This window comes from Thermobia domestica, chromosome 16 (assembly GCF_964235325.1).
Source record: "Thermobia domestica chromosome 16, izTheDome1.hap1.1, whole genome shotgun sequence".
In the NCBI taxonomy this organism is placed as follows: Eukaryota; Metazoa; Arthropoda; class Insecta; order Zygentoma; family Lepismatidae; genus Thermobia; species Thermobia domestica.
In genome coordinates, this window is record NC_137469.1 from 113,054,430 (window position 1) to 113,198,608 (window position 144,179).

Genomic DNA, 144,179 nt, shown 5'->3' on the forward strand with positions numbered 1-144,179 from the left:
TGTTAATTGGTTTTGTGTGAGAATTATTTTAGGTTTAGGTTTCTGCAGCTTCTCGTACATCTTTTTGGCAAAATCAGTTCTTTCTTCTTACATTCTGGATGGACTACCTAAAAAAATTTGGATCATTGAACAATTTGTTAATACTTTCCAGCAAGTCGTGCACTGAGATTTTATTATCACTAGTCTAGGCGAATCCAACATTCAAGTAAGAATCGTAGCACCTACTTTTTACATAACAGTTCACGTACAAGAATAAGCACATCAATTCATAACTGACTGCTTCACTCGTCACCAGATCTCCAAGACCATTTAGCGTAGGAACAGAAGTATTGTGCTAAAGTTTCCTCTGAAGTAAAATGAAATGATATCTTTAAGGTTTAACGTCTCATTGTTATGCAGGCTAGACTAAAGAAGACGGCCATGATAGAAATGAAAAAGGTAAAACCACGCGCAGCCTGTCCCTTCGCATGACGTCACTTTTGACACCAAATCACTCTTCTGAACAAGAAATCATCCTCATGACCTCTCACTTGACAGGTTATTAGTAGTATTTGTGTTGAAGATCTTCTACATCATTTTCCCAACCATAAAGTTAATTTGTCATACGCTATTGTCTATTTTTCTGTGTGTAAATATTATTGTAAATTTTGTAAGGTAAAAGGAGAAACAATGGCAGATCTATAGTTGACTGTCATATCGTTTGATGAAATGGAAATAAAGGGATTTACTTCCTTTGACAGAAAAATGAGCACGTAATGGGTGCACGTTAATTAATGCGTGTATAATAATAGCTCGAGGATTGCATGGGAAGGGATGCAATCAATTTATTTTGATATCGACAAACCAGTGACTACATCCACCTTGTAGTCAGTGATAAGAGCACACTGACTATAGAGTACACTGGCTATAGAAAACACTGGCTATAGAGTAGTTACCAAGTATGTGGTTTAGGATACTCAAATAATTCTGTATGTAAAGAACTGGACATAAGACACAAAATACAAAAACCCATATGATGAACCGTAACAAATTTTTATTTTCGCAGATTATTTCAGAATCCTTCCGTGTAAGGTAAGCGAAGGGTGTAATATAACCATTTAAATAATACTTATTATTGAAACAGTACTGACTACCAACATCACTAAATTTGATTAAAATTAAACACATGATTCTAATAATATTGAGTGGTAGCAATGAGAACGTTAAAGGAATGGATGGTAGAGCTAGGATTTGCAACTTAAATTTAGAACAGTCTCGCCCTAATATGAAGTTGAAGGCGTAGACTTGTAGATCGAGGTGTCTTGAAGATCTCCATGATGACTTGTCCGACAATCGACCAATGCATCGAATGCCGGACCGAAGGTACGGTGACGAAAGACCAAGTAACGAAGGTCCCAATGAGCAATCACAAAATGCCCCAGATCGAGCTTTCTCAAGTGTATTTGTCTCGACTGTCTCTCTGACGTCATGAAGGAAGCAATGGTACTGACACTCTCTCGATGACATGCACATTCGATTCCCCAAATTGACACAGCCAAAGTACATATCGATGACACAACATAAAGCAGCTATACTTCCTACTAGGCTGCTAACGTCGTCAGAATCACATAGACTAAAACTAGGAAGAGAGAAACTTCCGAGAGTCGAAGTACTTACTATTCATCAACAATATTTCCTTATTGTGTCAATGTTTACCAGGTCGATGGTCGAAGCGAGCATTGATTCGTCGTAGGTGCATGACAATGAGAGTCCAGTAGAAACAAACACATTGAGAAAGCATCTGATCTAAACAAAACTGAATTCCAGTTAACGCGTGTGAGACTGTTTGGTAGGCAAAAAGGTAATAGGAAGTTACTACCAGTGTTTATTACATATCATTTACAAATACAAGGACTTCCTTGTAGTAGAGCAGACGAAAGATAATTAATTATTTCCTTGTTGAAAATCTGTCGTCAGCTGATGTCGATATCGGGTGTGAATAACATCTAACAGGCGATGAACTTCCTCTAAACAACACATGTTCGTTTATAATGGATGGATGACAGGTTCCGAACTCCAATAAAGAATATGGTCCTTGGTTCGAACCATGCAACATTATTGTAGTACATTGTGTAATGAGTTGTGTATCATTATACGTTGACAACTGCTATTGATTGTGTTCATTACATCATTTTATTAATTTATAGTTTGCAACTATGAATCATCTGGTGAGTAGAAACGGAAACTCATTTTCCCTTTGACGAGACACGGAACTGCTTGACTTCGCTGATCTCACAAGAAGCGGCATTCCAGTGGGTATTTATCTTATTAAACTTTCATATTTAAAACGCGCATATGCTCTTTCCATCACTTCCAACTTATATATTATTTTATTAGTAGTATTTCTTTTCTTTTTGATTTTGTTGACAAGAAATAGATGTTAGTCTCAATTGGGTCTCGAGAGCTTTAATAAAGACATTTTAATTTTGAATTATTTCGACTCAGTCTTTATGTCTTACTATACCTTGTTCCGAATGGCTGTCCTTTACATTTACCTTGAGATTAACAGAAGACTACATGTCGTAGCGAAACTAATACACCTTCAGCTGTTAGTCTATGAAGTGGTCCCTTACTGGCCTTATTTCTGACTATCCGGACCTGATTTGCAAACTTAAATAATTCCAGAAATTGTACTACGATGTTGGTCAACTAAATACTTTTTTTTGCCTATAGTAGGAATCGAAACCAAGACCAAATGAATCAAAATAGTTATGCATGATTTCCAGTCTCCTTACTTGAGATGTAAGACACTTATAATACACACACACACATTTAAAAATTCTACTATATTCTTTTGTTTAATTGAAGTTTTAATATACTCTTGTACCTATGAGCTATCAGACTATACCATCTCTTTATGTGTTTAGTAGGAAAGGATTGATTGCAGACATGATATGTAATCCATCACATGCGTTGATTCTATCTCACCTTCCCTCCCAATGATGCGTTAAATCTCGTATGAATGAACAGTTTGAGGGTTGTTATCACTGATAACACATCAACAACCCGGAGGTCTTCATTTGTTACCAGAGGAGATGCCGTCAACGGGTGTGGGGAGATCACCATATAATGCTTACATTATCTGTTTGACCAGATGTTCACACAATGTTGAAAATTCACGGCTTCCCAGGTGTCTCCAATTAGACATACACGCTTTCTGCACGTGAATTCTTTTCACTGTTTCACCCTACAATTACTACCATATACACACCTGATTGTGCGTGTAATGGTACGTGTCGACTGTCTAAACTAGAAATTATAATTGTAAATGTGATGGTAGAAAAGAACCCATTTTAACATTTTTAAAGTCTTGATTACAAAACAAAATGTTCCAAGTTCTTTTCTTGCAGAGAACCTGTCCCATTGCATAAATTTCCATGTTTCATATACGTTCTTAAGTTATCAGACTATACGTCTACAAATATGCGAGTATAGCATATGAAAGACCAAAACTAACAAGTATAACCTTAAATTTTCATTCATTCATTTTAGTTCACACTTCGTTATGTATTTGCCCTAAGTTCGTTTTCGATGTAGTAAAGAATTACTTAAACGTAATTCACTAACTAACTGTTCAAAATGATATAACACAGAATAACATACATTTGAATATATGTATTTTTTGAAGATGTTTTAACATTTACCTGTTCAATTTTTACAAAATATCTTCTTGATAAACGAATATACACATATTCACAATGTTCTAAATTAACTGTAAAAAAGCCTAGATATTCATGTCTGGTCCAAACTAAATAACATAAATAGGCATATCTGGCCATAGAAGAAAATGAGATCATACGCTACGGACCATTGTCCATAGTAATATATATATATATATATATATATATATATATATATAAAATTTTAGCAACATGCACGGCAGTGCATGGCAGCCAAGTTCCGCGAAGAAAATGAAAACTCACCTGCACTGCCGTAAGCATATTATACACGAACAAGAGTTTTGGGTAAAATCGCCGATTTCGAGGCTTTGTAAAAAACGATTCTATTAAGGGTAGAAACATGAAATTTAGAATGTAAGGAGATATCCTACAGATGTACTAATATGCCAAATCTCACATTCCTACCATCAACTATATTCGAGTACTGGACCCCCAAAATATGCAGTTTTCAGGCTCACTACCTCACTCATCAAATTGATTAAGTACTTTCCAATGAGATAGAAACGTGAAACTTTGCATAAAGATACCCTATAACGACTTGAGTATGGAAAAAGTCCGAAATCTGAGGAATGTGCTATGGGAAATTTTTTATGGGGAAAAAACTGTCCTTAGCCAGGAAAAAGTCGTTTCACTCACTCACTCATCAAATTGATTAGGTACTTTCCAATGAGATAGAAACGTGAAACTTTGCTTAAAGGTATCCTATAATGAGTTAAGTATGAAAAATGTTCGAAATTTGAGGAATATGCTAGGGAAAGTTTTTATGGGCAAAAAATGTCCTTAGCCAGGAAAAAAATCGTTTCACTCACTCATTCATCAAATTGATTAGGTACTTCCCAATGAGATAGAAACGTGAAACTTTGCATAAAGATACCCTATAATAACTTGAGTATGGAAAAATCCGAAATCTGAGGAATGTGCTATGGCAAATTTTTTATGGGCAAAAAACTGTCCTTAACCAGAAAAAAATGGTTTCACTCACTCACTCATCAAATTGATTAGGTACTTTCCAATGAGATAGAATCGTGAAATTTTGCTTAAAGGTACCCTATATAATGACTTGAGTATGGAAAAAGTCCGAAATGTGAGGAATGTTCTATGGGAAATTTTTCATGCGGGAAAACTGTCCTTAGCAAAGTAGAAAATGGTTCATTTATTCACTCGTCACATTGCTTTGCTAGTTTCCAATGACATAATGACGTGAAGCTGTGCATAAAGGTACCTTATAATGACTTGAGTGTGACAAAGGACAGTAATGTGAGGAATCTGTTATGGGAAATTTTTCATAGATCGTTTTTCACAGGAAATTTGAGGAACGTGCAATGGAATTTCCTATGGGCGAAAAACTGTCCTTACTCAAACAGAGATCGGTTCATTTACTCACTCATCATTGATTAGGTGCTTCCAAATGAGATAGAGAATTGAAACTCTGCATAATGGTACTACCTTACGTAATGACTTGCGTAAGTAAAAGGTTCCAAATTTAAGGAATGTACTATGGGAATTTTTATGGGCGAAGAACTATTCATAGCCATTAGGTACTTCTTAATGAGATAAAGATGCGAAACTCTCCATGAAGGTACCCTATAACGGCTTGAGAATGAAATTTGAGGAATTTGCTATGGAAAATTTTTGATTGCCAAAAAAAAATGTCCTTACAATCAGAAATCGTTATTGAACACATCATGTGTATAGGATAATGTTGTTAATCGTTCGAGTGGTCAAGTTGGTGCCCTCCACGCTGGTCTATTTGCTACCACGTGCGCCTTTGGTGTATGGGTAAATGGGTGTGGGGTATTTTTCGATTCCCGGTGGAAGATCCTTTGGAATCTTAACTCTCCTCGATGTTTCTCTGTTCGTGTCCCTGTCGTTCTAGGTTAATATAAAAACGAGCTAAGCTCACTGAGAAAAATCCGTTATCCGGACAGCTGTAAGATCTTAAATTCGTTGATGGATAAGACATGTTGTTCTTCTCCAGGAAACAGACGTGATAAGGTATCTACGGGTCCATTATCTACCCCTTTAATGTGTCGTACTTCGAAATCATAAGCTTGAAGATCTAACGACCAGCGAAGTAGTCTGTTATTATATCCCTGTACGCTGTTAAGGTATCGCAATGAATTATGATCGGTAAGTACTATGAAATGACATCCGCTAAGATATGGAGCAAATTTTTGTATCGCAAAACGTACAGCCAAAAGTTCGATTTCTGTCGTGGTGTATCCTTTTTCAGCTTTCTTTAAAGTACGGCTAGCGCAATGAATAACAGCCGGTTCCTGAATAGTTGGATTAGGTTGCCAGAGTACTGCAGAAATTCCAAGTTGCGAACCGTCACACTGAACATAGAAAGGAACGTCATATCTGGGGTGGTTCAAATGGATGTTTCGTTTTACACACTCCTTCAACTTATTAAAACTGTGTTCTTGAATCGGACCCCATTGCCATGGTACTCCTTTCTTTATAATCATAAATAAAGGCTGGGCTATCTCGGCAAATCGCGGGATGGCTTTGCGAAACCAATTGAAGAGCCCTAATATTTGCCGTGTCTGTTTCACATTTAATGGGGCAGGCAGATCTTCTATGGCTTGTACTTTAGATTGACTGAATTGTAAACCAGAGGCATCAATTTGGTATCCAAGAAATTCTATGGAATTCTGCAGAAATTTTGATTTCTGTAGATTGATAGTAAGGCCCGAACTTTCCAATCTGTCTAAAACTATATCTAAGTACTTCAAATATTCATGTGGATTTTTTCCCATTATTAAGATGTCATCAGCGTAAGTTATCACGTTGCTACGTAAGTCTTGACCCAAGACTTTGTTCAAGCAGGATGCTAACGCCGCACTACCATTGATAAGCCCAAAAACTACACGGTTGTATTCGTATAAGTGACCTTCAAAACTAAATGCTGTGTACGGTTTCGAATCTTCATGTAGTTCGACCTGATTATATGCCATTACTAGGTCTAAATTTCCGAAGACAGCATTCCCTTGTAAAGAAGCTAGTATTTCTTCCACTGGAAGATACCTCACTTGTTCCAGATCAATGTGACAATTCGTGCGTCTCAAATCTAATACCACACGTAAAGAACCATTTTTCTTTGGAACAACATGTAATGGATTAAGATGCACGCTTCGTGAAGGCCTAATGATCCCATCTCTTAGCATATCTGCAATTTGCTGACGTACATTTTCCCTGTATCTATATGGAATTATATAAGGCTTGGTTACTATGGGTTTGTCTGTTTTAACTTTAAAAGAATAAACAAAATCCTTGCAACGCCCAGGACGTTCTGAAAATACATTTTTATGTTTATATAGGATATTCTTAAAGTCAGCTTTTACTGTATTATCTGTAAAATCAAGACTGCTTTCGAGTGATTTAACACGTTCAGAAAACAATACATCGTCTTTTAAATCCACCAAATTTTGTGTGTCTTCTATTCGTTGATCATTTAATTTACCACTTTCTGCACTAACAGAAACATTATTCACTACATGAGAAATATTATTATATTGACAAGCAATATTATCTAATTTTGGAAGCAGTTTCTGAACGATTTCCTGAGGTATACCAGGTATAGTCAACGTTTGGTTTCTAAAATCAAGCATGACACGTAATTGAGATAATAAATCTAAACCCATAATTAATTTCTCGTTAAGTTCCTTTATTACCAGAATAGGGATTGATATTTCGAAATCTTGAATAGTTATTGTCACACGAGTAATTCCAGCTACTCTCTTTTTATGTTTACCGGTAAAATCAACTATAATAAGGTTCTCAGCCTTTTGTAGCTTAGGATTCGAATAATTACTAGTAATTGCTTTCCACAATGAATACGATAATAGAGAGGCATTTGCTCCTGTATCAAGTAAAGCTTCAGTACTTAACCCATTGACTTTAATAGGTATTTTAGCTGTACTATATGATTTTAAAAATACAAAATGTTCTTCAATATTAAAACCATCATTGACGGTATCATCTTCGAACCAACAACGATTTACAACAGGTATAAATTGGTACTGACATCTATTAATTGCTATTTCCGAATAATTATTTACAGAGACGTCATGTGAAAGATCATTTTCATCATTAACATGAACATGTAAATTGGAAGATAAATGTTCATAAGAATTATCGCTTAAATTTGTAGATAAATGTTCATGAGAATCTACAGCTGATATGGGTTTAACCCCTACCACATCAGCCGCAATTAGTTTAAATTCATACTCGTGTATGGTTCCAATAAAGTACATTGTACAGCACAATCATGATTATGTCCCGTATTACTGTTCTGTATAGGAATTACTTCGATACCTGGATCTTGATGCGAAGTGCCATCTCTTGTTCTCCAATTACGTCTATCCACGTAGTTTGTTGTATTCCTGGAATTTCGCCATACATTCCGTCTATTTTTAAACCTATTTTGATTATATGGTCTAACATAAGGATTGCTACGATTAATTAGGTTAGGCGGATTCCCTACATAACTTTGCCTATTTCGTTCGTTTTGATTGCTAGAATTTACTCGGCTTAGGTTGTGTTCCGTATCGTTCACACTTCTGATATTTAGATTCCGAACAGGTACAAAATGATCTGAATTATTCTTATTTTTACCTACTCCTGCTTGTTGGTTCATAGCATGGTATTGAGTTTCATAGCATTGGACAAGCATTAATAAATGATTGAAACTCATACACTGTGTAGAGAACAAGATCTGTTGTAACTTAAATGGGAGCAAATTTCGAATCGATGCTATTATTCTAGATTCCGATTGCAATGGATTAACGACTTTTAATTCGTTGTATGTATTTACAACAAACTCAACAACAGATTTGTGCAAACGAGGATTGAAATGTTGATTTCTAATGGTGGCATCTCGATTTGCAAGCAAAAAGTCATTTTCATAATTTGCGATCAGTGCCGCTTTGAATTCCTCATATGTATTGATGTGATCACGTACTGCTTTAAACCATAAAGAACATGGTGGGAGTAATACATGAGGGATTAATTTCATATATTGTGATCTATCTATACACATTATATTGCATTCGTCCTGAAATTTTTCCAGGAAAGAAGTAGCGTTTTCATTACATTTACCACTGAATTTACTCATAGCCCGTATTTCACTCATCTTAACACTTAACTTTACCTTCCTTTTATCATTCCGTGTACTTATTGGGTGACAATTCCTATCCATGACGTGATGTGTCGTTGCACCATCCCTTTTCCGCCCATCTGTACTCTTCGGATGAATTTCTTCCAAAATAATATCCTCATCAGACACAGGTGAAGGCGAAGTCATCTCTGGTGAGTGGGGAAACTCCAAGCGATCACTACCCATATTATTGTGGTATGTGTTGTCCTTAACCTGTAGCGTTCTAATTTCTTCCTGTAGAGTAGCTATCAATTGCGTATTTGCACGTATGTTGTTAGAATTATTGATGACCTGAATCTTTTGCTGTTGAACAGAAGATTCTATTACTTCTAAATCCTTTTTTACACCACTGATTTCTTGGATTTGGTGGTTGTGCTTATCCTGACAATTCTCGGATATTCTTTTTAACTTTTCCTCGAAGTGCGAGGTGATGTCATTCATCGCCTGGACAATTGACTGTTTCGTTTCATCTGACTTCTGTTCCATTCGTCTACTTAATTCCTCGTATTGCTTGTTGGATTCTTCAGACTTCTGTTCTATCTTCTGTTCTATCGTCTGCTTCAATTCCTCGTATTGCTTATTGGATTCTTCAGACTTCTGTTCTATCTTCTGTTCTATCGTCTGCTTCAATTCCTCGTATTGCTTATTGGATTCTTCAGACTTCTGTTCTATCTTCTGTTCTATCGTCTGCTTCAATTCGACCAAATTTTGTTTCATGGCTTCAAAATCGTCCTTTCGACATTGTTCTTGCCGCTGTAAGGTTAGCAAGATTCGTTCTTCGAATGTCATTCCTGGTGCTACACTATGTTCACCGTTATCACCATCATTGGATTCATTTTCTATTGCCTCACCGTTCATTTTTCTTATAATTATTCTACCACTTCTCAGTCTTGTGAAATTTGTATTCATTAACTTTATTACAAAAGTAAATTCACCCTTACTTTGCTTCGGGATATGAATTTACAGCAAATCCCGGGTGAGGTAAACCAAAATTTTTATAACGACTCACCAAGGGTAGTCGTCAACCTGGTTCGATCGATGATATATGAATCTCGAGTGGTAGTAATAGTTTGCATGTAAAAATATCTTTAATAATTATACATATTATTATTCTCACCTTTTCTATCAAAATTATAAAGTCGATGAACGGTATCAAATGGTTTATTAGTTGATACACTTTTATGTATTTTCATTCAAATTGTCATGCACACATACAAGATGATTAGGTATCTATAAACCATTACATAGCAACTAATTACATAACACTCTCAATATATCTTACCGATATTAAAAACATTCTTTATATTTAAGTTTCGTTATAAAGTTGGCCCACAAAAGTTTGGGCTACACGAGATATTTATTGGGTCAGAAAGTACTTCATTTGGGCTGTTTGGGCAAGCAACTTTTAGCGTTTGGGCTACTCTGGAAACAAAGTTACACAGCCTCACAAAGTTTGAGGGGCCAACTTCACGTTAGCCTCCCAAGTGTTTGGGCCAGACGAGATATTTATTGGGCTGGGTAGTACTTCGTTTGAGCTGATTGGGTCAGCAACTTTTAGCGTTTGGGCTAATATAGTTTCCGAAATATGGGCTATTAAACTTTTTGAAAAGTGATTTTCCTGCTTCTTTTGTCGGGACCAACTTCACTAATATAATATTTCTGAGAAACATGTTTATGGGAATTTACAGTACTTTCTGTCGACTAGCAATTTAGGAAGTTACAAGACTGTTTTCGAAACAGAATTAGAGCTTCACAAAGTTTGGGGGGCCAACTTCACATTAGCCCCAAGTGATTGGGCCAGACAAGATTCTAATTCGGCTGGATAGTAGTTCGTTTGGGCTGATTGGGTCAGCAACTTTTAGCGTTTGGGCTATTATAGTTTCCGAAATATGGGCTACTAAACTTTCTGAAAAGTGATTTTCCTACTTCTTTTGTCGGGGCCAACTTCACTAATATGATATTTTTGAAAAACATGTTTATTGGAATTTACGGTACTTTCTGTCGACTAGCAATTTAGGAAGTTTCAAGATTTGGGCTGTTTTCGAAACAGAATTAGAGCTTCACAAAGTTTGGGGGGCCAACTTCACATTAGCCCCAAGTGATTTGGCCAGACAAGATTCTAATTCGGCTGGATAGTAGTTCGTTTGGGCTGATTGGGTCAGCAACTTTTAGCGTTTGGGCTATTATAGTTTCCGAAATATGGGCTATTAAACTTTTTGAAAAGTGATTTTCTTGCTTCTTTTGTAGGGGCCAACTTCACTAATATGATATTTTTGAAAAACATGTTTATTGGAATTTACGGTACTTTGTGTCGACTAGCAATTTGGGAAGTTACAAGATTTGGACTGTTTTCGAAACAGAATTAGAGCTTTACAAAGTTTGGGGGGCCAACTTCACATTAGCCCCAAGTGATTTGGCCAGACAAGATTCTAATTCGGCTGGATAGTAGTTCGTTTGGGCTGATTGGGTCAGGAACTTTTAGCGTTTGGGCTATTATAGTTTCCGAAATATGGGCTATTAAACTTTTTGAAAAGTGATTTTCTTGCTTCTTTTGTAGGGGCCAACTTCACTAATATGATATTTTTGAAAAACATGTTTATTGGAATTTACGGTACTTTCTGTCGACTAGCAATTTAGGAAGTTACAAGACTGTTTTCGAAACAGAATTAGAGCTTCACAAAGTTTGGGGGGCCAACTTCACATTAGCCCCAAGTGATTTGGCCAGACAAGATTCTAATTCGGCTGGATAGTAGTTCGTTTGGGCTGATTGGGTCAGCAACTTTTAGCGTTTGGGCTATTATAGTTTCCGAAATATGGGCTATTAAACTTTTTGAAAAGTGAGTTTCCTGCTTCTTTTGTAGGGGCCAACTTCACTAATATGATATTTTTGAAAAACATGTTTATTGGAATTCACGGTACTTTCTGTCGACTAGCAATTTAGGAAGTTTCAAGATTTGGGCTGTTTTCGAAACAGAATTAGAGCTTCACAAAGTTTGGGGAGCCAACTTTTTCACATTAGCCCCAAGTGATTGGGCCAGACAAGATTCTAATTCGGCTGGATAGTAGTACGTTTGGGCTGATTGGGTCAGCAACTTTTAGCGTTTGGGCTACTATAGTTTCCGAAATATGGGCTATTAAACTTTTTGAAAAGTGATTTTCCTGCTTCTTTTGTAGGGGCCAACTTCACTAATATGATATTTCTGACAAACATGTTTATTGGAATTTACAGTACTTTGTGTCCACTAGCAGTTTTGGAAGTTTCAAGATTTGGGCTGTATTTGAAAAAGAATTAGAGCTTCACAAAATTTGTGGGGCCAACTTCACATTAGCCCCCAAGTGATTGGATCAGACGAGATTTTTATTGGGCTGGATAATACTTCGTTTGGGCTGATTGGGTCAGCAACTTTAGGGTTTGGGCTATTATAGTGTCTGAAATATGGGCTATTAAACTTTTTGAAAAGCGATTTTCCTGCTTCTTTTGTCGGGGCCAGCTTCACTAATATGATATTTTTGACAAACATGTTTATGGGAATTTACAGTACTTTGTGTCGACTAGAAATTTAGGAAGTTTCAAGATTTCTGCAGTTTTCGAAACAGAATTATAGCTTCACAAAGTTTGGGGGGCCAACTTCACATTAGCACCCAAGTGATTGGGCCAGACGAGATTTTTATTGGGCTGGATAGTACTTCGTTTGGGCTGATTGGGTCAGCAACTTTTAGTGTTTGGGCTATTATAGTTTCCGAAATATGGGCTATTAAACTTTTTGAAAATTGATTTTCCTGCTTCTTTTGTTAGGGTTATCTTCACTAATGTGATATTTGTGACAAATACTTTTACTAATTAGTGCAATTTCTCCCTCTCTCTTTTTTTTTTTAGTTCTTTAAATGTTATTTATAATGGAGATTATACTTGTGGCAACTAATTTGAGATAGATTAAGATACCAGTTTCTATATACTCAAATATACGATGTTTTCTTCGTCTTTATATAATACAATTTGGAATTGTTTTTCATAAGATTTTGTCTAATGCTGCCCAACATGCATATATCCAGATTTTAGTATTTCATTATACGAAATCCGGATTTCGGCTTTCGTCATCTCATTATCCGAAGTCCGTTTTCGGTTCTTGACATTTCATTATCCGAAATTCTAATTTCGGTTTCTGACATTTTATTATGGGACATTCGGACTTCGGTTTCAGTTGAAATTCTAAAACCGGATTTTGTGAATCTGAATTTTTGACAGCGCTAATTTTGTGTAGGTAGTTATCGGCTTTAGTCTCCTAAATTTAGACTGGAAAACAATTACTGTCTTAATAAAGTGTAAAAGCAATAACTTTACAATTGTTTGGTTATATACGGTAATCTAACCTATGAATAAGACACTGGTGGAAATTATATATACTACATACATAATTGAATTACGTCAAACCTTGAAGAATTATGTCCAAATAATTTTTATATCCTATCATTCGTAAGCCTTTCGCGAATACGTGAATAATATATACCTGTGTTTGATGCAAAAGCTCCAGGTTTGATTCCCAATGGAGTCTCAAGGAGCATACAGTATTGTAACTAGTCTCCTTTATATTATTATTATTATTATTATTATTATTATTATTATTATTATTATTATTAACAATTCTTTGTAATTTTTAAGTCGAATATTCATATACATTATATTGTATATAGGGTAAGCAATAAGAAAGCAATCTTTTTTTCTCACTTCGTTTATTTTAAAAGATTACGATGAGCACTTCATGTTTCTAGGGAAGTATTTGAATCCTTCTGCTCCACCTTGCTGAAAACGAAATACAAAGCTCGAGCCAAAAATCATTAAAAGTTATAGGGCATCGGGCAAACATGTTCAAAAATGCTCGGCCCGGATTTAGGGCTGTCAAGGGCTCGAGCTGCTCAGGTCACAGCTCATTCACTATCGAGCTGAACCGAGAAGTTGGCCGAGCTTACAACTCATCCAAGCGAGCCGGCTCGAGCCATGGGCTCAGTTGAGCCTAGTCAAAGCGAGTCGATGCACTCATTTCAACACAGCCTGCTCAAGCCATCGGCTCAATTGAGGTAGTATTAATTCAATTGTTCATATTTACTTTAAATTGTGTTTACTCAGTTTCTGTTCTTATTTAGTTAACATTTTTCTGTCCTCCCTGCCCCTATAGTGAAAGCAGTTTCAGGATGAATCACATGATTGACAGGTGGACCGTGTGAGAATGCACCACACCTGCAGAATGATTAATCCGATAAAGAAGACGGTGCGAAATTACTCGATAATGAGCACTATGTGAAACTGTACAGTGCGTAATCGCACGGAATCATTTTAATGGTTTTGGGTGACCACTTCCAACCTCTGCCAAATGTAAATTTAGTACTATCGTAGATATTAATAATGACGAAATTCTGTGTCAAAACCTCTTGCATAATGTGTGGAACATTTCATCTTTCTTCACCATTTGGTGTTCCACCGATGTATAGTCCAAACAGTTTATATATATATATATAAAAATCCCTACCTATTACATTAAAAACTATAATTTCCGGCAGCAAAATATCTGAAGGTCTAACCTCTTTGAAATACAGACCAAATATTAATAGCCCAAAACACTAAAACTTGATGACCCAATCACCCCAAACGAAATACTAACCAGCCCAATAAACTTTTCGTCAGGTCCAGTCACTTGGAAGGCCTTGAACGTAGCCCCAACCAAACTTCGTGAAGGTCCAACTATTTCAACTACAGCCCAAATCTTGAAATTTACTCCACTACTAGTCGACACAAAGTATTGCCAATTCTAGTAAACGTATTTGTCAAAAATGTCATATTAGTGAACTTGGCCCCGAAAAAAAATCAGGAAAATAACTTCTCAAAGAGTTTAATAGCCCATATTTCGGAAACTATAATAGCCCAAACGCTAAAAGTTGCTGACCCAATCAGCCCAAACGAATTACTATGCAGCCCAATAAAAATCTCGTCTGGTCCAATCACTTGGGGGCTAATGTGAAGTTGACCCCACAAACTTTGTGAAGCTCTAATTCTGTTTCGAAAACAGCCCAAATCTTGAAACTTCCTAAATTGCTAGTCGACAGAAAGTACTGTAAATTCCCATAAACATGTTTGTCAGAAATATCATATTAGTGAAGTTGGCCCCGACAAAAGAAGCAGGAAAATCGCTTTTCAAAAAGTTTAATAGCCCATATTTCGGAAACTATAATAGCCCAAACGCTAAAAGTTGCTGACCCAATCAGCCCAAACGAAGTACTACCCAGCCCAATAAATATCTCGTCTGGCCCAAACACTTGGGGGGCTAACGTGAAGTTGGCCTCTCAAACTTTGCGAGGCTGTAACTTTGTTTCCAGAGTAGCCCAAACGCTAAAAGTTGCTAGCCCAAATAGCCCAAATGAAGTACTTTCTGGCCCAATAAATATCTCGTGTAGCCCAAACTTTTGGGGGGCCAACTTCACACAGGCTATAACGTTAATCTGGAATCAGTCTATCAATCAAATGGTACTGTATTTATTGTTAGCCTAAAGCCTAATTCTATGAAACATATTTTCCGGATTTTCAAATTACTTCACCAATGATATTGTAAAATTTATGACCTTATAACAGTTTTCTTCAGGTTAAGTTTCTCTGAATCACTAATGTATATTTTATTTATTTATTTGCGGTTTGAAAATATGTATTTCTCTCCTTTTTTTTCAGATTTTGCATCATATGCTACAGACTAAAATTCACATCGACACTATTCAAATTTATATAATCTAATGCGGTACTGTTATAGAATAGCAGAGCATTTCAGTAAGTTTTGAAACTGTGTCAATTCAGGACGAGAAAAATCTCGGTTGTAGGATATTATTAGTAATGACATCATGCTTTGCTTGTGCTGCGTTGCACCTTTTTTTCAATTTATGCTGGCCCTAAATAAAGATATGATTATAATATATATCATACCGTATGAATGAATGTTCTATAAAGAAATCACGTGGAATTCATCTTCGATCTCTCGATGATATATATATTTTCTTTTTACTTTCTTACTTTCAAATACGGTATTACCTCTGAAATTCAAACAATCCAGAACTATAACAATTTTAAATATTAACAAAAATTCCAGCAAATTTTGCCCTGGACTATGAACACTGCTTTGAAATCCGATCACCCAGCATGTTATCGTGTGTGTTTACGCCTACATTCCCCTGCACTTTCTCGTTCAGATCGTCGTCGCAAGCTGTAATGAAAGCACCTCGTTACTAATTTTATGATTTTATACTTGTTAAATGTTATTATATTTATTTAATAACAACTTAAAATGTTTGCTAAGTTCGCACTAAAAAGTAACTTTCTTGTCCAAGTATCTTGTTAACGATTTACCTTTAAATCAAGTGAATTAAAAGTTGAAATCATTTTGAAAATTCGAGTTTGTGAGATCTAAGGACGAACTAATTCCTTTTATATGATTTTTAAATTAAAAGAATATTGTCTTGGAAGTTAATTAGTGTTTTGAAACAGATTAATTTTACAATCGAATTTATCACTGTTTAATAATAGTACACAGTAAATTTCGCCTTGAATGTATGCAATATTTTAAACTTCCTGGGATTCGAAACTTTTTTTTTATTTTGAAAAATTGAAAACTGGTGAAATACTCCCCTAACAGCACAAGATGTGCTAGGCATGTGCCGTTTAGGTGCACCAGTTCTTTTTATGTACCCGACACTTGGCACATATGATATTCGTGTGCTAAGTATATACTTCAGCTACCTACAGTTTTAGGTACTTGTTACACTTAATTGATATTTGCAACTATGTACCACAAATATAGCATTTATATACCTGGCTCTGTTTCGCACTCTAACTGTCCTTTGTATTTATGTCGCTACTTGGAACATATATCTGTCATGTTCTAGGTACGTCCTTTAGGTACATATTGTTTATTTCAGATACCCTAACAGCACAAAATGTGCTATGCATTCGCCATTTAGGTGTTATAAATTCATCTTCCATGATTGATGCATTTGCTGCTTCTTTTTCTAAGCGATTCTCTCTTTTTAAGTTTTACGTCCCATGGTTATGCCGGTTAGGCTAAAGGAGACGGTGATGATGAGAAATGAATGAAATGGTGGAATGAAGAAAGTGGGAGGAAACGGGAAAACCCCGGAAAACCCATGAGCACGGTGTCTGTCCATCACAAAGTCCACACGGCGCGGGCTGGGATCAAACGAAGGACCTCAAGCACCGGAGGTGAACGCTCTACCACTGAGCCACCGCGCCCCCTTCTAAGCGATTGGGTACTAGAGGCAATAAACGCATCAACTTTATTAGATGGGAACTGTCGCCGATCATTTGAAAGTGAACACGGAAGAACCATGAAATAAAGTAAATAGTAAATAGACACTCGTCAATTTGTTATAAAATTACATGGCGTGCAGATTTTATCTGATCCCAGACGGTTATAGTCGAATATATGCGGTTAAAGGAGCACTCTAATTAGCCGAATGCAAAAGACCTTAATAATTTATCCCTCTACAAGTGACGTTATCTTCATCGCTTCTGTGGCTAAGTCGGAAGAGCATGCGGGTAATAGGCATTGGGAACATACCTAGAACACACTAGGCACGTTCCCAGGTACATGTCAGGCATGTGCCTAAGGGCGGACATAGACTGTAACTATCACTTGTCATCCATGTCATTTCTTTCTCAGAAGTATATAAGGCACATACTGTACACATTCCCATGTGACTGAGGGAACATGGTAGGCATATACCTGCTATGTAATTGTGCTTAGAGTCAAAGAAGATAGTACATAAATGTTCTTTTGTCATCCCTTTCAAAAATTTTAGCGATATTCTTGATCGCAATAAAATACAAACACACAAATTTTATTTTGGAACAAGAAACGAGAATCGCAAAGATAATAATGATTTCAAAAGCCTCTTTTCTAACTTCTACATTTTACTACTACTCCAGCTTTATGATAAAGAAGCCGGCGAAAAAGAAGAAATATAGAATAGGAAGAAGAAGACTAGACAATGAGACAAAAATAAGGAAGTTTACAAGGAAAATTCTATGGACATAGAAGTAACGAATCGTGGAAGCAATTTGTTTCTGTGGAAACAGATTAAACGAGAAAAGATTACAATATCTCAAAGATAACAATTTACGAAAAAAAAATCTCAAGAAATGTAACAACAATAAAGAGCTTAATGGAAGACTTATTTGGAATTCTTAATAAGGAAAATTTTGAGAAGAATTAAGAAATACACCCACGCACACAAACCCCACCCCCAATATATATATAACATATAACAGAAACCCCCAACATATAACAGAAAACTTCTGTTTTATAATCCTGTCCATATAAATGTTCGATCTATATGTATTTTTCGTATGACTGTATAAATAGACGATAAGGATCTCATATGAAGGGTAAGAGGAAAAAACAAGGAAAGTCCATATGTGTCCTTTATCGGGTTCTTTGTCCTATCTGTTGGTGACTCTTGGTACTATTTGACAGTATATGCCATGCATGCGTAGATGTCGAAATGTCCATGTAAAAGGTGCAAAAGATTTGACTACCGTATTCTTTCTTATGCGGTTTAAAATATAAAAACTCCGTTTTCTCGAAAATGCAGTTTTGTGACATTCCTCCTTTTTTCCCTTACCCTTCATATACAGATGGATGTATATAACATACAGCTGCCGTAGGTAACTTACGTATACGTATATAATATATGGAAGACTTAAGTGTCAGACATCTTGCAGCTGCATGATGTAATATCTAAGGGAAAGAAAGACAGTACGTATGTAGCATATGGATAATGTATGCTCCGTACAGATTTCCGTAGTAAACATATTGATTCCATATATTTGTATAATATACTACTGTCTGGATAACGGATATTTCTCGGGTCAGTGTATCTAATAATTTATCAAATATTAAAACATCAGATAATATACCATAGGAGTAGAAATTGTATGAGCTATAATATTTGTTAAAAATTTCTTTTTACAGTGTGAAATGCTATAAGATTTCCTACTTAGTATCAAAAGTTCAACAATAACTCTTGCATCTGTATTATCTAATTATGCCTATTTAATTTTGATTGTATCTTTACAATATACAACATCTTTATGATTATGCCTGCTACAAATTAGTGTTGCCATCTTTCCAAACGAAACTCTAGGGACACTTTATATAGTTCATGGTGGGAGAATTGTAAGTACCAGCGGTTTGAAAAATACAATCTTATTTATACCTAACATTTCAACTAGGAGACGACAGCCGGTAAACTTATGGAGCACTGAAAAGAGCTTTTGCTTTGAAGTTAGATAATGCACGAAGAAAATTCTCCATTTTAAGATTTATTCCTATCGTTTGGAGTATGTTGTTCAACAAGTGCTATATATCAGTGACATTATAATTCGTTATACGTGTAATGTATTCTTTAACTACAATACTGCATGTGAGAAATAAAAATCACTGACCATACATTAATTAGAAAATGACTTAAATTAACTCCAAATATGAATTTTGGAACAATGGAAGAAAATAAATATAAATTTGGCGCTCCATTTGTGGACTTACTGGAATTATTATATATATTACACTTTATTTCACGTTGGGAAAATATTTCATATTAACATAAGGAAAACTGATTTGCAAATTGCTTAATACCTTGTAAGATGTTTTCCTTTCGGGTGGGTTTCAAACAAGTTATTATATATTTCTTCAAGCATATATTGGCTACTGAAACTAAGATTTCGTGCAAAAACGTAGAAAGAAATCAAATCCTTCTCATAAGGCTCAAAGCAACCAGACATCACAATCTCTGTTGCCCAGCCGAACGTGTTCTTGGCCGAGCACGGCCACCAAACGCAGCAAAATTCATTCCATGTGCGATCTGCTACTTGCCCATTAAGTTTGGTTGAGATCCGCTTAGTAGTTACTAAGAAATAAAGTTCCACACCATATATATGAACCATGCTTAATATATATATGTATATATGTATGTAAGTATGTATGTATGTATGTATTAAGCATGGTTCAGAAGTGGAATGTATTCCATGTAAGCAAGATCCACTTTCAACATCATCAAGGGAGAGGGCTTGAGACAAGTCGATCTCTTTCTGCTTACGCCACTATCCTTCAGTATCAAACTTGTCACACTTTATGAAAAAATTAAATAACATTACCTTCTGTACTAGATAGTTTCAGTTCCTATCAGTTTTAAAATGTTACACGTTTTCTACTATTTATGAAAAATAAATGGTAAGGAAAGGAATGGGACGCCATCCGAGGTAAAAACCTTACTTGGAGTTCTGCTTGAAACCCTATCAGCTACACAACACTCCTACTTTTTATCATACGTTCACAATTTCTAGCCCCTGAATTTTAGAAACATAGCTTTTAAAGATCTCTTTACATGATCTTTAAAACAAAACTATAAACAAAACAATTACAGTTTTATAACACACAACTCAGCACAGAATGAGTAGCGTGTCAATCATCGTGGCGTGAATGCTTACTACGTTGGTCTAATAACTTGATTGTTCACAGTTCGTTTCTGTTGTAAGCTTGTTGTTCTTATTTTTAATTTAATCAAAGCCTTGTTTCTATTTGTTTCTTCATTCTACTAACATATGTGGCCAAGAAATGAAATGATATGAAATTTTTGAGTTTCGCGTCCATAGTTATGCCGGCTAGGCTAAAGGAGACCATGATGATGAGAAATCAATGAAATGGTGGAATAAAGAAAGTGAAAGGAAACGGGAGAACTCCGCGGATACCCACACACAAGGTGTTTGACCACCACAAGGTTCACTTAGCCCGAGCTGGGATCGAACGTGGGACTCCATGCACGAGAGTTGAACACTCTACCACTGAGCTACCGCGGCCCAAGATGTGGCCAAGAATATCTCAAAACAACCCTTACAGTATCTTCAGATAGTAAGTATCTCCTCAGTTAAACTTTAGACCTGTGTTGGCACATTCACAAGGACAGATGGATCAAGCTGATTTCTTCGCTTTGAATTAAAATTCTAACTGTTTTCATCTTTGTTTCAAGATAATAAATCCTATAAAGAGAGGAACCAGACTAGAACTTGAGTGATTCGTCATGTGGATGTGTTGCAACTTCTCAAGTATCCATATATGTATTTAACGCCTTATATATGTGCACTACGCAAGCAGTTGTAAGAAAAAAACAAGTCCCAAAGTTTAGTAACTTGAAATACACAACCAGATTTCTATTGCATCAACCAAACATACTACAAGAGCGGTAACGTTTTAGATGCGTGAGGTTCAAACCTAAAGCTTTTCTTAACGTGTCGGTAAAAATATCTAGAAAAATTAGACATCTCTAGCCGAGCGAATAAGCAGAAATGGATAATACTCTACTACTATTTGTTTTCTTCGTGTCTGGAGGTAATTCGAATTGAACTTTTAACTAATTGTATGTTTCTATGTGAAGTGTGAAGTGTGCCCATCCAATGTTTATGAAAATGATGAAATGTCTGGAAAGTTATCCAAACTTTTTATGAATATTCGAGTCATATTAAACACTTCTCGATCTGTCAAGTAGTTTATAGAAAGTGATCCCTTCAATTTTTGAAAGACACCCATATTGTTGTTTGTATGCCGCAATAAGTGCGCCTGGTTTAGGGTTCAATTCCTGGTGGGGCCGACTTGTACGTTTGTTTAATGGAACCTACGTTAAATTGTAGGTTCCATTTTCCTATAATCTCAATGTGCAAGCATTTTTTAAATTCAATTGCGTCATAAGTTTGGAGCAATCAATCCAAAATGTATTAAAAGTTCACCACGAGAACAGACTAAATTTAACATTACCGTCTTCGTGGTTATACAAACTTTGTTTTCATCATCACGATCCTATCGTCAATGGTAGTAGCATGCTTATTTATTTTAGTTTAGGGTGAAACATTAAAATGTTTGGCATCGACTCTTAGGGACTGTAAAAATTAAAAAATAGTAAAGTTCTTTCTATGAATTCAAACTGCTACTCTTTGGATGGTAGCCTAATCATTAGACTATGACCACTTCATCTTGAAGGTGTTTTCATTGACGTCTTTTCAGGTAATTCCAATATATGCTACTACTTCTAATATTCCACAATTTTTCTTTGCTTCATATATTTTTCGTATCTCTTATATTGTTATCACTAATCTCTATTGTACATTATTTGTATTTACAACTTCTGTCCTTGTTGTGAGAATTCATAACGTCTGTAAATTTATTGAGCTATCTTGTTCAGTGCAAAATAAATTTTCCGCTTTGACTCCGTTAAAGAAACAGTTTTTTCGTATCACTAATCCGTTGTTAAACAAACTCTTTCCTTTATATGGAAGTTCTTAGAAACGTAAATAAATATAGCTACATTGTGAATTTTAATTTTCGTCTGCAGATTTTATATTGCATTTGTGATTAGTGTAGTGTGTATCAACTAAACTGCTTTATCACTGTTTCGAAAGGTCAAATGATTTTGTACTATGTTTGTAAATGGTTAATCCGTTAGTTTTGTATTTGTTTGGTGTAATCCTAGGAAATTAGACGAACGAACTAAAGCTACTACAATTATCTTATATATAAAAGAGAACGCACAAATCCTTTGTTCCCTCATCACGCTAATACGGCTGAACCAATTTCTTTCATTTTTGGGGGGTTATTAGGATTTGGACCCTAGATGGTTTTTATCATATCACTTTAATTTTTAATTACCAGTGTCTTGAGATAATTGACTATTCAAGTGTCCATAACGTACAAATCCTTTGTTAGTTCATCATAGGTAAAAATAAACGTATTTATATGCAACCCGCATGACCGTGTCACTCGGCGGGTTAACATAAATGACAGGCGATATAATGTTAACATTTACTGCAATCTTCTATGGTTTTTATCATATCACTTGAAAGCGAAAAAGTAAAAATTATCTAAGTAACAAAGTTTATTGCGTTCCGGGGTGACCGCAGCGAAGCGGGGTGAACGCTGCTAGTATAAAATAAGAATTATTATTTTGTTCTCTCTGTATTGTGTTTGTGAAATTATTTTCATTTGTGATACACGTAGAAGTATAGTGTAATTAAAAACCTTTCGAGATTGAAATAAAATTTGAATGGTGAGAATACATCCCAGTACATGTATACTTAAGCAGCTTACACGTCATTTTCTGTACAAAATTATTCATTACAGTTTTTGTTCAGCTCTGTAGTAATAAAGCAAATGTACTATGAATATTCATGTTCGTAGAGTTAACTTTGCTACATTCAAAAATTAATATATTCTTAAGATGCTATTCCAAATTCCATGTTATTCTTAATGTTGAATCAGTTAATACGAATACAAGTCCAACAATCAGACCGAGGTATGATGTTTTTATTGTAATATTCATTGACATCTTTTCAGGGCCGTATCCAGGGGGTTTAGGGGGCCGATGCCCCCCTAAATTTTTGCTGGTTCCCTAAAATTTTCTCGGGAGGCTTGGAAATCAACTATAATATGAGGATCAACTGTAATATAGTTGGATCTGCCCCCCCTAAATTCTACCTCCCCCTTCAACATTTTTGGTCTGGCTACCGGCCTGCATCTTTTTCCATCATGTAGAAAAATTAACGGTTATACGGTTATACGGTTTACCCAACATTGTTAGAGTCGTCAAGTCTAGGAGGCTTAGGTGGGCAGGTCATGTAGCTAGAATGGAAGAAAGTAGAAACGCTTTCAAATTCTTGACTGGTAGACCCATAGGAAAACGACCATTAGGAAGACCTAGGCGCAGATGGGAGGATAATATTAAGATGGATCTCGCAGAGATAGGAATACAAGCAGAAACTGGATCCAATTAGCTAAGGATAGAAGTCAGTGGAGGGCTTTTGTGAACGCGGCACTGAACCTCCGGGTTCCATAGGCCATAGAGTTAGTTAGTTAGTTAGTTAGTTAGAAAAATTGAGTATACAGTAAGTTTCGAAAATGTCATATCGTCATCGAATGGGGGGGTTAGGTTCAAACCCAGAATTTTTTGTTATGAGGGGTCCAAAGCTTTGAAATTGGGGTCCAATACTAATAGCCACTACGTCTATGCAGTATTGAACGGCACTCGAAAACACGGTAACTAATTGTGAAATACTTTCATCTATATTGTTAGAAAAAAATGATAGAACTAGATTATGTTTGAGTTGATTTTCAGTTTTTAACGTCCCGTTTAGCAGCAAGGCAATATGAGACGTGGGCCTACTGATTAAAGTGGAATCCGAACCACATGGGCTTTCGCGGGAATCGAACCCGGATCTCCACGCCAAAGGCGCGTACACAACCGCTTATCTAAAAAGAAACTCTAGGTTATTTTTGAGTGCAGATGAAGTGTAAGATCAAATTTTCATGTTTCATCAATCATTTTCCTGTTAAACAAGTATAATTTTATTCAGGTAGTGTACAAATGTATGTTGAGTTAGGAAGTTTTGGAGGAGTCCAGAAACATGGACTCCCCCGTGGGTGTGCCACTGGATGCGGTCTTATATTATAATATGAAATTAAAACTTCGAATAATAAATATGTTCGTCCTCAAAACGATGAAACTCCTAGAGTCGTTGTGAAACGTTACTTTATTCATAATTATGCCTCTTACAGTTGATACTTTCTTCATGTATGCAAACAACCATAGTACATAATGAGTCCATCATGCTTAGCGTACGAGTGTTTGGCGCCAGAGACCCCGGGTTCGATACCAGGTGGGACCTCATGTGATTGGAATCCCACGTTAATCTGTAGGTCCACATCTCATATAGCCTTGCTGCTGGAAAGGACGTTAAACTCTAATCAATCAGTCAAGTACAATGTCTTGTAGTTACATGCATTTCAGTCGTTACCTTGTTTATATTATAATTATATAAAGCTATGTCTCATGGCTACCAAATTCCAATCATTGTCTCTTTCATGTTATGTAGATAACTTTAATGTCTTTGATATTGCAACTACTCAGTCATCTGTTCTGATTTCTCTTCTCTCATTAGTAGCGTTAGGAGCTAATGAAAAGTTTACAGTGCTACAGAAAGTTGAAGACAACACAAGGAAAAGAAGATATTGAGATTTTAGGATGGAAATAGAATTATTATTATTAACGTTGTTAGGTTGGCTGCAACTTGAGCTTGGTCTTTCGGCACAAGAACCAAAAGCTTCCACCACAAGTTGTGTGCCAACTGCTAGCTCTACTAAAGCTTTTACTACTTCGATTGTTGCTACTACTCTTCTGGTCCTACCGTTGGTGCTGACCCTGAATCTACCTGAATTTGACAGACTGACTGCAGCTAGTTCTGTTGCAACTTGGGCTTGATCTTTTCTGTTAAAATGTGAAGAACTTCCAACTTGCTTCAAGTTTTCTGCGATACAGCAGCTCCTTCTACTACAATTTCTATTATTTCGACTCTTGTTCCTTCTACTAGAGCTTCAATTAATTCGACTACTGGTAGAGTTTCTACTGCCTGAGTTGGTGCTTCTACTGCTACTACGGTTTCTACTCTAACAGCTGTATCTGCCAGGCTGTGAAATCGGTTGGAAATTAAACTTGATCTTCTAGGCAGAGCGCCAAGAACTTCCTTCAGGTGATCGATGTCATTGCTTCAGCTTCTGCTACTCGCCATGTTACTAGAACTTCAAGGTCAATAGAAGCAGAAACAGGAACAAAAGTAGCAACGTACAAATCTTCTGAACAGAGCAAAGAGTTTCCTCCAGTTCAAATTTCAACCGATTCAATTCATTCCGACCGATCCAGCAGGACTATCAGGAGTAGCAACCCCAACAGTAGAAACTATTGCAACAGTCAAAGTATTAGAAGAAGTAATTGTAATGCAGAATTTCTAAAATATGTTTGTGATACGCTTGCAGAAAGATGAAGCTCAAGTTGCAACGGATCTAGCAGCTATCAATCTGGGAGATACAACTGATCTAGGAGCACCAACCCTAGCAGTGGTCTATGGTGGACAAAGACCGTGTGCGTGTGTTTCCTCTGGATTCTCCCGTTTCCTCCCATTTTCTTCATTCCACCATTTCATTCATTACTGATCATCACCGTATCCTTTAGCCTAACCGGCATAATCGTGGGACGTATAACTCGAAGATTTCATTTCATTTCCTAGCAGCGGTCTAAGTAGTAGTAGCTATAGTAGAAGGAGTAGACGTGACGCAAACCACTTGAAGAAAGTAACAGAAGATCAATTTTATATTCCAGCCAATCTAAAAGCTTCAATAAAAATTCCACTTTCTTCTTTAATACAGCTCAATGTCTTTTTCTGCATGTGACCAATTACTCCAATTTTTCATGGAACTAGTCTTTTCCTTAGTTTTCTTAAACAAATTTACAAATATCTGCACAAGTGTACACGATCACCATTGTATTATAATGGTCTTTTTTACATTTCTGTAGTTTTTGCATTTATATTCTAAACTTTTTTTTGTTAGGATCACGTAGTAAAATTTATAAGATTGTGCTGCTAGTATTCCATCCATCTGTTATAAGATAGTGTTATTAGTACGTCCATTCATCCGTTATAAGAATATATTGTTAGTACGTCCATCCGTGCGTTATAAGATTATGTTGTTAGTACTCCACCTGATCGTTATGAGATTGTGTTCTTGGTATTCCATCCGCCCGTTATGAGATTGTGTTTTAGTATGTGCATCCATCTGTTATAAGAATATATTGTTTGTACGTCCATCCGTGCGTTATAAGATTATGTTGTTAGTACTCCACCCGATCGTTATGAGATTGTTCTTGGTATTCCATCCGTCCGTTATAAGATTGTGTTTTAGTATGTCCATCCATCCGTTATAATAATATATTGTTAGTACGTCCATCCGTGCGTTATAAGATTATGTTGTTAGTACTCCACCCGATCGTTATGAGATTGTGTTCTTGGTATTCCACCCGCCCGTTATAAGATTGTGTTTTAGTATGTGCACCCATCCTTTATAAGAATATATTGTTAGTACGTTCATCCGTCCGTTATAAGATTGTGTTATTAGGACTTCCAGCCGTCCATTATAAGATTATGGGGATAATACTCCATCCGTTCTTTATTAGAATATATTGTTAGTACGTCTATCCGTCCATTATAAGATTGTGCTGTTAGTATCCGTCCATTCGTTATAAGATTGTGTTGTAAGTACTCCATCCATCCGCTATAAGTGTGTTGTTGTTACTACATCCTTCCATTTGTTACAAGATTATTTTGTTGTTAGTACTCCATCCGTCCGTTATAAGATTGTGTTGTTAGTACGTGTATCCATTCGTTATAAGATTGTGTTGTTAGTACGTGTATGCATTCGTTATAAGATTGTGTTGTTCGTACTCCATTCACCCGCTATGAAAGTGTGTTGTTGTGAGTACATCCACCCGTTTGTTACGTTATTGTTTTGTTGTTAGTACTCCATCTATGCGTTGTAAGATTATGTTGTTAGTACTCCATCTGTTCGTTATAAGATTATGTTTTTAGTACTCCACTCCTTCCTTATAAGATTGTGTTGTTAGTACTCCATTCATCCGTAATAAGATTGTGTTGTTAGTACCTCCATCCGTCCGTTACAAGATTGTGTTGTTAGTACGTGCATCCGTTCGTTATAAGATTATGTTGTTAGTACTTCATCCGTCCGTTATAAGACTGTGTTGTTAGTATATCAATTCGTTGTTATAATGTGTTATTATAATGTACGTCCGTCTGTTACTTCGCACGGTAGCTCTTAAACGTTAATGGAGGCAATACGTTATGTTAACAGATTAACAGATTAACAGGTAACGGTATCTTTAATGGTAACCGTAACTATAGATCATATTTCGTGTATGTATGAGAATTTCTGAAGGAATTATTTGCAATGCACAGCTAGGGTGATTATCTCAAACTAGTTCGTTAAGAATAAGAATCCGTTAACATATTAACGGAAAACGACTACTTTAACGGTATCTATCTAGATCCCATATCCAATCCATGTAAAAGACAGTAAAATTTTATTTTTAGCAATAGATAGGTACAGCGATTATCGGAAATATTTCGCGTGGCCCTCTCTACTGTCTTTATCAGAGTTTATTACTATTTCCAGTTCCGATTTTGTTACAAAAACTATAGTCCAATACTAACTGCAAATAAAGTTACAAATACAAATTTTAGTAAGAAATTCGTTAATTTCACTGGTTAACTAAAATAAGAAGAAAGCAAATACAAACTACTCTAAGCTTATTTTGATTGCAATTTACGGTTAATAATTTTTCTTCAAACAAAAGTAGGTAATAGCATAACATGACATATAGATTAATGGTAACAGCGGTGTCCTGACAGCTCTTATATTTCTCTTCTTGTTCACGAAGCATCAAACACGGAATATATAATCCTCTAGATTACAAAAAAAAAAAAAATCTCTTCGCGTGTGTGTGTGTGTGTGTGTGTGTGTGTGTGTGTGTGTGTGTGTGTGTGTGTGTGTGTCTGTGTAATTGATAAAAAAAATGTCACCTATGCAGTTGTTATGCACTGTCATAAATATTGACATGATGGGAATATGATATTTACGTTAATAAATAAAATTAGAGGTTAAATAGAACGTGCACTATGAAATTTGCAATTCAAACTGAAACCTGCTCTAAGTAAATACAGAATTTGTAGATCAAATATTTACTAGTTCTTAAAATAATTGCTATTTCCAAAATTATCAGATACATGTATTTATATTAATGCTTAAAGTATAGTATAGTAATAATCAGAGTGTACTTAAGAGTCTTCACTACAGCGAAATTAAACTACCGCTTATTTTAGAGTTTTTCTGTAATATCTTCAAAACAAATAAAAATATTCGAAAAGCAAAAACGTAGTGAACTAGACAATATAATTTTGCATGTGATACCATTATCATAAATCATCTATCTGCTTTCGATTTGCAACTGTAGATAGATTTAGGATTTTTTGCGGGTTCTGTAAATAGCGACACACCAAAAACAGATAGGTGAATTGTGATAAAGGTATCACATGCAAAATCGTATTGTCTAGTTTACTACGTTTCTGATTTTCGAATATTTTTATTTGTTTTGAAGAGATTGCAGAGAAACTCTAAAATTAGCGGTAGTTTAATTTCGCTGTAGTAAAGAAACTTAATATGAAGAAATAATCTTACGTTGGAAGCTGTTTAATTTGTTTGAACGCTGAAAATAGTCGACACCTATTCGCATCAATTATAATGAAAAAAGAATGATTTTGTTCTTTCTCTGCAATACGAGGTGCGTTCAAGTTATACTATCTCAATTTTCAACGGATAAGAACGTGCTCTTTGTTTTAAAATAAGCGAGCGCACGTTGTCTATGCGTGACAGAAATTACAACACCGCACAACACACAGAACTTAGCAGAAGCAGTGAAAATGATGACTGTTTTTTGATACGTACCAGAATATCTTGTAATCATTAGTTTTCCCCATTTGTGTGGTGTAACACCACACTAAATTCATCGCGAGTTGAATGAGGCATGTGACGATGGAGACATGGGTATGTCTAACGTGTGTTCGTTGGTGCGACAGTTGAAAGAAGGCAGAACGTTATATGACAACAAACCAAGACATTCCCGGTCACGCACAAGCCAATCTGAGGACATAACCGAACAAGTGGAGAAAGTTGTTTTTGACGATCTCCGAATAAATTAGGAACACATCGCCTCGAAAGTGGGCATTTCCGTGCGATCTGTGCATACAATCCTGCCATCAGAACATCATGTCGTCAGATCTGCTTGTGTGAGGCCGAGATTGTCTTGGTCTGTAGTCACAGGACGTTCTGCCCTCTTTGCGAACATCCACAAACGTATATCAGACGCAACCATGATACCGTCACCACATGTCTCACTGAACTGGCGATTAATTTCAAGCGGTGTCACAACATGCAAGTGGAGAAAACAGTCATCACCTTTGAATGATTACACGCTCTTCTTGTATCAAAAACAGTTATCACTCTCACCGCTTCCGCTAGAGTTTTGTGTGCCGTATGGTGTTGTCACGCATTGACAACGAGAGCTCGCGTATTTTATAATAAACAGTATGATTCTCTGTCCTGGAAAAAAAATTATAAGTTGAATGTACCTCGTACTGCGACTTACTTCACATGTATTTATTTTCTTATTCTAACGACAATGTTCCAAAGTATTTGCTTTCTGCTACTCCTTCATGTTCAAGTGACTAACATGCGTAGTTCCTAAGTGTATGAAATCGCGTTTGATATTTCAAATGCTGCCTCTTATGTCGGATGCTACTGATTCCACGAGGACGAGTCAAAAATTATCTGCACTTTTCGTTTTACAATTTATTTACTCTAAGCAAAGGATTCCACACGTGTATCATTTTTCTACATAGCCACGTACCTCATCAATGTACTTGGTCCAGCGGTCCACAAACTTGCGTATTCTCTCCAAGAAGAAGGCTAGTCGCGAAGCCACATTTGCACTGCTTCCTACACGTAGTTCTGCAGACAGAAAAGTGATTGATGTTCTAAGAAGGCGTTACTCCATCGATGGTAACTCGCCTCTTCATCAGAACCATCTCTCGATCTCAGTGTTGTCGACAGTAGACCAAGATAGATAGACCCTACAGGAAATTCGCTACACTGCAAAAGATACAGAAACTACTTTTAGACCTTGTAGGACACTGTACACATTACTGACACTCTTTGTACACCTCGAGATGACACATATTCACTGCTTGTAGATACTGTTTTGTCCAAGTATGACCCAGTACAGAATGTGCAAAATGTATGTCATTACTTTCTTTTCGAACTGTTTGCCGAGAAGAAGAAGTTTGCCGAGAAGTTATACTGGTTTTAGAGAAGTAACGCTTTTGGACACCCGAAGCACGCTTTATAAACACTATTTCATAAATTTTTCCCTCATCATGTACACTAAAAGTGTTTCAATGATATTTTATTTTTTTACAGTGTAGTTTGTCATCAAATGAAATTGTAAGCCATTAGATTTGACGCTAAACAAGTAAATAATAATTAGCAAACACAACGTAGATACAGGAAATATTAGCAAACACAAGATAGATGGCAGGGTCTATAAGTAATATCATGCTTATCTATTAAGAGTCCGAGAAAAACTCAAATTTTTTAGCATCTTTCTCTCTGTAGCACTTGAAGTAGAGGGTTGGTATGATATTAGCGTGATTGGACCAATCAATTTAATGGTTTCTTGTAGAAGTTTGTAGATGTTACAGTTATGTGCAAATGATTTTAAGGAATGACGTACTGTAAAAATGACACTTAACATATGCAACCCAACCCCATTGAATTTCAAAGATAGAACGTTGGAAGCTGAATTATTCAGATCAGCAAAGGAGTTTATGTGCTCAACATCGGGATATTTGCCTACTTGTATCTACAAAGGCACAATATCTTCTGCTCTCTCTAATTGTAAATTACCGATACTACGTTATCGGCAGATTTATCGCGAAACGCTAGTTTTGTTTTATTTCGTCCCTAAAGAGCATGAAAAGTTTTAGCGGCAAAGTCGCTAAATTGACAACACTATTCAAGCTTGCTGAATCTTGTCATCCTCGTGCAGGTGAACGACATTCTGTTCTCTATTTGTGCTTCACACTGCTGTTCGTAGTTTATGGGAAATTTTCTTAATCTCGGGAAATTTCGTAGGTAAATTTAGCAAAAAAAAAAAGGATTTTTTTGAAAAACATTGAAAATCCAGGAAAATTCTTGCACTGACTGATTGATCAAAATAAATACTTAAATTTCCAGAAATAATCCAATACAATAGCAATAGTTTGTGTATGTATTTAAAGTGGCGTAATTTGCACCACTGGCGCAATTCAAGGGGGATGAACTGGAGGGACTGTCCCGCCCAATAATCCGATTGGAAATGTGTTTTTTGCTAAAATAGAAACATACCGATTATAAATATGCATGTGTTCAAATATCAGAATGTGATCACGGGACTGATTTGTAATACGGATATGTACCACTACTTCATCAACATCGCCTGATATACAGCAGGTTCACCTCAGAAATCAGATTCATCTACCGTAATATGAATCTCATTCCCCCCACCCCGTCAGAATAAGCCTTAAATCTGCCCAATTTCCAATGTTGAAAACAACTCTGCTCCTCTGATTCTCCACAGCATTGGTTTTCAACTTCATAAATATTTTGAACATTGCTTAAAAACCTAAACCGTCTTACCTGTTCCCCCAATGTCGAAGACAGATTTGCACGGATGATTTGCACCCATTGTTGGCTTTTTTTTTTTTTTTTTGTAGAAGAAAATGAAGGTTAAAAAAAAAGAAGCAAAAAGAAAATGAATAAAGCAAATGTCGCTGGCAATTACTTTAATATACCTAAATTAATCTTCTTACATAACTTCTGTCGCAAGTATCGGACACTCAAGAAACTGGGGAAAATTTGGTAAGGAAAGGGAAAATTTTGTGTCAGCAAGGGAAATTTTCTTACGGAAACGTACGAATACAGATTCACACTCGTCCACCCGCTTTTAAACTTCTCGATCCACAAAAAAAAAAAAAAAAAAAAAAAAAAAACAAAAAAAAAAAACCTCTTACGTGATAAAGTGTGATAAAAATCTATAAAATGAATTTCAGCCCCTTTTACATCCTCTCACCACCAGGCCCGTATCCAGGGGGTCTAGGGAGGCCGGGACCCCCGGAATTTTTGCTGGCCCCTCTAAAATATTCAAGGTAGGCTTGCAAATGAACTATAATATGGCGATGAACTATAATAAGATTGGATCGGGCCCTCCCTAACTTCAGCCGCCCTCCCCTACATTTTTGAGCTGGCTATAGGCCTGCTCACCACATAAATTAGATCGTTGCTTCTCACCGGTGCAAACTGCTAGCAGAGCATACATGCTTAGACTGCTATAAACGGAAGGCAAATGACGTGGTCGGGATCAAATTTTGTATTAACACAAGCAGTGCCGGATTTAGGTTTCATGGGGCCCTAACCTATTGAAAAGGACACTTTACACGTCAAGCTTTAGGGACCCTTTATATGTCAAGCTTTCTTCCGTATTTTAGGTTTCAGTATATGCTATAATGAACCTACTGGATATTAAAGCAAGGGGCCCATTTGAAACAGGGCTGGGAAACAGGATCTCCATTATAGGCGGGGCTGGATAACAGAGGCTTCATTACAAGTGGGGCTGAGAAATTCTTGTTATTTGGAAATTACATTACAATCAGTTTTTCTTTAAACTTTTGGGTCCCCAAGAGAGTGGGGTCCTAAGCTATAGCTTGTTTAGCTTATACGTAAATCAGGCACTAAACACAAGCATGCGCAGTACGACATTCTTAAGAGTGTATTATGGTGAAAGTGTAGATAATGGTTTACTCACCTTCGTATTTCAATCATTAGTCTTATCTTACATAGGCTCAAACATTCAAAAGTGACATTAAACTGAAATCAAACACATAACCAATTTCATGTTTATCTCTTGTTTTCAATCATTTCCTTTCTCTGTATTTTTTTAAAAATGTGAATATAGCAATTTATAGCAATTTAACTTAACAGCACACTTCATAGTTGGTTACTACGAGGATCTCGAAGTCTTGCGCGAAGTCCTGCTCGTATGCTAATTTTAGTAAAGTGTCCACACTTTTTTCACGTCCCCTCTAGGTCAAAAATCAAAAAACGCTAAAAGCAAGCACCTGTCGTTAGCGATTCTTAATTCCATTTGATGTTCCTAGTATCTATCATTTGATGTTACATAGGAAGCCCGCATAGTAAATTTGTAATGTTAGATGCATTTGTAGACATCACCAGAAATATCCATAAATGTAGAACCTCCTGCCTTCTCTTCAAGTGGCATATCTTCGTCAGAGATGACTACATTCTGTCTCCTGTATTCTGTATGCTAGGACCTTTGAACAAAATTCCGGACTCTTTTACAAATAAACATGCTGTGGTGCAAATTTCATTGAAATTTGACAACGTATATGGGATATTGTAAAAAGCGTTTTCATTAGTGTACTTGACAGGGGAAATTTTAGTAATTTTACTTAATTATGTTTTTCAATTATTATTATTATTATTATTATTATTATTATTATTATTATTATTATTATTATTATTATTATTATTATTATCATTATTGTTATTAAATATTCTGCCTTTCTTCAGGTCCTGGGGCTAATGAGGATTCTTCTAAACTACTGGAGAGGTTTGAGAAAAGTCTTCGGGTCTCATCCTAAACGAAGGGAAAATCCCAACCTACACCTCCTCGCTCGAGAAAGTGGGCAACGTATATGACGGCTAACGTAGATGGGGATAAGGAGTCAGCTTCTAGACTAAGTGCCAACGGCCTTCTCGGAGGGCGGATGAGCGAGTGGAGGTCAAGACACCTTCTTGTCCTTAGGAGGGGAAACTGTCCTAAAGGGCGGATGAACCAATAGATGGTCAACGGCATGGAGATGTGGTAAGAAAATAGGAATAGTACAACATTATCTTCTTCCCAGAAGGGATGAAGGAGGAGAATAAATAAATATGATGGTTTTTCAGTTAAGGTACAGTATATGGAAATATAAGTTTCATTATATAAAAATTGGATTTAATCAGTGGTGTCATTGGTGAACAACTTGGGTTTCCTCGGGATTACTCCATTTCCTCCCACGTTCTTATTCCACTAACTTCTTTATTATCATTTACCTTTATTAATCATTCATCCCCTTTAGCTTTAAAACGACATAACATAAAACTAGACATTTAATTTTCATTTCAGTAGTGTTATTTGTGGCTTGAAGAAGGACAGTTGCGCCAACTCTCCTCGCGTACTGAATTTGTCATATGTATATAAGGGATAGCCAATTCCGGAATTTTAACTTTCCGGAATCCGGAAAGTGAAATCGGAAATATTCCGGGATTCGGGAAAAATCACAAGAACAAGAAAAATCCGAAATACGGAAAATTCTGATTCCGGAAAAGTTCTAGGGTTCAGAAAACTCCGGATTTCGGAAAATAATCCGGAATTCGGAAAACTCCGGACTTTATTATTTCTGGATTCCGGAATTATTTCTGAATTCTTGATTTTTCTGAAATCCGGAAAGTGAAATTTCCGATTCCTAAAAGTAAATTTTCCGGAATCTGGATTCTCGAAACTTTTGGCCACCCTTAGTGTATATTGTAATGTCCCACGTGGTATTGTGTACAAACAACTCTTTACGTTTATGTTTATAAACATCACATCGTGGTTTACGAGAGGATACTACACACCACATGGATCCACTACAACCTGCAGACGACGGACTTCTGGCTCCTCCCACGAAGCAGACGACGACAACGGAGCAGCAGCGCCACCGCCGTCTGCGGATCTATAAATTCGATGGTCGACAGCGGACCTGTACCAGTTCTCTAGTGTCCCTCCTACTGTTTGCAACGGAACATTAAGAGTAACCTAACCCTAGCCCTCTAGTCTGCTTCGGGACTCTTGGTTTTTCCTTCCTCCAGGCATAGCCTGCTTCGGGGCTGTGTTGGGAATCCTAACCTCAGTCGCTTAACCCTCGGATGCATGTCGCTTTTTTTCTACACTTTTACATATGTGGGGTCAATTTGACCCCACGCAATATTTGGTTGATAATAATATAACATAGTATGCATGTTAGGTTAATTAGATTACGTTAGGTTTGGTTAAGTTAGGTAATGCGGAGGTATGTTAAGTTTGTTTAGATTAGGTTACATTAGGCAAGGTATATAGTTCAGGTTATCGCGTTTTATTCATTAATATAAGGAATAAACCAATTACAAATATTGTTCAGATATTTTAACTGTTTTCCTCTTCCTCGCTTTCCGAATAGTTAAAAATAGTTCACTCTTCTTCATATTAATATGAGTAACAGTTCACTTACACTTATCCGAGCTGCAATTCAGCACCATAATCTTACTTGAAACAAAAGATTTCTTGAGCAAGGAAAACAACACTAAATATGAAGAAAGTACCCATGTTTTGGCTTTGTCACATCAATACACATCACTGACATTCAGAACACACTACTAACACACTACTGTGAAATTTGCACACATACTTCTCACATCTGCTGCAACGCTGTGATGTCTTCCTGTCCTCTTCCCTTGTACAGATCTGACATCTTACTCTCTTGTTCGAAGATGTAGGAGCCAATGCCTTTGTTTCCCTCTCTACACCGCAGAGTTTCATCGCATCAATCACTGGTTTCTTTAGGTTCAAACTGTGGCACCTCAGCCTGATGTGAGGAAGAATCAGTTCGTTCGCCAACTCAGTTAGAAAGACACGGCGCTTGTGACTGATCCCTGAATGATAATCCGGATGTTGTGATAAGTAGCATGTGTATGCATTGAGAGCGCCTACGTTGATTACATTATAAAAGAGGGCCATTGGCCAGCGACGCGTCTGTCTCCTACAGGTGTATGTTTGAACCAATTTGTCCATGGCGTCAACTCCACTCTTTGTTTGGTTGTAAAATTTTATGATTTCTGGCTTCTTCTTGGAATCTTCCTCATCCACGCCTGTGTCATGATGCATGGTGCTGAGTAGAATGACGTTCTTATTCTTTTTCGGTACGTAGCTTACTAGGGTAACATCTTTATTGAAGACGAATTGTGATGTGCTAGGCTGTCTTGACTTAACATTGACCAGCGCAGGTGGAATTTCACGTCTGTTTTTCTTTATTGTACCAACAATAGTTACATTTTGTACCAACAGTTCCTTAGCTAAATCATAACTTGTGAAAAACTGATCAGTTGTGATATTACTGCCGGAGTTCCGCAGCGTGTAGCACAATGTCTTCACGACGTTGCTGGCGAGGTTAGTTTGAACTGGTTCCCCTGGCTGTCGTCCCAAGTACACTAAACCGTCTTTTGCGTAAAAGTTCTCAGCATCACACAACCAGAAGATCTTAATGCCGTATTTACCTGGTTTACTTGGCATATACTGCACAAACTTGCATCTCCCACGGAAAGGCACTAACTGTTCATCAATCGTGAGGAAAACTCCGGGAACCATAACTTTTCGACAATTTTCTATGAAAAGTGTCCAGATATATCGAAATGCAGCCATGTGATCAGTTTCCAGACGCAAAGCGCGGGTTCGCTTGTCATCGAACCGGAGCAGTCTTCTGATATCTTCGAAACGATTCACGCCAAAAGTTGCTTTGTATTTCGGATTAGCGAATTTGTTGAGAAAAAGTTCGCGAATAGGAACATCCCAACTTCTCTCAGTACCTGCGATAAGAAGGATGCCAATAAAAGCCTGAAGCTCTTCTAATGTTAGGTCAGTCCACTTTTTCACTGATTTCACTGCCACTCTTCTTCCTTCTAAATTCGTGCACTGCATAATTTCCTCCAAAATGTTACGGGAAATGAACAAATCAAAGGCATCTTTGGGTGACGTCAAGACAAAGCCCCGCGGGAGACCTTGTACATTCCTTACGATGTTGTGCCTAGCAGTCTGGTGAACACCGGGTGGTTTGCTTTTCCACTCAATTCCATTCTTCGAAATCATACCGAAAGACGCTTGCTCATCCCTTGCATCTTCTTCTTCTTCTTCATCATCATCACCACCATTATCCATTTCAAAATCACTGTCTTCCCTCGGAATGTTTTCCTCCTCTGAAACTCCATCATCTTCGTCAAAACTGTCCAAGTTGCTGGCAACACCATTATCATCCTCCTCCGTAAGCAGTTCGTTTATTTCATTTAGAGACAACCCTCTTTTTGTCATTACTGTCTATGGCACTTTCAGTCTAATAAACAGGATTTTATAAAATCACGTAAAAGCAATAAGCATGCACTTGTTCAAACCTAAAATGCGGCGTTCTTTCACACACGGTGTGCAATTGTTTCTGCAACACAAACAAACATGAGAGCGGAGCACTGTAGAAATGTCGTCCGACTATACACGCGGTCTGTCAACAACAACTGATTGCAGTGTTGTCAGGTTACAGTGGAAAAAAATATTTTCAAATAAGATAAAACAACCTTTTATTCGCGACAAATTTTTACTATACTTGCAGCAATATGCGAATTTATGGAAATTTTACAAGAGCATAAGTTTATTCCCAGAGAAAATAAGATCTCGAAATCAAAACTTATAAAAAATATCCAGTTTTACAAAAAGATTCATCATCATCCCTCGATAATTCGAATGATGATGATTGTTGTTCTGCCCTAAGGCAGGTCTTTGACCCGAAGGTCCCTGGGCAAGATGAGCCCATGGTGGTTTTTCATTGCCTTCCATGGGATGATGATGACGTCCTAAGGACGGGACCTACAGTTTAACGTGGGATCCGAATCACATGTGTCCCCACCGGGAATCGAACCCGGGACCCCTTGATTACAAGGCGGTGAGAGTAACCACTTATCCACCGGGGAATACTGATTTTAAAAGATTTTCTCTACTTTGGGTATAGCTGAACATTATATCCAGGCCAAACTTTTTATTTTGAACGTTTCTAAACTATTTTGAAACTGGGGTCAAATTGACCCCACATATGTAATAGATGGGTAATGATAAAAAATGGTAAAAAAAATAAATAATAATAACTTGCAAAACAAATGTGTTTACATTCTTTTGTAGTTGAAGCATCCTGCTTAGATGTCACAGAACATCAGGATTTTTCAGTGAGATTTCCTTGTAATACTAGGAAATAAAAGCATGTTGGGGTCAAAATGACCCCACACATGCATCCGAGGGTTAACCTGCTTCGGGGTTCTGTGACCACCAGCGGTGCCAGATCTAGCATAATTCTCAGGTCTTTAGTATCTAGCATCTTGCATTTAGCATCCTGCCCAAATCTAGCATAATTTCAGCAAGTTTAACAAAAAGCCGCAAAATCTGGAGATGAGAAAGAAGTTGGTCGTGGGATGAAAAAGAACGGCAGAAATGTATCTTCTCCCATTGATTCATACAGTCGGTAAACCATACAGGCAGTCTTATTGTTCGAATCAAGTTCTAAATGGCGGGAGGTCGTCCCTTTACCGATGCCTTTAGAGAAGGAGCGTTTGAATAAAAATAATTTAGTGTTCTGAAAATGAGTTAGAAAACGAGTTTTATTGGAGATGGTAGCTTCTTGACGTTAAGATGACACATAGCACACAAATGCAGGTGACTCAAAAGCCTTTCGTTATGTGTTTGACCCAGTCCACCCCAGAGATGCATTTTTTTGTAGCTTCATCCAGGGTTTTTTAATCATTTTACTGCGAGGCCATTTTCTTTCAAAATATGTAAAGAAACACTTTGCGTTCATTTATACGACATATTTTTCTTCCTTTATTCTTTTTAGAAGCCAAGCTTTTCCTGCTCTTATAATGAAAGATTATCCAGAATAATTCCAAGGTGTGAGTCTGGCAACGACTGCACTCGTTTAGTTGAGTTAAAGATTTGGTGTGTGAAGTATTAACCCCTTACCGCACGCCGTCTCATATATGTCACATACCCTTTTTTTACTTTGGCTTTTTTGTGGTTTATCAAAGACATCAAATGACTGTTTTGTCTGCTGTGTGAGATATTGACATGTATGAATAAGAGATTTTGGTGTCATCTGGCATGTTCTTTGTGAGTTGTAAGTGTATCATATTATATGGCACTTACTTATTTCTCGTCGGAATTGTGAAAAATCTAAAATTCAAGTTTTAATTTATTTTTCAAGTTCCCATATGAGGATTTCCAATACTGATGATGATGATGATGATGATGATTATTATTATTATTATTATTATTATTATTATTATTATTATTATTATTATTATTATTATTATTATTATTATTATTATTGCTAAAAGAAAAAATCATTCAGAAAGTGGTTAAGTTCTATTCTCGCATTCTTGCGCTCTGCGTATTTTAAGTTACGTTATCTTTAAGTTACGTTAAGTTTCGGTTTTCTTTTCTTTAAAAACTTCTGAATTAGTAATTATGAGGATCTAGCATAATTTGACGGAATCTACCATAATTTCGATCAGGTTTTGGAATAATTCCGAGCTGTAAGTCTGGCAACGCTGGTGACCACCTAACCAACCCACTGCTTGCCACGGAGCATTGGGATCCCTACTGCCACTCTCCCTAGCCTGCTTCGGGGCTTTGTGGAGATCCTGTCTGCGACCTCACGGTCAAAGATTACCCGTATCTAACGTTACAAGCATAGAGAAATTATCTTTGTAGTATTTTTTGTAAAATAGTGTTTTAGTGAAATTTTATAATAAAAGCCGGTAGTGGGAGTCGATTCCGGATTTTATTAACGCTCTACCTACAACCTATATGGGACATGAGTTTTACAATATATTACATCTTAATCAATACTTTAATAATAAAGGACTGAAAAATGTGAAATTCTACTTACAGCGGATGGAACCGAAAATAACACTGAGGTCATAAATTCAGAATGAAGTAAGGCTATACGTATGTCCACTTATACATGCTACAAGGGGAAAAATGGAATTAACGTAGTGTAAATTCAATATTAAGTTCAACTGATTCACAGAATTAATTCTTTTGAAACATATATTGTCAGACTTCTATGAACACGTTGACATGTAAAGAAACGTATTTTTAAAGCCTGGATGCAAAACATAAATAAATAAATAAAAATATTTAACCCATAACTTTGGGGTGGGGTATTTAAATGCCCCACAACCTCTCTTCAGCAACGTACATTTTCTCGTTGTAGGCAGATACATTTGTTTTTCAATGTAATTCCAAGGAAAGTATTTACAGAGAACATCATTTGTACGTTTGTCCTGCTTATGTGTAACCATATTTATAACTATTGCGTGTAATATAACTATTACTACAAAATTTATCGTGTAATTTTAACGTGGGGTTTTCTGATATCCCACCAGTAGACTATTTTACTAGCACAGTTAAGGGTTAAAACAACAATCATCTCGTAATTTGTCGAACATACCAGTAATTTACTCTTTGTTTATATTTCATGGAAAAAAGATTAACTTCTTCTTTTATACGTAAACATTGTTTATTAGACTGATCGTGGACAAGCATAAACTGTTGTAGATATTCTAGATAAGTAATGTTAGAACAACCAATCCTCTATTCCTTCTAAAGCAAACTAAGTGTGAAATGAAGTATCATATTTAAAAAATCAATCAGGAAAAGATAAGAAATGCAAATAACATCGACTGATATTTTTCATAAGCGCTTGAAATTTCCGGTGTGGATATAGCCCACATTTCTTTAAATTTATTTAAATGATGGATGATGTCCTGAATTCCTTGTCTCCATTTACCGTGATGTCTTTTTATCAATTTGACTACGTCAAGGATGAACCAAACAGGATATTTCGGAATATTTTTTTTTACCGATACACACTAGTCAAAAATAGCATTCATTATTTTATAGAAAGTATCAATAGCTTCGTCAGCCGATAGAACTATTTGGCACCATTTCCTACAGTACGGCTCAAACCTCTTGACATCTGAGAAAGCGACTGGCGTGTAACTGCGACGTTGTCGGATTTCATTTTCTTTCATGTACAAACATAACGTGAAGCATTTCTTTCGTAAAACAAAGATGGGAGAATGAAACAAACGCTTCATACGAAGAGAATGGAGATATAAACATTGTTTTAGATTGATTTGTATATAGGCTAAAGTAACAAACTAATAATAAAATAACGAACCACTATATGTAGAATTGTGCTTTTTTCCTCATGTGTCTAAAAACGATTTTCTTTTCTTCTAAACACACGCTAACATTCTATTACTAAAGACATTTTTGAATGCAAATATCATTTCTCTCAAGCATTAAGTATTAGACAACGCTGCGTAACTTTCATTGGACACAGTGAAAAAAGGACACGCCTTAAACGTCACGAGATTTGAGCTGGACTTTAGTTGGTGGATATCATTTTCATTATGACATATTAGACAAAACTCCTTTTGCAGCGACTGTCTCTAATAACTATTCTGCGCATAATCTATTATCATTGCGCACGGTACCCTAACATCGAAACGTGTATGTGGGGCCCGGGTGCTTTATAATATAGCGCTCACATCTAATTCCAAGGGTCCCTGGTTCCATCTCAGTTCAAGTAATCGTTACTGGACAACATTGTGGCTGTGGGATTTCTCAAGGTTCTCTCATTTCTTATCAGATTCTCATTCTATCAATTACTTGGACGGCGGGGTGGCTCAGTGGTAGAGTGTTCACCTCTGGTGCTTGGGGTCCCTGGTTCGATCTCAGCTCGTGCCGTGCGGACTTCATGGTGGACAAACACCGTGCTCGTGAGTTTTTTCGCAGTTCTCCCGTTTCCTCTCACTTTCTTCATTCCACCATTTCATTTATTTCTCATTATCACAGTCTCCTGTAGCCTCATCGGCATAACCGTGTGACGTAAAACTGAAAGATTTCATTTCATTTCTATCAATTATTTCATTCGCTTTAGTTAATTGTCCATCTAATTTACTCAGAGGGTATAACCATGGGACGTAAACTAGAAACATACAATTCACAACGAATGAGTGAAAGATTTGATACCTAATTACAAACTGAAAGAACGAAATCTAAGAGAAATAATTTGTGTTAAAGAAGTCACAATCTCTACGATGTGTGTTGATATGAACAAAAAAGAAATAGAAGAAAGAAAAAGAAAAACTGAAAAGAAAGAAGGAAAGACAAAAGATCCATTGAAGTTCAAAGGGACTTGTAAATTCTACTAATTCAAACGATAATCCATTTATGTTTTATAATAAATTTATTGCTCAAACCAATCTCATGTAATAATTTTCATCTACGAAAGTACGTGGTTTACATTAATTTACCATCAACAGATGTAGTTCCCAAAGATTCCAGCCACGAATTGTAGTTTGAGTAGTTCATTTTTGAGTCAATGGTTATGTTTACATGAATAATATTCAGCTTTTCCTCCGCCGGTTATCGGTAGAACTAGAATATTCTATTTCGCACAACTTGTGTTGTGTTTTGAAAATGATGCTAGCGTAAGGTACAAGGGAAAAAAAGAGAAAAAAAGACCTGTGAAGGAGATGAGAGAATTCTGCGGATTCATTGCGGGGAAGTTTCTCGTGTTTCGATGCCGCCTGGCGTTTTCATCTTCTTCTTTTTTCTTTATTTCTGTTTTGCTCACCACCTGTGCTTGTGTGAATCTAAAATCGATTTCTAACAGACCTGGCCTTCTCTTTTTCCTTCCTTCCTCAGGCCTTAAACACAATACATCTTCTTTGGATTTTTTCTCTTTTTTTGCTTCTCTTTGAAGTCTCTCTCTTTCCGTACTGTCTGAAATTTCTTGCACATGAAAATGCGCTAACTTTCTCTCTCTCTCTCTCTCTCTCCGTCTCTCCATGCATATTGCATTGTCTCAAAGTTTTTTTTTTCTTACCACAATGTTTTCCGGAATATGTAGCACATTTGAAGCATCTCAACTATATTCACATATACAGGAATTTATTTTGGGAAGTCCAAATTTAATATGAGGAAAAATTATATTAAAATTTGTAAAATCGCTGCAAATCAAAATTAGAACGCTCCATTTTCCCACGGGGAGAATACCTTTCATTTTAGACATAAAGGACACCACACTTGTCACCAATCAACTTAAGGACCCCAAAAACTATGAATTTGACACTAATATTGGTCATTTTTAATTATTTTTACATTAACCATCCCTCCTTAAAAGAGCTTAATTTGGGTTTAAACGGCGCCTAAAATGTCAGTATTCGTCTCGGCGAATCCGAAAACTATGTACTCGACAATAATATCGGTCATTTTCGACATGTCTTTCCTTCCCTTAACTTGCACCGTTGAAGTTAAATAATAAAGGAACATTCCAGTTCCAAACCTCATCTATGTTGAAAATTTGATCGAGATTGGTCGAGTAGTTAAAAAGTTATTAAGCCACAAACATACTCACTTTCATTCTATATATATATATATAGATAGATACAGGATAGATGTTGGGATTTCGGACTTACAGGACCCATCCTTTGTTTACATTTCTATTGGCGAAACGTGGAGGGAAATAAATTCACGATTCTTAAATGATTGAAGAATTTAAGAAACAAGTTTACAATAGTTTCAAATTATGTAAACGTGATTAAATATAATAAATCTACATTTATTTCAACTTATATTTTGACTTAGCTTTTTGTCCAAAAGCAAATTCTAGCACTTTTTTCTTTCAAATAATGCTCTAAGTAGCATTAGTTCACAATATGCATAGTGTTGCAATAAAATTTACTGATTTCATATAGTAAAAACAACTACTTGCAGGAATTTACTATCCTTTCAGCTTTCTACAAAATGGAATTTCTCGATATACAACTTTGCTCATTGTTACACTGGCTGGAAGCTGTTCGACAGTTCAAAGGTCTTGGATACTTTAGTTTCCTGTCATGGCCATCTTGATAGTTTGTAAGTCCTCAAACATGTTGCCCTCGAGGTCGAGTTCCAACTTCGAGTGTAGGAAGTAGTCCATAGTAGGAGCCACATCTAGCCAGTACATTATATGATCGGCGACAATGATCTGTTTCAAGGTGAAAAACCACCAGAGCAGGGGTGGATTCCTTATGGGTAAGCAATCCAAAAAATTCATATGATCATATGTCAGGAAATGCACCGTTTACACAGTTACGGCCGTTCAGCCTCCTGACGGTGTGAAATAGTCACATTCTGGTCGCTTCTTAATGTCACTCAATTTAAACCTCAATAACTCAGCCTCTAATTAAGCTAGGAAAATAATTTTGACAGCAGTGTATTCCTGAAGAATGGATCTTTCTGCCGACATGTATTTTATGAGTGTGCTTCCAAGGGAGAAGGAATGCCATCCCCAAAATCATGATGCAAAAAACAAATAGAGACGTAATTACCCTCCCTCGTCCGCCGTGTTAAACCCGACATACATAAAATACACATCGGCAGAAAACGTCGTCCTTCAAGAATACATAGATACCAAAATTATCTTCCTAGATTAATTAGGGGCTGAGTTACTGAGGTTTAAATTGAGTCACATTAAGAAGCAACCAGGATGTGACTATTTCCACCATTAGACGGCTCAATATCCGTAACTCTGTAACGATGCATTTCCAGGCATATGATCATATGAAGTTTTATGCTTATCTACCCATGAGGAATCCACCACTGAAATTTTGGCGTACCTTTTTGTTACACCCTGTAGATATAGCTATATATTAGTCTTTGTGTTCAAAAAAAAAAAAAAAAAAAAAAAAAGAGTTTAGTTGATTTTCAGTTTCATATCCCTTTTTATCAGATGGTTTATATGAACACTATTCCTTTCAGCAGCGAATCCGAACCCCATGAGCTCCCGAGCTGATCAAAATACAAGAATTCAGCTACTCAAAAATAAACCGAACTTTTATAGGAACTTCTATTATAAGTGAAATTAACTCAAATTAACTCTTTCTAATAAGACCTTCATAGTAATAAGCTTCGCAAGTGACTCTTGCGTCACTGCTAATTATCTCTTGTGACCTTTGTAATGCAGGGTATTTGTGGTCAATTACTTCAGAGCATGTGTCGAATAGGCCTTGATTTGTCCGGCTAAACCACACCTTGCCCTTTGAATAAGTGTTTGATCTTTGAAAATCGGTACCAAAGGCGTGGAGAATAATCCGAAGAAAGTCTTCATGTTCACTTGTTCCTCGTTCTTGAAGTACCATCTTAGAACTTCGACAGACTGTGTTAAGAGCATCAGAGTTTCTCCATCTTATTATCTTTATCTTGATAACTCCATTAACCAACCGTGTACTACACTAATCATACTATAACAGATAGTCTCTCTCTACTCGGCCGCATGGTAATCGTTGCAAATACAGCATCATAACAGCAAAATGTTCGGTTAATTTTACTGTAATTGTACTCGTATTTCTGATCTTTACTGAATGGCGTGATGTTAATTTCAAATTTACTACTATATTTTACTGAATAACGTCGAAGTGCTTACAAAGTTAAATTTTGCATCATAATTTGCTCATGTAACCTTCCACCTACGATGTAACTGTATTTTAATTCTGGTAGTACTAATGAAAGATTAAAAAAACAATTTGAAACTTATACTCTTCTGTAAATATATTTTGATAAATGTCTAAACCAGCGACCTCAATAATGAATATTAAAAAGGTAACAGTGACACGTGTACAGCACATACTGAAGTCTGGTTTGTGTGGCGTGATATTTTTACAATTAATATTGAAACCGAAAATGATAATAGATTTATACCACTTTCGGTTTTAGTAGAGAGATTAGAATATATTCTTGGGACACTTAATTGATTCCAGTAAGTACATCATCTTTTATTATTTATTCCCGTTTTCACTATATAACAATGAACGTTAAAACTGGAACTAGTTGATTTTTGGCACTTCCGACTTGAATAAAGGATTAAAAGAGACGATGGTAAGTATTCTGACGACACAAAATCGAGACGAGGAAAAACTCTTCTCGTTATACACCAATATTGAAACCAAAAGCTAAAAGGGCTTTCTACTACTTCCGGTTTTAGTAGAGAGTTAAGAGTGGAGATGAAATCTATTCTTGGGACGTTCAATTGATGAGCTTCGTGCTGCTTATTACCGTTTACATTCTATAGTGATCAACATTAAAATTATGCATGAAGAAAATACCATATGCAGAATTTGATCAAGGCATAGCGCAAATTTAAGCTCCCACGAGATATTGTTTTAGAATTTTGTATAGGGACCTTTAATGATGTATTTTATATTGGACAGCATTTATTTAATTATCCATATTGTTATATTTTTGTAGTTGGTTCTTGGTTGAGAGAGTATTATTAGCCTCGCGCTTTGAGACTTGTGTAGAGATTAGCATGAGAAGTATTTGGGGATGAGTTAGTTCAGTGAGTGATTAGCAAGAAATAATGTTATTGCTTATGTATGCGTGCTTATTGTGTTGACATTTCAGTTTTCAGACTACAAACTCATTGTTTATGTATAAGTATTGTATTTCCTGCATGCAAAATAAATTATGTATAAAACGATAAACGTCGTTTGTAGTTGTACATGAACATAGAAATACTGGGAATGCTACTCAAATGAGAGCAGATAGAACTGGAATCGGACGACGCTCCGTTCAATATTATATAGAATGAAAATGAGAGTTTTTAGAAATATTGTTGAGAGAATATTGGGAAAGGAGGTGAGAAGGAAAGAATTCTGAAGTCACAGTACCTGTCGATTCTCCATAGTCTCTGCTTGGCTCTTCGTTGTCCTCTCGGGTCTTCTCCTACCACGATGGCGTGTCGGTTCCCAATGTGTCTGATTAAATTTTGTCCACAAGTTAGCTACTTCTCAGACTCGCAACGCAGCTCGTAAAACGCGAGCTACGCTGACAGACAGTTTGCACGAACGGAAGTCTGTCTTGCTGATTACAAACGAATTTTCTTTCTCTAGCCACTGGGCTAGAACCAAGAAAGACTGAAACTGTATTTCGATAATCTACCGGAGGACTGACTGTCCGCGACTAATCTTCTCTACTAAATCAGAGTTTCTCTGGATTTTAAAGTACAAAATCCTTTTTGGTGCTGTAGCTGAGTCGGGTTTAGTGATAGGTAAATTCCTGGGAAAATATTTTTTGGGAATATTCCCGGGAAAATTCCCAAAAAATGGGAATTTTCCGGGAATTTATGTACAAACACAAATAAAATTGCACTCTATTACTATATTATGATTTCAAAATAAAGTCGTTTTTATCGCAATATACTTATTACCGTTGTCACCAGAAGAATCTTTTAAATGTATATTCTGAACGGTGTTATGTTTTTATTACTATTTTATACTATTTAGAGACTACGCATAATCACACAATTTTGCTCGTATAGGTACAAAGAAACAAACGATTTGTAAGTTACGAGGGCTTCGACTCAAGTTCTGTTGATTATTTTAATAATCTGCAACATAAATCAATAAATAGTAGTTGCCAGAAAAAAAACAGACATTTGAAAAAAAACATGAAAAAGAACGATGTTTTTTATTGAAAAAAACTTCACAGAAAAAAAACAACGTTTTTTTACAACACTATTCCGAACAAATGACCCGGCTCAAACTATTCTACCAGGTAATTTTTTGTAGCTTTTACATTACAAAATATGTTGTAACTCACGACATTCCGCCCTGTGGCACGTATAACTGGGATTCATCAAATGCAAACACGATTGTCTCGTTCGGATCTCTGTGGAGCCACTTCGTGACCCTCCCTTGTTAGATCCTTGTCTGCAACCAAACACCCATTTGAATGCCCATCTCAAGTTACAGAGAAATTGGCGCCCTTGCGGATGGACAGAGTATTAGCTATAGATATACCACATTGACTTGATACCTAGTGTTCTGTTTCAAGCGCTGCTATCAGCTGAAGGAATTCCACTCCCTTTCGCTAAGACTCTCTCGCTTAGCAACAGCTGAATCCTTAGTCTCGGTTCAGACGAGAAGAAAAGTCGGCTGCGGACCCGCGCGAACCGCAAATACGTTGGTTCTTATCATTAATGCCAAATATTGTAAGTATGTTTACTTACAATATGTTTTATGCGCGTTAATATGTAGGGAAAATACTTGATATAGAAAGTCCACATACCTTTACACGGCTAAAACAGTTCAAATTTATATGTAAGTGGATTTTCTAAACTAGATCCAACCACTAATATTATAATCATATTAAATTTTTAAATGCTTTGAACAAATTAGGTTGGTAACTGCCAGGAAACATACGTAGTCCCCCGAAAAATTCGTAAGGTTTCCAGTGTATGAGATGGCATAGACACCGGTACAGAATGTTAATTTGAGTTGAGTTGAGTTGACTTTGAGTTTAGCGTCCCTTTCAGCTGCGAGGCTATATGAGACGTGGACCTACTGATTAACTTGGAATCCGAACCACATGAGCTCCCGCCGGGAAGAGAATGTTGATTTGAGGTACACTGTGCTTTTTTACTGTGTTCTTACTGTGTACTATTAAATCTCTAATTTAGGAAGACAGGCTATTCGAACAATATACACGGTGTTGCAAAAATTCGCCAACCACACTTGGTACATGGATACACTCGTAAAAAGAAGCATACAAATCCTAATTAACACAGGTCCGGAAACAACGATACTAATGAAACATCCTGAGAAGCAACAATAATTTTGATATGTAAACATTACATTTTAAAAGTATATGTATTACAACTACAGAGATTTCTTTATTCAATATTTGATTTTTTTTTCTCAGAGAGCGAAATTCGAATCAGACGGCAGACAGACCAACATCTATTACTGATGGTGATTCCGGGTGTATTGATAGTACTTCATTTCTATTCGTACAGAATTTATTTATTTTATTTATTTATTTCATTTTCCGCCGTAAGAACTTCGCGTTCATGGCTTCGTCAATAGATACATTCTTACAATTAATAATACAAATATTATAAAAATAATATATAAAAACGCAAAATTATAGATACATATATATAACAAGGGTGTCCACAAAGGGGGGCTATGACGCAAACTGCGTCATTGAAATATTTGAGGGGGTAAAAATATATGTAAATATGTTTGAGGGGGTGTAAAAATTAATCGAAAAGATTTTTTTTTTTGGAAGAACACCTGCGGATTGAGGTGCGCCATGGACATGAGGGAGGTGGGCACCACTATATATAATAATACAAAATATATACGTAACAACATAACTAAACTAAAAGTGTATTTTTTAAAAAAAACTATAAATTATACTTTGTTTTTCTTGATATATTTCAACATTCAAGTAAATCTTAATATTTACATTACAACGAAAGATCAGACTGAATATATTCATCTAAACTATATCTATCATCTGAATATATTCATCTATTCATTTATGTAAAAACAACTTGAGGCGTTTTTTAAATTGCAAGTTTGGCATTTGTTTGACACAGCCTGGCAATTTATTGTAAAGTTTTATTCCCATGTGGTGTAACGAATTTTGAGTTTTTGTTAGACGGAAATTTTCTATATATGAATATGATTGGTTGTTTTTGTGTTTTATTGGTGTAGGTCCGAATTTAGTTGGAAGTTTCTTTTATTCATATGTATGAACGACCTTGTTTCGAGAATGTATATACTCGGCAATGGTAATATTTTAAGTTTCTGAAACAGTGGTCTACTTGGTGAAGGAAGCGGAACTGATAACATTATTCATAACACTTTTTTCTGCATTGTAAGTACTTTTATTGCATGACAGGTACGTACCCCAGAATTTCTAGATTACTTTACAAACTGGTTCCTTTTCATCACTTATAAATTAGTACTTTGCTACTTTGTACTGCAAATGGAAATGGAAATTAAAAAATCATATGATTAATTAGTTATGATTAATTAGTACAGTCAACGAATGTCATTTTTTTACCTTCAAATTATTTAAAACCTAGAAGTAAATGATAATTAATGAAAATAAAGTAATTAGTCATATGGCTCTTATAATTTTTAAAATAAAGTAAAAAAATGGAAATAAATTCCTTCCCGGGAATTTATATGTCAGAGAAAAACCCGGGAATATTAGCATTTTTAAATTTCCTTCTCACCGGGAATATTTCCTCTGCCCATCACTAGTCGGACCACGTGTTGACAGGCACTTGATGTCAGAGATTGTTGGTTAATCGGGAAAGAAGCTCTCTGAGTTTCATTACATGAAACCATCCTTTGGCTAGCTAGGAGTTCAGCCCCAGAACCCCGCCTTTCCTTGGCCTACGGCTTCGCATCTCGTAAACCCACAATTTTACCGAATTTCAAGTTTTTTTTCCTATTTCAACTATTTAAAAGATAAGATTTTGTATATAAAGAAAACGCCCATTTAAGTAACGTGGGAATATCTTCATCTTCCTTTAGACCCCTTAAAAATTAAAAATATTCACTTTTGGCAATTTTTCGATCGGTTAGTCTCGAAAGGTTACAAACATGTCAAATTTCATAATTCTAACCGTGGCGAAAGTGACTAAACATTTTGGGGTGAAGATGACATCCCATATAAATAATATGTGAAAGATTTTTCAGTTCCCCATAAAACGGAACTAAAGTTGGAAATTTTTATTTTAGGTAATGATAACGAAAAAGTAAACATACTGAATTTCAAGTTTATATTCCAAGTCCTAAAATATGAAATTATAGGTCCAATAAAATGCCCAATTAAATAACATGGGGAATTTCTTCATTTCTCCTTTAGACCCACTAAAAATTTAAAATATTCACTTTTGGCAATTTTTCTGTCGGTTAGTCTTGAAAAGCTACAATCATGACAAATTTAGTCATTGTATCCCTACAGGAAGTGCCCAATAATTTGGGGGTGTAAAAGGTGTCCCATATAAATAAAATGGGAAGATTTTTCAGTTCCCCATAAAAGCATTCTAAAGTTGGAAATTTTATTTTTTACTGATTTAATTAAGTAATGCTAACGAAAATGTACAAACATACCGAATTTCTAGTTTTTATTCTAATTCCAAGTGCTTAAAACATGAGATTATAGGTGCTAAAAAAAGACCCGTTTAAATAACATGGAGAAAATCTTCATCCCCCCTTTAGACCCCCCAGGAATGAAAAATAGTTATTTTTAGCAATTTTCATGTCAGTTAGTCCCGGAAAACTACAGTGATGGAAAATTTGAACTTTCCACGTCAACCGGAAGTACCATTTTAATTTATGTCCGTATATGTAGTTTTATATATAGTTAAGATAAGATATGCATTAACACAGTTAACATTAAATAAGCGTAAACAAACACCTTTTCAATTCTGCAAGAAAATCATAAAAATATGGAAGAAAATATAACCTGAATTCTCAGACGAGAATGAATCCATTACTAAGAACTGTCTTTCCGTAACTGTTTGTTATTTTTAATGCAAACAAAACAGCTCTATGCAACTGAACAGAAAAAAATCTCACAAACATAATGTCAATTTCCTTGTGGTGAATAGTTTCTTGTTTTTCAATTAATCGGTAAATCGATGGGTGGAAAACTAATACAATCAATAATCGATTAACATGATAAACACAATATGTTGTTCAAGGGGGAGTTAAGGTTCTGGAACTCCCCTCTGCACCAAAGGCACATGAACATGCCTCTAGACTAGTGAAGAGGGCATACAAAATTATAATTTATGACCTACCTTAAATACCACTTATGTTAACTTAGGATTTCTAGGCTAAACACAGAATATGCACTAATAGTTTAATTATTTTTCATTAAAGAATTACCTTTATAATTTATTAAACATCCTGTATGCACTACAAGCTCTACTATTTGATAAGGAAATGCCCACGCCATATTCTCTCATAAATAAAACCCATAAGAAAAAAAGTAACCTGCAGGACATACAATTCAATTATAGTTCTCAGTTAAATCCGCGTCTGTTGGAGACATCCGAATAGTTATGTATTCCGTAAACAATTTACTAAAGCTTTAATCGCCTCAATGTTGAATATCTTAGCACATAACATATATGCTTTATAAACCTACCCTCCGTCAAAGAACCATTTTGGTGTAAGTTACCGCACACGAAGTCGAGAAGAGTTGCAGTCTAGCGCAAAGCTTGTGCACAATAAGCTCAGCTTGTAATTGGGAAGTAAATAATTAATATAAAACACTGGTCCAATTATGAGTTAAGGCATAAGAAGCTTTTCGGGGTCCTCTCTGAACTTTAATTTTTCACAAGTCTCCGGCTGGGCATGCGTCGTATGAAACTGTTTCAGTATTCAAAAGTAGAGTGTTTTTTTTTCTTCCTTTTTCCTCCTAGTTTCAGGACTCTGATATTCCCCACTTCTTCTTGCTCTGGTTTCTCACTCCAGTCTCTCACGCACATGACTTTCTTTCTTTTGCAGTGAGTGTGATATTTGATGCTTAAACCTGAAATAATAATAAGTTAATTTTCTTTGCAGTGGGAGAAACGTCGTGATGTTGGCAGTAAAACTTTTCTCCGCTACGTGAGAGAGTGTAATAAATCACTTTACTGTGCGTATAACGCTTCGTCTTTTGGTACAGCATGGTACTGTACTAGTACGTTACCTTCGCGTTAAATTGTACAATTTCACTACACTACACTAATTCATTCTTATTGCCCTTATATGCACATTCAAAAAAATGTATACAGGGTGTTAATGAACTGCATGTCATAAATTCGAGAGGTGATTCTACACACTAGAATAAGAAATAAATGTTCGCATAAACATACATGTCCTAAATCTCAAAGTTTCCGTGCAAGAGGCCACTGAAAGTAGGAGAAAAGCAATTTCAAAGCTGTGATTGTTACAGATGTTATATCTCCGCCTTATATATCCACTTATCGACAACGAATTTTCTGTATTTTTTAAACGATGTTCCCTTCCCTTCATAATTATTTCGAGTTATTTTCACTTCTGAGACTTTGGAAAATCCCTTGCCCAGTCATTATGTATGTTTGCTATTCTTCCGTCTTCAGTAGACTGTCACTCACGAATTATGGTTTAGGACAGCGTTTCCCAACTGCTATGTCACGACACATTGGTGTGTCGCGAGATCTTTAACGTCTTCTAAGATCTTTCGTAAAGAAATTATCTTTAAAAGAAACTAAATATTTATCGCCAATCAATTTGATTTTAGTTTTAAGTTTGATGTCTTCTTATATTTCTGATAGTAATATGTCTTTCTCATATTCCTGCTTCAGAGTCATAAGTTTCTTTTATGTTAATATGTTTCTATTCAAGAGTCTTACGTAATTAATTTGTGACATTTGTATGTCGTAATGGTTCCATAAATTAAAAAAAACTGTATTGCATGTATTTTTAAGTGTTTCCGTTTCTGCATTTAGGAAAAAGATCATATGGAGGGGTGTCGTGAAAGTTTGAAACATACTTTAGTGTGTCCGAAAGGAAAAAACGTTGAGAAACATTGGTTTACTATATATGCTAACATGAAATTTTCTTCGTATTTTGATGTGCAAAACCACCTCCCAAACGTATGACACAGAGTTCATTAACATCTAGTATATTGTATTAATTCTATACATAGACAGGTTCAAGTGAGGCAAGAGGTCAAGCTTAATCTGTACATTTTCACTATATAAAATGGCGCTTTAGGTCATACTTTAAAATGGACAAAATGACACATGGATATGTGTAGTTGTTCTATGAATTCGTATAGGTAGATAAGGATGACTATAGATGTATGTAGTCTTTCAATTTTATATGTAACAGTATATTCCTAATATGTAGAGACCGAATATTTACGCACGAAAGAAAATACACTTACAGTAAAATTCAAAAATTTAGCTGTAAAATAAGTCCTAAATGTTACGCTAAACTATAGGAAATAAATATCCAATGACTGAAAAGTAAGTCATGAATAGTGTTCAAATAATATATAGACGTGCCTAACAGTTGTTTGTAGAAAACACACTGTGTTTTAATAAATGAAGCGTAAAATTATTTTCCTGTAGGCCTTTATTAAATTTAAAATATTTCCAGCACTTTATCACAACATTGCAAAGTTTTTCAACAGTTCACAATCCACTGTCCGGAGAATGAACTTATCGAAAGAGTAGATAAGTTATTTAATATAATTAAATTACCATATTTTTGTAATTCGACGTAAGAAATCAATTGTGATTCACACGATAACAAGACTATTTTTAAAAGTTGCCAGTTGATATATTGTCTTTCATTGTAGAACATATTACTTAAAAAATTTTTAAAAAGTCTTTCTACTTCCATGGACCAATTGGGGCATATTCAAAGCACTCAAAACCTGGATCAAACTCACTTGTTTTATTTTCATCGTTGAGTACTTGTCAAATTATATTTTATTTGTTTTAAGTCCTTATTGGCCGCACCTACTCCCTCAAATTTCTCGTGGTGACACTTTCTTCCTTTATTGGAGTGGACTTCGTCTGGAGGCAACTTAGCTTTTCAGACCTCCAAACTACGATGTACAGCTAAAGACTAAAGTTCCTAGACGTTGGAATTATAAGAAATACTAGCTCTTACCCCAGTAGCATTGCTTCAGTGAACGCCTAATAGTTAGACAACCAACATGACAGTAAAGATATGCGCTAAAGCATGGCATGCCATTTGAATCAAGAAAAAATGACTAGTAGAGCATCACTTAGAGAAAGAACCATTAAATAGAAAGGCAGAAATTCCATTCATGTTAAAAGAAAAAAAATAATTATATGCATCATACAGAGACAGAGAAAACGTGGAAAGAGCGAAACAAGGGAAGAAAAGAAAGAAAGAGGAAGAAAAAGCGGGAGACATGAGAATAAATGAAATTTCAACGCCTAAGAATAAACAGGTTGCGTTTATCCCACTGCTCTCTCTCTCTCTCTCTCTCTTTCTCTCTCTCTCTCTGTCTTGGGCTTTTCTCCCTTTATGGAATAAATATCCTTCACTAGCAATCGTGAATATTATTTAAAATGCTTAATTCCTTGAATAAATAACAGTGATTGTAAGCTAGGAATCGAACAAAGAGCCTTTAGAATAGCAATCACACTCTGTCTACTTAGCTACATAGACCATAAAAGGGTATTGTTAAGTCAGCAATTAAACTCACAACTGTCAACGAGTTAGCCGAGGTACCATTTTAAGTGTGTATTTTATTTGCGGTCTTCATGAGAGTATGGTTCAGGCTCTCCTGGTTTTATGAAAAGCATTTGAATTGTAGATAAAGATTAAGCAGGAAAAATAATATGAAATCTTTAAAAGTTTTACGTCCCACGGTTATGCCAGTTAGGCAAAAGGAGACGGTGATTATGAGAAATGAGTGAAATGGTGGGATGAAGAAAGTGGGAGGAAACAGGAGAACCCCGAGAAAACCCACGAGCACTGTGTTTGCCCACCACAAAGTCCACACGGCGCGAGCTGGGATCGAACCACGGACCCCAAGCACCAGAGGTGAACGCTCTACCACTGAGTCACCGCGCCCCCCAAGATTAAGCAGGAGTTAATTCACAATATTGAGAACTTACCGCTGTACCAACATATATCTAGGATTAATCCAGGATTAAAAAAGTGATTTCAAAGAGCTACTTAACGACTCGTACTTCTTGATGGGGGTAGTCGCACTAGTAATCCACGCGCCATGACTTCTCATAGTGTTGTTACGTAATACACGTGCGTATAAATAAAGCTTCAGAAACGTAGATTTCAAGCTCTGACGTTATGTTGGTAACTTGTCGACGAGTTGAGTGAATCAACCCGGATTCGACTCTCGTCTGGTACAATTACGTTTTTCTTTCAAAATGCATTTCAATATGTTTGTATTTGGTCAGCGCCAAAACTTAGATTTTTCTGGGGCTGCTAGCATTAATACGCGTATTTGGCACCCCTAGAAAAGTTGTTTTCCTAATTCTTGAGTCCCCTCTTTCCATTTTCTCTTACTCTTTATGTACCCCCAGACCCTGTGGGCCCTCCCGTACGGCAAGGTCTGCGAGGCCGTTAGTTGCGACCCTGGGCCCCTTCCGTACATGAGAAATTAATTAGGGGGACAATATTGACAAATCTCAAAGCCACACGAATAAATATTATTTCTAGGAGCCCCTGATAGTAGACATGTTTTACTAAAATGGCCTCACGACTCATTTATGTTTTATTTACCTTTTGTGTGCTGTTTTGTTTATGTATTGTAGTGAACCTCTTTGATGCTCCATTTATGATTTCATGTTCGTTTCGTATATGGAGTAAGAAAATGTTGCCTTAAAATGGCCCTCCCTCTAACGACGGGGAGCTTCCCACAACTTACGGCCCTGTATTTGGTATTAATAATTGCTTTTTTACATTTTTCGTAGATTACCTTAAATTAATGAACATGAATTAATGGAAGTTAGCTGTGGTCATGTATTTTTAGACTTTTGTTTCTTTCTTTCGATAGTGTGGATTCATGCCTCGACTGGGACGTGTTCTTGAAGGAATTATGCTCTGTACAAGACGCAGTTTTTTTTTACGAAATAGCTGATCGGCTCCGACGCCATCTTGTTCCAATTTCTCCTGTTTGCATTGCAAATACAAGGGACAAACCAACATTTGCAAAGTTGAATCGATGGTCTGATGGTTAACGTTTCATCTGCTGGAATAAAAGGGCACGAGTTTGAGTAACGGCCGGGATAAGTGTTTTCTTTCTTCTCTCAGAATGTATTCTATGTTCATATTTATTATTAATAGAATAATTATTTTCGTGAGAAGGAGTTCAGCTACAGTGGCCATTTGGACATACAATAGACAGTCACAGTTAGGTAGTACACTGAACAATGTATGCCTAAAGTCATCGAATCCATCAAGAACTTACCACCAAATTCAAGAATAGTGTATCATTAAAATGCATCAGCTCACCACGCGAAAGCCTCCATCAAATATTTGACATCAGAACTGAAACTTCTTGAGGAATCTTCTTACTGTCCAGACCGTGCTCCCTTTGTACCGTTCCTATACGTGAAAATGAAGTTAAAAGGGATATGGTTTTCTAGTGATGAGGATCTTCTGAGGGCTTGGGACAACGACTGTGCGTTACCCAATAGTGAAGTTTGGCAGATCTGGTTTAACGATTAGTTTTGGAGGATGGAGATATATTGAACTTGGCGGAAATTATTTAAAAAAAAAAATAAAACTGTTGCAAAACTTTCTTAGAACCATTTTAATAATTTTGTTCAGCTCGATGAAATGGAATGAAGAAAATCATTTTTTCCCCAGAAGGCGAGGGAAAGGGTATGTAGCTAGAAGTGACAGGTCCAGGGGCGCTTCCAAGAGAGAGTACACCGGGTTCGTACCAACCAAAAAAATCCTAAATCAACATACATTTGTACTATTTCTCAATAAAATTATAGTTGTTTAACTGTTAAATGATTGACGTAGCTTGAAAATTTGATGTTACACTTCGTCTGCACTCTTTTTCTTACAAAAACTATCTAGTTCTGTCATTTTCATTTCTGAAAATATAGGTGGAAGTATTTTACAATTACTTAATTATCATCTTTTCAGGTGCAGAATAATACCCGTTTAATATTACACAGACTTCCACCTATAGTTTGGCTTGTAAATAACTAGGAGAACCAGTAGAGCAAAATTATTATTGTGGCTCTAGTAGTCTATTCAGGCGTTGCTCTAGTGGCTTGTAGTGTTGGCCATTTTCCCTTCCAAACTTTGGGTCCCTCCCAACAAAAATTTCTAGGACCACGCCTGGATAGACTACTAAAGCCACAATAATAATTTTGCAACATTGTGTACATCTCCAAGTCTGGAACCAGAAGGGAGGCTTTTTTTCTGCTTGGGATGTGATGTTGGTGATCCTGTCTTCTTGGAAAAAAGTTTTCTGAGATCTGATAGGCTGGTCGATGAAATCATTCGACTAATGTGTCTCACCTTTGGACCTTTTTTTTCGTCAAACGGTAATTAAATTTTTGAAAGTTTAAGTAGCCCATTACAAATTCCACGATTGTTTTCTTTTAATTACTTAGGTATACTGGAACCAACTTATTATAATTTACGAAAAGCAGAATAATATGTCTATAAGAAAATAAAGATTTTGAAACAGATTTATACTGTCATACTTAAGAAAAAATTGGTTTATTCCTCTTTAAATATCATAATCCTGATAGTAATAACAAAAATAAAATTGTTCATGAATAATGCACAACGAATCATGGGAAATCCCTTGACCAATCAATGAACTAAACTCATGACAGTAATTTACATTTTTAAAACTCACAGAACAGTCATGTTATGACTAACAATTAAATGAGACCTCTTGGTACAGAACAGCATAATTGACAAGGGTATATGGATGCTATTTTTGTTTGGTACGTAAGACTACGATAAAACAAAAAGAATGCAGAAATGATAAATGTGTACAGCTTTGATGTAATATTTTATATAACTATTTTTTCCTTCTTCAGTAAATTTACGGACAAAACAATATCTCGTTTTAAAATTCTACTCGCCGCCATGGAAGATACATGGTTGACTCGCGCTGCCTTCATGAATCCAGGGACAGTTAACAGACAAGCAGCGCCATCTGCATATAAAGCATCATAATCTCTTTCCATAAATCAACCCTCGGAACAGAATACAATACAAGGAAGATTGGTAAAAGAACTCTTAGGGGGAGAAGACGAAATAAAAACTTGCTTCCTGCCTCGCTACCAACTCTCTCTCCCCAAACTTAATACTCACTTAAAGGCGTGACCTTTGGCCTTCCGCCCCCTCCCTCTAAAAGAATATTTGTAAAGGGAATAGGAAGGAATAAAGTATGATGACTTAAATTTATACCTTCTTTCTCATAGCTACTACTAAATATTCCATAATAGCAAACAAATATGTGAATTGAAAATGAAATATTTTGACATCTGAGTGGTTGCGTCACAACTCATACGTATTTCCTAAGATGAATACAGATATATAAACGCTTTCTTAATAAAATGAACGTATCTATTAAAGGAAGACCGTTTTCAGTTTTACTGTTTCATTTTATAAAATTTATTGTTTTAGTAGTTCTTCAATCCCACAACTCTAACGTACTCCATTATGATTTCATGCATTTCAAACCTGTTAGGAATTGGAAATGTATTATGGTATTGAGCTGAGTTTAAGACTAGCTGCAAATGTTTTTCTTTGGGCGGCGGCGAACGGAGGATAACTTCAGTTCACCTCATTTTCTTAACTGCTTACTCTTCGAAGATATGTTTACCCAAATAAACAATTGAAAATTTTACGGTGGACATATTATTTTTGGCGAATCTTCCTTGCGAACCTGTCTATAATCCATTTATCTTGCAACAAGGTAGTGTGGTGTGTAACAGTGTATGATCTGAGCTGAACAGTGATAATTTGAGGGGGTGACCCAGAGAGAAATACCACCTGCTGTAGCTACGAAATTTCACCGCTTAGCATATCTCCGATCATGTGCAACTTGGATTAATATTTTTAAAGTACCACTTTCAGCTCCCGTGTATTGAATCCCCCAAGAAAAAAATATTTGGAAATCATCACTGTCTGTGAGGCTTAACATCTCATGATGGTCTAGCTTACCCGGGTTCGATTCCTGGAGGGAACACAAGGTCGAAAAAGAGTGAAAAGCTTCTTCCGGCCAGCCGTCTTGAATGAGGGTTTCCTCGGTTTTCCTCATTCTCACCAGGCAACTACCAGGGTGGTACCTAACATCCAGGTCCCAAGTTGCTTCCCTCCCTCCCTAATCCCGCCTACCTTCCCTTACCTCGGATAGTGTGATTGCTGAGGGATGGCCTTAGATGCTCAAAGCTCACAAATCTAATTCCTAATTCCTAATTCATGATGGTCTGCTTACTGGCTTCAGGTCTCTGTCCTGATATGATCCTGTCCTTTACAATCCGGTGTTGTATAAGGAAGCATACTTCAAAACAAAATGAAACCTAAACAGTGCAACATATAATGTTAAACAGAAAAAAATAATAAACCACGTTTCACTAAAATAAGAAGAAATATCAATATTTAACACTATTTAGTATTTCATTGTAATTGCAATGATGCAAGGTTGCAACCTGCTAGCAACATCTATTCGTTTCGAAATTAAGAAAAACTAGTGTTATACCAGTGATTACTTGCTTTGAATAACAATTCAAGAATCGTAAAAGAATAAATGCATTAACAAAATACTTTTAATGAAAGAGAGAAATATGTAATAACTTTGATATTTACTTTCTTAATTATACTACCCAGTTAAGAACACATACTTAATGTGTCATATATAATATTTTATGTACGTTAACAGAATAAACAGAACAGAATAAACAAGAGAACATAAAAAAGATTCACCAATTAGTTAACCGGTTAATAAACCAAACTCAAAGTATGATAAAATACATCATTCGTTTCACATCGCTACAGTCGTTTAACTCGTTCGTTGCCACTTGACGCCATATGGCGTCTTCATACCTATTGCTGTGTGCCATTTGAAGTCATATTGCGTCATTCATGCCTATTGCTGTGTGCCATTGACTCCATTTGGCGACAAGAGGTAGTGCTCATTCTATATATTCTCTGTAAAATGGCACGCAAGTATTAGTGGTCTGCACGGGCTGGGTCCGAGCCCTCGGGTGTACAAAGTATATTTCACCTCTAGCCCAGGCCGGGCTCGGGCAGTAAATTTTTAAATATACAGCCATTTTCTCGGGCCTAACTTTGTAAATATACTGTACAACGATATTTATGGACCGTTCTTTCTGGAGAACTTTTAAAGCACAACTCAGTGGCGAAGTTAAGGGAGGGCCAAATTTTTGGCCCCCCTAGTGGCCCCCCACACAGTGGTATTACTATAGGTCGACAAACGGTGAGTGGCCAGAGGCTACAAGTAAAACCACTACCAAAACATCTCCCTACAACTGAGTTATCAACTGCAGAATCGTATCGTATGCTGCAATAGTCTGCATTCCGAGTAAAACAGCTCCAGGCTCGTTTTTGTTTGTAGTACAGCAAGATCTAATTCACTCAAATGTGTGAGGTGCATGTATTGATCTCACCACCTAAAAATTCCTTTCAACCTCTTTCCCTTATCTAATTATCTCTTTTGTTTTCGACAAAGAACCAGAAAGAAAAGCAAAATCAGTCGGCATTCACTTCAATGTTGAAAGTTATACTAAAATATGATATGCTTATTTACAAATAACATACACTGTAGTAAAATATTACACTTGCGTTGGACGAAAGAAGTCTTCGTACTTTACTTATTATAATTCGTACACTAAGTAATTAATTCCCGTTAATTATGGCGACATAGAACAAATAAATAACATCCATTAAATAATTTGGTATTATTATTATTATTTTCATTTTCAAAGCATCTTAATATCGAGCCGTCTTGTTTAATGTACAATAAAAGAAGAGAGCAGAAGCTTGTATTATTTCTGAAATAATCATTCTCTCTGTTGTTCGTATCCGGATCGTTTGAGAAAAGTAAGATACTGAATGCTACCAACACCTACTATTTGCTACCGATACTGGTTCTCCCATTCGACTACCTTCTGGTCTTGTCTCTAGTATGACTAGTTTAATAACTCTCTTGCCTTTGGAACTCTGTAGAAACCTTCTGCTACGATGTTAACAAGCGGTACTAGCGACCTCCAGGAAAACGAAGTCAGCGCTTCTTGGACCTATACTACTTACTAAAGCATGGGGAAATGTAGTAAAAATCAGTGATTCTTTGAAATTAATCGTTCAGAAGTATTTTCTTTTAAACGGTTTGAACTGTAGCTTAATCCCTAAAATTGTAACTATATAGAGAAATTCTTAAGTTTATCACAGAACCACACTGAGAAAAAAAAATGTAGGTGACATACTTAAAAACGTAGGTTACATTCGTAATTCCTGTAGTTTCCGGACTTAACGTACAACCGTATATAACATCCTGCAGCAAACGTATAGCTGAAAAAGTATGTATTATACGTACTGTCTGCATAAGTGCAATGACGTCATTCGTGTGACGTCATCTGCAGTAACAAGTATATACGGAGGTAATATCTAGCTTTGTGACGTCAGGGTCGTATGTAGCATGTGGGTTAATAATGACGACATACACTGACTATCAGGACGGAGCATGATTTCAAGAAGTATGCAATATACGTTCTGTACGTATGTTTCTTGCGTTCAACCCCGAGACAGCATCTATATTGTACTTGTGCCCCATACGTACGACTAGATACAGTATACGTATTGTACGTATGTATTATACAGATTTTCCTTATGTCGCACACAGCTTGTCCAGATACAGCATACAGAATATCCGTATGCACCATACAGAGTGCATATATGTAGCTTACAGACTGTCTGCATGCAGCATATAGATTATACGTATGTCGCGTACAGGTTGGCCATATGTAATGTATAGATTGGATGTATATAGCTAATAGGTTGTCCATATGAAATATACAGATTTTACCTGTATCGAATACGTATTGCTTTCTTGTAATGTATGGATCGGACATATGCAGGATCTAGAGTGTACGTATAGTGCACCATTATTAAAGTGCTGCAACATACTGCAAAGTGCATGATACATTCTTACTGTAATGTTGTCAAATATTGTTTTACTCTGTATGAAAACAAAAATAGCTTAAAATATGGTTGATCTCCTTTGTGCCAATAATAATAAAATTAACAATACTACACTTTTCAAATCTTAGTTTGGAGCAGTGAAACTGTCCAAAGAAACGTATTTACCTGCAGGGTGTCCTATAAGTTTGGGCTTCCTGCTAATTCGTTGGAAAGCTACTGCAAAGTCAAGTGTTGAAAAGTGACACAAGCGTTAATTTTAAAATTATGGGCACAAAGCAGGGGCGGATCCAGGACGGACTTCTGGGGGGGCGGTCGGCGGTAATACTGCTACTTTTAAGAGCTCCAAACTTGTTATGGATGGGTTTATTTATATATAAAATAAGAAAGTTTCCTCTTGTGGGGGGGGCGATCGCCCCGATCGCCCCCCTCTGGATCCGCCCCTGGCACAAAGGAGGTTAACCATATATTAAACTATTTTCGTTTCCATACAGAGTAAATCAATATGTGATATATTACTGTAAGAATTTATCATATGGTTTGCAGTTAGTTAGTTGCAGCACCTCAATAATAATGCAAAATGCACAGCCTTATACAATCCTATATTCAAACTCAAACAAGATTTACGTACAATCATTTATTAAGCTGTTATCATCCATTGCTTGTACGATATAAAGATTATTTTACCTCATTCTTTTCCTTAATAGTATCTTCTACTAAAGTGCAGTTGTTACCACAAGAGGCCTGAATAGAATTTTCCAGAAATAACTTCTCTGTACATTTTAATTAACAGGTATGTCTTTTTTTTTTTTTAAATGTCGCAATAATTAAAAGTGTGGTGTCAGCCGGAAACGTATTCGCTTACAATATGATTCCTACTCAGTACTCGCTATTAAAAATGAAACACCAAGAAGGAGACTGGGTAGATGCGCCAAAGTTCCCAGGCCGATACCTAATAGTAAGTGCAGAATACTCTTAAACGTTCGCTGTATTCGCTGTGTGACAACGTGGTGACAGCGGAGGCGTTGTGCAGCCATCGATTAAACATATTTATTCTTCCCTGCTATAGACATTCTGCAAATTTGGACTTTCCTTAATGCATCCTTCTTAGTGCAACATTTTAAGGAAAGAGCAATTTAACAGTCTCATACATTGCTTAAAGAAAGAGCAATGATTCTCAGAATTACTCGGAAGATATATATACACAATAATTTAAAACGGTTATTTCAAACTTTGCAATTCAAAGCACGAAAAGAACTATAGATAAAGGAACACTGATTTTAGCCAAATAGTAATTAGTAAACTCAATCACACTCAGTACCATTAGTTGCTTGGTGTTATCCGTAAGTCAGAGATCACGGTATCTCATTTCGTGTAGATTTTTGCATTTGTTTAACGCTAAAAATGTATTTTATCGCTAATTGAACCCAGTACCATATATATACCAACAGGACGTACCTTAGTCACAAGGTGACATGAGTGAAACACTAAACTATTCGATTGACACCTGCGGCCTTGTCAACACTAGAGAAAGTTACAAAGTGATTAAGTAAATACGGAACATAGTTCATACAAAGTATAGCGATGTATGAAGTCTCCGTTTCATACGACTTGGATAAAGGATACATCTGAAATAGCAACAAAGAAATATATAGTGATTTCTCTGGATAATTTGGATTAGTCCAGAATTCGAACACACACACGCTGGTAAGTCCAATATTTTTTTTTTAAACTTCTTTCTTCGGATTCCCAATAAAGTTGACTACTGAAAAGCTGAGTTATAGATTCTGTATTAAAACAACACCTTCGCTAGACATGTTCAGTATACACATTGTCTTACATACAGAACAATACATTAGTTATTAATGCATGTCTGAAATAATAGTGCTTCGTATAGAATTTTACTTCATCCAATCGCAATAGCACAAAGATAAAAAATATTGCGAGGGATAATGTTCTTATTACAGAGAAAAAGAATTAAAATGACTTAACATTAACAATCATTTTCTTTAAACAGAGATAATATTTTATTATAATTTATGGAAGAAAGAAATAATTTGTAGTACAGTATCTTTATTAGGGTTATATATTCGTACAAAATAATGTAAGTACAACTGAGTCTGTCTTCAGAAAGGGCGTACTTTTAGCCACAACCTACACTGCTTCTTTTGACTGTCTTTCAAGCAGAATCCTGGTTTGATGCACGAAATACCTGCAACAAAAATCAGAAAATATTTAAAATGTTATATTCAGTGTGCTTAATTTGGTTGTACTTAACAATACAAAGTATCTTAACATTTTTGAGATTAAATGGACAAAATCTGTTCGGTCAGGTATGGACTTTTGGGTTGCACGTAGAAAAACTATGAAGTGTTTATTGATGCTGAACAACAACTCAAAATGTATTACCATTCAAAAGTAAGTGGGTACCTCAATGGTGTTCGGGCTACCATGGGGTACCTAATGTCTGTATTTTTTAGATATATGAAAATATATGTCTCTAAAATGTAAGGAACTGACATCTGTTTACCGAAAACCTCAACTCGGTAAGCCTTATGGATATCGAGATATGGGAAAATAAAGAGCGACACTACAGAACTGTGGAGTTTGCGTACTAGATGGTGCAGTTTCGGAAACGTAATTACGAGGGCTTACAACAACCTCAAAAGTAGTTTCAATTAAATACACTACACACACGCCCTGATGGGGGTTTTCGGGTACCATGATATTCCCAGAACTCTCATTTCTAAATATTCTAAAATATGTCTTAATAACGTTTTAAAGAACGTTAGAGGTGTGTGTTTACCGAAACCGCAAGTCGGTACGCCTAACAGTTACCGAAATATGGTGAAATAAAAAGCGACACAATAGGTACGTGGAGCTTGCATATTAGACAGTACAATTTAGAAAATTAATTAAAATATGACTATCAAGATATTGTCAAATAAAGGGAGGATCCATATAGTTATGGGGTTTTCGTGTTAGGTGGTAAAATTTCCGAAACCGGTCATGTAAAGTTAATAAGCATCAGTAGCAATTTCATCTTAAAATAATTAGGTATTTCCATGGAGTTTAAGAACATCATGGGGTCTACCAAGATTAAATTTTAAAAGTTTTGTAAAATATATTTTGACATTTGTAAAGAGTATTAGAAATATGTATTTACCTAAAAGTTCCAGCTAGTACATCTAGCAGCTAGAGAGACACCATACAATAAAAGCGTATTAGATCTTGAAATTTCAGAAAACAATTATTGATCCTAACAAAAGTTAAATAAGATGGTACTTATATGGATTAAGTGAGTACCTCAGACTCGTCAGTACAATTTCGATCGAAAGATTAATTCAGCTCTAAATTTTCTTTGGACAATTCCAAGCGTTCATCGGGCTCTGAAATAAAGTGAACATTTTTTGTCAATATCTAATATAGCAAGCGAGATATAAGGAATTATGCATTTTATGACGTCGTAAAAATAGAGACCCACATGGATTTGTACTTTTGAGTATTTGCTGTAAGAAGAAGAAATTTCAGAAAACAACCGTATATACCTTAATAGACAATTAAATGGGCGAGGGCACGATGGCTTAGGGGTAGAGTGCTTACCTCTAGTGTATTGGGTTCTTGGTTCGATCCACGGTCAAGTCAGTTTATAGTGCACATCGTATTCGTGGGTTTTCTCGGGGTACTCTCTTTCCTCCCACCTTTGCATTCCATCAATTCTGTCAACAACATTCACTTGCTTTAATCATAATCTCCCTGAGACTAAAATGCATAATCGTGGGTCGCGTACTGAAATATAAAGCGTACTGAAATATTTCCTTTTATTTAATTTTAAAATTAAATAGGGAGTTAAGTATGATCGTATCTCTACAGGTTAAGTGAATACTCCAATAGTTTCTGCAAAAAAAGATTAGTTAAATACCCTACCACTAAGCTACTGTGTCCCCGCCCACTGAATTGTCTATTAAGGTATATACAGTAGTTTTCTGAATTTTTTTTCTTATAGGAAAGAGCCAAAAGTACAAATCCGTAAAGATCTCTATTTTTACGTCATAAAATATATAATTACTTATATCTTGGTTACTATCTTAGATATTGACAGCGAATTTTCATTCTTTTGCACAGCTCGATGAACCCTTGGAATTGCCTGAAGAAAACCTAGGACTGAACTAATCTTTCGATCGAAATTGTACTGAGGTACTCATTTAACCCATAGAAGTACCATCTTATTTAATTTTGTTGCCACCAATAATTGTTTCCGAAATTTCAAGATCTCGTACGCTTTTATTTCACAGTGTTTCTCCAGATGTTAGATGTACTAGCTGGAAGTTTTGGGTAAACACATATTTCAAATACTGTTTACAAATGTCAGATTATATTTTCAAAAGCTTTTAAAATTTAATTTTGGTAGACTCCATGATGTTCTAACACTCCATGAAGATATCTAATTACTTTAAGATGAAATTGCTACTGGTGTTTATTAACTTTCCATGACCGATTTCGGAAATTTTAGCATCTAACACGAAAACCCCTTAACTGTGTTGGTCTTCCCTTTATTTGACAACATCTTGATAGCCGTTAGTCATATTTTAATTCAATTTCCGAATTGTAGCGTCAAGTATGCAAGCCCCACATACCTATAGTTTATTTTCCCATACCTCGGTATCCATAAGGCTTACCGAGTTGCAGTTTTCAGTATAAAAAAAAAATCAGTTCTTTACATTTTAGAGACATGTATTTCCATATAACTAAAACGCAGAAATTAAGTACCGCATTGGAACTCCATTGGAGTACTCACTTACTTTTGCATAGCAGGGTAAAAACGCCAGTGGTTCTCACTTTAAGGTTGAAAACATACTATTTTGTCTCTTCTCTGTGCATCGTGAATCTGTCGGAGCTGTACCATAGTTGGAAAGACTCACTGATCCTTCCTATAATGACCATGTAGTTAGAATTAAAAAAGGAGTAGCCGTTGGAGGAAAAACAATATTTTAAAATCCTTGCACCAGTAGTCGTCACCTTAAAATCAAAATGTTCCAGTAGTAGTCAGGATTTTCTACCAGTGTTCGTCACTCAAATAACTTGACATAATTTATTCAAAAACGCACTGTGTATCAGTTTAGGGTTAAGAATAAAATATAAAGTAGTAAGCTTAATAACTTTGCATCACTTTTAGCACTCAAGAAATAAAATAAAAACGTTTTTACATACTTTTTAAAGCAATTTCAGAGAGAAAAATGTTAACTGAATTCAAAAGTTAACTGTATATCACTTCCACGTTAAGAGTACAATATTAAATACTATGTTTAATAACTATACGTCACTTTAAACTCTCAAGAATGAAAATAAACGTTTGTACATACATTTTAAAAACAATCTGAGAAACAAAATAAGTTAACTGAATTCAAAATTTAATTATACATCACCTTAAGCTTGAGAATACACTATAAAATACAGAGATTAATAAAAAATGAAATCTTTAAGTTTAACGTCCCACGATTATGCCGGTTAGGCTACAGGAGACGGAGATAATGAGAAATGAGTGAAATGGTGGAATGAAGAAAGTGGGAGGAAACGGGAGAACCCCGAGAAAACCCACGAGCACGGTGTTTGTCCACTACAAAGTCCACACGGCGCGAGTTGGGATCGAACCAGGGACCCCAAACACCGGAGGTTAACACTCTACCACTGAGCCACCGCGCCCCCCTGAGATTAATAATAATGCATTACTGAAGAATGAAAACAAAAATGTTTTAGCTACCTATATTGTATTTACATGTTACCGGTATTTCTCATTAACTTTTTTTTTTTTTTTGATACCTCATGATCAAGTGTAGGGATGCGCAAGAGAAAAGATTTGAGATTGTCTCCTCTCGAAAAGGTGCCGCGAAAGTTATGTCTCGTCTCGAAAACTGGATCCGTTTCTATTGGAAGAGCTCTATCTCGTCTCGAATTTCGTAACAAAAATTCTGTCTCGTCTTGTCTCGTGCGCATCCCTAATCAGTTCCATAGCCAATAACTTCATTTCGGAGGGGGTTCGATAGGGCTTTGGGATATCCGAATTTAGATATAGATAATCGATATTGACAAACTATCGAAACTTGTTCGAAATATCGAAACATACAGCAATATCGAAATATAAACAATATCAAAAATCGAAAATATAGAAATATGAAAGAGATCAAAAATATGGATATATCGATCAAAAATGGATATATGATCTTGGAATACGATTTGGTGGAATAATGAGGGAGAAAAATAATCATTGATTAAATATTAAATTGAAAAGAAATAAGAGCCTGACGCTCAAATACTTATCTATCCGGCACCCATCTTGATCCCCATAAAATATCATGAAGTGCTTGATTGATTCTAAACCCAATAATAGTAATAGTAATTTAACAACAAACACAGAATATATAATTTACGCACCTTGAAATGTAGAAATTAATGATTGTAATCCCCAGCTTTCCAATAGACGTTTGATTTCTCCAAATGAAGATTCGGATATCTTGTTTCTTCTCAAGCAATAATGGGTTACAATAATCAGTTGCAGTCCAAAGCCAAGTCACTAAGTTAAGCATGAAAATAAAGAATTCATTAGTTAGATGCATACAAAATCCTACGCATATAAATCCGAATCTACTTGTATTAAATTGTAAATTTAAACAAACTAAATTATACTACTTTGGAAAGCGTCTCCAAATATAATGTTTTCATTCTAAAGTGAAGGAATTTTTAAAATCGGATGACCCGTTTGCGCTGTACACTCGCTATGCGTCCAATGTGAAATGAAAATGCAACATTGCCATTTACCTGGACCCACAACGTAAGTGAGTGAAGTTACTGTCTTTTACGCTAACATGTCGATGGCCAGCCCCCGTTTCAAACAGTAACTTCATTCACTTATGTTGTGGGTCCAGGTAAATGACAACGTTGCATTTTCATTTAAAATTGGGTGCATTAAGAGTATACAGCACAAACATCTCGTCCGATTTTTTTTAAAAAGTGTTCACTTTAGATTGAAAACGTCATATTTCGAGATGTTTTTCCTCTTACATTTTGTTGTAACTCTGATAATAACAGAGTTATCCTATGTCAGGGAACGTTTGAGACATCCTGTATACATCATAAGAAGTTCCTTTCTAAATTCTACACGGATGTGGTTTCATTGAATGTGAGGTGGGTGATACACATTAGGCCTTTTGGGAGTACGTCACACGGACGACCGTAATTTTGTGTTCAAAATTTTTATGAATTGATGGGATATGTGATACATATGGCCACGGACTAGAATTTTCTCAGTATGTCAAATATGCAATCAGATTTCATGCAGCTTAATTTGGTGAAAAGCTATTGCCAATTGAACGTTACATTTACCTCTTTCTTGCAGATGTTGAACCATGCCGTTAGCACGTGAGGAATGGATCGAAATAATCAAACTGTGGGGCGGGAGGAGTATATGTGCAGTGGTTGCCGATTGCAGTCATCCACAATGTGACTCTGTGTCACATGTTTCAGTGTCACAGTAATTAACTAAATTTGAGAAGACGGGGACATTCGTGAACATACATCGTAGCGGTTCAAACTCGCGGAACCTTTTTCCTTCCCCATTTTGAACCGGTACATGAAAATGCCATTTTCTCCATGTTTGCCTGCGCCGATTTTGAAAATTTCTTCACTAATCGATTTCTCTCGTCGAGTACTACAAGAAACAGTTAAAATCTCGCGGGCCCTTTTTTCTTCCCCATTTTGAACTGATACATGAAAATGCGATTTTCTTCATGCTTGCCTGCGCCGATTTTGACAATTCTTCACTAGTCGATTTCTCTCGTCGAGTACTACAAGAATCAGTTAAAATCTTGCGGTTCTTTTTCATTCTCCATTTTGAACCGGAACATAAAAACGAGATTTTCTCTATGTTTGCCTGCGCCGATTTTGAAAATTCCTTTACTAATCGATTTCTCTCGACGAGTACTACAAGAATCAGTTAAAATCTCGCGGAACCTTTTTCCTTCCCCATTTTGAACCGGTACATGAAAATGCCATTTTCTCCATGTTTGCCTGCGCCGATTTTGAAAATTCCTTCACTAATCGATTTCTCTCGACGAGTACTACAAGAATCAGTTAAAATCTCGCGGAACCTTTTTCCTTCTCCATTTTGAACCGGTACATGAAAATGCCATTTTCTCCATGTTTGCCTGCGCCGATTTTGAAAATTCCTTCACTAATCGATTTCTCTCGTCGAGTACTACAAGAAACAGTTAAAATCTCGCGGGCCCTTTTTTCTTCCCCATTTTGAACTGATACATGAAAATGCGATTTTCTTCATGCTTGCCTGCGCCGATTTTGACAATTCTTCACTAGTCGATTTCTCTCGTCGAGTACTACAAGAATCAGTTAAAATCTCGCGGTTCTTTTTCATTCCCCATTTTGAACCGGAACATAAAAACGAGATTTTCTCTATGTTTGCCTGCGCCGATTTTGAAAATTCCTTCACTAATCGATTTCTCTCGACGAGTACTACAAGAATCAGTTAAAATCTCGCGGAACCTTTTTCCTTCCCCATTTTGAACCGGTACATGAAAATGCCATTTTCTCCATGTTTGCCTGCGCCGATTTTGAAAATTCCTTCACTAATCGATTTCTCTCGTCGTGTACAAGAATCAATTAAAATCTCGCGGTCGTCTTTTCTTCCCCATTTTGAACCGGTACATGAAAATGCGATTTTCTGCATGTTTACCTGCGCCGATTTTGAAAATTCTTTCAGTAATTTATTTCTGTTGTCGAGTACTATAAGAATCAGTTAAAATCTCGCGGGCCCTTTTTTCTTCCCCAAGCCAATATTTTTGTATATTTTGAATGTATTCAAGTATGGAACAAAAGTATTATATAATTCCCTTAGTAGGTTTCTCAACTTCATATTTTTCAACTTAAATTTTATTTATTTTAATTATTTATTTTCTTGTGACTCAATATTTAATTGCAATCGTTCATTGGGGAGAAGGGTGGCCATTCTCAAATATATAAATATAGTATTCTTAAAATTTATGTGTTCTCGTACTATTAGTTTCTTCCACTAGACCTGGAAATTGAAAAATTAATACCTGGAAAACCTGGAAAATTCAGGGAAATTGAGTTCCATATTTATGTATGAACACTGCTATTTACAATGTTTTTTTCGAATAGGGAGAACTGTACAATAGGGTGTTTTGGGAATGGTATAACAATAGGTTTCTGGGAGTGTTGTTCGAAATGAAATCTTTAAGTTTTACGTCCCACTATTATGCTGGCTAGGCTAAAGATAACGGGGTGTTGTTCGCAGTGTTGAATTCAGACATTTACACCCGGGGGGGAATGTCAACTGCTCGCGGGAGGGTTATTTTTCTGTATTTTTTTCAAGAAAGCAGCATATTTAACAATTCCATTCACATACACATCTTACCTAATATTGAGACTAATTGCTGATAAATATTCAATGAGATTATAATTTTAAGAAAACAATCGTTTGATTTCATCTAAAACATTAAATAAAGACTGGCAAAAATAGTTTACACTAAACTTTAACTGCTATTTACAGTAACTATTTTTATTATTTCCTATATTCAGTAATTACTGTTTGTTACTAATGTAAAAATTTTTAAAAAGATTTAAATTAACTGAAATATTTTTTCTCCTAAAACAAACATACTTAGGAATATCTTCATAAAAAGTTATCATTCTTTCTCACACTTCTGATTCTAAATCAAACATATTAGCCTTGGTTTCTTCACTGCATATACATCAATAGTTTAGTTGACGAAATCTTCAGTAGGATTAGTGCCGTGTCGTGGAAAATCAGCGCTTGGCGCGAGAGTATACGACGGCATCCCCGTATATATGAGTGAGGTCGACAGACCAGCCGCCAAAGGTGGGAAAATTTTAAAAAGTAAACCCTGCTTTTCCTTGATTTTGAGCACTTTTCATTACTTTTTTCCTTTCATTTTATATATGTCCACATGTATTTCATTCCTCTGTTTTTCTTTCCTTCTTTTCTTTTCTTTTTCCCTCCCGAATTTTTCACCCCTTACTTCGGCGCCCGGGACCGTCGCCCCGCTTGCCCCTCCCCCATGGAACGGCACTGAGCAGGATCTTGGCCACCTTCAATAGCAATCTTTCACTTATATACTATTATCATATTGATAAATTCTATATAAGTCTCTAATCAAGGAGGGATAACTGTTCCTCCCTGATCCCTCTAAATGACGCCCACTGAATCTCACCCTTTAACTGAATTATTTTTAATTAAAGAAAGATGTGTTTACTTTAACAATCGTAAAACACATTTACGTCTGTTACTTCCGATGCGAGAAATGGGATTTAGGCGCCCTATTTAAATAATGTAGGAACTGTATATTTTCAAGAACTGAAGTCTGCTGACATGAGAGATTATATGGAATGATCGAAAGATCTTCCCTATCTTTCCTTTCGTATCTCAACCTGTGCTAGTGCTACCTACTAATATATAATATAGGGCGAGAGTATAGTACCTACTAAAATACAAACCTTTCTTCAACAGTTAACAATTTCATGTTCTGCCAAACTCAGTCATAGCGTTAAGAAATACAAGTTTTATTCACTATTTGGTATTCTATCTTACATGTTACATGTTAACATTTATATAGAATGGGTCTGCGTCATTTATATATATATTGAGAGATCGGATTTCGTCTGCACGTACACGGACAGAAAAGCAAATAATTGGGTGAAGTAATTTCTACATTTTGTGACTGAAATTTTGGGAGTTTCTCCGGGGGGGAATGAATTTTCTTCGGGGGGGAGATTCCCCCCCGGGCTACCCCCTGAATTCAACCCTGGTTGTTCGGTGGGGGTCAATGTTACCAATTTTGGGTAAAGTCGCTAAATAAGGGGAATTCGACCTCAACGATAGCGTAGGTTGACCATAAAATTTTCAGTTAAAAACGGGACAGGTTCTTGCAACCCTAGACTTTTAGATCTACCTTTGTTCTTATCAGTGCCTTGATATCAGATTTCCTCCTCTCTCTCTTTGTTACAGAGCGGGTACTTATGAAAAAGGAAAGACACGTTGAAATTTGTTCAACACACAACCAACTGCTAAAACCTCTGCTGCCTTTCGAGCAGTACTGCGAACTATAGAGTATGTTTAATATAGGGAATTTCAGTTCAATTTTTGCCTCTTTGTTATTATTAATTATTAATACTTTTAAAAGGAGTAAAGATACTGGGTTTGTTATTTACTTCTTTCATTTACATAGAACGGGACGAATATTACTTTTTCCATCTACTGACGGGACGGCCGGGACACGCCACTAAAACGGGACTGTCCCGGTCAAAACGGGACGTATGGTCGCCCTACGATAGCGACAAAAAATATTTTTTTCCGATTGGAGACTTTTTTGGGTGATTTTTAAATGACGATTTACCTACTTACACATTTAGCGACTTTTTGCTCCAAACAAAATGTTCATCTGTAGAGAAGCATTATTAGTTCAAAACAGTTTTTACGTTCTTTTTTTCTGTTTGTTTGTTTTAATCAGCGCAACTGATGAAGAGTTTGGAAATACAGCATACTCACTGCCCCACAATCCTGCATTGTTATGTTACCCTTGCCCTCTAACGAAGAACAACTACAAACTTGATGTCCTTTAGTTCGCAGAGTTTCCGTTGAGAAACACACGTAATACATCATTACCGATAGCAACAAGATTAGCTATAGATTGCGTGAATAAAGGCGAAGAAGATGTTTGTTATATTTGTCCTTTGGGGTCTTTTAATTATTCTGCACTTTTTCTTTTACAAAAAAATTGCTTAACGTAAGTACTGTAGTGTTAATTATTTCGGTACTATTTTGACCACAATATGAACAAAAGTACCCGAAACAACCTGAAATGATCCCTGAATTAAAGGATTGGTTGCGCCCTATTTACAAAGATGTGAGTAGAACCAGCGGCGCAAATCTGTCTTCAACATTGGGGGGGGGGGGGGTAAGACCGTTACCATACTTTTTTTGGCGATGTCCAAAATACTTATGAAGTTGAAAAACAATGTTGTGGAGGATCAGAGTTGTCTTCAGCGTTGGGAGGCTGCAGATTTGAGGCTTATTCTGGGGGACATCTATTTTATCTCACGTTCCTTTGTAGCAATCGGACAAAAATAATCAAATTTCTCCCAAAAAACACATTTCAAATCGGATTATTGGGGAGAAGTCCCCCTCAGTTCCAAGATTGGAGGGGACATGTATCCGTCATCCCCCCCCCCCACGGATTTGCGCCAGTGAGTAGAACATATTGTTTAGTTTACATCTACAACTTTAAAACAATGCTTATAGACAATGAATTTCTCTATTATTTTTTATAGCGACTTTTCACCCAAAATTGGAGTCGTCATATCCCGTTTCGCAAACTTATTGCCAACATTTTGGAAACTGGTTGCGAAGAGAGCTACAATGGATGAGTCGAGTTATTTCGTCGCTTCCGCTGTGAACCTAAGTACAAGATTCCAAAGAGATTAAGAAAAAATGAAATGAAACCTTTGAGTTTTACGTCCCACAGTTATGCCGGTTAGGCTAAAGGAGACGCTGATGATAAGCAATGAATGAAATGGTGGAATGAAGAAAGTGGAAGGAAACGGGAGAACCCCGAGGAAACCCACGCACAAGGTGTTTGTCCATCACAAAGTTCATTTGACGGGGGCTGGGATCGAACCCGGGACCCCAAGTACCGGAGGTGAACGCTCTACCACTGAGCCACCGCAGCTCTTAAGAGATTAAGAGTCACAAACATAGTCACTTTCAATTTTGTAATATATATAGGTCTATATATTGCATCACTGACTAATAACTAAAATCCTTGGATTGTATATATAAAAGTCGCCCCCTGCCCGTAAAAAGCTTCATTCGAACTCGGAATCGAACAATTGCATCTGTAAAACAGTGCTGATTTGATTTTAACGTTCCTTTCAGCAGCAAGGCTGTATGAGACGTGGACCTACAGATTAACGTGGAATCCGAACCACATAAGCTCCGGCCGGGAATCGAAAAAATGAAATGAAATCTTTGAGTTTTATGTCCTACGGTTATGCCGGTTAGGCTAATGGAGACGGTGATGAGTAATGAATTAAATAGTGGAATGAAGAAAGTGGGAGGAAACGGGAGAACCCCGAGAAAACCCACGCACACGGTGTTTGTCCACCACAAGGTTCACTTGGCGGGGCTGGGATCGAACCCGGGACCCCAAGCACCAGAGGTGAACCTTCTACCACTGAGCCACCGCGGCCCCCGGCCGGGAATCGAACCCGGGTGTCCCACGCCAAAGGCGTGTTCACTAACCACTTAGCCACGAGGGAGCTCATCTATAAGGCAGTGTAAGCAAACAAAAAGACGCACACTGGATGTTTGCGCAACTGAGGATCAAAACATTCTCAATGGAGTATGAGAAATAGTTAACGCCAATCAAAGTGTGCTTTTGCTTATTTATTACTTCGTTAATACTTAATTCCTTCTAGAAATAGTGAAACTATACTATGAAGAAACACTAATAAACTAATAACAATTACGTTGTATTTCTTACCACACCACGACCATTTTTACCACCCATAGAATTTGAACCTAGTACTATACTGCATTAGTCACGCCGTAACGAAAGATGAACACCTGGCACTCGTAGCTGTTGAAGCTGTTTTGTAGCTACCTGTATATCACCCGGCCTGCGTTGGTACTCCTCAACATAAATACCTCACAGCCCAAAGCCAGGAAACATCACAGACAGAAGACAGGGGCACAAGCAGTGCCTGACACTTCACGAACTCTAAACCCGCCAAGACTCAACTCAACATGACCTTCAATTATGTTCTAGAAACCAAACCAATGCTAAGGCACAAACTTACCAACTTCCTATATGAAAACACAAGAACAAAAATCTAACTTTTTTGGTTCCAAAGTGATGACATAACAATAATACTAAAAAGGTTTTAATTTTCAGTAACCCAAACATTAATTAACTAGGGAACATAACAAAGCAAAAATAAATAAAAATAAAAATAAATTAAATTAAAAAATAAATATCTGACAAGTAAACTCTCCCTGACTACTTTTTTTTTTTAATTTCAGTGAGGCTGTAAAATATGTCAGTATCTTCGTAAAATATATATATTTCAATGTAAACAAGTTCTTTAAACAAAAGAAAGCTTTGTAGTAGAGCGCTTACCTCTGACGCGTTAGGTCCCTGGTTCGATTCCTGCTCCCGACAAATAGCCTTTTGGTGAACACTGTAGGTGTGGTTATTCTTAAGACTTTCCAGTTTCCTTACATTTTCTTGATTCCACCATTATCATGTATCTCATTGTCACCTTCTCTCTTACATTGATGTACAATCATGGGGCGTTAAACTAAAAGCAAAAAAAAAAAAATTGCAAATATCCTAGTAAAAATGAGTTTTCTAGACTACACAAGTGGCCCCGCGTAGGGTAGTCGCTAGCGCTCTCGCCTTCGGTGCGAACGGTTCCGGGTTCGATCCCGGGGGAGAACTCGGTCGAAAAAGTATCAAAAGATTTTAAGTCCAGCCATCCTGAATGAGGTTTCCTTGGGTTTTCCTCATTCACAGCAGGCAAATGCCGGAGTGGTACCTAACATATAGGTCCCAGGCCGTTTTCTTCCTTCCCCAATCCTTTCTTCCCTTCCTTTCCCCGGATAGTGTACTCGCCGAGGAAAGTCATCCCTCATATGGGGTAACAAGGCCATTGATGCCGAAAGCCCAGAAATCTAAATCCTAAATCTTCACTACACAAGGAAATTTCCGCGCTGAAAACGGTTTATTAGCAATTATGTTAAGCAGTCCTGTAGTAAATCTGCACCAAGTAATAAATCGTCACATATAAACTGGAATGAATAAACACATAACATTCATTTTGCTACCTTGAAACATAATATGTTTCAAAACATTAATATTCAAAGTTTTTTCAAAATTCAGATTCACCCATTCCATTCTCCTCAATCATTTACGAGTTACAATAGTAAGAATTGTAGTCATAAACTACATTACTTACTTAGTACTATATTAAAGCAAGTTACACTAAAAGAATATATAATTAATGGAATATTTAACTAAAGTAATAGTTAACTATTGTACTTACCCAGGCTTTTGTTTCCTTCCGTTTGTAAACAACCTCGTTTATAAACCAACTCGCAAGCAAACGACTGTTCTTTCATGACGTCATCTATGGTGCAAGAAAGAGGTGTCTATAGGCGGTCAGGACCTCACACACAGATGGACGTATATAACATATAGCTGAAGTATTTAACATACGTATACGTATGTAAAATACAGAAGATTGTTAGATATCAGACATCCTGCAGCGACATGATGTAATATCTAAGCGGGTAAAAGGCAATACCTGTGTAGCATATGGATAAAGTACGCTCCGTACAGATTTCCTTAGTAAACATAACGAATCCTTGTATTTGTACAATATACCGCTGTCCGGATAATGGATTTTTCTCAGTGCAGTGTTACAATCTCCTGATTACTAATCATCAGATAAGACACCGAGATGATACAACTTGGTCGCAGCAGTAATGTTATTTTATGTAAAAGTGGTATCATCTCTATGCTCCCAGGTTGTGTCATCCCTTTATTTTATCTGATGTTTAGCAATCAGAGAGATATCAGGAGTTTGTGGGACTGGTCCACAGAGATTCCATTCAGTGAGTTTAGTCAGTGAATATACAATTTTTGTTCTTCGTCAAAATATGCTTAAGGATTTCTGAGAAAATTACATTGCAAAAATTATGCAGAACAGTAAATCAGTGGTGACATGAACTTTTAATAAGATATACTAATTAATGCCCTTCCTTCATATATTATGTCAAAACTAACAATATTAATTTAGCATCGACTACAGGATAGTAGCGTTAAAAATATTCAAATACGTTTGAATTTCTTTTAAGGCTTTGAAACATTCGATGCTAAAATGGGAAATGAAGGGAATAAATCAATTGGGCCATAAACATTTACCTAGTGAACTGAGGAAGAATCTTGGTAAACTCCAAAGTCGAAATATTTGCCCACGAGGGATCGATCTCACAGTCTTCCCAATCTGAAGTCATTGTTGTACCGCTGAGATGAAATGCACATGGTTGATCATACCTTTGTTTTTGTATTCATGTGCAGTTTTATTAACTACCTAAGTAAACTACATACTTTGTTGTAATGTAAACTGTTACAAACTGGTATTGATCAATGCTTCTATGTGTTACAGCTCTCAAGCACACAAGTGAAATTAGTTTATTTTAACAGGATAATATAGACGAAGCGCTGTTACTAAAATTTATAATCTTCCACCTTTTCTGAAATAATACTGTCCGTTTTGCTGTTTTCACAACACAAAATAGTTTCCCTAGTCGCATAGTGGTACTTGTATATTAAAAGTTTTAGAAAGATAATGAATGTATGTAGTTTATACAAGTGTTTGAAGTGTTATATTTGATGTTTTTCTTTGTTGTGAGAGTGAGGACAATCATTTAGGATAAAGTAATTTCTGAAGATGACCACTGATTTCATTTTCATTAAGACAGGTATTAAGTATTCTTTCTCTATATAATAAATAGAATAAGTTTAGTTTACTTTAATGTTTGTTTTCATTATTCTGTTTCTGAAAACGTAACATACAAGTATGCATATCCGCTTGAGTAGTAAGTATGAAGTTCTGCTATCTTTGCCTTCGTATGGAATAAGCAAATTCCTAAAAGTAACTAGCATCATGATATAAGCTGCAAATTTCAACGAGGCATTTTCTTCCCTTTTGATTTTGTGTGTGTGTATATTTCTCTGCTTCCATTTAAATCAACCAGCCACACATATTTTAAACGCCTGGAATGGAAATCAATTGTATTAATGTATGCTAGTTGCTTGAGGTAATACATTTTTCCATTTTCTCTGTTTTGAAAACAGTAAAATCATGAACAACAAAGATGAAAACATTCACCTTCACACACACACACACACACACACACACACACACACACACATATATATATATATATATACAGTGAAACCTCCCTTAACGGACACCTCTATAATACGGACAGATTTTTTGTCCCGGTAAAAATATTTTTTCTCTTACGGAACAAAACTCTCCCTTTTACGGAAACTTTCAGATACGGACGCGGACAGTCCTTTCTTTTCCCCAAACGTTTCAATAACCTCTTCATAATGGACAGGAATTATTCTCGGTTCAGCGATATATTAGAGTAGACAGAAAAGTCTTTACCCCCACAAGTGCATATATCATGAATATAGACCTGGTGAACCATCAAACAGAACATCTTCAAGCTGAACTTGAAATTCTTTTTTAATTCTGACCGTAATAAACTGTTTTTTGATGGAAATCCTAGGAAATAAGCAATAACACTCATGCAGGGTCAGTCGTATGGCCAAGAATTCTATGTGAAAGATCTTCCCTTCCTTAACAAATTTAGTCCTCTTTCCTCTGGGCCTTGCATCTTTCCCGACAATTTCATAGATAACAAAACAAACAATAACATTTTCAGCGAGCAGTTTCCTCTCTTACTTTTATTTTTTATTTTATTTTATTTATTTATTTATTTATTTTGGAAAAGCAACATTTTTCTTTTACTTATGAAACTGGAATAAGTCCGGGTTGGAGCTTTCCCTGCTTCCTTTCTCACTTTCTCTAAGAGGAAATTCTTTGTGATTTTGGCTCGGTCAATAAACATATGCACTCCCAATAACTTGCCTTTTCATCCATTCCGCCAACGAAGATACCGCGCCAGTACAAAACCACGCACACACACGCACACACACACACACACGCACACACACACACACGCACACACACACACATGGTTTTTCCGCAACCGTACTGAGAATTCTCAGAGGACACTTGATAATGAGTTTTATAACCCTTATAGAAGAAAAAGCATGCCTCTTTCGCTAAACAAAAGAGTTTAGCTGGTTAGTTGGTTCCCCGCTTTTCCCTCCCATGTAGGAAAATTTCCAAACATCTTATTCTTCATCAGTTGATGCAGTGCAAAACAGAGTGCAGTGATGTGCGTGTAATTTGAGAGTTCATTACATTTAGTTAAGAGCGATGGCAGCGAAGCGGAAGACTAACAATTCGTGGAAAAGCTTACATAATGTATTTACTGTGTATTACTGCATAGAATTACTATTGTTAGAAATTAAATTTCTGTAACCTCTCTGTAACGGACAAAAATTCATGTTCCATTGGTGTCCGTTATTCAGAGGTTTCACTATATATATTATTTGTGTGAATCAAGTTTTTCATTCGTTGGAGATGGCTCCCTCAAAATTTTCTTGGGTCCTTCGTTGCTTCCCCCCTGAAAAAACTTCTAGCTACGCTACTGGCACAACTGCAAAATTAAACTTTTAATTACTTTGAATAAAAATACAATTTTGCGTTAATGATTACGTTTCTGTAATTCGAGCTTATTCCGGGCTCATTTGATTATCACACGAGCTCATGGCGGGCCCGAGCCTAAATGATAAAACATATATCGGACTCGGGCCGGGCCTCACACTATAATTTCACGGGTCGGGCTAAAAATTCCGTGCAGACCTCTAGCAGGTATAGAGCTTTTATACTCTGGAGGCACACAGAGTTGGCCTGGTGATTTTCTGTAGTGTGCTTGGTTTTCGGTAGATGTAGCTAGTTTGTTTGCAAAAGGCTCAATGTTGTAAAAGTGTAGGTGGCACATTGGGTTGGGATACTGAAATCAAGGTGGCAGCGAAAGAGTTAAACTTTTTCCTACAGAAATGTTGCAAGTTGAACTCTTCACCCCGGAGACCCGATTTTACTCCATTATGTCTACTTCTCACTGTTAAAGATAAAAAGAACAGCGACGGTTGCAAGTTTTCTCTTTTGAAGCATTTTTAGATCTCCACGCACATGTTGGCATGTAGACAATATCGAAAGAGGTCCTATTGCTTAGCGTCGGGTTTGCGAATAGGTAAACAAGTCGAGCAAGCTAAGTCCGCAGGAAACAAAGGAGATGCAAAATGAAAAATTACCATTTAAATATTTTTTAAAAATAATTTATTTTTCTAACGTTGTAGTGCAACCGAAGATTCTCGAAGGATAAAAGAAAGTACGTAGTGCGTTTTCTTGGAAAATCTCAGATAGAGAAGTCCATATTTATTGATGATGAAAATTATTAATTCAAGGATTCACAAATCAAGATTTCATAGAATAATAAAGTATATAAGATATATATGTTGATATGATGTTTTGAAATTAGGTTAAGTTTAGAGAAGCCAAAATAAATTCAGGACGAAAATAGAATTTTCTAGTTAACCCTTTAACTGGCACAGTTTTCTGGAAATGTGTACTCTCATGTGGCAGACGTAGTACTACGTCGTAGCCAAAAGAACCGTGGAACTATGAAACAATGATGTATGCTTCACACAAATAACAATAGCATACAACAATAATCATAAAAAGGTTGCAAAGACATCCCCGCCTCGCTAAGACGTTTTCTACTGTATGAAATGGAGTAGTACCTTTTATTACAGCAGTAGTAATGTTCTTCTTACGAGCAACAATGTGTAATCTATTATTCCTGTCGTTTGCAAATTGTGAGCATTCAGTGCCATCTATTGATTTGTTTCCGATTTAAATATAAGAAGAAAAGTTTTCAAGAGAGACCTTCCTCATTGCCACTGAACATTAGTGACTTTTGAGTCAAGACGTAGTACTACATCGTATCCACTTCCACTGCACATATGACATGACGTAGTAGTACGTCATAACCAGTTAAAGGGTTAAAAAAATGCGAAAAAAATCATATTAGCAGGCACACAATATGAACGGTAGCTCTTAATTAAAAGTATGTTCTGGGCGGCTAAAAGAGAGTCTTCTTCAAATACGTTACTCTGCAGTCACGCGTATACAGGTTTCAAGACTGGATGCTCTTTCTGTAAAATTTCTCAGTTTATACATTGAAATGTTGCTTGTCTAATTTGATTGTTCTCTCTCTTGAATTGTATTAGGAGATTTCAAAAAAAAGGTACATTTAATCAGTCATAGCTTGAACTTCAAAACATCCTGTACACATCGTCATCCATTTGTTTATATATTAACAGTATCTCTGGAGCCAATCATTGACTTCAGTATACAAAATTGACAACCAAAACAGAAAAATCAAATAGCTTTGAAGCTGAAAAATGTCCTCGTTAACTTAAGGAAATGAGAAGTCAAGAAAATGTGTCCTAAGTAAACAAAAACAACACCTAGAGTGTCATCTACGAAAAGCAAACAACTTGAATTGGTGAGAAATTATCTATAGAAGTTTAGTCCCAACTTTTACCTCAAACAATAATTTCAGAGTCGAGTCTTTTATCAGTTTAAACACAAAATTTCTCGTTTTCAAGAATGAATTATACAGAAAGAAAGAAAAGAATTATACTAACCATTATATTCGAAACTAATTTAAAATATACTCGTGGTACAGTCATATATTACACGTGTTACGTTTTGTTCTGTTTAGATGAATTAAATGTAATTGATAAAAATAAGGTTGACGAACTATGTAAACTCTGATACCTTTATATGCTAAAAAGTAAATGCAGCAGAAAACATTTCTCTGGCCAAAGTGAAACTATCAAAGATACGTGGGTCAATTCATTAGCGTACAGTTTATCACAGGGTAGATGAAATGGCCGGTGAAAAGGCTCCGGCCATAAATTGCTTAGGGTTGCAAGATACCTAAATCCGTCTCTCTCTATCTCACAGCTTTATATATTTGTATCAACAATGACAAAAGACTACTACGATAGAAGATATAATCAAGTGTAAATAAGATTAAATAGTTATTTTAGTAAGTTAAACCTACATATTGGCCGAAATATCATTTTCGTCTTTGCGTTAAAAAAAGAAAACAGCTCCTGACGCAGTAGTCCTTAGTGGATCAGGGCCTAGAAACTTGCTTATGGCACTCATTAATACTGATGTAATTCTGTCTTACTTATTACACAAAGTTTCGCTACTCCATTTTTTGAAGCGAAAGTTTCTGGATCACTGTCTTATGTTTACAGAAAGAGAACCCGAGTAAAAATAATGTAGTCAAGAAGAAAGAGAAAGGAGCCAAAGAATTGCATATCGAAAAGCTAAAGTTGTGCAAGTGGAAACAGATTTATTCGGAATTTCGAATAAAACTCCATAGATCGGTCAGAAGATAATACAAATCCAGTGTTTATCGATAATAGTAAACACTGGTGAAAATATTTTTTTTTTTTTTTAGGTAGAAGCATTGATCCTTAACTATTTAACCTAATCTAATCTTTGTTTCATGTTGTTGCAGGCAAACTACCATGAATGGCCAACATGGTATCCTACTGCATCAAAGTGCAGTGATCGAAGTCCTGGGATGACTCAGCAACTGATCCACAGTAAGTTATTGCCAATATATGGGGACAATACATTGAGTCGAAGTAAAGTATGTCGATGGCTTTCGGCACGATGATTGCAGGATTAAACATAGTCAGGTAGGCTGTTAACCGTCATAAGCATCATCATTAAGAAACTTATCCGAAAAGACATAAGTATCTCTAAAAGACACAGCATGGAACAAACAGGTATGGCGATAGGATCTGTTCTTATCTAACGACTGCGCTGCAGAAAAAAATGTGATCACGGATTATACGGCTCTTGACAAGCAAGATTAAGCAAATCACGAGTATGTGATGTTCTTGTGTAACGATTCTCACAGGAAGCTTTCGTGGAGTAAAAAAAAAAAAACATGTCATGGGGCCTGAAGAACTAAATGCTCATTTGCATGAGTAATAGTTTTGAGATTAAGTTCATTGCGTTTATGAGAAGTGGTGTAATGACCAACCTCAAGAAATTCAGACTGTGGATGTCTGTCATTGAAACAAAGATGGTTCAAATATTGAGTAACATTTTTTTAAGGACCCAAGGACCAATACTGCTACCTGCAAAACTTCATTTATCTAGTGCTTACCATTACCGAGCTATAGTTGATTGTGAGTTTTTTTTTTTTTTTTTTTTGATCAGCCTTTGTAAATATGATGACAGAAAGAATTGGAAGAATAAGGAAATTTCAACATTGTATTTTATGGAGGTGAATTCAAAGGAAATAGAAAAATGTAGGAAAAAACTTCTAATACAGAAACTAAAGATAGAAAAGGCTTTAATGAGCGGGTTGCAGTTTGGGGCAGATGGCAGGATCTATATTGATATGTAGTGTGAGCACAAAAAGAAACTGTGTATTTTAGGTTTTAAAAGCTAAAACGAAATAAATGAGAATGGCAAAAGATTTGGGATAGTGATGGATAACTTCGAGAAAAAATAGATAAATGACAAACAAAGATTCAACTATGTTTATTAAGAATACAGGGAAAGAAATTTAGGAATTTTAATCAAATGACGAGAGAGAGAAGTCATAAAAATTCTCAAAAAGAGTTGAGTTTCAGTGTCTAAAAGTAGAATACAAGATATGAGGGTTATAGATTTATTAACCTCACATCCATCGCAGCTAAAATTCAGTGTCAAACGTAAGGAATAAAGAATGTAATATTGGTGAAGAAGTAAGAAGTTTTAATAGAACAGCTCTGACTTAAGCGAGAAAGAAGAATGCGATGGACGAGTAATTAGATTTAATTGAGTAATAAAAAAAGTATTTGATGTAGGAAAAACTTTTAACTGAGTGAGTTGGATATCACTGAAGAAGGTGTTAAAGAGGCTTAGAATGGAATGAAAAGATCAAATATTAGTAAAACCTTAAATAAAATAATCCCTTAGATGCTAGATAGATGAAGAAATGATAGGCAACATTGCAAAGTGCAATTGGAAGGAAAGTTTGAATAAATATATTATACTACCATCATTTAATATTTAGTAAATTACTGAAGAAAGGTTTTGTGTAGGAAAGAGGTAGTTTCGATAGCAGGGACGAGGACCATTATACTTGTTTTGCCGATAACGCCGTTGTTGTTGCGGAACCTGAATCGAATACTATATTAGAAAATAAGAGAAAAACTGTAAAAAAGAATGTGAGATGAAAATAGATGTAGAAAAACGAAATCAATGATGACTGAGTTGATTGAATCTATAACAACTATAGAAGTCAGAGATAAGGAAGTATAACAAGTGACAGGCAGTGTTATAAATAATGATCTAATGTGTGAAGGAGAAAAAGAAAGGCAGTCAGTGTAGGAATGATCAGAGAACTCTAGGATAACGATTATTACCATATTATGAAAAGTATTATTATTGGCCGCCTTGAATGAGGAGTACAAAAATGACCAATGAAGATTATTGGCCGCCTTGAATGAGGAGTACGAAAATGACCAATGAAGATTATTGTACTATGTGAAGCAAAAATATAGACACTGTAAGACGACAAATGATTAACGTTCTCAAAATATCTATTTTGAGAAGAATGGCGAATAGGTAGTTGAAACGAGAAATCGCAGTGGGGAAAAAGGCGACAGATATATTTGGAGATAATTTGACACACACTCATAGTCAACGTCTTGCGAATAAAATCAGAAAAATAAACACACTGCTGATCAAGACTGCACTTATTTAATATAAAAACGCATTTACACGTGACGTTTCGATCTTCTAGCCAAGATCCTCATCAGACGTACACGTCTGATCTTGGCTAGAAGATCGAAACGTCACGTGTAAATGTGTTTTTATATTAAATAAGTGCAGTCTTGTTCAGCAGTGTGTTTATTTTTCGAAGATAATTTAAAATAGGTTAAGATATTTTTCGAGAAAAATTGAATTCTGAATGACGAGGTAGAAAGTATGGTAAAAGAAAGACAAGAATAGTGGTGAAAGACTCCTGTGTCAAAACAAAGAAGTTATGTATGAACAAAGTGTGTGGGAATTTCCAAATTTGTAGCAAGTAACATAACGGCAATGGTAGGAAAGTATGATGGATGGTATAATCGAAGTCCCCACGCGCGCGGCTTCTCTCGTTCCTCTCACTTCCCTTACACTTCGTGAACTGAGAGCTCGAGACGGATAACGTGGCCTGCTAGGTCTAATTTAAGCAGCTGTCCAATGGCCACGTTAAATTGGTTCAAATTTATTTGGACCTACAACTACTCTATGTTCTTGCCATACAACTCAATTTTAACATGACAGGGACGCCCATCATTGAAACCGTACCCCAGAACGTAGAATTGTAATGGCATCAAAGAATACTCCTTTCTAGGAAAGTCTACTGGTTGGTTGCTTTATAAATTTGGCTTCCCCTTTCACCACCAAGATATGTAAGGTGGACCTACAGCTTAACGTGGGATCAGAACCACATGAGCTGCAACTGGGAATCGAACCAGGACCTCCCGAGTTTACGCTAACTGCATAGCTGCAGTAGGCACGAAAACGCATAAGTCATGAACATAGACAAACAGGAAAAAGATTTCTTTTTCGTACTCTTAAAATCCTTTTAAAGAAATTTGCAAATCTCAGACATTACTTTTCTCGAACTGCTAATCGAATTATATTTCGGAAGCAACCAGTTTTAATATAATGTATCATACAAATAATTCTCTATCTTCAATTTACAGGTACCTTCGTAATACGACCAAGAAAATAATCTTACAGACCCAAAGTAGACGAGATAAATGTATGATTTAAAGCTAAAAACTACATTTTTTACCCTTTTTATTATATGAAAAAAACAGCATTTATATGAACATTCTAAAAGGAACGACAAACGTACAGCTCTCAGGAAAGGTCCTCTTTATCAGGATTTTGAGACTAAAAGAGGAAAACGGTGACTTGCGGAGAAGGAAATGTGATTATACTGTTCTCCCCGCTCTATAGCATGTCGACGCCACCTTAAGCCACTGCAAAAACCTCATTTAATAACCCTCTCGAGAAAGGCCCGGAGAGGAACGAGAAAATGTATGTGTAAACGTGAGAAATTATTACCACAAAATGTGGTTTTAAAAACGAGGTTGAAAAGTGTGGGAAGGGAAGAGATTGTTTTTACAGATAGAAGGATGTCGAGCCTGTGGTAAGTCTCCACAGGCGAGGAAAACTAACTTACGTGCATACATATATATATATATCACTGTATGAAAAAGGACGGGTAAATACTAATGGCAAACTGTATAAAACGACTAATTGTTTTTGTGTATTTGACGAGGAAAATAAACGCTCTTTGTGGTTAAGATTCACGTCTAATATGGCGAAAATTTTTCCAAATGCATTATTGTATTGTAACAGAGATTATCTCATTAATGTCAAACTGTTAGATTCTTCTTGACAAATATTCGAACAAAAAAGGGGGAATTCAGACGTTTGTAACTGTTCACGATTCCATGTCCTTGTATTTACGTAAGGTTTCAACTTTACAAACAGAGACATTTAAAGTTTCAAAGATTATTAACGAGAAGTAACTAGTATTAAGTTTTCATATAGTACATAAGGTACCGAGTTCAATTCCCGATGAGAGAGCATTTGAACGCATTGTGATAGCTCGTCTTTCACCTTAAACTGTAGTACCACATCTCAAGTAGTCTAACAGTAAGTGCAGGAAAGGGACACTAAAGCCTGCCATTCACTATATGATACATCCTAGGAAATCTCTTACAAGCTTTCCTAGAGTCAAATCTTAACTTGTATGGCATGAGAGCTCAGGTCATTTTTTATGTTCTGAACGATCCTATGAGATATCTCTTGTTCAGAGCACGCTGGATTTCGGAAAAAAAAATTCGTATGATTTCAATTTAAGCGACGTCAGATGAGAGAAAATGAAAACAAATTTGTTTTCTTCCCGCCAGCCGCCATATTTGTCCAAGTGACCTATTTAGTTATTTAAGAGGGAATTATGATCATGTTAACATTATTCCCACATTACCAATTGCTTGTTCAACTACAGGCGCCATTTTTTACCGCAATGCACCATGGATCAACATCTCGCAACGTCATTCGGTCAGGAAAAATCTTCACGTGTATGGCACAAAAGTGTAGCATTTCCAACAATATATGTCGTAACATTTTTCCGAAGATAAATGTTAAGATAGCTATTTTCTAGGATTTATCTCATAATGTACATTAGGCCTAACGGATTAACTACATCGTAAAAGAAACTTGCTGAATCAGGAAAATATTACTGTGAGATCTTCTCAAACATAAATACAAGCTACCGTATGCTTACACCGGTAATTAATAACGCTTTACAAATTCCTTGCAGTCAATGTTGACATCAAGAAGTCGACTTCGAAATAAAATAGATCGTCCATAAACAGAAAAGCAAAACAAAGAACAATCTAATATTTTACTTCATAAATTGAGCTGAAATAGTAGATTTGCTTAAGAACACAAGAAAACAACTCAACACAATAATTTAAGCTTAAAAATAGCAATAATTCGAGTTATCGCAAAAACTACAAAATTAATCTGATCGCTATTACATTTATAGCTTATTATGTATGTATGTAATCGACATATGAGTGTTGGAGTATAATCTTTGTTTACTATAAGGAGTATGTTATTTCTTATGTAGGGCTAGTCCATCCTAATCAAACAACACGACTATCTTAATTGCTTACTTGAATATTGATTAATTTCATGTTTAATATTTCACTTCATATTCAAAAAACATCGGAGATTGCGTGATATGAGAACACGAAGGACTCCTAACTTAGAACGGTTGAATTTCTGGTATGAATTGCATTTCAGATAATAATAATAATATTACTTCTAACTGTAAGAGTTTACCTTTTGAAAGCTAGAAGAATATGTTTTCTTTCTACATTTGCCTTTCGAGTATAATTGGTCTTAAAATTATTGATTCTTACTGTTTCGGTTGACCATTTGATTTATAGAAAAATGCTAGCTGATAATAAGTATTTGAAGTATTATGAGTTACTTTTTATTAATACATATTTCTGAGTATTACTGGCATCTGTGACCTTAAACCCATTACTAGAGCAACCCAAAAGCATAAAAAGCATACTAGCGATTTACACATATGGTTGGTACCTTAAACATGGTTGTGGTTGTCTAAGGGTCCAGAAGAAACTGATTTTAAAAGCATAATAAAGCATAGACAAACTAAAACAACTGTTACACCTTTTCGACCAAACGTGCACACCAGAAATCGAACCCGGGACCACTCACACCAAATGTGAGAGCGTTAGTAACTACGGTAAGTGGGATCATACGAAGTTTTATGAAAAATTAATTTGTATCTATCTTCTATAACTAATTTTGATTGTAGTACAAATATTTTCGATAAATTATATGAGTCGATATTTGATGTTTTTCTTGCTAATAACATTTGAACTGACTTGGAATTGAAGTTAAATGTATTAATGATAACATCAATATTTGAATAAACTTTTGAGTGTAACAAGTGAGCAATCAGAAATAACCTCTGTAGTTTGTAATGTGACTTTTAGTGGTCCTTTAGATGTACGTAAAAAGTATTTTATGTTTCTGTGCTTTTCGGCTTTCGATTGATTTTTTCCAAAGAAAACATACAAGAACTAATTATATTGTACGTGTAAAAAAAATCCGGAAATTAATGTAACGTTCAGTTTAGCTTCCTTGATACTTTTAAGTCCGAAAGTAATGTATCTTGATACAGTCGATTTTTAACAAAAAGAAATTGTAGCGTTTCATACATGTATTACTAATAATTCTGCAATAAAAATATTAGTAAAAAGTATGTGATGAAGGTAGGCAGGCTATTCGAAGTTAAAGAACTCTTCAACCGATGTTTTGTAATAAGAATAATATGTGTAGCGTTTTGTACGTATCGTAACCAAAATTTTACACGTAACACATAAGTTCCAAACTTTCAATGACATAATGTATGAGCACCGACAAGCAGGTCTTTCGGCATCTAAGATGATTCGGTAGCACATAGCTAAGAATTATAACCATATATCAATGGTTGAGGTGTAGCTATTCTGTTTCAATGTTTTGTTCAAAGTTGGATGTAATTTATTATTTCTAGAGAGGACTAATATATTCCAGTAGTACAGGAAAGCATGACAGTTTCGTTCCTATGTGATTTAAACCTGTATACAAAAGTAATGCTATATGAATATTAGAGATTGATGTGAATTAATAGATTGATAATTAAGGATCGTACTCTCATTTTTATTTATGAGGTTGGGATACTTAAGGTCCTCTGATCCAGACCTAGCATTTACTTATTTTGTTTTAGTATTATTTCTAGTTTTGTATTGTTCTTGTTGTTTATCCCATTGCCATTTATTATTCTAACCTACTCATGATTTGTGATTTAATTCTCAGAGACTCGGTTTACCATAAACATCTTTATATATTTACTCTCTCTGCCTGTGTGTGTTCGCCCGGGAGATGAACTAACGAGGAAGGTCCATAAACCGTAAGAGTTGAATTTTGATGAAAATTTGTAACAAGATTCATTTCGAGTTACTAAGTAACGTAGTAATAGTCACTCGATGCGCAAACGCTTCGTTGAGCTGCTACACCGACGCCATCTTGAAATCCTGTAGGCAATGTGCAACAATACCCTTTTGGCACAAAAATGGAAAAACATTTTGATAGATCTGACTTCAGTATTGTAAACCAAGGTAGATCATCTATATGTGAGAGTACTTCCAGTGCATGATCGCCATCTTGAAAGGCGCCATACTGAATCGCCGTCAAATATGATAAATGGCAAAGGAGTCATGTGGGGTATCAAATAGCACTGGAATTTACTCCTGAATCCGTTTCCGTAACCAAAGTTTACATATCTGTTTTCACTTCAGAGTTAAGAGCTCTCTCTCGCTCACAGGAACATATAAAAACTGAGCAAGTAAAATTTGTGTTATAAAATGCGGTCGTGCGAACACTTGCATGATTTTAACTAATGCAGTAGTAGTCACTTGGTCTACAATAGCCATTATACCTATCAGATCTTGAGACTAGTGAGAGATTCCTTTAATTAAATTGAAATGCCTGTAGTGAAAAATGAAATAGCAGCACTGTAACAAATTATACCTATTTCAAAGTGCGCTATATATATATATGAGTCTGTGTGTGTTGCGATTATGCATAGCATTTAAATGCTGTAATATAAGTTAGGTGCAACGGCACATATGATTTTACAAGGATATGTCTTGAAGTTATTAGAAAATTAATAGAAAAATAATAGAAAAATATTAGAAAAATAGTATAAACTATTGCTCATATGCAAATATTAACCTACTAACCTTTTGCTCTTCAGTTGTGATGATGGAGATTCAAAACGTAGTGATTAGCACACAGCATTATGGAGCAGTGTAAACACTTAACAAATGCACTTTCGCCACAATCTTCATGACCACAGACACTATTTTCTACTAGTCTTCAGAACATTTGTAAATGAACCAACTATTGCTCCTGTTACGTACTCACATTTCTGCCATGCATATGCAAGCATGTCCTTTAGGACTGGCGCACAAAATTGATGATACACAACAGAATGCATTTTCTTTATGAAAATTCTGTCATATAACTTATACACCGAACAAATGAACACCTGCTACAATCAATTATTTATTACAGTTTTGATATGAAAACTAGTCTTGCCCTTATGATAAGCATATGTTTTATCGTTAAAGGTGGAAAGATGCAGATATTTAATTATTTAATATTGAAGGGAAAAGCAAGAAAGAGGCTTGTTTTATGGATTGCAACTTGGAATTGAATCTTGTAATAACCTTTACTGCCACATATTCTTAGCAGGTGTGCATGCATTCTCTTATCACTAATAGCAGAACAGACAAAAGAAAAGTGAATTCTAAGTTTCCAGGTGTATCTTCTAAGAGTTGACTGTGAATTGATAATTTAAATCTACTTCATTGTTCAATGCGGCAGCAATAAATCGATTGTATTTAGAGAAACTGTCAATAAATACATTAAAGTATTTTAACTTCGTAATATACACGGTAAATTATAGGTTGTCAATTGAGTATTGGAAAAGAATGCAATATTCTGCAACAATAATGGTCTTTGCGTAAGGTTTCTAGATTGGAGAAGAAAACTTAACACATTATAATGGACCACGTAATATTTGCCTAAAACAGATTTTTGGTTTGATACAATTCAACGTCTCACACGCCTGCTAAGCTAAAGGAGACGTGGACCTACTGATTATAGTGGAATCCGAACCATTTTGGTCGTTCAATTAATATGTACCAGTTTATATCATTTTTCTAATATATATCCGAACAGTCAATTTGGTATTCTCTGCTTGTCAGTACTATTAGGCATGTGTTTCATCGACCAGCAGTCTATTCCATCGCACTTTGAAATAGGTATAACTTGTAGCATGCAGATATTCCATTTTTCACTACAGGCATTTCAATTTAATTAACGATATCTCTCACTAGTCTCAAGATCTGATAGGTATAGTGGCTATTGTAGATCAAGTGATTAGTTAAAATCATGCAAGTGTTCGCACGACCGCATTTTATAACACAAATTTTACTTGCTCAGTTTTTATGTTCCTGTGAGCGAGAGAGCTCTTAACTCTGAAGTGAAAACAGATATGTAAACTTTGGTTACGGAAATGGATTCAGGAGTAAATTCCAGTGCTATTTGATACACCACATGACCCCCTTGCTATTTATCATATTTGACGGCGATTCAATATGGCGCCTTTCAAGATGGCGATCATGCACTGGAAGTACTCTCACATATAGATGATCTACCTTGGTTTACAATACTGAAGTCAGATCTATCAAAAGCTTTTTTATTTTTGTGCTAAAAGGGTATTGTTGCACATTGCCTACAGGATTTCAAGATGGCGTCGATGTAGCAGCTCAACGAAGCGTTTGCGCATCGAGTGACTATTATTACGTTGCTTAGCAACTCGAACTGAATCTTGTCACAAATTTTCATCAAAATTCAACTCTCACGGTTTATGGACCTTCCTCGTAAGATGTCCGTCTGTCAATTTGCCCGGAATTCAAAAATCTGAATTGTTACTTAATGGATCACCATCAATTTGGCCAGGACGTAAAGGATTAAAAATGATAGAAAATTAACCATTTCCTGCTTTAATGTTGATCACTATAGAACAAAAATAGTAATAGATAATAAGTAGCGTTTTTCTGTAATCTATTAAGTGTCCCATTTCATCTTCCTCCTTAACTCTCTACCAAGACAAAAAGAAAATGATAGAAAACCACTACAACATTCGTATCCAATATTGATTTATATAGAACAAAACCGATACGTGAAAACGAGTAGCGGTTCCTTTGGAATCGATTTAGAGTTTTAACAATATACATAATCTTCTCTCTTAACAGCATTTAAATCGAAAGTAGGGGACACGGCCTCTCAGTGGCGTCGAGACACGGGGCGCATAATATCGCCTCTCTGACCGTACCTGTGCTACGTTTTTACCTTGTTTGTGGAATAGTGTAGTTGAGTTTATGTGAATTAGTAAATTTGTGAAGTGTGCACAACAAGTAATGTGTTCACTTGTATGCAACAACAGTTTTTAAATATATATATATATATATATACTGTAGTTGAAGTGTAACGTCGAGTTTAAGCAATATGAGTTATATGAGGTCTAATACGCTCAGAATTAATTTCGTAACTGTGCGTCAAAAGCCTACATCTATTCATATTCATGAATAGATTCAAAGTGTTTTCAAGTTAACTATTGACCAAGTGTTAAGCATAGAATAGACTTTATTTGTAAACTTTCATACATCAAACTAGTTAGTAAAGTGCTATGTGGACGTATTCTTTAAGGTCTGAACATGAGTGTACATGTGATTTAGCTAAATGTTTTAGATGTTTATCTTTCATTCTATAATTAGGCAGAAAATGTATTTCTTATCGTTTGCCTTTAGGACGTATGCTCTGGTTCACTGTACCAACGGCATTGTGACTTATACCAATTCTGACGGTGAACATGTGTTACCCATTGAATTGGCAAAAATGAAAAATTCTCGCTTGTGTAATACAGAAAAGCTACCCACATTATTGTGCGGGCTCGGGCGGAAAGGGTTATAACGTTGATCACCATAAACTAAAAACGGTAATACTGAGATAACGAGAAGAACTTCTCTGTAATCAATTAAGCGTCTGAAAGTTATATTCCATCACCACTCTAATCTCTCTATTAAAACCAGAAGTAATAGAAATCTATTACCACAACTGGTTTCAATATTAATAGAGAAAATATCACGTCGTACAAACCAAACTTTTTTCTAGCGTGGTATATGTACACTCATGTCCAAAACTATTGTCGCATGTCTATAAATATGTTGTTATAGGAATATAATTTGATAACGAATTCGCTCGGTATTTCTTATAATGTTAGTATGTGTATAATCTGCAAAGACATGTATGTTGCAAATTTCATGTCAAAAGAGCAGTAAATAAGAACAATAAAACGAAAATAAAGTTTTCGTGTCCATTTAGCAACATTTTGTTTTACTCATTCTAATTTTCGTATTTATAACTATTTTCCTATGAAATTTACCACAAATATACATTTCCCAATTATGCACATAGTATCAGTATTAAAAGTACCCTGCAAAATAATTATAAAATTATATTCTTACAACAAGACGGTTATAGATATGCAACAATCATTTTGGACATGAGTGTACATGTGATTTAGCTAAATGTTTTAGATGTTTATCTTTCATTCTATAATTAGGCAGAAAATGTATTTCTTATCGTTTGACTTTAGGACGTATGCTCTGGTTCACTGTTTTAATTTTGAATGTTATTTTATAAGCTGCTTTGTTGAATTGGAGCTTGGCGTCCCTTCCACCGTCAAGGCTATATGAGACGTGAACCTACAGTTTAAGGTGAAACCACCGTATTGGAACTTAATGCTATCAACTTAATGTGTTCATACTTGAACGTTCTTGAATTGGGAATGGAACACTAGACACCACCTAAATACTTTCAAATTTCAAGTTAAGGCAATCGAATCCAGAACCTCTACACTGAATATGCTCGCATTATTCACTAGACATACCGGTGAGGGGTATGAACGCATTGTGTTGATTATTGGCGTTTCCGTTTAAAAGACAAATAGTCTGGTCATTGCTATTCCCATTAATCATCTCATGCAATAAATAAATCAATTTCCATATTTTACTGCTTGATCTATTTATTTGCTATTCGTATTCAATCAATTTTCTTTAATACGAGGGGTAATCCAAAAATAAATTCCCGCTCTTATTTTCCTCAGGAAAGAGAACAGCAATGAGGTAAACAAGACACCCGCCATACAGTCCTGATCTCGCACCCAGTGACTTGTATCTGCTTCCGGCTTTGAAGAAGACTCTCGGCGGCAGGCGCTTTGGAAGCAATGCTGAGGTCACAGAAGCTGTTCGGCGCTTCTTCCGTATGCAGAGCACTGAATTTTTCCTGGAAGGGTTTTTCAAGCTTATAGACCGATATGACGAATGACTCAATATACGTGGTACTTATGCGGAAAAATAAAGGTACATCTGATCTTTAATATCGCATGCTATTTGTTGGTCTTGCATAACCATTTCTGTCCACATTTGCTTGGGGAAACTTATTTTCGGACTCCCCTCGTATATTAGAGTTCTATACACTAAACAAATTGGCTTGTCTTAAATTTCTATATTATCGGTAGTTTAATGTGTTGACTCAACTTTGGGGTTAGTTGTAATTTAATTTTAATACCATTACACAGTGAACAAACATCAAACTTTGTGTTTTGCTTCAGAAATAACAGAAAAAATATATTAATGTTGTTTGAGATAGAGAAGCTAAATAAAAAATTGCAAACTTAAGGCTGCCACGAGCATTTCTTTGAATATTTAATTATGAGAAAAAACAACAACGTGGACCTCACAAATTTTCCAAATACATGAATATTAACACAAGTGTGTAGCTGCAGGTAGTTAAAGTTTCTTTGTTTAAATCAAGTACTTTCTGTAGTATCTACGTTTTTTCTTTTCAAAAATGCAAATAAACACAAAGGTTCTAAAGAATTTTCTGTTATTTACAACATCAAGTATCCGAACATGACCTTATGGATGCTAGCTGAAAATGTAGAAATGTTTTAAATTCTTGGGGGGAACGGTGGCTCAGTGATAGAGTGTAGGGTCAGTGGTTCGATCCCAGCTCGCTCCAAGTGGGCTTTGTGGTGGACAAACACCGTGTTCGTAAGTTTTCTAAGTGTTCTCTCGTTTCCTTCCACTTTATTCATTCCACCATTGCATTCATTTCTCATTATCATCGTTTCCTTTAGCCTAGCCGACGTAACCGTGGATGTAACACCGAAAGGTTTCAAAGGTTTACTTTTTATATTCTTTGAAGCGTGTGAAAAATCAGTATAGAGTGTCAGATTCGCTATACCATGAATAACTAACTAACTAACTAACTCTATGGCCTATGGAACCCGGAGGTTCAGTGCCGCGTTCACAAAAGCTCTTCTACCTTGTATTCCTATCTCTGCGAGATCCATCTTAATATTATCCTCTCATCTGCGCCTAGGTCTTCCTAATGGTCGTTTTCCTATGGGTCTACCAGTCAAGACTTTGAAAGCGTTTCTACTTTCTTCCATTCTAGCTACATGACCTGCCCACCTAAGCCTCCTAGACTTGACGACCCTAACAATGTTGGGTAAACCGTATAAACTATGTAGTTCCTCGTTATGAAGCTTCCGCCATTCCCCATTCTCGTTCCTCTTGGGTCCGAATATTCTTCTCAGGATCCTGTTCTCAAATACTTTCAGTCCATGTTCTTCCCTCAGAGTAAGCGACCATGTTTCACAACCATACAGAACAACAGGCATGATTATCGTTTTATATATTTTAAGCTTCAAATTCCTCGACAGAATTCGCGACGACAAGAGATTTTGAACCGAATAGTAACACGAATTCCCTGCTTTTAGTCGACATTTAATTTCTTCGTGAATATGATTTTCGTCTGTTAATATTGATTCTAAATATTTGAAAGTATCCACTTTATCAAAAGTATTATTTAATATTTTAACGCCTCCACAATTTGCCGTATTACGGTCCCGACGCACTTCCATGTATTTAGTTTTCTCTGCATTTACTTCTAAACCCATGTCCCTGCAAGCGTTTAATAATATCTCTGCATTTATTTCTACTGTTCTCCTATCATCCCCTATTAAATTTACATCATCAGCATATGCCATAACCTGGTGAATGCCGTTCAACTCTAGGCCCTGGTTGCTATCTTTGATTTTCCTTATGGCGTATTCCAGCACAAAGTTAAATAATAATGGCGACAACGCATCTCCTTGTTTCAGGCCATTTTCGACGTGGAAGCTCGTGGACAAAAATTTTCCTACCCGGACTTTACTTTGGGATTCACTTAAACATATCTTAATTAATCTAATTAGCTTTCTCGGTATTCCAAGCTCTGTAAGAACGTTGTATAATGTTTCTCTCCTAACCGAGTCGTAAGCCTTTCTAAAATCAATAAATAGTTGATGTACCGGGGTATTGTATTCCCACTTCTTTTCGAGTATTTGGCGAATGGTAAATATTTGGTCGATAGTTGATCGATTTCGTCTAAATCCGCACTGATAATCTCCAATAATTTCATCTGCGTATGGGGTTAATCTTGCTAACAGAATACCATGCTATACCATGAATACATTAATTAATACGTATTAACGTATATTTATCCGCAGCTAGATCACATAAAATAAAATCTACAGTTTAAAATGAAATTTGAACTTCTAATTCTCTTCCATTAGAATCGAACGGAAGATTTCGTGCACTCAAGGCATTGATAATACCCACTAGACTAACAAGGAGGAAGCAGACGGCTAGAAGAGGTGCTTCGTGCATGCTAAGTTGAGTTTTAAAATGCTTCTGGGTCTCAAATTAGGCATATTATTTAGATGCAAAATCGATCACACAAAATGGTGATCTATCCAGTAATTCCTGATTTTTTTTGTAACCCGGATGAAGACACGATCAGATTGGATTGGATTGGATTGAAGTTTGAGTTTAGCATCCCTTTTCAACAGCGAGGCTATATGAGACGTGAACCTAGAGTTTAACATGGAATCCAAACCATATTATGTCCCGTGAGGTGTTGTAACCGGATCTCCCGCAAAAAACACGTGCTATCCACATAATACGAAGAAGTTTCGATGGTGAACAATAAGTGTCCTTAAAAGTACGTATTTCAAAACGTATTGCCTCTTCGCTTATTGCAAACCTTATATATTGCAAAAGGTAAGAAAGATCTTGTTGTCCATCGTTTAAATAAAGTAAAACTGGTGTATTTTCAGCACTAAAGTAATATTATGAAACTCTTAAACAGAATAATAGTAGCACTTTGTATAAAAAATATTTTGAAAAAGAATAATTTGTACTAAAGTACTTCTTAATTCTTGAAAAATAATACGAGGGTTGTCCATAAAGTAAAGAGTAGTATACAGTATATCTCAGAAGATTATCAGAATGGATTTTATAAATTATCTAGATATAGGATTTTTTTCTGGGCGAGACGACAAAATTTCTTAGCCATATGGGAGACTCTCTAGCACATTTCGCTGAAGAATTTCAACTATTTTCTTGCAATTTAAATGCAAGCCCCGTCCCCAAAAATTTCCTCTGTATACCAGTAGTATTCGGATATGGACTTATAAAAAAACGTATTTACATTTAGCTTCATTTATTGCTTCTCCAATTTTGCCACAAACTCATCCATGTATCTATTTATTAAAATGGTACATCAACATGTTTGTCTATAGCAATTAACTCCCATTATCATACTTCGGTCCTACACTTGTGCCTATTAAGGAACATGTACAGATGTGAGGAGGAAGTAGGAACGAGATTCATGCTCAAATTAGAATAGTACACTGTAGACAGTGTAGGTTCAGTAAGATCTACTTAAAACAATAGAGCGAAAGTAAATTACCAGCAGGGCCGTAACTTGTGGGTGGGCAGGGGGCAACTGCCCCACGCAGGTAAACTTCCCGCAGTTCGGGGGGGAGCATTTTAAGACAAAATTTTCTTACTCCATATACGATACGAACATGAAATTATAAATGAAGCATCAAACAGGTTCACTACATTACATAAACAAAACAGCACCAAAAGGTAAATAAAACAAAAATGAATCGTGGGCTCATTTCAGTAAAAAATATCTACTATTAGGGGCCTAGAAATAACATTTGTTCGTATGGCTTAGAAATTTGTCAATACTACCCCCTTAATTAATTTGTCATGTATGGAACGGGCCCAAGGGCGTAACTAATGGCCTCGCAGACCTTGCCATGCGGGAGGACCCACATGCTCTGGGGGACATAAAAAGTAAAAGAAAGATTAAAAAAGATGCCCAAGAATTAAAAAAACAACTCTTCTATGAGGCCCAAATACGCGTATTAATTTTTGTCCCCCAGAAAAAAGTCTAAGTTACGGCGCTGATTATTAAGAGCGTTGTCATGTCACAAAGTCAAAATTTCTGTAATCTACCATAAAATATCTGTAAACAAATCGTAATTTTATTAAAATAATCTGGATAAATATATGCAATGATTATTTGTATTTACCTCAGCTTTCTACTACGTCTTCAACATGGTAAGCCTATTTAATAGATAATGTCAAACATAGGATTGCCATAATTTTTTTTCTTATCCAAAGTACGGACAAGCCTTAAAATGACGATACATCAAAGATATGGTGCCCAAACACAGAACAAATATTTTGAAATTTCTTACCTAAAGATCGACTTTTTAGGTTATAACACAATTGTTTACTGTAATACTTAAAACACCATTGGAAACTAACATGTTTTATATTGTTTTTCATTAACACAAATATAATAAATCATGCTATTAAATTACGTATATTCTATTAAATCTAACCATAGAACCCTCGAAAGGAAAAATGAAACATATTGTTAAAAACATAACCTACTTTACTAATAGTAACTGACATATACGTAAGTTATATACCCTATGATGAAAACAGTTATTTTCGCTTGAGATTTTAGCGATTGCCGATTCGGAAATTTTCGAGCAACTCTAAAAATTGTCAAATACGGGCATTTTCCTATGACGATACTGACACGGACCCAAAAATACAAACAGTGCATACAAAATACGGACGTATGGCAACCCTACTCAAACAGAACAAATCAAATAATTTCTTTTTGCTGCATTCAGATTCACCACGAATCTCAATAACACGCAATACTAGCTATTTCTATCAATTGGAGAGTTTAGCCCTTTCCGGTCCTTTGTTGAGTGGAACTCGTAATTTAATCTTGTTCATTCCAGTCACTCTCGACGTGGTTTTTGTAGGTCATTTCGTCGAATGTCGAGTGTTAGTAGCATGATTTCTCTACTACTACATCTAGTGGACAATAATTAAACCATTATTTTCACTCCCGTTTTAATAGATGGCAATAATGTAGTAGATCTTAACTTTAAAGAAATAAATCGTTTTATGTCAAACGTTGTACTTTATCAAATTCATCGAGGCCTGTTCAGACAAACTTAAGAAATATAAAAGAACTGCAAAGTATACGTTCATATGCCTGTTTGATATATACAATAATACAGAGACTAGAATATAATAGCCCCCCCCCCCAAAAAAAATCTTCCATAAATTCTTCTTTTCTTCATTGCTATGAAGAATCTGTAAAACTCTAGATAAATCTGTAGAACTGGCAATGTTGTAAATCATTTCTAGCTGTATTGCCTTCCAGATTTGAATATGTGATGGTTTGTTACAGAATATTTAGCTATAATACCAACAAAGCCATGAATCAAATGCTTCTTCTCGAACTATACCTTTTTCACAACTAGTACCAGTTTTAATATACTTAGGGGTAAAAGTGAGGGGAAACGCGGGAGCTTGGCGTTACCTCACTTCCAGACAACATCTCTGGTGGCGTCCCCTCACTTCCTAAAAAAAAATACTATGGGGAAAGATAGGCACTGAGGACGGCGTGACGTCCTCCGTCCCCCTACCTTTTCAGATCCACTTTTACACCTGAATACACCTATCACTCAGTAAGTCAAATGTTGGGTTATGTCAATTAGTTTGGGCAAGATGTTTGCTTTTGAATAATCGGACAAGATGTTGGGAAATTGTAAGAACAAATGAAGGGAGTAACTATGTGATAAAAAGTGTGTATTGTTGTATTAGTGGTTAGAATGGAGCCATAATTGACTGGAGTTGTTTGAAAATTAAGATATGAGCCATAAGTAGCTGAAGTTATTTGTAAATTGAATATAAGCCAAAAGTGGCTGAATGTATAGTAAGAGTATGTAAAGGTAATAGAGAGAGAACGATACATTAAAGGTTGGATATAATCTGGAAGTTTAGGCATTTATTTGGAATTACTAGTAGTTTAAAAAGTTAATTAAAAGTAAATACCTTTGAAACAATTTTTGACTAACCTAACATCAAATAAGAGTTAAATAGAATAGACAAGCTAAATACTGTACAGAATTTACATCGAATAAATATTATGTTTAAATAGATCTTTTTTGAAAGAAACATTACATTTAAATTTACCTTTTTAATTGGTGTTCCATTTTCGCACATGGTGATCCTTGCAATGCAAGTATTGTGCACTTGAAATTAAATAATATATTTGTCTCGAAAAAGGCAAATGAGTCACCGTTTTACAATCAATTTGGATACAAATATTGGTTATTAATTTACACTTTTTTGTTCAACAAGTTAGTTGTTAATAATAGTACAAGTAATACAAATTCCAATAAAAAAAATAGAACGTTTTAACAATTCATTAAATCAGTAATAATGCAACATTTTATTTGTATCGGTCTCTCTCGCTCGCTCTCCCTCACACGTACACATATTCACTTACACACATACACACACACACAACTGTCAGGTGCATGCGAGGAGGGAAATGAAGTAGCTTCGCATAAATAATATTTATAGATGAGGCTGGTCTCGACCCAATATTACATAATAATTATTGAAGTAGTTGTATTCAGTATTTAGTGATATTAATTATTTGGAATACAACTCAGTAATTACTGAAACGGCAATAACTTTCAAAAAGGAGAAATGCATGATAAATTCATAGGTTTATCATAAATATTTAATTAATAATAAGAACAACAATAAAGCGTTGGTTGCTTACAAATTAGTTTACAATCTCTATTGATTAGTTTACATAATCCAAATTATTCGCTTGTTTGAGTGCATAATTGTAACTTTTACATTGGAAACAATGCTAATAATTTCCTTAACATTTTATGAAAACTTCTAGTAATGATTTTAAGTGTCCATTCAACATTCGCTTCTTAACCTATTGATTTATCAAGTATATAGGACTTAATTTTACTCTTTTGATTTAAAAAAATGAAATGAAATCTTTCAGTTTAACATCTCAGTTTTATACCTTTTAAGCTAGAACAGACGAACGACAAAGACAATTGAATGATGATGCAAGAAGTGGTGGTATGATAATGTAGGAGGAAACAGGAATACCCGGGAAAATCCACGGTGATGTCCACCACAAGCTTACTTGGGCGCGGATCGAATCAAGGACCCCACATACCAGAACAAATGCTCTACCACTGAGCCATCGTGCCCCCTACTCTTTTTTTACGGGAACAAAATGAACTTTAATGATTTATTTAACTATAGCACGGCCAACAACAGATGGTCTCTGACGTTTATTACCACATGCGGTGGGACATTGCAGCCCCTACTTTGATACCAGTGTTACCAATCACGATCACTCTGTCTTATACCATTAATTAAATTGCCACTACAGTTGCACCGAAAAAAAAAACTCGACACGCGAGTAGTGGCAATGTCACTGCGAGCTGTCCGAGACGTTCTCTTACTGGACGCACTATAACTTCTTGTTCAAGTGTGGTTAAATGTTCTTCCTTTAAAAAAAAAAACAAAAAACAAAAAAAAACAAAAAAAACAAATATGGTTTCATTATTATTTCATATTTCTTAAATTGAGTCATTAAATATTGTAAGGATTCGTGTACCCACACACACTATAAGCAATATGTTTTCACTGTAAATACATATTTTTACAACTTATAAGCAAACAGTGGTAGACAACGAAAGGAGTACTGCCTGGAAGAGACAAAGTGTACACGAAGAACTACAAAGTAGAACGACTACTCCTTCACGAGTTCTTTCTCCAGAATGATGGGTATACAAGAGAACGATGGGGGCAAGAGGGTTTTGGTAGATGGGCGATCATCACCGGTAATAATACTTTCTTGGCCCCGTCATCCTCTTTTATAGTCGTCATTCTGGAGGGAGAACTCGTTCTACTTCGTGGTTCTTCGTGTTCACTTCGTCTCTTCCTGATAGAATTCCTTTCGTTGTCTACCACTGTTCGTTCATAAGTTGTAAAAACACGTGTCGGTACACGGATCATTACAATATTTATATCATAAAATCTAATTGTCAAAAAGTAAAAGGCATTTAAAAAAGATTTAAAGAAGAAATCAAACAATTAAAACTTCAGTTTACTTCATAGAAAACTACAATAACTCATGTAAATCAATGCGATAAAATCAACGATGGTAGAGGTATTTAACACTGTTAATTATTTAATTACCAAAAATTTACTCCTATGTAAAAAAAAATTAAATGTTTGCATAGAATCGTTCTGATTCTGTTGAAAGAATTGAAAACCTTGTTTCGAAAATTCACCTTGTTTCGAAAAGAGAACTGAAACACATTTCAACTTATCGCCTTTGTTCGCGAAAACGAAATATAATCTTTCAAGTCGGTTTAGTTTACGAAACCGAAAACCCAGAGTTCCATTGAACTATGTTTTGAAATGGATTCATCATAGTGTACAAACATCGTCATAAGCTACAAACGAACTGTGAAATGATAAGCCTAGAGAAACATCTACATAAAATCTAACGAAAGGTCGGTTTTATTGCAAAACCTTTTGTTTTGTTTTTTTATAATTTCACTTCGATTTTAATGTCAATGTGGTGAGGAGCCAATAAACAATTTTCTTGCAGAAAAGCTCAGAGTAGTTCCGAAACTGAAACCCAGTAAAAGTCATTCACACGTATCAGTTCTATTGTCACTATACCAGCGTCAATTACCTATTTCGCTGCGTTAAAATAAGAAAAAATAGAATTGTGTTCCGTTAGACAGTCACTTGTTACTATTACTAAAGCACTCTCGGATGATTTTTGTCTTGCATTCTTTAACCAGAACATATCGATTTCTAAATCGATAAATTGCCACATAAAGTTGGTCGTGTAGAAAGCAAGGGATTCTCTTCCCCCTCCCCCAAGTTGCAGGGCTGAATTTGGATTTAAACGGCATCAGAAGTGTCACTATTCATCTCAGCAACCCCGAAAACTATGAATTCGACGCTAATGTCGGCCATTTTCGATCATTATATATATATATCTTCCCCTCACCTTCCCGTAAGGTGCACCGCAGAAGTGTAAATGATAAAACTATCCCAGGCCCGTACCTCATCTACGTGTAGGCTATATAGATAGATAGATAGATACTGATACACTGGCCCTAATTGGTGGCTAGTATTGAAGTTGACAATTGCAGTATAGTATTAAGTAAAGATGAAAGGTTCGTTAGACAACCGTAGTGCACGAATTTGAATTGGTGACAATTGTTCTACCAGTTACGGCAGTATACTAAACAGTGTGATGATTATGATGAAACCTCAAAAAGAGAATAAATCATATTTATAGTATTATTCCAAGTTTCATACATGAATAGAGTTTTAGTTGAACAATGTTTTCCTTCCAGCGTTGTCCAAGTATCACAATGTTTTGCTGACGTTTCAATAAACCGTTTGCAAAAAAAAGAATATGATTTTTAAAGAAGGGAAAGTAGCAAAAGCACATTACAAGAAAGGAATGTCAACGTTGAAACCATAAAAGAATGGTTTAAGGTTAGAAGAAAAGGGAGAGTTGGTGGAAAGCTAAAGACCGTGTTCTTCAAGAAGTTCATTTTCTTCTTGGAAAGGCTTCTTTCTTTGCATGGCATTATATTGAGTTTCATGGCAGAAGCGGAAACTGGGCCAGGAATATCCAGTTACAAAAGGACCGTAATATAATATGCAAGCCAGTTTCTTAGTGATTCCATTAGGCAAACCCAAGAACATGCAAGTAAATTCTATGGCCCAACGGCAATTGTCAGAGGTAACGTTGAAGCTAAATGAATGAGAACACACAAAGTGTGTGAGCCTTTCATTCAGTCTCTTTCTCTGCCTCTACACACACACACACACACACACTGCCTTGGGATGCAAACGAAAGGGGCTTTATGTATATATTATAGTGGATTCATGATCGTGAAACACCTTTGTTCTCCGTGGCGAAAGTCTAAAACCGTGTGGTTCTTAGCTTAATGGCAAACATGCTCCGTGGAAGCCAATTGGAACTAACATTTTCTTTCTTCTTACCTACTTTATTTACGTTCTGTATTCCTCATAAAAAAAAACTACAGCAAATGGTTGTCAAGAAGACCTCGGAGCATATTCTTGAGACATGAATTAGATAAAATGTCGTCTAGGTATCTGAAAACTGTTCAAGATGGTAAGAGTTTTTGTTTTAAACAAACGATGCAGTCTCTGTTAAGATGAAACATGTAAAATGCAAATGATGCTCAAATAAAACCAGATTGAAAGTTTTCCTACATGAAATTCGTTAAAATTTTAAAATAGTCACAAACTGTTCAAGATTTGACAACTAAATATCGATGTCATTATCTTAATGACGTTGAGTATATACGTGAAAAAAATTAAATATTTAAGATGAAAATCAATAATTTATAATTTTGATAGTGTTAATCAAACTAAATTATGTTTATTTCTCTCGCGTGATTTATGTTTTCTATTCATTTGTCATTTCTTGCCGACAAGATGGAAAACTAATACCGTTCTGTCTTCAAATACGAGTTACGTTGTTTTGTCAATTCTATATAACATTTACATCATGTAATACTATGTATGGATCAATTTAAAAAAAAAAAGTTGCGCTTTTCTACTACATGATGTTGACGGATGTATTTTTCTCTCAAACGGACAATCTTATGGAAATATCAAGATCTTATATTTCAGACAGCACAAGTAAAAATTAAATTCCAAATTTGAAGTAATATCTCTTCCGTGGTATACAAACTGAGGATTTCCTACCTTCTGTAAATCGGTCTCTAGTATCTATGCAAGTTGCAAGTAGACCAATTCCTCTACGTTTCAGGGATAAACAACGAAGACCGTGATACTAACTCTGTATACAACTTTTCGTATGAGAAATGAACATCTAAACTACATTTCATCCAAGTGTGTAAGTTCTACTGCTAAGTAGTAATTGTAGTGAAGTTCTCTTCGTTTCATATTCATTTTTATACGAAGATGAACCGATACCAGGTTCAACACAAGGAAGTTGTAACCATTTCAATTCAAGGTCTCTGTTTGGGCGAACATTTATTTGTAACCACCCGGGTGTCAAGTCGCTGTTCGGGCTTCCATTTATTTGTAACCAATTTGAGGTTCAGTTTTTGTTCGTGGTTCTGTCCTCCGTGGTCCTACCAATAAGTATTCTCCTGAGACCAGAATTTACCTGGATAGGACGATGAAAGACTTCCCCAAGAAAGGGTTACAAATTGTTTCAAAGTCAATCGTCGGTCTCAATGATGATATGAGCATTAGGCGCCGAGAGGTTCGGATGTCTCGTCCCGAAAACCTCACGGACGATCAGACGGTCATCCAGACCATAACGCATACAAACATCATTCACACAAACAACGAAAACACACTGGATTAAATAACACTATACTTATTTATTAGAATACTATTATGTAAATAAAAAATAGCGAAGAGGAAGGAACAAAACACTGAACACAGAATATGTATAATAATTTGCATCACTAAAATCACACTTTGCCGTTCTAATGCACTGTAGCCCTTTATATATATATATATATATATATATATATATATATAAGATTATAATTCAGATTTCACTGCAAATGCTTCTCTCACACCATTGAGCACTTGGAGATTAGCACTGAGGGAAAAGTTGTCGGGACAATTCCACGTATGAATCCAGTTGCTGCGCCAAACTATCCTGAAGCGTAAAGATGAGTCTTCAGCAAACTAAAAAAAGAAAGTAGAATGCTGATGTTGGAGGGCGCATGTATAACTGACACGTACGCACAAGGTCTGCGGACCTGGGACTTCACTAGTTGGGGACTAGCCGTAAGAAAACGTCCTTCGCCTACTAATAGCTTGTGCCCTTTAACACAAAATCATACTTAATTCCCGACGCAACGTGCGTGGTGGCTGCACACAATACCGGAGTCAAACTCCCTGAGCACCAAAGTTCAAGGTAAGAACCGCAGTGGTTTACTAAAGAGTGTTGGCAGTTCATTCCAAAAACCACTCAGTTAAAGCACCCGTATGCACATGAAAGCAGAATACGGAAAATAATTTATGTTAATTTTAGTCAACTGCCTACAATGCAAGAGACACTGCGATAACTCGGGCGTGAGAAAGTACAGATAAGAAACTTCAAAAACAACGTGACTGGCGTCACTCTGGTCACTTGAATACCTGTTCTGGTCTAGTCTGCTCTAATCTAATGCAATGTGTCCGTAAGCGATTAAAGAAAGCACTTAATTCAGTTCCTAATAACTATAGAATATATACTGTGCATATAATAAGTCAGAGAGAAACACTGTGAAGGTTCGTCGCTGACAAATATTCTCACCAGAAAGCAATGTTTTAAATATATATATGAAAAAACAATGAGAGACTTCTTTGTCCAATTGTGTGGGAAAGAAGCAATTCCCACCGAAGAAAGAACTTATTTGCATCGCAGAACAAAGTATAAATCGGAAATAATAATCACTGTTTTTACGTAATATACAGAGCGTCCACAAAAAGTACTTCTATAACCTGGTGGTGGTTATAAAGTAATCAGAACCTATTATGCAGGTCAGTGAGAGAAATATGTCCATAGCATACAAAATACACAACATTAGTAAAACACTCGATAATCACTAAAAAGTCATTAAAACCTATGTTTAAATCGTGTATCTGTGTCAAAACTTTCATTTCGTCCAAAGGCTATAAATTTACTACTACTGAATTGGTAAAGAACGCGTGCTTTTAATGGCACTGATTAACCTAGTATGCAAGCTTTACTTATCCCTCTAGTAGTTCCATTTAAGAGTATCGTTATACACTTTTACTTTATGTTTTCTTAGTTCATTGATGTAATGTGTATGGGTTTTACCTGTGTGTTGCCTTTAAAGTAAACTAGAATTTTAATTATGTAAATTTTGCTGATTTCTTTTTACGGGCCTAATTAAATATTCATTGGTTTCCGAAAATGAGTTTGTAGTGTTGAAATCTGCTTGTACTGAAACGCTCGTAACAGCACAACTCAGGCAACAATAATTCGTTTGAACCAACTTGATATTTCAAATTATTTCCTCAAAACGTGGGATTTTGTATCGTGTTGTGTGTTGTTGCATAATTTTCATCAACTTCAATACTCAAGAAATATCGTGAGTACTAGTTACCAATGAAATGAGTGGTCTTATTACTCTTTCCTATTCATTATGTAGGCAGATACGAAGTACAATAACAATCATGAAAACATAATGTAACGATCAGTGGTGGAACTAGGGAGCAAGTGGCAATATCTCCAACTTTCAGCGAGAACCTAGTTCAATGGGGATTTTATTATTATTATTATTAGGTATTCTGCCTTTCGGAAGATCCTGGGACTAATGAGAATATTTTTTTCAATTTTAAATTTGGGCCTGGAAATATTTCTTCCACTTTTGTCGATCTTCAGCTTCCTCTTTTAACTCCCAATATTTTCTCCTATCTTTCAAATCATCGATCAGCTGTGTTCTTATTCTTCCTATTCTTCGCTTCCCTTCCATCTTTCCTTCTATGGCTGTGTGAAGAAGACAATTTCTTATGAAGATGTGCCCAATCCAATTGGCCTTTCTACGGAGAATGGTTGCTAGAAATGTCCTCTTCTCTCCTATCCGTTTTAAAACGTCTTCGTTTGTTGCTCTCTCTGTCCATTTTATCTTCTCCATCTTCCTCCAACACCATATTTCGAAGCTCTCTAAATATTTCTTCTCTAACTTCCGTAATGTCCCAGTCTTTGAGCCATACAGTCCAATGTTACATATAAGCACTCAAACTTCTTCTTAAGTCCAATATTGAGCCTGCCAGTTAAGAGTGGTCTTTTCTTGTTGAATGCTTCTTTAGCTATGGCAATTCTTGACTTGATCTCTTTGGTGCAATAAGCGTCTCTCGTCAAAATACTTCCCAGATACTTGAAATTATCGACCTCTTCAAATTCTCTTTGTTCTACTCTGATCCGTAAGAGCGTGTTTCCACGGGATATTCTCATGACTTTCGACTTTTCGATGTTAATTTCCATTCCATACAGTTTTCCAGTGTCAACTATTTTGTTAATCATCTCCTGTAGTTCTCCTTCGGTTTTAGCTATTATAACCGTATCATCTGCGTACCTGATCTTGTTAATGTTGTCTGTTAATGTCATCTGCGTACCTGATGTTGTCCTCCAATTTTGAAGTCTCCAGTTCCCATTAATGCTTCATTCATTAAACATTCACTGTAAATGTTGAATAATTGGGGCAACAAACTACATCCTTGTCTGACTCCTCGTCCAATCTCCACACTATTGGTTTCTTCTTCATTCAAGCGCATCTTCACTCGTTGTCCTATGTACAGGTTTTGAATGAGTCGTCGATCGCTGCAGTTGACTCCTATTTCTCTAAGTATTTTCGCTGCACTTCTTTGCTGCACTTCTTCTGCACTGTGATCGCTGCACTTCTTTGCTTGATTTTTCTTGGGCGCGCCCAGTCGATAGCCAGTCGGGAGACTTTGAATTTAGCACAAAGAAGTCGTCATAAAGTTTGTGGTCCCTTTGGAAGAAGAAAAAGCTAAACGTTGCCATACGTGTACCTTCCTTTCCCTCGGCCCCTTTTCTCTCTCCCTCTCTTCCCCTCCAGTGTGTGTGTTCAAGCATTCAACTCAAGAGCGTATCTATCTCAAACTGTTATCCTTTTAACAGAAAGAAGGAAAGAAAAAGGATCATTGACAAAAATTTGGCAACAGTTTGGGTTCAGTTTATTGCCCGTCAGTCAGTTTTCAAGGGAGAGGAAAACCAAACAGGACAGTATGAAAAGAAACCGCACACGAGGGCGGCTTCCCTTTGTGAGCAAGTGGCTACCTATAGAGTGAGGCTACCGCATGGTCCCCTACTTCTTTGAGCAAATCTACTGGTATGTCGTCGTCTGGTGACACCTCTAATTTCGTTTTTCCTAGTTTCAACAGTCATACTGACGAAAAGCTGCTAGGCCAATGGAACTAAGTGAAAGGTGGAAATTAAGTATGACTATTTGTTATTATTCGTGCTACACGCACTGCTTTCAACCTATTCATGATACACCCAATATATTGAATAATGTACCTCTATCATTAGTATGTTGCGCCTATGCTTGTGTTCGAAGTGGTGGAGGACATACTAAGAACGTATAACGAGCACACAGAGACGACTAAAGAGAATATTTGAAACTTGGTATATCAATTGAGTAAGACATCGTGTTTATGGTAAGTAAATGATCGTACAGGCTATCCAATTTCTATTTATTTAGTTTCTTTTAGTATGGACTGCATTTTTTAATGTATCACAAACACTGTAGTGTCCTCTCTAATTTTTTGTTCTACACTAAGAAGACCTTGTTAGTGCTCTACGCTGTAATTTGTACGTAAATCCAGTCATCCGTATATTTCCTACGGGTGGGTGATCAGGATAGAGGTACATTAAGTACTATTTTGTTATTCATTTCGTAAATTTAAAGCCTCATATCATTGCTCAGCAGAGAGGATGGGGTGGTGTACATGTTATTCGCAACAGTATTAGTACGTATAAACATGGTAGATTATTATGTCTTTCTTACAATACGAATATCTTCCAACGCATTATCAACATTACTTATACCACGCACTTGTTATGTCAGATACTCCAGTGTGCCTTCCAGCGAATCAGCATAATTCATCATAACCCCCGTAATAACTCTATGATACAACAACAGACGAGGTTAAACAGTAATGCTATGCTAGACAGTAGATTACATCATAACAAACAAATAAAATAATTGGGACTAATTTTATATAAAAGGTTAACATAGAAATTGGAAGCATGCAAATATTAGGATATAATAAAAAGCTTACGTGCAAAAAGTGAAGAGTAAATCTTTACCTATTAAATCACTTAATAAATCAGACTCTTACGGTTCAAATTCTGTATAGATGCAGGTCTCGTGATAGCAACCTAATAACATACCTCTTTGAGAAACATTTGTTATCATAGCAATCAATAGGAAAAAACAGTCTTGTTTTTTGTACAATCTTCCTCCCTCACCCTCAATCTGCAGTCTTGGAAGCGACAAATAACATTCGCATAGAAATGTTTAAAGCTAACGACAAATTATATACTTTCTCGAATGAAAAAAAAACTACATCTTCAACCATACAATGCTTACAAAAATTATTTAACAAATGAAGAAACCGTCCTTATGAAAAATCTTCAATGGATTTTCAATGTATATAAAGATATTAAATAGCTAATTCAGTAATAACTAAAGCTTTAACTACACAGAGAAAAATCCGTTCTACTGATAGCGGTATATTGTACAAATATACGGTATCCTCTTGCTTACTATAGAAATCAGTACGGAACATACGTTATCCGTATGCTACATAGGCACTGCCCTTAGGTGTTACATCATGCTTTGAAGGATGTCTGACATTAACAGTTTTCCATATATCACATGCATATACTTATGTTACCTTCGTCAGCTATATGTTATATACGTCCATTTGTATTAAGATCCTGACCGCCTACATTGTTTCATACGGAAAGTACGTATAGATGGAACACTTATACAGAAAATATTATCAAACATGCGTTTTCAGTTATACGTCTGCTGTACGTTAAGTCTAAAAACTACAGGAATTACGCATGTAACCTATCTTTTTAAGTACGCCACCTACATTTTTTTCTCGGTGTATGCTGCATTATTATTTCAGCATGAAATTAACCTTATTAATATATTAATTATCATTCCTAACTATATACAATTTCCTAACAAGGAACACTTAAAAAAAAAATCACAAATACAACTAATAATATCGCATCGATAAACTTCCAAAATAATAAAAACTTATATTTATAGAGGTATTCAAATAAAAGTATAAACCTTTTGGAACGGCTGTTGTTATGCCGCATCTATTCACTGAAAAACAATAATGTAGGTGTGGAAAAGAATGGAGAGAACTAGTTGGCTCAGCAAAAAATGAATGAAAGGGTGTTAGAAACGGTGGGGGAGAAAAGGGTAAATTTAGATATTATTGAGAAGAGGAACTGGCTCGGACATTGGGTAAGAAGGGACTGTATCATAAGGGTATGGTGGCAGGAAAGAGAGGGAGAGGGCGAAGGAGGCCACAGTTGTGAACAATATCAAAACACAAAAATCGTAATTGAAAACGATGTTAATGGAAGACCGTGAAGCATGGAAGCCTCTGAGTTGCCGCAAGTGACCTGCCAGTAATGGCAGAATATCTATGATGATGATAATGATAATGATGTTGATATCAACATTAATTTTCTCAGGGGAAGCGTTTGCATTCAGACAAGCTCTTATTATAGCAAAATATTTAAATACCACTAATGCATGTATATGATCTCACGCGTTAAGTGTCATTAAGTAATAACCATTGGACACCTGAAACATCTTTGAATTTATTATTTATCAAAAAGATTTATTATCCATTACAAAATAAAAACTTCAACTTAAAATTATTTTATATGTGAGCTAATGCGGGTATAACATTTATGGAAAATATCGGTGAATTATCTCAGTCTACTGTGATAAAGGGGATTAATACAAAGATAAAATTACAATTTTGCAGTTTAAAGTATTTCATCAAAGAAAACTTAAAAAATTAAATCATTCAGTGGAAGACAAATATCACATCTAATCCAGGTAAACATTATTGAGAACTAGTTGAAATTAAAAAGTCATATAATATGGAAATTCACTGAAAGATAATCGAGATTAAAAATTATCCTTTAATATCGTATGATGCTCAATATTAATTTAATGTCAGTTAAATTAAACTTGATTAAGAAAGGAAACAAATCTATGTTGGTGTGAAGAAGAAATTGGTGCTCTAACCTTCCGATGTTATCTCATTAATAACAAAAGTGTTGAACTCTTTATAAAGTAACGGGTTACAACTAAAAATCTGCACAAAATGTGCGGAGTCATAAAATAAAACCTATTGACACAGTCATCGCTATTCTTTGGTATGTTGATTGTACACTCTTTGTCTAATTCACACTATGTTTGCTTTCCTTCAGATGCGAAGTAACTGGGAGAAAATGGCGTCAAAAGAAGAAGCCCTCCGTGCACGCATTGTAAATTTACACGAAAAACATCACGAATTGGGAAATCATATTTTGTGAAACACTTTGCTGCTGAAGGTGTGCCAAAAAGAACAATTTATGCGATACTTAAATCCGGAACAATAGAAAGAAAAGCAGGAAGTGGTCGAAAGGCAGCAATTATGACGAATAAAAATAAAGAATGAAAAAGATGTTTGACAAGAAAGACAACATTAGTCAGAAAGACGCAGCAAAAACATTTAAGTGTTCACAACAATACATATCTAAAACATTAAAATCAATGGGAATCAAAGCATGCAAAAAGGAAAAAGCTCCATCTTACACAGACACGCAAATAAAAACTGTGAAATCAAATTGTCGTTGGATGGTCAGAAATTGCAAAGGAAAATCGTTTTGTTTTGGATGATGAAAGTTACTTTAGCCTTTCTAAACCCCAAATGCCCGGAAATGACATTTATTATCCCTCAGACATGCAACACACTCCTTCTAATATAAAATATAAAGGCAAGCAGAAATTGGAAAGCAAAGTGATGCTTTATTTAGTTGTATCGGACAAAGGTGTTTCGCAGCCTTATTTCAAGCCTAGTGGGTTAGCAATCAATCAAGATGTGTACGTGAAGCAATGTCTTCAAAAGATATTAGTTCCCTTTATACGAAAATATCATTCTGAGAATAATTTTATTTTCTGGCCTGACAAAGCCAGCTCTCATTATGCGAGAAAGGCTCAGGAGTACCTCATGTCTCAAAACATCCCTTTTGTGTCCAAAACCAAAAATCCAACTAACTTGCCCCAGTGCCGCCCAATCGAAGATTTTTTTTGGACGATTGAGTGACAAGGTGTACAAACATAATTGGAAGGCAAAAACTGTTCATCAGCTTCAAAGAAAAATACGCAAATGTTTAAAAGAAATTGACCCAACTGGCGTCCAAACAGATTGTGCGTCTATTCCAACACGTTTGCGGACTGTAGCTGATCACGGACCATTTGCAATGTGTCATTAGCATTTTCTTTTCTGCCTATGTATGTACTGTAAATAAACGTTAAAACATAGTTTCCATTTGTCGTTTGGTTGCTTTTATCTTATCTCACATTTTGTGCAGATTTTTAGTTGTAACCCGTTATTATAAGGTAAATGTACGTACAAAATACTGGTTTCAGTAGACATTATATTAATTTCTCAAAATGAGGAGCTAATAAAGACTTTACTTCAGTACATGCTTTTTAAATATATATATATATATATATATATATATATATATATATATATATATATATATATATATATATATATATATATATATATATATATATAAAAGCAACGTTCAAACATACCCCCTACGTACTTTTTGGGTTTTCTAAGTGGAATATGGAACATAAACAAACTGGATTCCAATTAATTATTAACAAACGCTAAAATATCAACCTTACTGTTGAAAAAAATCTAGTAGTCCTACACAGAAGTACCAGATAACAATCACCTATAAATCAAAAGTACAATCACAATCTAAGGATAAAGGCAATCAGAATAATGTATCAATGCCTACGAAGGAGATGGCTAGCAAAAGGGTCGAAATGAAATGAAATTAATTCGTACCTTTCTTGAAGACATCAAGATAAGTATTGGAAACTATGTTATATACAAGCTATTAAAGTATGATTGATGAATTCGTGGAAGCGATTTAAGAAAAAAGTATTGGAATAATATACATAAATGAAAATGAAAGATACTATATTTGTGACTTAATAACTCTTGAACTACCCGACCGATCTCGATCCAATTTTCAACAGATGAGGTAAGGACTTGGGATGGTTTCTATTATTTCGCTTTGGCGGTGTAATTTACAGGAGAGGAGAAAGGAGATCGAAAATGACTGATATTAATGTAAAATACATAGTTTTCGGGGTCGCTGAGATAAATAGTAACACTTCCGATGCCGTTTAAATCCAAATTTAGCCCCGTAACTTGAGGAGGGAGGAGATACATATAAAATTTATTGAAAATGACCGATATTAGTACCGAATCCACAGCTTCCCGGGGTCACTGAGATAAACAGTGACACTTCCGATGCAGTCTACCGGTATATCATGTGAACCAAAGGTACATGTGCTAACCACTAGAATAGCAAGGAGAACTTTGATACGGTAGCAGTGAAAATTACAGTTTATAGGGATACCTAAAACTAATTATACTTATTACACTATTGTTTTCCTTTTAACAATATTATATTACCTATCTACAGACAGATTGACATAGCCGTCGTAAGAGATTCCCTATGCTTAATGCATAGAATATTTTAGAGGTGTAATAATTCGGACTTGTTAGTATTGTGTTACATGCACAAATTATCAAAATGTATGATTGCTTTGAAAGTTATTTTTATAGTATTTTTTACTAAAACCCACTCTTGTGCGTATGTGTAGCAAAATGTGCAGGATAGGGTTGCAATTCGTCCCGGAAAATTCGGGACCGTCACGAAATCGAAATCTGCATCCCGGCGTCTGGAAAATATTTCTCGGGACGTTTAAATGTCCCGGATTTCAACGAAGAAGTAAGGAAGGGAATATTATAATTTGCTTTTCCCACAGTATTAGATATTATTCCCTTAACAGAAATAAACTAAAAATATAACGAATGAAGTTCTTTGAAGATAACAAATGTCGCCAGAACATGAATTAACTGTTCTTTTAAAAAAGGGATACATCATGAGCAGACAAAACGTGTGAAAGATACGTTACCTTACCTTATGATACCTTGAATGAGCTAAAACAGACTCTGAAAGCCGCGAAACATAACAGATAGGTGATTACGTAATACCTGAATAACTCTATCTAATGGAACAAGGTAAATTAATATATAACACTTCTTTTCCTTTTATGCATTTCAAAGATTCTCGTAATTTAGTATCGTCCCGGATTTTCATTTTTGAAATATGGCAAGCCTAGTAAAGGAAGTTCGGGTATTATGGAATACCATTTTTGTTTCTCTTGTAACTCAGTTAATAATTGCACATTGAAACGAAAAGGAAAACAAGTATACGCCTTACATATTTAGCTTTATTTATGCGTATTTTGATAAAGAAGTTTCGTTACAGGGCAGGGGTGGGCAAAATTTCTAATTTGTAAAGAAACCGCTTTGGAGGGTAATATGAAATAGTCGGGTAATATGGAATACAAATTCTATATAGAAAAGAACTGAGTTTTCTGTTGAACATACAATGAATACAGTGACAATATATGAAAATTCTGAATGCCAAGCCGTAATTGAATGTGATTACTTACAAAAGTTACAAATATAATAGTCTGCTTCAGGACGTCACAGTCATTGTGAGCTCGCATTAAACATGATGAACGCTGGACCCAAGCTCACCCCTTGTACCATCAGAAAATTTGCTGTAACAAAAAATACACTTAGCATTGTTATAATCGAAAATGTATTTTCATTGCCCAATACTGATAGATATTTTTGTAATCGGAATACCATACGGAAAACGGAATACCATGCTTTTCTTGTGGGTATTCCATATTGTCCTCCACGCCACCTTGGAAACGAAAGAGCTATTAAACGCCTTCAAAGGTATATAGGATAATGACGCTTATCAAACTACCACTCTGTATATCCAACGTCATAATAAACAAAAAATTGTTGTTCTATTACATTTCAATAGGAAAACACAGGTTGTAAAACACTTACCTGTAAAAGTTTTCATGAATAAGAAATCAGATTTTCACGTCTACCAACATAACGAATGTCACAGGCACAAGGAGACTGACTGTAGAGCACTGTGTTGCCACACTTGGTACAATTGTACCAGATTCAGCCCTTTTTGTCATTCATCGGCCCTTTGGTACCACGCTGGCATTTTCAGCCCCTTTTGTGAAAAAGTTGGTACAATTCTACCCAATTCAGCCCCATTTAACAAATATTGCCACATTTTTAAAAGTTCACATTACTCATACTGTCTTGGACTCTTAAGAAATGCTGGTGAGCATTCATTCTGTGACGTTGCGACGCATAACGCTACAAACTTCGTGTGGAAAATTCGTAATTCGAACTATACTGGGAAACAAATGACGCTAGATGGGTGAATCCCCGCCGCCGCCCAGGAAGGAGACGAGAAAGAAGCAGTGTGGTGGAAATTTGAGCTTGAAATCTTTTTTTTTTTTTTGTTGTTGTTGTTGTTGTTTGTTTGTTTTTAAGTACACACACGTTGAATCAAGTGTTGCATATTCTGAAGAAGACAAGCGGGTGCTGAAATAAGTCTATAATTTATGTGTCGTTGAAAAGATTATGCAACATCAAAACAATAATAGTACCAGTGCCGTACCGTGGAAAATCAGCACCTCGGCGAGAACATACGACGGCGTCCCCGTACATATGACTGAGGTCGATAGACCAGCCGCAAAGCGCCACTTTGGTTGGCGCGAAGTGTAATAAAATTTTTAGAAGTAAACCCTAGTTTTCCTTGATTTTGAGCACTTTTTCTTACTTTTTCCTTTCTTTTTTCCTCCCGAATTTTGCGCTACCTTACTTCGGCACCCGGGACCGTCCTCACCCTCCATAGGCGTGGTATAGCACAAAAAATACATTGACGTAGTTGCCATCTCACCGGGCTAAGTTGTTTACTAGTGACGCCATATTGACGAATATAAAAATACCCGAACATTTCTGCGTTTTAGAAATCTATATCAACGCGTTGTAACAAAATTTATGTATAGGCCTAAAGTTAGATCAAGAATGATCATACGTGGGCAAAAATATTTGACTTTTTGACAAAAAAAAAATAATTCAGTCCTTTTTGTTTAATTTTGGTACTATTTTTCAGCCCACTCCAGAGTTAGGACTGTGGCAACACTGGTAGAGCATCATAGGGACGTGAGGTAATAGTTTCTTTCCTCTCCGCTTGCAAGCAACACATCACAGGCGAGATAATGAGATATTCCATATTATCCGACTATTCCATAATACCCGAACTTTCTCTATAGGAACACCATTTTCCTGAATTTCAGGAGAGGAAGACAATGGGAGAAACATTCACAGAGGTTTTATGGAACTAATTTTAATGCTTACAAATTAAGTAAATTCAATACCAATCAACTAATATCGTAGATTTGTCACTTAGTACGAAGAAAATATTTTTATTTTAATTTCTTTTACCACCTGAGACATTTCAATCTTTTATTTACTTTCAGACACAATTTCTACAAGAGAACTGAATTTCCCAAGTCAAACAGAATATTTTCTCATCTGGAATAATTATTTTTGTCAGTACTTATTGACAAGAAAAGTAAAAAAAAAAAAAAATACTCAGTGTTTCTTTAGTAACAGAACGAGGAAACAAAGGTGGCTATGTTTGAAAAATGAGTTCTCGTTAAACTGCAAGAGATTCCAGAGACAGTGATGAAGGTGGAATTCCAGGTAGGAAGGTTTGAAGCAAAATTAACACAGAGGAAACAAAACTTCGATTTAAGTTCTTTGACAAAGTTATTAATATTCTTCCTCGACGCGTTTTAGCGAAATGGAACAATGGAAATGAATATATATATCTTTTGCGTCTTAATTTCCTGAAAGGGAAGTTTAAGACGAAAATTGAACAACCAATGTGTTTGTCTTTGCCGGGCCGATAATTGCTTAAATTTTTCGATTTGAACTAAGAAAATTAATTGCTTTCAACGGAAGAGAAAATACGTTTCATGTAATGTATATACAAATCAATAACTATCCATTTATTTTACCTGAGCTAAAAAGCTCTAGAGCTCTCAAAAATGTGTAGCTTGGTAGACAGCGGTTAATTAAGTGATATGGCAAGCAGTGAGATTTCGGATTTCGCCCGGGGTGAGAAACAATACTGTCTATATACAAGTAACCCAATTATGTATGAAAAGAGATTTGGATCCAGGGGGAATTTTGTAGCTCCTGAGGAGAATTCACAGCCTGAAATAATCACTAATGGCAGGAACTGTACACAACTTTTACGATATTCTTTTCAGTAACGTCATTTGGGATTATGTTTCTTATCGTTATACGAGGGTTGATCGAAGAAACTGTTATAAAGCATAAACTTTTATGTTATTCACTGTAACTTACCGAAAATGTATTTTGTATATTAATAACATGTACGGAATCGGCATCGGAATCGAACTTACCGAAAATGTACGGAATCGGCAACCATTCTACTGTAAGAAATCTAATTCAGTGTCTCATCAAAACTCACCACTTACAAGACTCTCCAGGAATTATAATAATGCCATTAAAGGAGAAAATGAAATCGATTTTGCAATGACAATGAAAGTATTTATGGTAAATTTAAGGAAGAATTTAAGTACATGAAATAGTAATACTTGTAATTGTGAATAACGCCTAGTATTACTAAATTTAGAAATTATTTTGAAATTTATTTTGAAATATTGAATTTATATTGCCTTGAAGAGATTATTTTTGTGTATTTTCATGTATATATGTTTTTGCTTTGCTTCGCTTTATTGTGTTATTTTATTCTTTAATTTAAGTCTTTTTTTGTTATTAGTATATTCTTCTTCATAATATGCTGAGTCTATAATGTTGTGCTATGGTTAAGAATTATGATGTAATTTCGAATATTTATATTATATTAATTATCTGTACAATGTAATTTCGAATATTTATATTATATTGATTATTTGTACAATGTGGTAGCTTAGGTATATTGTGATATATTGTATGTTCGTAAATCTGTATATTACTAATTACATAGTTATAATGCCTATTGTAATTGGAGCTTAAGCTCTGTTATAGGTGATAGAAAACAAATCAATCAATAAATAAAAAAAAACATGACTGTCTTCATACAGGTTCGAAGACTTCGAATTCTGATTATGTATACCGGAGAATCCGATACTAGAAATGATGACTGGTCTGGAAAATTGGTTAAGAGTAGAAATGAAGTCATTGATGCGGTTCCTGTGGACCAAAAACATTACACCTGATGACATTCATAGGCAGATTGTAGAGATGTCCTGAGAGAGCTAAATTTCAAAGTGACATGTAGGGAAGTGGTGTTGTACCTTCAAAGAAAGACGGACCAATATTGTTAATGAGAAACCTGGACACAGCAGTGGACCCAGTACTTGAATCACTGATTTCACGCTTGGAACGATTAGAATATTCCTCCTACAGCCCTGATCGACGCCCAGTGACTTTCGTATTGAAACTTTACTCACTCCGAAAGGACTTAAGGCTGCAGATAGTGGCTTGGGACAAATTTTTCACAGTAGGAAAAATTGGTACGTGTGTTCTGTGAAGTGTAGTTGATTCGTGTATTCAAGAACACGTCTCATCAGTTTAAGGCAAAACAGAAATAAAAAGTCATGAACATTTTTTAACAGAAATATCTTTTTAGAATAAGTGGTCTAATAATTTTCTTTTGAAATCAGATTTTAAATGGATGAACTTACTCTTGGAATCTAACAAGAAATTGCTTAAATTTCATGTTTGAATCAGAGAGAGAGGATTCTTTTTGGAATCATACATGAGATGGAAAAATATTCTATTTGGATGAAGGAAGAAGTATATCGTGAGAAGTCATTTTTTCCTGGTCAATTATTACCCTCCTTAGGAGAAATTTACTATGTAGTTCAATGGAGCTTAGCTATAGGGTGCAATTTGCCCAGTATATTATTAACCTCTTTCCTGTGATGTCATTTTCCCCTGGTCAATTATTACCCTCCTTAGGAGAAATTTATTGAACTACACAGTAAATTCGGAAATCCTGTTAGGCCGAAAACGAGTTAAAAGGGAATTTACGTACAGAAAAGGATTTTTCCCATCTAAATCTTTATTTTCTCATGGTTAATTTGTGCAATGTTGCCAATGTTAAGCTACACTCCACTTAAATGTTAAGTCCAGAATGTTTTTCCTTTCCAAAAATACTTCTGATAACTTTTCCCTATTACAAAGCAAAATATGGCTGGCCACGATTATCTAGCATGAGATTATGTCAAAACCAATGCCTCACAGTGGCTACGGGAATTCAATGTGGATTTCTATGCAAATGGTATAGAAAACTTTATCTGGTGTTGCGATAAACGGTTGAGCAAACACTGCGGTTACATCGAGGACTATGGTTGATTGTCCTCTATCATTAAGTGTGTTGATATTTCAGCTGTCTCACACATTAGCCGTAGTAGACTTTGTCATCTTTTTTCGATTATTCCTCTATCATTAGGTGTGTTGATCTTTCAGCTGTCTCACACATTATCCGTAGTAGACTTTGTCATCTTTTTTCGATTATTCCTCGCAAGTAACAACGAAGTAAAATCCATGGGACGCTAAACTAAAAATGACATTTCATTTTATGAAATATATATTTTTTTAATTTTACGTCCCATGACTGTGTCCTTTAAGCTAAAAGTAACGGATTATTAATGACAATAAATTATTATGAAGTAATTTGCGAAGTAAGAACAACGGGAGAAGCCCGAGAAAACTCACGGACACGATGTTCTATACTACAAACTAGCATGGCCGGGGATCGAACCAGAGACTGTATAAATTATATAAAATCACATCGATACATTTTGTGATAAAGAAATGTTCACAAAAATAAGGCTTTTACATACTCAAGCTTCCTATAGTTATCGTACGATTCTACCACAGCCGATAGAATGCTCCCTATCTACCTCTTTACAACACGAGATAGTATAAGGACGAAAGGGCTTTACTATAAAGTTAATTATTCAGGATAATCTGTGTACTAGACAACTGCTCGACAAGTATTAAAGTAACGGTAGTGGTTTGAATCCCACACTAACAGTAGGTTCTTCATCATCTCTCGGTACTACAAAACACAAAAAGGCCATTAAAATTCAAATCATCAAACTATTTTCACCATAAAATTAACTTTATTACTAGTATAACTACTCCTCTTTTAATATAGTAATATATATATATATATATATATATATATATATATATATATATATATATATATATATATATATATATATATATATACTCATTTCCATTTTCCACTAATTATATGAGTCTTTCTGCCTAAACACAGTCGCCGAAAATAGAAACCTAGTATGTTTTCATTCCTGACAAACGAACATCACTCTATATATGGCATATATTTTGCAATATTCACTGTCCCTATGCCGTAAGTGTGCATTGAATTAACACTCCGTTTCACTACATCAGAAATGTGTTTCATGAATTTCTTAAAGTAAAATAGACCTTATTTACGGTGTTTGTCGATGATTTTTCCTCCATAGGCAGACCTATAATCTCCAACTAAAATCATTAAATGCTGAGCTTTGTATATACAATATAATGCCAGACATCGATTTGTCTTATACAAACATCCTAATAATGTAACTAAACAATCAATTTATCTAGTAAACTAAGCTAATACAAATTCATAAAAAACAAGTCACATATTAAAAATCGTAACGTGAGCTCTATTACTCCGTTTTCTCTTCCAATATAGCATACATGTTATAGGCGTCGGACGTAATTAAATTAACTATTACGTTTTTACGACTTTGTGCAACACATTGCAGAGTATTGCTACACCTATTATTCAGTTCTCATTTTCCTATTAATAAATTGATTTTCTTTCTTTTCTTTTATTTTAGGAGTTACAACATTATTTCTTAGTGTGGAAAATAATTTTCTTTCTCTGCTTAAATTTTTCAGTGTTGAATTATATAGTGTGAGAAATATGTAGATATTGTCTGGGTGTTCACTGTGGAAGATAAATTGTAGGCTACTTATGTAACACTCCTAGTAAAATCAGGTACAGAGCTAGTCTTCCCCACTAATCGATAGAAAATGAAATATTTTAGTTTAACGTCCCACGATTATGCTCTCTACGCTACAGAATACGAATGATCAATTAGAGTGATGATTTATGAAAGCAATTGATAGAATGAGAAAGTTGGAGGTAGCGAGACGACCTCGGGAAAACTCAAGGCCACTAAAAACTGACTTGGCCTTGGATCGAATCAGGGACTCATCGCACCAGCACTCTACAACCGAGCCATTATTTGAGACGGTCAGTTTATTCCTTCAAAAATTCGCTTCTTGCTATCTATTGTATTATTAATTATGTTGTATCACGATCAACGTTGAAACTACAAATTGTTTAATATTTACCACTTCCGATTTGAATAAAGATTTATGAGAGGATACGTAACCTAGTCTTTGGGCAATGAATCCATAGAAACGAATTTCTCGTTATCTCTTAACGCTTTAACTCTCATAGATATCGATAGATAAGTAAAGGGACGTTCATAGCGGTTCAATAAATCTTTCCATATTTTTGCGTAGCGTAGATAGGTAGGCTAAAATTCAATCAGAAAGATACTTTGCGTAGCATAGATAGGTAAGCTAAAAATTGAATCAGAAAGATACGATATATAGCACACAACCTACAAAACCGATCCGTATCTGAAGAAGCTTGGCATCGATTCCTGACTTGCAGATAGATAGACTTTCATTAGCTTCGTACACCAATAAAAAACAACAATGTTTGAACATGATTTGAGCATTTTCTTTAAGAAAAGACCTTTTTAGTAATTGTTTACCACATCCTAGTCCGTTTTGAAGTATTATATCAGTGAAAAACGACAGAAAATTCATGTAGTTCGGATTCCACGTTAAAATGTAGGTTCACGTCTTGTATTGCCTCACAGCTAAAAGCGACGTTAAACTCTCTAATGAATGAATTAATATCAGCGGACGAAAAATGTGTAGCATGTATTCTAACAATGGTTAATTAAGAGGAACTGTCCTAAGAGTGTTCAAAAGGTACCTGAACTTCTGCTGCGTCCAAGGTCTAGGAACAACTTTTAAATAGTGTGAGGTCAGCTTCAATTTACAAGTCGTTTTTAATTGTATATACTGTGTAAGAACACATCAGAACTTCACGTACATTTTGAACATATTTAAAGCACTTCCTTTCGACCACTGAAAGGATGTATACTAAACACTTTTTGATTACTAATAGAACACTTTAGGACATGTTTGAACATGTTAAACAATCACCAAAAGACGTTTCTAAAACATGACCAGGGGTAAAAGTGGATCTGAAAAGGTGAGGGGACGGTAGGTAGTGACATGACGTCACGCCGTTCAACTTGCCTGTCTTAGCTCATTGTAATTTCTTAAGAATTGGGTGCACGCCGTACATATTTTTTCGAGGTGGGAGAACGGCAACGGTTAGATAGAATCAATAGAGGACGAATGTTTCCTTCAATTAGGAAATTCATTTCTAATTTCCCACAAGCATAATTATACAGAGATTAACACAATTTATACTACTATTAGTGTTAGTGGTAATACCCTATATCTATCTCTACCAAAGAAACATAACTAACTCATAGGTATTACATTGCTTATGATCTATGATTTGTTCTAGCGGTAGAATAAAGTATATTATTTATTCCCTATATCTCTAATTTTGTATACAGGCCCGTAGCCATCCCAAAAATGTAGGGAGGCAGGTAGAAATTGGGTGGCCCGATCCAACAATATTATAGTGCATTTATAAGCATATCATGAACATTCTAGGGACCAGTAAAAATTTAGGGGGCCCAGCCCCTTAGACTCCCCGTGGATACGGGCTGCTTGTATGCCAGGTGACATTCTGATTTAAAAAAAAAACACTTTAATATACCGAAGTTCAGGTGTATATGGAAACTATAATTTGTAAATAAGGGTTGGAGGAGAGCTGAGCAATAACAAATTTATTGTAGAGTTATTCCTCTTCGCTTTCTGTAGGAGAGCATACTTTAATGCATTAAGTAGGTTCTGATTCTACTGCAAACAGTAGGTTTACGTCTTGTAAAGCCTTGGTGTTTTAAAGGCGCGATAAGCTTCAATAAATAATAATAAAGAAAAGTCACTCTGTTGTGCATAAATTAAAGGTATAGAGTAAAAGATAAAAGATGGGAGATAAAGGTAAAATGTAAAGATAAAAGATAAGATATAAAAGTAAAAGGTAAAGTTGAAGATAAAAGGTAAAAGTAAAAGATAAAAATAGAAGATAACAGGCAAAGGTAAAAGCAAGAGGCAAAGGTAATAGGTAAATATAAAAGATAAGAGGTAATGGTGGAAGGTAAAGATAAAAGAAAAGAGATTAAGATAAGAGAGGAAAATATAAGATAGGAAGTGAGGGTAAAAGTAAAAATAAAGGACATCCCCAATACGAATAGATCGTAAGAGACCCAAAGACTGGGTGAAGGTAACCCACTACAGTACTAGACTTCAGCACATACAGCAGGTTATGTAGTCAGAATTCCCGCTCCATCTGAATTGAACTTGACCCCATACTTTGTAGGATGCCACCGCGTTTCTACGTAAATCAATGTAAAAATAGCAAATAACTATAGATGTAACACCCTTAGAAGGATAGGTCCTACAAGCCAGCTTGTAGCACTCAAACCTTTGGGTGATGTGTAGTCAGCACCCTCACCTTTAATGTTGGCTTTCTAGACCGGAATTTACTACTTCTTATCTTCTTGTGTCTCCTCAATTGTCCTATCGACGCTGGGCAAATGCTACAATGCCAACACCATAAAGTAAGAACGAATCATCACCCATCTTTCCTCTGACCAGTCTCTTTACCGCTTGATTTCACTAAATTCACTAAAAGTGGTATTCCAGTGCGGCATTGCAAATATGTAAATCAATATTCCCGATATAAAAACTCCTTGGCTTCTTATAGTGTCAAAAATCCATATTGTTGTCTGAGCAAGTGTAGGATACAGGGAAATAAACCTAAGCAAAGGGTCTTCAAGGAAGAATATCAGAAACCCCGTTTCAACCATCTTCCTTAAACCCAAGCTCTGTTTCCCCTAGTTAGGCAAGCTCTTTCTCTAGCAGTTGTGTCAACAACCTCATCTCTCTTTGCTTCTTCAGTTCCCATGAGATGGGCTACATCTAAAGCAAAAGGAGGCTCACAGATTCTAACTCCAATTAGGAAAGGCTACGGGATTAGACGCTCAGAGAACAAGGAGGAATCGTCTCTAGGGTGTAGCGTCGGTATTCTCAAATCTAGCCAACAAAACAAACTGTGCGCTTAAAAGAATGTTACAAAGCTGACCTCTCTAACAAGCTTTCAGTAGACAAACACTAACCAACTCACAAAGGTAATCCATGCATATGTATATAACTACTTATATAAACAAATTTATCAGTTCATAATACATCTCAAAATCGTTCGTAATTTACGTTAATTCTTTTCTAGATCATGCAAGTCTAAATTGTAAGATACGATTGATTAGGATATGCGTTTTACAAGATGATGATGATCAGAAAATTAATATGATTTATTTTGGTCATTAATTAGAAATATTAGAATCAATTTCGATTAGTATTAGAATCAACAGAAAATAGCAAATATATAAAGATGTATTGAGATTTGAAGTGTTTTTATGTTATGTTTTTCATTGATCTTGTTTTAGAACCTCAAACAAGTATTATTTTTGTGTTAATTTACCGAACTTTAATGATATAGTATCAGAATTTCAAATTCTGATATATATATATATATATATATATATATATATATATATATATATATATATATATATATTTCTTTTCAAAATTGTAACCTAAAAATAACAGAAATTGTAGTTTTCATTTTAAATAAATTATTACGAAATAATAGATTCTCGGAGGAACAAAATGATAAGCGCCACTTTCGATAAAATTGAGTTATTAGCTTGAATGGATTACGATTGAACCATAGAACAGTATGTAGGTATTTAATTTTGGAACTGTACCTGCATATGAGGAGCAAAGCTTGTTCGGTATGTGTCATTGCATAGAATTATATGGGGAAGTTGAGCTTTGTTTCCAACTTTCTCGAAAATTAAAATAAAAAATGTTACATATTATTGTATTCCGCCGAGCAGTTCATTAATACACTGAGAAAAATCCGTTCTCCCTACAGCGCTATATTGTACAAATATACGGAATCCTCTTCCTTACTACAGAAATCAGCACAGAGCATACGTTATTCGTATGCTACATAACCACTGTCCTTAGAGGTTAGTTACATCATGCCGTTGCAGGATATCTTATATCTAACACTCTTCCTTATATTACATACATATATGTATGTTACCTTCGTTAGGTATATGTTATATACGTCCATTTGTGTGTGAGATCCTGACCACCTATATTGTTTCATACGGAAAGTACGTACAGATAGTATTATAAAACATACATTTTCAGTTATACTTTTGCTGTACGTTAAGTCCAAAAACGACAGGATTTACAAATGTAACATGAATTTACGTACGCCACACACACACACACACACACACACACACACATATATATATATATATATATATATATATATATATATATATATATATATATATATATATATATATATATATATATATATATTCTCAATATGATCGTGAAATTTTCTTTTGTAAAAACACACCACATCCAAATTAACCTTTTTCATAAACTCATCTGCATATCTAATGTGTTTAGTTATGCGAAGGAGGTCAAGTACTCAAATGACTTGCGATGACTCATTGTATTCCATTTTAATTTTCGTATATTGTTGTCTGTTATAGTAGATTTCCGCTACTTGACATCCTGTGTACAGCTCACAGATGACGAGAAGAATCCTAGCAGAAGTAGTGTGACGTAGGTATGGGCTCGCCCACATTTTGCACGGGGGTTTCAAATGAAACCACGGAATAGCACACATATAACTACCCGGAGTAGCAGACGACATCTAAGTATAGATCATACCTCAAAAACCGAAAATGGACTTGACCGTGTCGTTGACCTTTCCCCGCTTCCCCTGTTTTAGGGTTCTTCTCGTCATCTGTGAGCTGTAACTATACATTTTTTTTCTAAATGATTTCTGCTCGTCAAGCAGACCATTATCTTTGAGACACTCTTATATAGTGGTCTATTAATAACTAGACTGTAAGAATTTGTAACATCGCGTATACAGTTCAAACAGTACAGGTATATTTTAGTTACTACATTACAGACCCATAACTTGTGGGAGGCAGGAGAGGCGACTGTTCCCCAGGGAAGCTCCCCGCCGTTCGAGAGGAGCCCACTTTAAGACTAAATTTTCTTACTCAATACACGGTACGAGTATGAAATTATAAATGAAGCATCAAACAGGTTCACTACATTATATAAACAAAACAACACACAAAAGGTAAATAGAACAAAAATTAGTAGTGGGCCAATTTCAGAAAAAAAACTGTCTACTATTAGAGGCCCTAGAAATAATATTTATTCCTACGGCTTCGAGATTTGTCAATATTGTCCCCTAATTAATTTGTCATGTACGGAACGGGCCCAGGGGTGTAACTAAGGGCCCCGCAGACCTTGCCGTGCGGGAGGGCCCACAGGCTTCGGGTTCCCATAAAGAGTAAAAGTAAAGTGGAAAGAGGGGCCCCAAGAATTAGAACAACAACTTTTTCTAGGGGGCCCAAATACGCCCCCTAAAACCGAAAGAGAAAAGAATACCACGTTATATGGTAAGTCACAATGGAGCATTGGACCGCAGAATATCGTTTTACCTCAGTTCGTAGTTATTACGAAACTATCGGTAAGACTATGCCAGAAGTGCAGTTATTTTAGACGAAACTTAATAATGACCTCTTCACTTTTTCAGAAGTTCGCACTGTTTTTGAGCTCCATGTTTCTCATCCACCACACTGCTACTCTCTTGAAACTTCTTCACCCAAGCCAATATGGTACGAGACTGAACTTTTCCATGTCGACCGTATTACAGTTTCGTCTAAAGAAACGTTGCACTTCTAGCACAAACTTAATTTCATAATAACTATGAACAGAGGTAACACGATGTTCTGTACTTCAATGCCTCTTTCGTGCTAAAGAGTTGATGATCCTTTCTCAGGGGCTTCGCACTTTCAACCCTATCTCGTCTGTCCATGGCATGTAAGTCGCAGCAAAGTGTGATTGTGGATACATAGGCTACTATGGAAGGTGTTCCTCCGTCACTTGCAAAGCAGTTGCATGACGAATAAGACTGGCAGTCAGCAGGATCTGTCACTAAGTGATTTCTTTTGATCACTGTTGCTTTTCACCCGATGAGAATTTGACTTGAGTTTTGAAGGCCATCATAATCTTGTACACTGTCCCTCGCAAAACACTCAACACACTTGCCACTTACCCCACGCTTTCCCCACGTAACCGAGCGCCAATAAGTTGCTGTTTTTGGAAATAAGAGAGGTCGTCCATTTAACATCATTATTGTTTGCTCAGTTCACTTTATATTACCGTTCTACTGCTGCTCACGTAGTATGGAGTTTGCCCTGATACACCACCATAAACAGTATAGTGTTACGGTTGCCACCTGACTGTTGTCAACTAAAATATTTGACATGTTACCAATTCCATGTGTTCCTATTATTTTTATAATCATCTGTATATTCCTATCAGAGATTGACCATAATGAGTAAAAGAATGTAGTTTTGAAATTCTGTTTCATCCATTGTACTCATACGAGAATGTTGGACATCAATCTTCTCTATATCCTCTTTCTCGTGTTGTTTAAATATTTAAGTTCAAGTACTTTTCTCTCTTAGTTTGTTATAATTTGCAGATTCCAGGAAGACGGAAATAATTTTGACAAGATTTCAAGTTAGTGAAGAGATTTTACGATATACGAACGTGTGGAAACTGTCTACAAAATAACAGAAGCTAATACCATAAAAAACATAATATTTCTAGTTAGCAATATTAACTATGTTTATACATTTTATAATCCTTAAGAAGCGGCTATCAATCTTCGTTTAGAGACAAAAAAAAATAGACTACCTGAAAGTCATCCAACTCTATGATTGGATATTTAATGACTTATTTGACTAATTAAATGCAAACGAGACTTATAAAGTACACCCATTCTCTCTGTCCAGATGTGTTCATATACAACACTCGTTCATAGCGAAACGATTTGCTAAATATACTTATATACAATGCCCATCTCTAAACTGTAGGAATGATCATCATTCTTTCCTCAGAGACACAAAAAATGTATTCTAATGTCTCATTATGGAATAACCATACTACGAGTTTTGGTCATCAAAGTATTGTTCCATGAGAAGTACTGTTCGTTGTAATCCAATGGAAATATCATGACTATTTCCGTTGTCCTTGAAGTTTCTACTGTGAGTTTGGTTATTCCTAGACAAGTATGGAACTTGTTGGATGCTCAATGAATCTGCTGTGAACATACAATGTTGGGAATAAGTACGTAGTGTATAAGGAAAGAAGCTTCTTATTCTTTCTCTGGAGGTTTAGGAGCAACACCTAATTACAACAGGGACCGCGGTGGCTCAGTGGTAGAACGTTCACCTCTGGTGTCTGGAGACCTTGGTTCAATCCCAGCTCCCGCAAAGTGAGCTTTGTGGTGCACAAACACGTGTGAGTGGGTTTTCTTTGGGTTCTCCCGTTCCCTCCCACTTTCTTTATTTCACTATCTTATTCATTTCCCGTCATTACCGTCTCATTTAGCCTAGCCAGCATACTGTGAGACGTAAAACTTAAAGAATCCATTTCATTTTTTTTTCTAAGTACAGCAGGGAATGAGCTAGTCAGAACAGCCAGCAATAAAAATAAACAAGATAAAGCAAATTTCCGAGAACAAATTACGTACTCAATACAGCTGTTTCCATAATAAATTTATTGATATTTTCCTAGGTTTTCATATTTCTAGACTAAAATTTGCAGCATATTCATAGTTATCCAGTTGCTTCTTGCTGAAATATTAGATGTAAATTCGGGATTGTCACTGCTAAACCAGAACGTCTGGAAACCCTGTTCATGATCCTAACATTATATACCTCTTTCCCCTACGATTATATACCCCAATTCTTACACATTCATTTAAAAATGTGAGTATATCTATATGATGAAAGCAAAGTGAATGAAAGTTTGCTTTCTCTCCAGAATTATTTCATTACTTGTTGGAGGAGTTACTACAAGATATTTCAGATCAGAAGGATAAAAGGCAGTGAAAGGGAAAGTTATTCAGCTCACGGCCTTTGAGGGCTCCAGGGACATCATGTCTTTGAGTCAGGCCATTCTCTCTAACAAGGTAAAGATGAAAGATTTTCACGAGTTCTTCGTCTCAAAATGAATCGATTATAAGAAAACTGAAGGAGAAGAGAACAATTACAATGAAGTACTACTTGAGAGAAATAATATAAAACGTTCTTTGTGTGTCTTTCAATCTCTTCTATTTTTTTAAACTATAAACATAGGGAATCTACATTAATATTTGGCACGTGCTTTGTGAACAAGAAATAGAGATGAACACGGAAATCTCTGATGCAAAAGGAAAACTAGTGTTTGTATCTTCCACAATTATTTTCTTCTTTCACTTTCATCTCCCATCGACCTTTGATCGCTAAGCATTCGATTCCTTGTTATTCTTGAGATAACATAACACTAAGTTGTAAAGGCAACTCTGCTGAACATTGCTTTCTCTTTCCCTCAGGGAGGTTACGTCACAATTTTCCATGACAAATTCGTTTCCTGCGTTTCGAACAAACTGTTAGTCAGTACATACTACCTAATGTTCCTAACAGTACTTAAAAGCAAAGGTACCTAGTTTAGACTAGCATCAGTAAACTTTGCTCATGTGTTCAATCCGCCTCATATTCACATTATTTGCTAGGGATACGCACGAGACGAGTCGAGACAGGATTTTCGTGACAAAATTTGAGTCCAGACACGTCTCTTCCAATAGAGAAATATACATTTTTCGAGTCGAGACATCACTTTTACAGCACATTTTCGAGACGAGACAACCACAAATCTTGTCTCGTGTGCATCCCTATTATTTGCAGTTTTCGCTTACATCACTAGACCATCATTACACTCATTCGTCTACCTTACACTCACGCATCCAGTCTGACATCACTCTCATACGACGTCACAGTACATCCAGCAGTATTCATCCTCCCCGATTATAAATTTTCCCAAAAAACTAACGATCAAGCCGCTACTAAAAAGACACATTTGAATAAACTTATAATTGCGCTTATTATATTATACTAATACGAAGATATTGAACCCAATAAAAATATTTTAAAACCTTCAATCCCAACCCTGTAGATAGAGCGCAAAACCTCACAATTATGCTAAGCAGAGACCATTAGGCAACAAATAATGCAAATAAATCATGAACCACATTGGTTGTAATTGTTTTGAATACTATTTATATAATTGTTTTGAAATTAATATTTAGATTACCTGTAGCCTAGTGGTTAGAACGATGATCAATTACGATAGCTGGATGAAGATCATAATCATTTTCAAGTTTGTAACACGGATTCTTACGTGTAGCATTGAGTGGATCGTTCACATACGTCCAATCGTCCACAGACTTAGCCTCATCTTCGACAACAGATACGTCGGAATATTCAGTCACCACATTCACTCTCCTCTTCCTCCGATACGTAATTTGACGAACTATAACCCTCCTTTTCCTCCATATTTTACTGTTTTTCTGATGCAAAATACACAAGAACAAAAACACACGTCTTATAAATAGCAGGCGTTCGTACTCGATCTGCTTTGCTCATTGCTTGAAAGGTCACGTGTTCTAATGATATCACAGCAACACGTAGACTTCGGTCCCCCCGACCAGAATCATTCGTACGTTTTGTTGGCCATTATCATGCAAGAATAGTTTCTCTTCAGCCGTTGGAACCAGCTACGTGCGGGCCGTACGTAGTGGTACGGAAGAATGCAGGCTCGACTACGTACAGGCCATACGTAGTGGTAGTCAAGCAGTTAAATATATCTGTTTATGAGATCACGATAAAAATAACAAAGTTAGGGTGTTTGAAGCACCACTTATGATAATAGTAAAAGTACCAGCGCTTTGGGCACAATGTAATTATACTTTTTATACTATCTTGAGGATAATGAATGCAATGAAACTACTTTTAAATATATCCGCCAATGGGGGCCTAGAAAAGTGATCTCAAATTTTGGATATAAATAAATATAAAAGGGCCCACTTTAAGGTTTTGTTTCTTCTGGTTCCATGAACGGATATGTTTCAAAATTGTTCCACTGGACTCAGGATCCTTAAATTATTAGTACAAAACCTAAAATTAGAAATGTATTGAAGCGTGGTCAGCTTTATTGTAGATATACTCGTAGACAGTACCTCAAAGATCCCAACTTGGAGGTTAATCTTCTCGTGACTCCGTGGATGGATATCTTTTAAAATAGCTTCTTTGGCTTCAGCATCCACAAATTAATATAAAAGTGCAATTAGATATTTATCCATGTGTGAGCACTTTTTACTAGCGGCATTATCGTTAGTTCTTGACCATTTTCTTCCCCCAAAATGCTCGAGCAGATTGCCCTTCCATTCTACCACTACCACGAAAAAAGACATAATAACTTTCTTCATTGATTTACACTTCAAATACAAAGAAATCTACTTCACTTGATAGCCTGTGCCTCCTCTTTCTAAACAGAATAAGCCTATATCCGAATACACCTAATGAAACAAATTTTGTTCTTTCAGAGAAAAGAGAATGCATTCTTTGCTATGGTAATTCTTTAATTGTTATTCATGCTAAATTCTTCTGCAAAGTTAAAGTTCGATTACATCATTTCCAATGAAATATTCTACCTTCCCCACAGTCAAGAAAATTCTCATGGACACAACAACTTGCGCCGTAAAGCCCGCCTAAGGGCACCCTGAGTAAATCATTTCGACATCACATTTACTCAAACTCACACTCACAATAACATTTGAGCATCGCACTCACTTGACCTCATGCTCACATCAATAGGTCGACATCGATCTTATATAATGACTATATAGAAGCCCACGGTCACTCAACCTCATTTGTCATATCATGAGGGTGAGGTCCAGTGAGCATGGGCTCCGAACTCGTGAGTCACAACCTCATGACATCAGGCTACTGTGGCTAAATGTGCTACGTATATATAACATAGAAGAGAAAATAAGAGAAAGACAGGTCACTGTAGCTAGTAGGGAATTCACATCAAACAATTCGACAAACAGAGAACTAAAGTCAAATTCTTCTTGAGTCCTCACAGTGTGCCTAGCTATACTTTCTAAATGCTCTCTAAATACTGTACACTGACATTTTGACGTGCAGTAGTGATATTCTTTATCGATTCACACGACAAACTTTCTGACACTTGTGTCGTAGCAGAAATTTGTGTGCAGGATTCTATTTGCAGCAATAAATAAAAAAAATTCATTATGGCGAAAATGTTTGGTTTAGTACAACGCTTTTTTAATCTTGGCGCTGTATCCAGTGGCGTGTTTCGGGGGACTTTGCTAACTTTCATATACTTTATTTAAAGATATTTCATATACTTTACTATAGTAAGTAAGATTTCGGGGAGGGCTTAAGCCCGGAAGCCCCTAAATACGCCACTGACCTTATCTATGGAACATCAACTGCTTGGCTATCAAACAGCGAAATATGGTTCTTGCTATTCTTTTAAAAGAAATAAATAATAGGCGTTTTCAATAAAGCGTGCATTTCCGTAACGTGCTAACTTTCTCTCTACACCAGTAGTTCTGTCACTACTAATGTTTAGGGAAACGTCGTTTGAAAACGGTTTGCTTATACGAGGGCTGATCAACAAAGACTGAGACGTAATGTTATCCTTCGACCCACACAGGCAATCACAGCAACAGTATTGATGTTTCTTTCTGTTACAGCAGAGGCTTAACGCAGGAAACTCGTCCTTCTTTGAATTCTTTGATCTACCGAAACATTATTTCTCAAGGTAATGCACTTTCACCATAAGTTTGCTTGAGCTTATCGTTTGTTTCAGAAACTGTATGTTTCAAGCGAAAACAAAACGTTATTGCTCCATACTGTTTTTCTCGTGTAACCTTCATTGTGTGCATATACGTACACAGTACATTGTGAGACGAAATGGAAGCAGTGTCTAAAACACAGCGGCTTACTCCCAAGCAGTGTTGCCAACAACCTCTGAAGAAAATAGGCTAGATGACCTTTAGAAATAAGCTTTTTTTACGCAAAAAATGGCTATATTTTGAACTGCTAACCTATAACTCACATTGTAGATTTTAAACCTTTTTTTTTCTGTGTATAGGATTATGTCTATAAGTGACTTATAGTAGCATTTGAAATATTGAATTTTATTCGCTGAAGACTAATAAGCAACATATATGACTTTAAATTGCAATAAAATCCATCTACAACTTACAGATGGTGATCAGAAAAATGGAAACACCTGTAGTTGGCAACACGTCAGATGTATGGGTTGGCAGTGGTGTCGTGGCGCCCACAGCACCGGACCGCTGGTGGTGGTGTGTTAGGTCGGTCTCCATACTACGTCAGGCGCAGTGGAACAGCAGTGTCCAATGGCTGCAGCAGACGGAGGTGGTGTAAAATGGGAGACCTGTCAGATTTTCAAAGAGGGCAAATTGTTGGTGCGCGGTTATGTGGAGTGAGTGTGACGGCAGTGGCTACTGTGTTAGGTGTGTTGCGTGGGACAGTGTCGAAGGTGATGACGGCCTACACAACACACGGGAAAACCACATCGGGGAAGCGGAACAGTGGGCGGAAGAAACTCATGAGTGACAGGTCACGCCGGGTATTAAAGCGCATTGTCATGCAGAACCGTCGTGCCACTGCGGAGCAAGTGACGGAGGAACTCAATCAGCACCTCCCCCACCCTGTTTCGACAATCACAGTCCGCCGCGAATTACATGACATGAACTTACGGGGTCGTGTTGCATGGGCCAAACCGCTCATCAGGGACCATAACGTTTTCGCACGCCGCAAATGGTGCCGCGACCATGCAACTTGGACCGTTGAGGACTGGAAACGTGTGATATGGTCGGATGAGTCATCCTTCACCCTATTCCCAATCACGGGCCGTGTTTATGTGTGGAGAACGCCCAAAGAAGCTTATGATATGCAGTGTCTCCGCCCAACTGTGAAACATGGCGGCGGCTCGGTGATGCTGTGGGCCGTTATATCATGGTTTTCATTGGGTCCTGTGATCACACTTAGCGGACGAATCACTGTCAACGATTATGTCGCAATTTTAGGAGACCACTTGCATCCTATGGTCCGGATGTTGTTCCCGGACAATGACGCCATCTTCCAGGATGATAATGCACCCATTCACATAGCTGGCGTTGTTGCAGCGTGGTTTGAGGAACATCGGGATGAAGTTCAACACCTTCCCTGGCCCGCCCAATCCTCAGATCTTAACATAATTGAACATCTGTGGTCCGTCTTGGAAACACGACTCCGGCGACGATTTCCACCTCCATCCTCTCTCACAAAACTGGCCGATGCCCTGCTCGAGGAATGGTGTAAAATTCCACTTGCTATCATTCACGACCTCTATGCCTCCATCCCACGTCGCATCAAGGCTGTTCTGAAGGCGAAAGGTGGCCCGACACCATATTAATTTGGTTAGTTGCAATTTCGTTCAGGTGTTTCCATTTTTCTGATCACCATCTGTATCTGATTTATGAGTCAACAACTATATTTTGAGTTGAATTGAAATAACTCATCATCGATGATGTCGCAGCTAGCCGAGGAGCTGGAACTGGATGCACCATCGTTGGATTGTGGATTGGTTGTGTTTGTGCAGACTGACAGTGTCCCAATTTTCAGTAGTAGGCTACTTCTGTCATAGTCCGTACAAATACTTCTTGATTCTCACATGATTCTCACACCCACATGAATGAACATGATTGCATTGAGAGTTTTCGAGCTAATTAGATATTCTATTTGTTTTCTTTAATAATCAAAAACAATCTCTGTGGCTTGAAGATCCGAACGTCTTACTAAATTTACATTAGAAAACTTCCATTCTTGCAATGAAATGCGAAAATTAAAATAATTAAAAAGTAGTAGGGTCTTTACGGGAGCGACATTAAAATTCTTTCTGAGTCGATAAGTATTGTTAAGTAGTTGTAAATCTGTGAGTGGGGAGAGAGAAGAAGAATGCAAAACAAGTGTTTGTTGCTCAATAAAACACCTTCTGTCTAGAGAAATCAATTAGTACAATAATATATCTAGGTACAAATATGCTAATTTTTTAAAAATTACACTTTATTTTCAATGAAAAGGTATTTTTTGAATTAATTTAACGGCTAATAAAAAAGGCAAAAATGGCAAAAGAGATTTATAAAATAAGCCATATTTAAGGCTAGAAGCATTTCGTAGATTTGTATGGCTAATTGTCTCTCTAAATAAGTTAGATATAGCCAAAAAATAGGCTAAATTGGTATCACTGCTCCCAACTTACCGATACGACAATGCTGCCACCTAGTGAAAGTATACATGAAACACAACTCTTTCAACTATCAACAAAGGAAACTGCGGTACAATAATCAGTCTTTCTTAATCAGCCCTCGTAGATTTCAGATTGTTGATCATGTTTATTCTACAATGATTCATCATGTATACAATAATAAATAAGAGGTAAATTTGAAATGCAAACAGTAGAGAGCAGATTGTTTGGATTACCAATTTATCGGGATCGATTTCAGAAATAAATAAAAGTAAAAATTTTGCTAGAAACAAACATGAAATCGCCGGTAATGCTGTATAATAATTCGTTAATGTGATGTTCCGGTGGACAGCGTATCAGTATTTGTATGTTTGGATATTACTTTAAAGTGGATGTTGCGACTACCTTCTACTGCTCTGGATCAGAGACCTGGAAGCACGAAACTAATGCTCGGCAATGACTCTTCTGAACATGTTAAAATAGGTCTACATACAGTACGACTATTTTCTTGGTTCATATTGCAGTATGTTTGTATGGTTTATAAAATTATGTATGTATTACAATACAGTATTTTACTACAGTAATAATTTTACTACTTTACCAAAGTATAACGTACTATAGTCTTTTTTGCTCTCGTTTCGATTATCCGAATTTATTATTATCCAATTTAGGCGTGGTTCCAATTATCCCAGATAATCATTGCTCTACAGTAGTACTAATACAAACTAATATGCAAGTTAACAATCATCCAACCTATAAGCTTCATAACTTCATTGAATACATGGAAAATAATGTTGGAAGTCTTCCTTTTATTCAGACTTTCTCATCTAATACACGTTCTTTAGTACTAGAGTTACTGAGGGCAAAGCGAGTGATGCTGAGGAACAATAAAACAGTGATTGTTTGCATTTTGTAAGTCGGCTCACTGATTAAAACAGGCAGTTAATTGATGTGTGTAATCATGTTGTCTCTGGATTCTGGTAAACAGCGTAAGCAACAGGCGTCTTTCTTTGTGGGTAAATAAATGGACACGTATCACTGTCAATGGCTCTTATAACTTTGAAGTCCTACGCTAAGTAATGCCTACCAATGTTCCAGACTAAATCAAACTGCCGTGCCATAATTCATTCTGGAAGAGTTTTGACATAATTAGATGTAGTGATCATAGAAGCAAGGTCGGAACAAAAAATATATAATAATGAGGGTGAAGTGAGTAACAAGAGATAGAGCGAAGAGGGCATAGAGAGCGATAATATCAGGGGGTGATTGGAGTTAGAATATCCGCCTGGGATATATTTCCTATCATGTCCATGTATGTTACTAATATTTTCGCAGCACTACTTTCACCCCATTTGCTACTAGTAGACGTATAGCAGTAGCGGACCGTGAATCTCCTTGTCATTCTTCACGATATCTGTACATGTCCCTTTACAGACACAAGTAAAAGAGATCTTCATAAAAATCGGCAAGGGGTACAATAAAGGAGAGATTTTCTTCGATTATTTTTTCAATGTCTCGTACCATTTGCAAGATTTGAGCCTACTTCCGGTTGGAGTTTCTAATTCATGTATGATTACTGTTTTCTTTCTTGTTGCATGCAGTATATAATAAGCAAATACATTACAGACACAATTAATTATGTCAATGATATACGGCTCATTGGGCAAAACAGTCCAAACAATAAAGATTCATCTTAGCCTGGAGAAATGATTATCTTTCGTTTTTCATTATCATTTAACCTTGAAACAGACGTCTGAAAGATATAATTTCAACACTTCCGGTGTATTCCTTAAAAATGTAATAAAGAAATAATGGTCATGTTTTTATTTAAATATTCAATTAGAACTGGACAATCTACAGAAAATTTGGAATCAACCTTCGAAAACGTCACGTTTCTAGCACTTGTGGTTTTCCAGATCTCTGTCGAAAGGATTGGGGACAAACATATAAACCAGCATTTTAATATATATATATATATATATATATATATATATATATATATATATATATATATATATATATATATATATATATGTATATATAGTGTACCCACTTCGCCTCATAAGACTACTCGCTTCGGCCCCACTGTTGGGACGAAGTGGGTAATTTGTACATCTTTAAATCATGCACTATATGTTAGTTCGTGTAGATATTTATACTGTTTCACGTGTAGTAATTAACAACACAACGGACATAATGTCTGTACTTAAAAAGGAATTTTCAATAGACATTACCTGCCAAGTCTAATACATAGTTTGTAGTTGAGATATCATATACTCACTTCGTCCTCATTGACTTCATTCATAGTTTTCAACAGCGATACATTTTCTTCGCAAAGTAAATATTACAAGGTATAGAAATAAATATGTTTCACAGATAGCATATTAATGATTTGTAAGATATCTATTTTATGTTACTTCTCCCAGATCAAAATTCATTCATCTCCTAATATTGTAATAACAAGTTTTTAACGAAGGATGTACTTCAATATAGGGGCAATCCAAATTAAATTGGCCATTTTCCAGGTCAAAGGTTGCTGACAAAATTTATTTATTTTTAATTTTTTTAACCTAAGATTGTACCACATTCGGAGAATTGTAAAAGGATATTCATTTACCTTTGATCAGAGCAGGCTTCTTTGTAGCGGCCATTTTGTATAGGCGCGTGTGCGCATTTTGCACTTTTCAGAGGATTCCGTTAAACGCTGTAACTTTTTAGATTTTAAAGATAATGAGTTCAAACCAAAACCATATGATAGATAATGGAATGGAAAACATTCTACATTCTGTGGACATTAAGACGTACTTTAGAACGCCGGGGGAAAAGCTCTGAACGTTGATATTGTAAACCTAAAAATGGCCGTTTTGGAATGTACATTTTGAAACGAAATAAATGAGACTCACCTTCAATTTTTTGTCTACATAGAAACTAGATAATAGACACGAAGTTACGAAGTTACGTAGTATTGATAACGTAGTTACACACAACTCGCGTCGGCTCCTCGTATCTATCAGTGCTTGCTTCACTGGCCGCACACAGTCACGCTCTCTACCGGTAGCGCTCTCTACCGAACTTTGTTCTGCAAGAGTCGGTTGAAGTGGAAGCACTGTTAGGAAGATATATTTGGTGTTTCTATTCCGAAATGGATACAATCGAAACAGTAGAAGAACGACAGAAGCGGAAGGGACGCAAGAGAAATGAAAATTGTAAACTTTGGCAAAGGATTGTTAGAAGGGGCCCTCACCTTATTGGCCCTAAAATGGTGGAAAAACTGTGCGAAAAACACGTTTGTTTTCAGTTTTATTTCTTTTTGACAATGTTGCCATCACTTTCAGGGCCCGAAAAAATATATGTTGTTCCTAAGGGTATAACAAATTTTTTAACCAAAAAATCAGCGACGTGTCCCCCCAAATTTTTTTCTACAATTTTTTGAAATTTTCAACACGCAAAAAATACGTATCGATGGTTTTAAAAAATTGCACAATTACATCTAGATAGTATCTACAATCTGTGAAACTTTCAAACTTTTTCGACCACTCCCACCAATATTAAAAAAGATTCAATTTTGAGAATGCATGATACGATAATTCGGTAAGGGGAGAGGGTAGGAGTCAAAAATTTTTTGAGGTAGTTTTAGGTCAAGGGTAACCTTTTGGGTCAATAGGGACCCAATTTGGATCAAGGGCCGATTTCACTATCTTACTAGGAAAAACCCTTTGAACAAATTAGACTATAGTTGTGCAGTAAAACGTAGATAAAATTGCATCACTGAGACTTAAGTACGAGTAGTTTCTGTTACAAGTTGTTGCAATGATGTGAAATTCGAAATTTTAACAGCTGAACAGATGTTCAGGTTCTGTGTTGATGGTGTCTCAGGCATATAATTTATCTATATTTCAACAGAAGAAGTCAAACAGCAAGAAATTCGAGATTTGCTACTTGTAAAAGAATTATCAATAGCAGATCATATCATAGATTTGTACCTCTGACGCAAACACAAATCAGATGTTATGAATTGTCACAACCAGATGAATTTTCTGATTGCAGAATTTCAATACTTCCAGAACATAGCATGTTGTCATTTGCACCTAATGATACCGTAGTCTGTATTTATGACGAGAAATGGCGGATTGGGAGAACTGAAGACATCAGTCAGGACGATCTTTTTGTTCACTTTTTCCATTCCCATGGCCCAAGGACCTCTTTTAACCCTTATCCGGTCCAGACATTTTTGTAACGTAAATGGGCAACCGGGGCCTGTCAGGTCCAGTATATATTTTAAGTGCAGAACACTCAAAATTCAATGTCTGTTGCCGCATACTGTTCCGACTAAAGGTTACAATAGTCACGTGTTCAATATATAATTATGTGACAATTTGATCTAATATTTGACAGGAATTTCATTAAAGTTATACGGGTCCTCCTAGGCCCCGGTTGCCCGGTTACGTCAGGAAAAGATTTTCAAATTAAAAAAAAAAAGCTTTACCAACTCGATATGTTCATGATTTTAACTTCGACGAAAGATAGAATAATTCAGTGTTTTATGTCTTCGAAATATGTATGGTTATTGAGAAATTTTAGAAAAATGAAGCTACTGGGCCTGGGAGGCCCCGGTTGCCCGAATAAGGGTTAAACTACCTACGAATGACAAGGTGTGGGTGCCAATCACTAAGGTTCTCCGAAAACTCTACCCACAGAGTTCACAACTCTTACAGGTCATACTTTCAACATCAGTGCCCAACTCGGTACACAAATTAGCCAACTGTTTACCTCACTGATGTCTTAACAGCAGCACTATAGGCAGAAAAGAAATAACACTCGTTTTGTTCTTTGTACAAGATATGATTCATAAATTGTGAACATTTTACAAATTTAACATTACTTATTTAACGTTATTTTGACTTTTGCTACAAAATTTATATCCACGCCTAATATCGCTTCATGAGTTTAAGTCCCAGTAAAGAAAAAAACATAACTCGGAAACCACTCAAGTTTCAGTGATGAAATTCATACCCACCTTTTACTACATAACTATACTCTATTTTGTGCAAATCTCAGATTTTTCACTTGCGTGCTTCCTGAGATATTTGATGGTAAAAATATACGATTTTTTAAAATTCGCAATATTTAAAAAAATCCAAAATATCAAGTATACGGTTCTAAAATCTGAAACTTATTGGGTCGTTGTCTATTATCTAGTCTCTATGTAGACAAAAAATTGAAGGTGAGTCTCATTTATTTTGTTTCAAACTGTATATTCCAAAACTGCTATTTTAAGGTCTCCAAGATCAATGTTCAGAGCTTTCTTCCTCGACGTTCTAAAGTACGTCTCAATGTGTAAGAACACACAGAGTGTTGTCCATTTCATTATCTACGAGTATCATATGGTTTTGGTTTGAACTCATTATCTTTAAAATCTAAAAAAGTTACAGCTTTTAACGGAATCCTCTGAAAAGATCAAAATATGCTCAGGCGCCTATACAAAATGACCGCTACGACAAAACCTGCACGGGTAAAAAAAAATGAA